At 41.6% G+C, this 124,278-nt stretch overlaps 1 protein-coding gene and 1 pseudogene across 2 annotated transcripts; both read right to left on the reverse strand.

Moving 5' to 3' along the window:
* Positions 1-20,552: 20,552 nt before the first annotated feature.
* Positions 20,553-97,053, reverse strand: papss2b (3'-phosphoadenosine 5'-phosphosulfate synthase 2b). Of its 2 annotated transcripts, XM_052027857.1 has the most exons (12): positions 96,892-97,052; positions 75,467-75,581; positions 67,363-67,598; positions 65,154-65,292; positions 61,901-62,019; positions 58,687-58,800; positions 56,191-56,302; positions 41,374-41,579; positions 39,615-39,750; positions 37,115-37,383; positions 29,276-29,505; positions 20,553-23,218 (listed from the first exon to the last, which is right to left on the reverse strand). In XM_052027857.1, exons 1-12 carry the CDS (start codon positions 96,916-96,918, stop codon positions 23,077-23,079), a joined length of 1,845 nt encoding a protein of 614 aa, XP_051883817.1. In that variant the 5' UTR covers positions 96,919-97,052; the 3' UTR covers positions 20,553-23,076. The 2 variants fall into 2 exon arrangements, with proteins under 2 accessions (XP_051883817.1, XP_051883818.1); XM_052027858.1 differs by lacking the exon at positions 67,363-67,598 and having other exon boundaries at positions 65,154-65,216; positions 96,892-97,053.
* On the reverse strand, positions 34,686-36,011 carry LOC127576628 (rab GDP dissociation inhibitor alpha-like; annotated as a pseudogene).
* Positions 97,054-124,278: the final 27,225 nt, after the last annotated feature.

Raw genomic sequence — 124,278 nt, forward strand, 5'->3', positions numbered from 1 at the left:
GCTGCCTCTGGTTTTGCAGAAGCTAGATACCGTTTCTGAGGCCAGTGTAGGTCAGAGTTGACACGTGGGGTGCTCACAACACATTGCGCGAGCAGTCAATGGTGTCTGTGGGGAATCCGTAACTCTACCAGTGTGGTTTATACTCTGCATGCTGGTCTCTGGCAAGAGAGAATTAAGTATGCTAAGGTCTCCTTGAATAGATTCTCAGTGACTTCCTTTACTTATCAGTAGACAGAGGTGTGAAGTGTCGCAAATATCTCCAGCACTATCCTGCATATCATGATATGTACAGTACCTGTGATGCTGCTGTAAGTTTTTCAGTGCACTTGTGCCTGCATGTAATTGAGCATGTGACAATAAACTCGACTTTGAAACTATGAAGCTTTGACTTTGATAGGCCCAGATGCATAAAGGTTCATAGAATTGTAGGGTCATAGATTTATACAGAACAGAAACAGGCCCTTTGTCCCATCAGCCGCTGTCTTAAGGAGTTTGTACGTGGTGTCTGCGTGGGTTTCCTCCAGGTTCAAACAAACCAAAGGGTGGCTGCTGGGCTACATGGACTACCCACAGATAACATAACTGATGGCTCCATTGTGTAATCTATACAAACATGGAGGGCATGCCTGCCGTGTGAGCCAGGCTGTCATAGGACAGACCATTGGTTTGCTGAAACAATGCCCTGTCAAGATGACGTCAATCTGCAAAAGGCAATCATGTCAGCTACATTCCAGAAAAATTCAGCCCTGGTGTCAGATCTGCATTGAACACTGATAGATGTCATGATCTGCTTGCTCTTCAGATGTCCTGTGTGTGTGCTGTCTATCTGCTTGGTAACGATCTCATTATTATGGCATTCACTGCAAATCACCCACCATGTGTGGACGGCTATGGACTCCTCTCAAGAACCCTTCCACTGCTCCTCCTCCTTCTTCTTCTTCCAGCATTTTGCCTTTTACTTTGTGCTCTTTGCTCATTTTCACAACCCTGCTGTATTCCAAAGGGTGTGTTGGTTAATGCACCTGTGTTTGCGAACAACTGGTCTGTGGAGAAGCTTTCAAGGTGCCAAAGTATCTTTCAGGACCTGTCCAACCAGTCCATGTAGTGTTTTACAACTTGAAACAACCCAAGAAAGCATCAATCAGTTGTAGAATCAGATAACAATCTGAAGAAATTAACCAAGACCTAGTCTATAAGTAAATGATGGTCCCTTTAAATATCGTGGGTGGAGGGCCCTTTCTGCTGCCGAATATCTGTTTATCTGCGTCAGATGAATGGAGGGTGTTAGCTGGAATGCTGAGCTCCAAAATGGTAATGCTGGCAGCAGAACACTGGTTGATATCATAAACTGCTTGTTCAATTCACTTCCAGAGAATGTTCCTTGTATATCACTGAGGCATCTCACCTGACAACAAGTGTGTGGACTCTCCGTAGATGCCATTTTGGAAGGTTTAGAAAACTTGCCACATCCAAAATAAGACTATTAATTTTGTGAATTAATTGGCCATTGTTTCATTATAATTGTCATGAGTGATAAGCTACTCATTAATCTAAAATAATTAAATCTTATTTAAATCAAAATCTCTCAGTTCTGCTCTGAAATGCCTCGTCTGTCATTTAAGTTCCTATGTATTTCCACTTGTGTTCTCAGCAGAGAAGTAGTAGCCATCACACTCCAGTGGCCACTCTGACGCCAGCAGAGCTTCTTGTCCCAATGCTGTGAAATCATGTCTCTTGTTAAGGCTTCCAACATATCATTAGTTATGATATTGAACAGGACATAGAAAATTACACCCTTGTTGTTCTGCTTTTCCTGGAGAGAGAGGTTCAATACATCTCTTTATAGACCCTGAAGTTGGGGGACCTGCCATGGTCACAAATTCCCAAAGCTTAGAATCATGGGATCATAGAATTTTGAGCCCAGAAGGCCATTTGGCCAGTCAAGTTTATGCTAGCTTTTTGAAAAAGCACTGATGTTTAGTCCCAACCCTCTCTAAATAAACCTCCACACACCTCAAAGCTCCAATACCAGTGCTCACTTTTTGTCCTTAACCCTGTAAATTTTCTTCTTTAAGGACTTTGTCCAGCTCCAATTTTAAATCATCTTCCAGCATTACTCAAACCTCAACATGCCCTGAGTAAAAAAAAGTGCCCATCTCTCCTTTTGTTGATAATTTTCTGTAACTTTTGGTTATTGACCCATTCATGAGAGGAAGTAGTTTTACTCTATTCTATCCTATCAAAATGTCTTGTCATCTTGAAAACTTCAGTTAGTTCACTTCTTCACCTTCTCTGCCCTGATTTCTCCAACCTAAAGTCTCTCATTCCTAGTATCATCCTCCCTTTCCTGGCATGTAGTCCCCAGAGTTGTCCACAATACTCCAACTAACAACTAACCAGGGATCCATGAAGTTACAGTATAAATCTCGTTGCTTTTATTTTCTATTCCTTTATATATAAACCCAAATAACCCAAGTGCATTTCTGTCCACCTTATGAACTTGCCTTGCCACCAAGCCTTGCCACCAATAAGGATTTGAGGATTTGGACACATTTGATCTTTCTGTTCATCCACATTCTGTAAATTTGTGCCCTGCCTACTGTATTGTAGTCCTTCCAAAGTGCCTTACTTCAAGCTTCTCCCCATTGAAATCCATCTGCCATGCTTTTATCCAGTTAAACACCCTGCCAATATCACCGTGAATTCTACAACTAACTTGATCACTACTTACAATGTCTTTTATTACCTGCAACTTTTTTTATGCTTGTTAGGTCATTTATAAAAACAGAAACAAGTGATTGATCTATCCCGATCCTTGGAAACATCACTGCAAATTATCTCCAGATCTGAAAACATTCATCTGTTTCCATTCTGTCACTAACTCAGTCCCATATCCACATTGTCACTTTTTCCTTTGTTCCCCTTCAAGTTACACACCATCATTGGTTGGAAATATATTACCATTCCTATATTGTTGTTCCTGCTAAATCCTGGAACTTCTACCCAAAAGCATCATGAGAATACCTTTACCGCAAGGACTGTGGTGGTTCAAAATGGTGGTTCCTGACCAGCTTCCCAAGGGTAATTAGAGATGGACAATAAATGCTGGCCTTGCCGATGACACCCAGGAAGGGAACAAAGGAAAACATGAATAAAAAAAAGGCCATTGCCTTCCTAATGTCCACAACTGCTGGACCAACCGGTCAATTCTCACTGTTAATTCTGTAAGGAATTCAGTCTTTAGTCAGACATGATTATCATTCCTGGGAGAGACTCAGTGGGCCAATCGGCTCCCTTCTGTGTTGCATTCTTCTCTGCCTCCAAGATTTGCCTTTAACAAATTCATGGAGGCTCTGCTAGATTAACACTTACCAAATGAAAATCTATTTTGTCCATAATAATTGTTTCTAATATTGTCCCTTTGTTCAATTTTAGATTAACTGAACTCTTCTCTGTCATAAAACGGATGACCACTTATTTTTAAGTTGGTTCTAGATTCTCCCACAAGAAGGAACATCGTCTCTACATTCACCTTTTCAAAAACCCCTCAGAATCTTATATGTTTCAATAAAGTCCACTCTCATCCTTCTGAACTCCAGCTAATACAAGTTAAACTTCATCATAAGACAACCACTCACTCCAGGTATCAAACCAGTAAATCCCTTCTGAACTGCATTACATAAGGAGACCAGTCTCACCAATACCCTACATAATTGAGCATGACCTGTTTACTTTTGTACTCAATTCCCCTTGCAATAAAGCAAACATACTTGCCTTTTGTGAAGCATACACAAGGACACCAAAATCCCTCTGCATGTCAGAGTCCTGCAATCTCTCACCATTTAGATAATATGCCTCTTTTTATATTTTCTGAATTCAGTCATTTCCATAGTTTCCAATATTATACCCCATTCGCCAAATGTTGGCCCAATCATTTATCCATTTGTGGCTTCCTTATATCCTCTCCACTATCCTGCCTCTCATTGTGTCATCAGTAAATTTAGCAACCATTCCATCAGTGCCTTCATCCAAGTCACTTACATAAAGTGTAAAAAGTTGGGACCCCGGCACCAATCTATATGGTACATTTGCCGCATCTTATCAACCAAAAAAGCATCCATCGCTCTCGCCAACCACCTCTTGCCCCTGCCTCTCCACTCCCCCTCTTCTCTTTATACTGGCTGCTTCCTCTCTCCACCTCAGTCCTGATGCTGGGTTTTGATCCAAAATGTTGGCAATTTCTCCCTGCCGCCCACAGAGACTGCTCTGAGTTCTTGAACAAAAAAAGGGAGAATTATTGGGAAGCAATTGTGGTTGCGGGCAGGGAGGACCTGGCAAACATTGTTCAGACAAATATGTTGATTTTTTTAAGTGGTTTTTGGAAGAAAGGAATAAAAGGAAGACACATTCTTAAACCTTACATGCTATGCACAATGGGACTCCATATCATTCATTGATCTTGGTTCAAAGTTATTCACAAATTTACTTTTTCAGAACTTCAAGGAATTCACCAAACAGTTTCCTTTTGAATCACTAGAAGAAACTTTACTTTCAAATGTCAAACATTAGGAATTCAAAACAATAATTTGCTTGATTCATAGAACAACAGAAAAAATGAACTATTTCCATTAGAACTTTGTCAATTAACCAAAGGCATTAATGGTTACAGTTTTAATTTGCAATTTGTTACATTTTCTAATCCTCCTGTGACCAAAACAGACAGTTCGTGCTTGGAGAATCACTAAAATATCTGATTCAGTAGAACTGGTTATAATCACACCTGGCTGATGATGCAATTCCACAGGTGAAATAGCAAGGTGAATTTTTGGCATTTGCTTCAGTGACTTAGCAACTTACACACACACCTTCAACTGAAAAATGTCACACCACACCAGTGTATGTTTCAGCAGCCAGCAGTTCATTGGCTGTTTTAATCTCATTTCAATCCAACAAATAAGGTTTTAAACTCACAACTCCACAGAACAAGCACAATGATAAATATAAATCATGTCTTCTTATCATTTGTTTACTATAATGCATTTCCTATACTATTTCTCCAGCACCCTTTTTAATAAGTAAACAGCTGCTTCATGTAAAAGGCATAAAACAGCTGACTAATTGTTGCCTTTTCACATAAGGAAGTGTAAAAACCCTATGCCAATGCACGAAATAAAATTTAATGTGGATTGCAAGGGGAATAGGCATTCTTTTATAGAAAACATCTGTAAGAGTGAAATTACACACAGAAGAGTTTCACAGTCATTCAAACAGCTGTTATCCAGTTCATCTTCTCAGCTGCTGAAACAAGTAGGACGTATTGTTCCCTGATTGCAGCCATAAAACATATTTATTACACTTGAATTACCAATTTATCCTGCTTAATTTAACAAGCACCACCAGGTACAGTTTCATTATGTGGTTCTGATGACAAATCAACATTAGTATTTTAAGGCTTTAAGCAAAAGAATTGTCTAACTTATTGTACCGTATTACTTACTTTTCACAGTGTACACCCTGCTCAACTTCACCATTTGCTGAAACAACTGAATAGGAATCACATTTTAGCCAGTTTGTCACTTACTACTAGGAGGAAGTGGGCAGAGAATAAGAGATGTGTTAAAAATTTATCTTCCGCTTGCAATGATGGCTTTACTAGTATTTACATATCTGGACTTCTCGTGAAACTGGCAAAAAGTTAAATAATTTCATAAAATGTTTTCAAAAATGTAAATTTGAATTTGATGTGCAAGTTCACGCCCCATCTCCCATGGGTCTACAACACAGCCACCCACCCTCAGTCCCTCACTTGTGTTTACAAGTGATGGTTGGCTCCAATTGTGTTTTATAAACCACACCGTATTTCTCCCACCTGTCCATTGTGCCAGAAAAGAATACTCCTGGCAAAGGTACAAAGCAGAAACCTGCTGATCTAACCTTGAAACATAAAATGCATTTAGAATTTAATGAATTTAGTTTAAGTGTTAGCTTTTGAGATGTTCTGATGCAACCAGCATATTCCTGCATCCAGCACATTCATTCCTTGTGGATGTCAGATGGCTGATACTATACCTGTTACTTCACTTCTGAAACTTGATCCCATGGAACTGAATATCGATAAAACTCGATAATCCGTTATCCAACTATTCAGAAGTTGTAATGGTTTGGCGCTTGGCTTGCCCACACCACCATTCCAACTCACTGGGGCTCTGGTTTCCATGTTCCCTTACAACTTAACACAGTCCCAGTTCTCATGCTCCTTTCCAATTCATCAGGGTCCCAGATCCTGTGCCCTCTTCTAACTTACTGGGGACCCAGTTCACATGCTCCCATTCAATGCACCAGGGCCCTGGTGCCCATGGTTCCATTCAACCCACTAGGGCCCTGCCTCCCATCCCATCTTTAATCCGACCATAGCCCCACGTTCGGTGCTATCTTTCAACTCACTGGATTACCTGGAAAATAATAGTGTAACATCTAAAAAAAAAATTGAATTAAAAGTGTTTTGGGTATTAATACAAATAACATCTGGAAAATCTGCCAACCTGGTACTGCCAAAGGCTTGGGTTTGCTGGATTATTGGTTCTGCAGTTGGAGTAATAGTTGTAACATGTGGCATTTCCCTGTGAAGGCCACCCTGCAGGGTCATACACTCTTCTTCAATTTGAGGTGCATGTCGGTTGAACCTGCTCCTGTAAAACCCTCAGTGAATGTAACCTCCTACTAAAGCCTTTCTTTCCCCTTCCTTCTCTTCCATTACCTCCACCCATTGCTCCCACCCCCTCCCCTTACCCAGCTGGCTGCCCTGCCACATTGCACCCTTACTCAGTAAAGTAGCCGTGTGTGGGATAGCTCGCTGCTGCAGAAATCTGGAAGTTAGCACAAACTCCTTGCACTCTTGGCACACCAGTCCAAGGAAACTTTACAAAAGTTAAAGAAGTCTGGAGGTTCCAAACACAACACAAAGCAACATTGTGCAGGAATCAATCTGCAATCAGCTTGCGAGAAATTGACAATCCCTTTTAAGTAGTAGTCCTCCTTGCTTCATCTGCCTTACATGTTCAACAGATGACATTAAGTGCATTGATGAGATCCAATTTAACAGCACTGCCCAACAGTTGAGGTCAGAATCTGTGTCCTCCCAATGGACATGAGTAGAGCTTGTGCTATTGCCTCATAAGATGGGAGTCAAGGGAAATATTATTTCAGATGTGCATGTGTACGCCGCTCAACAAACTGGATGCAAATCAGTGATCAGTGCAGCCAAACAAATGCTGCTCAACTGAATGGAGACACAAGAGACTGCAGATGCTGGAATCTGGAGCAACACACAGAATGCTGGAGAACCCAATCTGCACCCGTGGAGCACTCTTTATCAGGCCTTCCTGATGTGGGATAGAAGTGCAAAGGGGGGGGGGGGGGTTGGGTGACAACAGGGAAAATGAGGTGGTGGGGGCCAGGGATTGGAAGTTGTTGAAGTGGTGAAGAGTATGGGAGGTGTGATGGATGTAGGCGGGAAGGGACTGGACCAAGGGGGACAAGATGGAGTTGAGATACGAGGACATGATTTATTTTTTAAATGGAGACCCCTAAGGCTTTGCTGATGTAGGGTAGAAGTGTACAAAGACTGGATGTCCATTGTGAAAACAAGGAGGCAGGGGCCAGGGAATTGAAAGTTGTTACTTTTTTTAATGGAGAGCCCATCCAGATGAAAGGTCTCAACCCGAAATGTTGACGGCCCATTTTCCCCCATGACCTGCTAAGTTCCTCCGGTGTTCTGTGTGCTGCTTTGCTGGAGTTTGCCACCTCTATGTTTAAATGAACCATTGGGGAGTTGACGTGTGGAGTTCCTATTTTCAATCTGTCTCAATGCAACATCTGTGTAAATTAAGAAAAAGATGAAGAATAGTCTGATATGTCCTATATGCACTTGTAGTTTTCTGCATCCATACAGTGGCTGGAGGAGCAAGGTGGCTGCAAACACTTCCCCACCCCCTCCATCACTTCTTGCTTCCTGATGGTAAATACAAAAAGAAGAAACTGTTGCCTGGACCTGGATCTTCAGAGTATTATTCCACCAATGACTTCAATGTATAATTAGCTCCAGAGAACAAAAGAACAAACTAAGTAGGATACTGCATTTCAAATCAAAATCAATTTTTAAATCAACAAAGTCTAATTATTATCTTGAGTGTATAATTGCCATTAAAAGTACATTGACATCCTGATAAGCACAATTCAGGCTGTTTTTTTTTGCTCTCTGAATCCAGCTGCAATGGTACTGAATTTGTAGATGATGTTAGGATAATTGTTATCGAAACTTTTATTTTTTCAGTTCCCTCCTGTGCTTTCAGTAATCTTATTGTCATTAACAGAATCCGTCTCCTGATATTTGCCATAAGTCTTTTTCCACTTCAATTACCTTCACTGTAGCTTCCAGGGCTCAGTAAGTTCGATGCTCTTACTGTTTTTCCTTGAAGTGTTGATTTTGTGCTTGAACAATCTCTTCCCTGATGGCCCTGCATTGCCCCAATACCATGCTAGTTATCACCATAGGTTACTGAAATTGAACTCCTCCCCAGTTTTTACCTTTGAAGTTTTCTGGTAATTATATTCATCATTATCTGAATCAAGCCGGATCTGTATTCTTTGGAATTTAGAAAAATGATGGGTGATTTTATTGAAATATAACTAGCATAATAGGGTGGATATTAAGATCCTTCCACTAGTGGGAGAGCCTGAATGAGGACATGGAGTTGCAAATTAATGGGGTGGCCATTTATTGGTATTGGTTTACTATTATCACTTGTACCGAGGTACAGTGAAAAGCTTGTCTTACAAACCGATTGTACAGGTCAATTCATTACACAGTGCAGTTACATTGAGTTAGTACAGAGTGCATTGATGTAGTACAGGTAAAAACAATAACAGTACAGAGAAACTGCAGTGCAATAAGGTGCAAGGTCACAACAAGGTAGATCGTGAGGTCATAGTCCATCTCATTGTATAAGGGAACCGTTCAATAGTCTTATCACAGTGGGGTAGAAGCTGTCCTTAAGTCTGGTGGTACGTGCCCTCAGGCTCCTGTATCTTCTACCTGATGGAAGAGGAGAAAAGAGAGAATGTCCTGGGTGGGTGGGGTCTTTGATTATGCTGGCTGCTACACCAAGACAACGAGAGGTAAAGACAGAGTCCAAGGAGGGGAGGCTGGTGTCCATGATGCGCTGGGCTGTGTCCACAACTCTCTGCAGATTCTTGCGGTCTCGGGCAGAACAGTTGCCATACCAAACCATGATACATCCAGATAGGATGCTTTCTATGGTGCATTGGTAAAAGTTGGTGAGAGTCAAAGGGGACAAACCAAATAGAGGTGCTGGTGAGCTTTCTTGGCCGTGGCATCTACATGATTTGACCAGGACAGGCTGTTGGTGATGTTCACTCCCAGGAACTTGAAGCTCTCAACCCTCTTGACCTCAGCACCGTTAATGTAGACAGGTGCGTGTACACCGCCCCCTTTCCTGAAGTCAATGAGCAGCTCTTTAGTTTTGTTGACATTGAGGGAAAGGTTGTTGTCATGACACCATTCCACTAAGCTCTCTATCTCCTTCCTGTACTCTGACTCATCACTGTTTGAGATATGGCCTACAACGGTGGTATCATCTGCAAATTTGTAGATGGAGTTAGAGCAGAATCTGGCTGCACAGTCGTGAGTGTATAGGGAGTAGAGTAGAGGGCTGAGGACGCAGCCTTGTGGGGCACCAGTGTTGAGAATAATCGTGCCGGAGGTATTGCTGCCTATCCTCACTGATTGCAGTCTGTTTGTTAGAAAGTCAAGGATCCAGTTACAGAGGGGGGTGTTGAGTCCTAGGTCTCGGAGTTTGGTGACAAGCTTGCTTGGAATTATTGTATTGAAGGCAGAGCTGCAGTCAATAAACAATAGTCTCACGTATGTGTCTTTACTGTCCAGATGCTCCAGAGCTGAGTGTAGGGCCAGGGAGATGGCACCCACTGTAGACCTGTTTCGCTGATAGGCAAATTGCAATGGGTCCAGGTTGTCTGGCAGACAACTTATTAGTTAGAATTTAAAACTTAGGAACAACTTCTGTCACAGGCTGGTGAATCTCTGGAATTCGCTACTTCAGAGGGCTATGGAGATTGGGTCACTGGAGATATTTAAATCGGAGGTAGATAAATTTTTGAAAGATCAGGGTAGTGAAGGCTATGGGCAACTGGCACAGAAGAGTTGAGGCCTGAGGCAGGTCAACCATGATTATATCAAATGGCAGGGCAGGTTTGAGGGGCCTGGTGGCCTACTCCTTCTCCTATTTTCTTACGTTCTTCTGTCTTATATGGGCATCTGTGCAACACACTCCACTTGGCCAAGGACACTTCTAGAACTGAATCCTGACTTGCTAACCTGGAGACATATTAGGGCCAATATTGTGTCCTTCCAGTCCCCAGGCACTGCCATCCCTTAATTGCACCTCAGACTCCAATCTGTCTCTGAAGGAGCTGGAATGGCTGTCTTATGCAGACTGCAGCTTGTACTGTATGCAGGCAGTGGCTGCTGCCTTAGAAATTGTCCCAAGGTGGAAATCAAGTATGGGGAACAACTCAAAGTTTATGGGTCCAACACACACAGAATAGCTTTCGCTGCAGCCTATTGCATTAAACTGTAACCTTACAAACATAGCATCATCTCCATTCTTATTAAAATAAATTTAAATGCCCACTTCTCTTTGAATGGATAAATTAATTAGGAGAATTATCATTAAACTCTCTCTTCCCTGGCTGCCATTGTTCCATGACTGCTTTATCCCACACATGCCCTTTCTGCTCTTTCTGTGCTAGTGTCCTTCTTGAATCACTGAAATGAACTCCTCCACAGTTTAAGGAATTTTACTTCTGAGATTTTCTGTTACTTCAAGTCAAATTATGTTACGATTACTGTTAGCTGAACAATCACGGCAACACACTCCACTTGGCTAAGCTTTGGCCAGCAGGCTCTAGGCTACTTTCATTTGGTTTCAACTGGCACGGATTATAGATTTGAGGACCAGATCTCAATGCAACATGAGGTGACAAGGAATTAAAGAAATAGTTATGAAGTATCTTGCTCAATTTTCATGGCAAAATAATTCGCAATTGCGTTTTATTTTATAAGCTTGCTATTGCATTTATTCCGATCCTTAAGAAACCATAAATAAGGAAACAGAAAGTGCTGGGAACACACAGCAGCTCAGGCAGCATCGGTGAAAAGAAATGGAGTTAGCCTCCAGGCCAATGACCCCCCCTGTATACATGCTGGATGGCAGTGCTGTCATACTCTAATTCTGCACTGCAGCACGAGATGCAGAATAACAGCATGAAGGAGGTGGTAGTTCAGCAGGGAAGGGACCCAGACTTCTACTCACTGCTTCTTGGAGAGCCATGCATTTTGAGCACAGGAGATCTGCCACAGTGACCAAGAAATTTCTCCCTTCCATGAATCAAAAAAGTCCTCTCCATGCCCACCCCAGCCATTATGTTTTTTCCCCTCAGTCTGCCTTGTTAATTAAGTTTATTGATAATTATTTCTCTAGTTTTCGATACACAGCTTTGAAGCTTTGCTCATCTGTTCATTCTCACCATTTACAACTCAGTAAAAACATCCCTACGGTATAATTGTGGCATTAGTGTTCTCTACGGGTAATCTCTGAGGAAATCCATCTGCCTAATGTGCAGAGCAATACAGTAAAATAGCACTAATTCACTATCCAGCTATTTGGAAATACCAATGATTTAGCATTTGGCTTACCAGGTGATGTTTGTCATGCTCGCTGTCAGTTTATAGCCAGGCTTCCAGTTCCTGTGTTCCCTTTCCAGTCACCTGGTCCCCAGTCCCCACAATCCCTTTAAACTCACCTGGTTTGTCTGTCTGCATTCAGTGGAAATTTACCAGGCTCTGTTTCCAAGGCTCGCTTTCAACTTGTTTCCCACACTGCCTTTAAACTTACCAGGTTCACTGGAAAATTTATTACTGTACAGTTGAACATCTTAAAAAGTGAATCAAAAGTTTGTTGGAGCATAATACCCAAAAGTCTGGAAAGCTTGCTAGTCCAGCGTCACCAAAATCCCAACTGTCTTGGATTAATGGAGTTTTAGTGTACACATGGAACACCAGGAATTCAAGCAAGGCATACGCACGAACTCCTCATTTACTGCCTCTCTGGAATTTCCTATTGCATCCCAAGAGCAGTTAGTCACATGACACAATCTTTAAGGAAGTAACGGCCTTAAAGCAAAGATTATTGTTGGCAACCAATATTACATGCACCACAGTAATAGTTCCATGCCTGTTACTTAAGAACTTCTTAAGAGAACTGCATGAAGCATTAGACTGAAAGTCATGAGAAAATCAATGAACAGTGAAAATAGGTTTTCCTTTAATTCTATGATGACTTGCAATGTAAAATTGCTTTACAGTCTCTTCACCCTTTCACTGCAGAACTCACAGCATCCAACATGTGTGTCATGACAACCCAAAAAGCCATTTTATGGACCATTGATTTCTCAGGATGCTTTGGGTTCACTCAGTTATTTCTTTACAGATTAAAAGCTCATGATATTGGTTAATAGGCAGAAAGTAGGGATAAATGGCTCATTTCAGGTTGTCAAACTATAATCCGTGGGATCAATGCTGGGCCTTCAGCCACTTGCAATCTATATTAATGAAATGGATGATGGGACTTAACACATGGTAGACAATAGGCTAATGATGAAAAAAAAGGTGGGAAAATAAATTATAAGGATATAAGAAGTCGACAAAGGGATATGAATGAGCTACGTGAGTGGGCAAAAAGACAGCAGATGGAATATAATGTGGGGTGATGTGGGATTGTCCACTTGGTGGAAAGAATAGGAAAACAGTTTTATTTAAATGATATGAGGTTATTGAATATGAGATGAGAGAGATTTGTGTATCTTCATAGAAATAATTCAAAATATTTGTGTGCAGGACAGCAATCAGTTAAGAAGGTAAATGGAATGTTGCCCCTTTTTGCAAAGGGAATGGAATGTAATGTTAGGTAATCCTGGTCACACATACTGGGGTTTGGTGAGACTGCAACAGAAGGATGTCAAAGCAGTTTCGATCTTAGTTAGGAAAGGATATACTTTGAGAAGGTACAATGAAGGTGCACTGGGTTATTTATTGGGATGAGGACATTGTTTTACAAAGGAGCATTGAGCAAAATGGGACAGTATTCTCTGGAGTTTAAAAGAATGAACGATCTTATTGAAATGTATAAAATTCTGAGGGGGCTTGAAAGGGTAGATGCCTTAAGGATGTTTCCCCTCATGAGGCAATTTCAAATCAAGAAGCATAGTTTTAGGATAAGGGTCAGGCCACTTAGACTGAGATGAAGAAGAATTTCTTCTCTCAGAGCAATATGAATCTTTGGAGTTTTCCAACATTGAGAGCTATGGAAGCTAAGTCATTAATTATATTCAAAGCTGAGATACATAGATTTTTAGACAACTTAGACAAATAACGGTGATGAGGATCATATCGGAAAGTAGAGTTAGACCAAGATCAGATTGAATGGCGGAGGAGACTTGAAGGAAACCTCCTCCTGCTCCTAATATTTAAGGAGCAGAAATAGGTTTCCTCTTATTGTAAATAGAACACACCAGAGTGCAGGTAGATTTACTTTGATTTACCTGTCTCAGAGGTTGCAGCTTCAAAGTGGTTCAGTGACTCATTCCACTCTCCCCAGGCCCATTCCCATTCTGAGTCTTGCCTTAAGCAACAAACGACATTTTTTAATGTTGGGTCTAAGCTCTGACATTGCGTGTAACGTTGTGGTATCAGTGTCAACCAAGAAAAGGAACTAGGCAGTTCAGTGAAAGTAGTTCCTGCAACAAAGATGATGAGCAAAAAGAGAATTCTGAAACTGGTGGTAAATCAAATGTCAGCTGCTGGTTTTATGTCACCTACTATGCATTGCTTTTCTATTGTGACACAACCCTTCTCCATCCCTCATCCCTTTCCATTAATTTAAAATTGTTCTTACCTAATCTCCAACAAATGAAGCATATTCCATCCTCATGACTTTTCTTAAAAGGACATTTTAAACTTTGTACTAAATTATTTGTGTTTGCTACTTGTAAACTAGATTCTAAAGCAATACTTCAACCATCTGGTGCCTGGAGTGCAGTATCAACATGGTACACAGTGTAGCGGTTAGCGTAATGCTATTACAGTGCCAGCGACCCAGGTACAAGTGTGCTCTATATGCTCCATACGAAGAAGGTACACCAGTGCCTCTACTTTCTTAGAAGCTAAAGGAGATTTGATATGTCACCAAATACTCTTCCAAACTTCTACAGATGCGCTGTTGAAAGTATCCTGACTGGTTGCATCACAGCCTGATGTGGCAATTCCAATGCACAGGAATGAAAGAAGCTGCAGAGAGTAGTGGATACAATCTGGTACAACACCGGCATAGCCCTGCCCACCATTAACAGCATCTTAAGGAGGTGCTGCCTCAAGAAGGCAGCACCTATCATCAAGGATCCCTACCATCTGGTCATACACACTTCTCACTGCTACCGTCAAGGCAGGAAGTACAGAAGTCTGAAGTCCCACATCACCAGGTTCAGGAACAGCTACTTTCCTACAACCATTAAGTTCTTGAACTTACTTGCACAACTCTAATCCTACCTCAGCAATGGAAAATTACGGACCACCTCCACAGTACCACGGACATGTCTTTGATTGTGTCTTTGTATTTTTTTGCACTAAGGTCTTGCTTTTGCACAGTCTTTTTTTTTACTGTATGGTATAATTATATGTATAATTTATGTATAATTTATATTCTGTGTGTTCTCTGTACCTACGTGCCTGAGATGCTGTTATAAGCAAATTTTTCGTTGTACCTGTATCTTGCCGTACTGCGCACGTGACAATGGACTCGACTTGACTTGATTCAAGGTGGCCTTACAACTCTGGTATGTGTTCTGCTACCCTCTATCCCATTTCAAGATTCATTTTTCCATAATGGTTTGTGAAGAAAGGTTGAAGTAATGGGTGAGATTTGGTGAATAAAACAGCTTCCCCATTGAACAGAGCTCCATAACCTTGCTTGGTGCTCCCACCTTCAGCACCTCTATCACTTTGCCTACAACTAATCTTAATTCATCTTCATCCGCTTTAAGACCCAAGCATACAACATCAATTTGTATGTTTCCCCATAGCTCTCTTTCAAACTTGATTTATTACATTGCAAAGCATGATAGTCACATAATGGTAGAAAACTCTTTCAAATGTCAAGTGGTGAAAGGTTTTGTAACATACAAGGACAAAATTCCCTGAGACATCACAATTCTTGAAGTGACTGATAGGCTGTGGCTGGCTTATCTGAAAATCATGGGTATGCTATCTCCTTTAGCATTGGTTCAAAATGAAAGTCAAAGTCAAAATTGAGTTTATTGTCAAATGCACAGGTGCATGTATGCACAGGTGCAATGAAAAACTTACTTGCAGCAGCATCACAGGCACATAGCATCATATAAGCAGCATTCACAAGAAAAACATAAATTATACACAATTTTTACAAGAAAGAACACAATTAGAACAAAAAAAACAAAGTCCATTTCAGTGCAAAGTAAGCAAAATGGTCATAGTGTTGCTAAACAGTAGTGATTAGGGTTTTGCCGGTTGGTTCAAGAACAAATGGTTGAAGGGAAGTAGCTGTTCTTGAACCTGGTGATATGGGACTTCAGGCTTCTGTACCTCCTGCCCGACGGTAGCTGCGAGAAGATGGCAAGACCAACCAGCCCGCTGAAAAGAAGTCTGTATAATTAGTATTCACCCATTAAACAAAGACTGCCTCTAAATAATAGGGAAAGGAATATGCCCCACCATGGTGATACAGTGCTCGGTCACCAGATTTATGTAAGGGATTACTATTAATTGTTCACTGTTCATCTGTCTACATCAATGGTGCTGAGGTCAAGAGGGTTGAGAGCTTCAAGTTCCTAGGAGTGAACATCACCAATGGCCTGCCCTGGTCCAACCATATAGATACCACGGCCAAGAAAGATCACCAGCACCTCTACTTCCTCAGGATGCTAAAGAAATTTGGCATGTCCCTTTTGACACTCACCAACTTTTATCGATGCACCATAGAAAGCATCCTATCTGAATGCATTATGGCTTGGTATGGCAACTGCTCTGCCCAGGACCGCAAAAAACTGCAGAGAGTTGTGGACACAGCCCAGCACATCATGGAAACCAGCTTCCCCTCCATGGGCTCTGTCTATACTTCTCACTGCCTTGGTGAAGCTGCCAACATAATCAAAGACCCTACCCACCTGGGTCATTCTCTCTTCTCCCCTCTCCCATCAGGCAGAAGATACAGGAGCCTGAGGGCATATACCACCAGGCTCAAGGACAGCTACTATCCCACAGTGATAAGACTATTGAACGGTTCCCTTATACGATGAGATGGACTCTTGACCTCACAATTTACCTTGTTATGTCCACCTGCACTGCACTTCCTCTGTAGCTGTGACACTTTATTCTGTATTCTGTTATTGCTTTTACCCTGTACTACCTCAATGCACTGTGTAATGAATTGATCTGTATGAATGGTATGCAAGACAAATTTTTCACAGTACATCGGTACAAGTGACAATAATAAACCAATACCAATACCAATTCCTTCAGGCCCAATAGCTTTGAACTGAACTGGAACTCAGGAAGGGCTGTGGGCCATTTGACTCCTCGCCCCTTAGCTTAGGCTTAACCAGGGCTCTCTATATCTTACCTCTATCCATAATGCCCTTGCCCAACAAAAAAATCAATCCTAGTTTTGAAATCTTCGTTTGACCCGGTATAAATGACTTTTTGAGGCATGAATTCCATTTCCTTCACATGAAAAAAGTACTTCAGCTAAAACACTGTTATTAAACACCTTTTCAAATATTGCTCTAAAAATGTAGATTAATGTTTAGATTTTGAACGTGCTGTGTACTTTGATTCACAGTGCTCACAGGGGAGGGGAGGGTGTTGCATTGGTTGAGGGGAGGGGAGTAGTTGAGGGGAGGGTGTTGCATCGGTTGCTCAGTTGGATGCAGAAATGGAAGCACAATAGATCGAGGAGTCTGAGGCAATTTTCTTGCTCTTTGTTTTTAGGAAATAGTTAACCCTGACGAATAGCTGTCTCTGGGAATTAGCCTAGGGGATGACTATGGAGATGTTTCATTACAGCTAATAGCTAAAGGATTACTAATGATTGCTAGATTAATTACACACGGTGATTGAGTGCCTTAATTATGTTTATAACCTTCCTGTCCTTTCCTTGATACAGTGGGAGTAACACAGTGAAGCCTATTCCTCTTTTTTGTGTGTTGTTCACATGTGTATATCCCACAGAGATGGCCGGGTTGACTTCAGTAACAATGCCATTTTCTTCTCTTTAATCCAGAAGCATGAAGGCCAATTCACAGCACATCTAGTTCCAACAGAGATCAGATAATTCAGTCAAGGCCAGTGGTTGAACAAGGTCTGTACGTCTTATCTGTCTACTGGCTAGACTTATGATATAATTAGAGGGTCTTGATGACCGTTTCAACTGTGCTCTATTGCAAATCAGAAGAGCTGCTAATGCAAATCTGAAATAAAAGCAGAAAAGGAAACACACAGCAAGTATGGGAAGGGAAACAGAGTTAATGTTTCAGGTGTAAGAAGGTTTGCCAGCTCTGAAACTTTCTTTCTCCTTTTTTATAGAAGCTGCCTGATCTGCTGAGTGTTTTCATCATTTTCTGAATGTGTGACCAAATGCAAAGACATTCTTTGTGGTCTGGTGAATGAAATACATGCAAAGTGCCAGACTGAAGAGTTTTCTACTCTGATTCACTATTACATTTTTAGTTTAAAGAACAACTTCTCCTGCACCAGGGGGATTTCCAGTTCTTTAAATCAGTGCATTCTGGTTCCACACTTTACATCAGTGTGTTCTGGTTCTTGTCTCTTCTGCTTCCTTCTATCACATTGCCAAAATTCTTCAAGTTTGAAAATCTCCCCTTATTCCAGGGAGACTAATCCCAGGTTCTCTAGCCTATCCATTTAAATGAGATCCCGCCTTCCTGATAATGAGGGAGTGAATCTCCTGATGCAGGGTCTCGACCTGAAATATCGACCATCCCTTTGCCCCCACAAATGATGCCTGACCCACTGAGTTCCTTCAGCAGCTTGTTTTTTTACTCCAGATTTCCTGTACTCCCTTCCTAAAGTTTGATGAGCACAATACTAAGCTGAGCCCTAACCAATATTTTATAAAGATTTAATACCATTTGTACTCAACTAAAGCCAAGTATCTTGAACTTTTAACGGCCTTCTCCACTTATCCCACCAGATACATTGATTTCCGTGCATATATCTCTAGGTCTCTCTGTTCTCGCGCTATAATTTGTAACATTTAGCTCATATTACTCTCCTTATTCTTTCCCACAGAATTAATCATTTCATTATTTGCTGCATTAAATTTTATCTGTCATTTCAGTAGTCTGTCCATGTCCGAAGATCTAATGTAACCCATTCACTGTTAACTATCTTTCTGAATTTTGTAACACCAGCATACTTTTAATTATGTCTTGAATACCCAAATCTTGGTCATAGCATGCATCTATAAGGGTAGCGATCCCAATACCAAACCTTATAGGACACCACTATATGTTTTCCTCCCATCTGAAAAGAAAATAATCACCATTACACCTCCTTAGCCAAACATCATAGAAACTAAATAGTGCATATTAACCCTTTGGAGTACCTAATGCTTTTTGGAGTTTGCCCAGCTGTTAACTGTCAAAAAACACCCACTTTCATCTCAAGGAATTTAATTTTGCTAAACGTTAAATATCTACATACGTAGGCACAACATTCATATGCTAGACACCAGACCCTTGAAACAGGCACTCTGTTCCAAGCTACATCACAGCAGGAGTTCACTGGGCAGAGGGAGAAAAAGATTCAAGGATGTTCTCAATGTCTTCTGAGAAAAACCTCTCCACCAACCTTTGGGAATCCATGGTTCACGGCCACTGAAAATGGAGAAGCATTCAGGATGGAATTGGAAACCTTGGGTCCATTAATTGGGACCACACAGAAGCCCAAGGTAAGTGGCAGAAGGAGTGCACCATCTCCCAAGCTACCCACCTACTCACCCTATCAGAGCCCTCTTGCCCCACCTATGGCAGAGTTTGCAGGTTCCACATTGGCCTCACCAGGCACCTCAGAATCCACAGAAGTGGAATAAAAGCAAGTCGTCCTTGATCTGGGGGACTGCCTAAGAAGAAATATACGCAACAGACCAGCTCTCACCAGCATTTCCTTCCAAAATCTTGTCACTCATGGGATTACTGTGGATGATTGCATCAAACTCATGGCAGTTGCCAAAGCCTGGATTATAGGTGATGACCAACCCCTTAAATGAAGCCCCCCAACAACCCCCACCCCTTCCACCTGTCTATTCCTAGACCGTGATGATAGTAGTATGGTTCTTATCAGCTTGGTTTAACCTGTTCTTTCCCCTCCTTTGATCCTCTCACCTGGTTCCACTCCTCTCACTTTGTATTTGAAACCTTTGTCTATGCCCACCCAAGCATAATAAAAATTTCCTCATAACACCTTCACTGCTTTCCTCCCTCAACCTTTGGACTGAGTAGTGTCACATCCTTGATATTTCAACCTTCACCTCAATGCATCATAGCTCTATGTCCTCTGCCTTTGTTGCTGTCCTTAGAGAACCCCCTCATCTGTGTAAACTCCCACTGAATAATCACAGTCACCTTCTTAACCTTGTCATACCATGTCATTACAACCACAAACAGGGCGAGCTCTGATATCTCCTTTGTAACATCCCCTATCCCAATCCCCTTCCTCATACCATTTCCACTAGGAACAAGCTTTCTTTCTATCAATATAGTTGGATCTGGACTTTCAAAATCTCAGACTCCAAGCATTTTGCTTTCCATCCACCACCAATATGCCCTACCACACCCTTACCTCTATCTCAGTAAACCAGTTCTTCTTCTCATCTTCCCTGGTACCGCCTTATCCCTTAAGTCTGGCCCCATTCTGTGCTGTTATAGGTCTAAGGGAATGGCTACAAAGTAATATTCAGTAATAGCTCATTAATTGTGAGGAACTCTGGATACCTAGAGGAAGTGTTAAGTTGCTTTCCAAATGGAAGTATCTTTCCCCCTGAGTTACTATTTACATTTCAGATGCAGATGGAACTGCTGTGTATTTTCAGTTTTTATGTTAGATTTTCAGATGGTAGTTTCTGTCTTGTACAAATGAAGGTGAGATTACTTATTCTTTGGGGCAACAATGGGGTTATATTTAAATGAAAATGTAGAAATGAATAATTGTGTTGAATTATTTGTAACCAGTTCTGGGGAAGAGTGGCAGGCGGTACTTGCTTCAGTGTTCTTACATTGGGTCACTAAACAGATTTTGGGAGCAATGAGCAATGTGTACTAAGGAACAATGCAAGACACAGACAACATTGATTATTGAATATTTATTCATATGAACAGTACAAGATTATATTAATATGAAGCTTTAGCAATACAATATACAGGAATTGCATTAAAGGCATGTATTGGTTAAGGCACAGTGTGAAAGCCAACTCATTTCTGAAAATAAATATATTTCTGGTCATTTGCTAGAAAGTCACTAAGGAATACAGTTGATTAAAGCTTAAGCAGTATTCACTGGAAGTTAAGTATACCTTCTGCTGCATTCATCATTTTGTATTTTGCTGTAGCCACTATTCATATTAAATGTTACGACATTAAATTGAAAAGTCTATATGTTTAATGCTGACTTTTCTCTGGGTGAAGCTCTCAGTGCTGGAAGATGCATGTAATTAGGTTTATCCTTCCTTTTCATATATTTCCTTGATTTCTCATCCAGTTGCTTCGCCCCTCCCCCATTTTCATTTCATGCCCTCACTTGGTGAAAAAGGGTCATTATCATTGTGAACCTGCACAAATCCAATGTCTGAGTTGCCTGCAATCCGGCAACAAGAGGAGAATGTCAAAGGAGAATGATTTGCAACATCCAGTTTTCCTTTCCCAAAATGAGATGTTTCACTGTTGCCAGAGACTTGGTTGTCAAACAATAACTCTTGCACATCTGAGGAGAGTAGGCAGGAATGATGAGTGCCTTTAGAGGGACCTGAGCTGTGAACCTAGTGCGTCAGGGATTCGACTATGAGCTGGTCCTAATAAAAGACTTAAGTGCATGAGCTGTGATGTTCTGATGGGTGGAAGGTTTGATTTGGGTGTAGTCTGACACTATTCCTGAAGTGAATGCAAATGCAATGTTTTGACGTAAGCTGGAGGGCAAAAATAACATCCCTGCTTACCTCAGAATCACAAGACAGTGCCTGTGCTCAATGTGACGAGTTTTGTAGGACAGGAAACTTTACAGCTGTGAAGTAAATGCATTAGTCACTAGCGAACTAAAATTAGTATTCTCTGGGCCCATGTGCTGACTTTTTGCCAGCTGTTCTGCCTAAAACTGCTGGCATTCAGTTGTTCAAACTGAAGTCCCAGACTTGTGTGTAAGCGCTGTGAGATGTTGAAGTCTAGAACTTAATGAGGGATTTGGGATAATGGGAAAATTGCTTCTTGGCTTCTGCTCCAGCTTGGAGCTGACATAGGATTTGTCACTCTGCAGTAGGGCATAGATTGAGAAGGCCAAAGAAAAAATTACTTTGCACCATTCTAATATATTAAATTGTTTATAACTTCTTATACAATTTTAGATAATCATTTAACAAAAATTATAACTCTGATTTTTGCTATTAATGTAAATGTTAATAGTTTTTAAATGTGTCTGAATATCAAAGGACATTAAAAAACTATCAAGATCTATTAGAACTTTTACAGCTGTCATTGTCAGGTGCCAAAGGCTGTCAGGAGGGTCTTCAAATGTGGTCCAGGACCCTGCCCCTGCTCAGGCTGTGTGATTGGACCTGGTATGCAGAAGGGAAGAAAGACTGATCTTTTCCATCCAACCTAGTGAGTTGGCATGGGAGAGCAACACACTTTGGTTCTGGGTGAGGGGACGGGATCAGCCTGATTTGGCACCCTGCACTAATGGGAACAATTACTGTGGGAAGGCGTGTTCTCAATGATGTGAGAGAATTGACTATTTTGCTTTTGTCCCTGTCCTTTCATCATCCCAGTATGTTCCAAAGTCAATATTTAATGACAATGAGGTTGGGACTATTAGAAGACAGTTATTTACAATACAAGAGCACAACATGAACACTATTATAAAAAATGATGCCCAGAACAAATTTTCTTTTTCCATATCCAGAACTCTGATGTGTAATTTGCAGGCCTTTAAAACTTAACTGCAGGTAAAAACCATCCATTTAAAATTACTTTGAAACATCGTGGCATCTAACTCAGATGGCAAAGGTGAAATTGGTGGGGAATTCTGTAAGGGATGTCAAGTGGGGGTAAAATAACTTATAACTGCCATAGGTTTTACTATTCACAATTTATACAAAATTACAAAGGACCTGATGACATATTTGAATCTGTAAAACAAGATTGCACTGAACGTGTCCTGTCATGCAGTAGTTCACTAACATTTGAGGTAATTCATTTCATTGCAAACCACCAACAGGAAACACTTTAAAACAGAGTTGCCATCAGCACTTTGAGAAGAAACTCTGTATAATGTTAAAAAATCTGATACTGTTTACATTGACATTTGATATGTAAAATGAAGTAAATGGCTACAGCAAGAGACCAATTTTTTTAGATATTTAAACACAAGGAAAGAATAAATAAGCATTTTAAAAATCAGAATGAAAATAACCTATTTTTCCAGCTAGGTTTTCATTCAGACACTTGGAAACGAACTGTTAATACATGTAAATCAAATTGAATCAAGATTATAAAAACTGCATGAATTAAGAGCCTATAAAGAAGAATTACAGCAAGTAAGGAAACAGTTAGCTGCTGTTTGACATTCCATAAAATGCCTTTTGTGTTGTGAAGGATAAAACATTAATTGTTCTTTTCCAGAGAGGAGTAGTATTCTGTCAGCACCTTCCAAGCCTTAGGAGCCATGAAGCCATCAGGTGGATTTTTATTTTCACGGGCAAGCTGTCTCATATGGGTGCCTGAGATGAAATCAAAACTGTGTGATCTAAAATAAAGTGAAATAAAATTAAAAATAAATAAACTTGGCGTTTAAAATTTTCATCTATAAGTGAATAAACCAAGCAATTCATCTCAGGTGCTAGTGCACAGCTGGTGAATCTGCACCCTTTTTGTTTCTAACGTAGAAATGGGCTATCAATTTTCCATTACCAGCTTTGTTTTGTGCTACTGCACAAGATTAGTTCCACCTTAATAAATCAGAACTGAACTGTCAGCCAAGCATTAAATTAGCTATTTGATATTAAATATTCACAAAATTAAATGATCAAAATAAGAAGCATGGGAGTCCAATTCTACAAAAACACTTTTAGGATCAGTCCATTCAGGAAACAGTGAGACTAAGAGGTGAGATCCATAGGCATTAATTAAAATTAGCAGTTTAAGTAAGATACTACTATTGTAAAAGAGGGAACAGTACTGTGGATGGGCAGCTATCTCCTGTTGTTTGCCCCTGTGGGAACTTCAGTACACTTCATGTGTCCTGAGGGACCATGAGTGTCTCCAGCTGCTTGGGCTCAGAGCAACCTTCAGAGCAGCTGGAGTCACTGCAGAACCTCAGGGAAGCTGAGGGTCTCCTGGGTCATACGTTGTAGGAGGTGAGTGACTCACAGGCACAGATTGTTCAGCATAGCAGGTGGCTGGCCATCTGGAGGAGCAGGAAGAAGGTGGGAAGTGCAGGAACCTTCAGGGTGTGGGGATTACTGGGAGAGACAGCACTAAAGGGGGGCGGGGAATAACATTGGAGATGCTTAAAAAGGAGATAGTAAGAATTCAGAGTCAATATGTTCCTGTAAGGGTAAGAGGCCAAGATGGTAAGTTTAGGGAACCATGGTTAAGGAAGGATATTGAAAGGAAAGGAAAAAAAGCATAAGCCAGGTACAGGAAATTGTTATTGAACAAGTTACTTGAGGTTTAAAGGGGATACAGGGGAGAATTTAAGAAAGAAATTAGGAGGGTAAAAAGTGGTCATGAAATATCCTTGACAAGTAGAATTAAGGAGAATCCTAAAACCTTTTATAAGTACCTAAGAGGGTAACTAAGGAAGGAATAGGTGCCCTCAGGGACTACAGGGGTAATCTATACATGGAGCCAGGAGATATCAGTGAGTTCCTAAATGAATACTTCTCATTGATATTCACCAGGGAGAGAATGTGAAGGCTGGAGAGTTAAGGGGAGGGCGATAGGAGGCAGAGGGTAGTGGTTGATGTGTGTTTTCCTGACTCAAATTCTATAACAAGTGATATGGCGCAGGGATTGGTGCTGGGACCTTTGAGATTTGTGATATGTATAAATGACTTGGATGTGAATATAGGGGGTATGATTACTAAGTTTGCAGATAACAGAAAAATTGCTCGAGTAGTATATAGAGAAGAAGGTCGTCAAAAAATACAGCGGGACATAGATCAGCTGGAAAGTTGGGCAGAGCAGAGGTAAATGGAACTTAATCCAGAGATGGGTGAGGTAATGCACCATGGGAGGGCATATTCTGGTCGGATACATAAAGTAAATGGCAGGGACCTTAGGAGCACTGATGTGCAGAGACACCTGAGGATGCAAGCCCATAGCTCCCTGAAAGTGGCGACACATGTGGATAAGATAGTGATGTGGATAAAATAGTGAAGAAGGCTTTTGGTATGCTTCCTTCATAGGCCAAGGCATTGGGTACTAGAGTTGCAACATCATGTTGCAGTTGTACAAAACATTATTTAGACCGCACTCAAGAGTATTGTGTACAGTTCTGGTCACCACTCTACAGGTCAGATGAGTGTGCAGAAAAGGTTCACCAGGAGGTTGCCGGGAATGGGGGGCTGTAGTTATGTTATAAGGAGAGAATGGATAGGCTGGGTTTATCCTCACTGGAATGTGGGAGGGTGAGAGGTGACGTTATAGAGGTTTATAATATTATGAAGGGCATAGATAGTCATTGCCCCAATGCAGGAGCGTCTAGAACTAGAGAGCATAGATTTAGAGTAAGAGAGGAAAATTAAAGGAGATCTGAGGGGGTAAGTTTTTTTACACAGAGAGTGGTGAATATCTGGAATGAGCTGCCAGAGATGGTGGAGGCAGATACAATTACAATGTTTAAAAGGCATTTGGACAGGTAGTTGGACAGGAAAGAAGTAGAGGGTTGTGAGCCTAATGTGGGCAAATGGGATTAGTGAAGATAAGCATCACAGTCAGCATGGATAAGGTGGGCCCTTTTTTGTGCTGTATGCTTCTATGATTCTATGATTGTAATGTCCTGCAACCTCATGCCCTAAATGCTTGATGCAAACACTTCCTCAGGGAAGTGCAAAGAGGCTGAGTCCCCTGCTAGCCCATCACACATTCTTTGCTGCATCTCTAGTGGTATCCTGTTGTTTGTCACTCCCTGAGTTGCAGCATCTGCTACCAGCAGAGCAGAGAATGGAGAATCCTGCTGCCTTTGTCATGGACTTCATACTGCTGCCCCGTCTTCCACCCACTTGTTCTCTGTGAGGTAGCCTGTGAAAACCCAAATCTATCTTATTAGACCTAATGCCGAGGAGATGCAAGGCCTGAGTCCTGTGACTGAGCATCTTCACAATGAGGTTAAGGACATGAATTAGAGTAGTCAAAGCAAGATTTTTCAAAATTTGCATTATGCACATGGTCATTAGTCACTTGACCAAGTCACGAAGAGTGTTGCATGCAATGCAGCTGGAAGACGTTGATTTCCGTCACCAAGTAGCTGTGAGGTCCAATTCAGATATCCCAGTTATGTCCACTGTCTCCTCTGCAGATTTAGGAGTCATGAAGTCAGATGCATGGAAACAGCCTCTTTGGCCCACTCAGTCCACACTGGCCATCAAGCACTCATTAACACTAATCCAACACCAGTCTCATTTCTTCACATTCCCATCAACTAACACCTACTGACCAGCCCACATTCTACCACTCACCTACACATCAAGGGTGATTTACAGTGGCCAATTACCCTGCCAACTTGCACATGTTTAGGATGTGGAAGGGAACTGAAGCATCCAGAGGAAACCCTCTTGGTCACTGGGAGAACATGCAAACTCCTCATGGGCAGTACCAGAGGTTGGGATTGAATCCAGGTTGCTGAAACTGTTAGTTGCTCCACAGTGTCACCCCTTGAGTTGAGATATGGCTAACTCTCTCTTATGATCCAGGTTCTTCTACAAGGAGGGAAAGAAGGGGTTTTAGAGAGATGGTAAGGGTATGTGTGAAACAGATGGATGGAGAATATCTGATGATGGTGAGTAGGCGGTTGAAGCACCACTTTGTTTAAGTGGAAGGGCACATGTCAGGTGTGTCTGTGGATGTGACAAGATGCACAAAGAGAGGGGAATGGACATACCTGCAGAGTGGTGCGATGAATAATATGCTAGAGTAGAGGGGCAGTTATACACACCTGCATGGTGCTCACTTTCCTAACCTGATGAGGTCATTAAACAGCTTGCTCACTGAATATAGTAGAATGGAGCTTCTACTGCCCACTTCTGCAGCTAACTCTGGCCATGACTGTTTGGTTTCATTCCTCCTATCAGAAAGAAAAATAATAGCTCTGCTGTACATTACAGCTCCCCACACCTTAACAAAGGGAGGTATCAGTGAAACATGTGAACGTCTCAGTGTGTTCACTGTCCGTCTTATTCCCCATTCTTTGTGATGCTGCCAACAACACATTCCATCAGTGTACTGCTTCCAATATGCCTTTAAGTTGTGGAGCTGGAACTCAGTATGCACTTCATCACTGCACTTGCTTTCCCTTACTGTTCGCAAAGCCCAGAAATAGAACCTTAAAGTGATAGCTGTGGTAAAGTGACTCTTACAAACACACTGAGGAAAATTTGATTTTTACACCTACTGGCTGTTTCCCCTGCTCCCAGCTTGTTAAGAAATTGCAGAGTTGTGGACACAGCTCAGCACATCACAGAAACCAGCCTCCTCTCCATGGACTACACTTCTCACTGCCTCAGTAAAGCAGCGAACATAATCAAAGACCCCACCCTCCCTGGACATGCTCTCTTCTCCCCCCTCCCACTGGGCAGAAGGTACAAAAACCTAAAAGCATGTACCACCAGGCTGAAGGACAGTTTCTATCCTGCTGTTATAAAACTATTGTAGGAACCCGCAGTACGATAAGCTGGACTCTTGACCTCACAGTCTACCTCATTATGACCTTGCAACTTATTGTCTGCCTGCACTGCACTTTCTCTGTAACTGTAACACTATTCTGCATTCTGTTTGTTGCTTTTCCCTTGTACTACCTCAATGCACTGATGTGATGAAATGATCTGTATGGATGGCATGCAAAACAATGTTTTTCACTGTACCTCAGTACATGTGACAATAATAAACCAATTTACCAAATTTAACCCTCAATCTGGGTTGAAACTTGAAGGCTACACTCTGTGTCGATTTCAAGATTTTATCCCAGGCTTTTGCCAATTGAGTGAGATCTGCTCTGTGGAAGCTGATCTACCCAGACCCAACCAGCACTATACCTGGGGGGGGAAGACCTTTGACAGCCTTCTGCAGCAACTACACTTCACATATACTTCACTGGCTGAAAAATGCTTTAGGGTAACCTGAGTTCATGAAAGGGACTTTATAAATGCGTTCTTCCTTTCCTTTTAGGATCAGAAGTGATGCTGCTGCATTTTTGGTGCAGCAAGATTTTATAAGTGATTGAAAAAGATGTCTTTTTATAAATAAAATTACATGCTGTTATCAGCACCAGACAAGTGTTAACAGCATCCTCAATCATTACTGCAAAATGGGAAATAATGTCTAATCAGAAACTTGCAGTTCAGTACTGCCATAATATGTATTGGTCTGATATCTGTTATTTACATAATAAAGTGGAAATTCAGCATTAAATTATCTGCACTAGGTCATTTAACTGATAAGTGATGTTGTCTAGTTCCAGGAAAACTTCTACTGATTGACCTTGTGAGGAACGAGCCGACAGTCTATTGGGGCAAATGTTGCGTGTGGTTCTGGAAATGACATTACCATTTCACAGTTGCCTGTTCTATTTTACTTTGGCTGGAAAGGACACACCTTAGCAAAGCAAACCCATTAAATATATCTGACAGCATCTGTGGAGAGAGAAATAGAATTAACGATTCAGTTGAATAAAGCTAATCAGCCTGAAATGTTGATTGTTTCTTCCTCTGCAGATGCAGTCTGGCCCGCTTGTTCTCTACTTTGTTATATCTCAGTTAAGGCTCCTTTTTACTGTCAAGAGTTCAGGGGGAGAGCTGTTCACCATTCTAGTATAAATTGTTACTAGTTCATATCCTGCAACTGTGACACTTTGAGTTTGTTGTTCAAATGCATAAGATTTGTGAATTCCTCTTTCCCTGTCTCTGCTAATTTGGGTGACCCGAAGTTTGATACATCCAAAGACGTAAGCGGGTCTTCGCCAGCTGCATGGTTATCACTGTTTTGTTAACAGCTGCCAAATGATGTCTGACTTAGTTTGTGAATGCTGTCATCTGGGGCATCTGTACAGTAATATGGCTGAGGACCATATCACTATATGGATGCCCCAAAAAACTGTCCTCAAACAGGAACATGGGACTTGAGAAACCAGTTGGTCATGAGTGTGTGTTAGAAAGCCACACTGTCAGTTCTGCATGGTAATAAAGCAGAAGCACAGTGGCAAAGCTAGTAGAACTGTTGCCTCACAGCTCCATTCATCTGGGTTCAATTCTGACCTCTGGTGCTGTCTGTGTGGAGTTTCTATGTTCTCTCTGTGATTGCGTGGGTTTCCTCTTGGGATTCTGGTTTCCTCCCTCTTTCATGTGCGGGATAGCAGATTAATCGGCCATTGTAACTTGTCCCTCACGCGGTAGAATATTGGGGGAATTTATGGGAATGAGGGGAGAATCAAAATGAGATTGATGGAGGATTAGTAATAGAAATGTTCAGCACAGACACAGAGGACTGAATGGGTTGTTTCCATGCTCTATGACTCTAAAAAGCTGCCATGATTCCCTACTTTTGATTCACAAAGTAGATTTGAAAGTCTACTCTTGTAATTCCTCACCTTTCTGGGTCATAGAAGTCCATGCATTTCTTATCTTTATTGTATGCAGCAACTCTGAAGGGTATGATCTCCACAGAGGTTAGACCCGGTGCCATGCTCAGAACCTTCCCTCCATGGGTTGGTTCGTACAGATCCTTCTTGGTTATGGGATGAGGCATGCCAGCAGGATCACGGCCCACAATGTAGAAGTTGGCTCCAGCAATCATTCGGGACCTGCAGTGCCACTGAACCTGCAGGCAAACAGTGCTGTTACCACATGTATGAAGAACAAACTGGCAGAACACAGCAATTCTTAACACATCTCTGGAGCGATTGAGCAACCTAGCAAAAGACCAACATCAGTACCATGAATAGTTTCTGCTCAAAGCACAGACCAAAGGCCTAAATTTTTATGTGTTCTATGCTGATTCCACTAATCTGCTGTACTCTCCCCCAGGCGCACGTCTGGGGGAGAAGGCCAGCACTCCGCCATGTGATTTAGTTGCAACTTTCCCAATGGCAAATGGTCTACAAGGAAAGTGGGTCTTATTTCCAGCAGAAACTGTTCTGGGCAATGTTGCAGCCTGTAAAACTCAACACTGAATTCTCTAACTTTCAATAACTCATTCTTTCTTTCTGTTTGCCTGTTATCCTTTCTTTTCCATTTTTTTTGTATAGTCAGACTATACAACATTACATAGACTGTACCACATTATACACAAAGAGTTTAATTTATCTTAACTGCCACTTTATTTCACACTGTTAAGATAAATTCCCCTTTTTCCACCAAACACCCTCCCTCACCTTCTCTGCTACCTAGACTAACTTATTTCTCTCTTTCTTAGCTCTAGTGAAGGGTCCCGGTCCTGAAATATTAAATGCTTCTCTTTCCACAGATGCTGACTGACCTGCTGAGCTTATTTTCCAGTGTTTTCTGTTTTATTTCAGATTTTCAGCATCTGCAAGTTTTGTAATTTTCATTTACTGATGAAGAATTCTCCCATGTTATGGCTGCACTTCTCTAATGGACTCTGCACAACAAGGTTATTAACCAACCCTTTCTCATTGCATATCCAATTACAACATTTTATAGACATTTGGACAGGTACTTGGATAGGAAAGGCATAGAGGGATACGGGTCAAATGCAGGCAGATGGGATTAGTGGAGAAAGGCATCATAGCCAGAATGGACGAGGTGGGCCGATAGGTCCTGTTTCTATGCCGTTTGATTCTTTGAGTCTACGATTCTATGAACATTCAGTCTAGAATGACCAGTTTCCCAGTTGGGTGCTCAACATACTGGTCCAAAAAGCCATACTGTACACATTGCAGGAATTCTCTCTCCACAGTGTTTTTGTTGACTTGTTTTGTTCAGTCCATACATAAAGTCACCCATGATTGTCATATTACCCTTGCATTAATTTACATCATTAATTTCCCAAATGACCCTGTCCCCCATGTCACCACTATTGTTTGGAGACCTACAGACAAATCCCACCAATGTCTGCTTCCCCTTAAATAAATGCATGTAACAGCACCACCTCGCATATAAAAAAAATCCCAATGCTGTATGCCTTTTTAAATTATCTTGTTCTCACACCCAGGTCCAGACTGCTGAGGCTGGCCTCACATGAGAACTGGAAAGTGTCCTGTTTTGTCTGAGCTCCATCACATCATTGATGCAGCACATACAAGAAGCTGAAACAAAGCACCTGAGTTCCGAGCTGCAGATGCACTGCTCCTTAATGGCAGCAACAAAAGTCACACAATGAGCATTGCCTTCACTCCAACCACCACTTTCACACCAAATGTTAAAATTGTCCCCCAAAATTTAAAATTCCAATCTTTTCTTTGGATATTTCTCAGACTGTTCAATTTAAGTTGGGTAATTCCTCTCAATATTCAGTGACCTTCGGAACAATCGTTCAGAGCAGCGTTGCTTTCTGTCTTCTGAGAAGAGATGATTAATGCCACAAGTACTGTAAATACTTAGTTTGTTACTGCCTCTGTCTACCCATTTACTGTTTATTGATGATAACTGGTGGTTTATCATCAAAGGCATTATCCAACTGATTGTTTAATTTACAGCCTTCCATATTCAGAGAAGATCATCGGGCAGGCACGGTAGTGTAGCGGTTAGCGTAACGCTTTACAGTGCCAGCGACCCAGGTTCAATTCCGGCCACTGTTTGTAAGGAGTTTGTATGTTTTCCCCGTGTCTGCGTGGGTTTCCTCCGGTCCCCTCCCACATTCCAAAGACGTACTGGTTAGGAAGTTGTGGGCATGCTATGTTGGTGCCAGAAGTGTGGCAGCACTTGCAGGCTGACCCCAGAACAATCTATGCAAAAGATGCATTTCACTGTGTGTTTCGATGTACATGTGACTAATAAAGATATCTTATTTTATCTGACTGTAAAGAAAGAACTTGCATTTATATGTTGTCTTACATGACCTCAGGATATCCAGTGGTTATATCAATGTGCCATACAGTAGCAAGGGTCTATGGTTCAAACCATAGCTCTCTCCAGATAACCTAGATATTAGCACAGATTCTAGTTCTGAGACACTGATTCTCAGAAAAATATCTTGTATGAAGAGCCAAAACTTAACAGATATGTCAATTTAAAATCATTCCTATAAACATTCCATTAAGGCATGATTGCTTACAATTTGCACACTTAGAAATACTTCACAACTGCCTATCACAACAGGTTGCCATTTTGTTTGTTAAATTGAAATCCCAGGACACGATAACAGAATGCTGAATAATTTCTCCTTTTTCCAATTTTTACAGAAAACTTCTTATTCAATGTTTTTGGTTTCTGAATGGCTACAACACATGCTTCATACTTCTAAGTTTGCTGGTATTCTGGGCATGGAGGAGAATGTAAAAGTGCTTCAAGGGAATAGAGACAAGTTGAATGAATGCATGCCAGGTGGAATATTCTGAGGAAAAATGTGAGATTATCCACTTGACACATAGAACGAAGAAGCAGAGTATTTGTTAAATGGCGAGAGATTGGATAGTGTTGATGTTCAAGGGAACAAAGGTGAGCTTGTACATAAGTCACTGAAGGCCAACATGTAGATGCAGCAAGCAATTAAGAGGCCAAATGGTATATTAGGCTTAATTATGAGAGCATTTGATTACAGGAATAAGGAAGTCTTATTGCAATTGTATTGGGTCTTGGGGAGACTGCACCTGGAGTATAGTGTACCGTTTAGATCCTTTTAACTGAGAAAGAATGTACTTGCTACAGAAAAAGTGGAGCAAGGTTAAAGTAGATGGCTCTAGGGTTGGTGGGTTTTCGTGTGAGTACATTGGGATTGTATTCACACTCTGTTCTGCATTGTTATTGCTTTTCCCTTGTACTATTTCAATGTACTGATGTGATGAGATGATCTGTATGGATGGCATGCAAAACAAAGTACATGTGACAATAATAAACCAGTTTACCAAATTACCAATTTATTCTTTAGAGTTTATAAGGTTAAGAGGAGATATCATCGCAACTTATAAAATTCTTAAAGGGTTTGACAGGCGAGATGCAGGGATGATGGTTCCCCTGACTGGAAGTCCAGGACCAGGTGACACAGTTTGAGAATAAGGGGTAAGCTGTTTAGGACTGAGGACAAATTTCTTCTCTGAGAGGGTGGTGAACCTGCAGAATTCTCTACCCCAGACTCTGTGCAAGCTGAATTATATGTTCATTGAAAACAGAAATGGATTTCTGCATATTAAGGAAAGCAGGGGGTGGCACTGAGCTTCAAGACAAGCCAAGATCTTGATGAATGGTGAAGCACGTTCAAATGGATGGATGGCCCACTTCTGCTCCTGTTCTCATTTCTTATACTCTTTTGAACCAAATCCCACTTCCACCAGCTGGAATTGCTTGATGAATGCCAAAATGTTTCATAGTCACTGGAGCAATTAAAGTGAGATAAGACTTCATGAGTTTTAAGACATTCTTAGCATTGCAAGAGCTGATATTTGAAATGATGGAATGTGGGTGATTTAAATTAAAGGCTGTTTCCCAACTAGATTCTCCCAATCCCTTATCTTCTGTGCACTAAGATGGCTAGAGAAATAGGTAGTGAAAGCCTTTGAGTTCTTGACTAGTAGTCACTTCAAGTTACCTCCAGACTAATTTAAAACCATCCTAAACAGCATCATATTATGTTTGGATCACCTTCACAAATCTCTCTTCCAAAACTCTGTTGCCCGTATCCAAACCCCCCTCTCGTCCTGTTCACCCATCACTGGGTTTCCCCTGGATGCTCTGATTTCCACCCACATCCCAAAGACATGCAGTCATAGGTTAATTGGCCACTGTAAATTGTCTCTCGTGTGGAGATGTGTGGTAGAATCTGGGGGGGAGTTAAAGGGAATGTGGGGAGAACAAATTAGGATTAATGTAATTGGGTAATAGGTAGTTGGAACGGACTCAGTGGGCCTGAGGGCCTGTTTCCGTGTTATGTTACTCTGTCTCTGTAAACTCCCTGTCATAGAGTCATACAGAGATACAGCACAGAAACAGGCCCTTCAGCCCACAGACCTTGTGTCGAGCACAAACCACCCATTTACACAATCCATTAATCCCAATTTTTTTCCTGAAATTAGAGAGATCCTTTGAATATTGATGAATAACAGGATTCATCAATGGAGTTACTCATGCAGTTGTAGCATCAGAAAAAAGGATACTTGGTTTGTCAATTCATTTTAAGAAGATAAGATTCCTTTATTAGTCACACGTACATCGAAACACACAGTGAAATGTACCTTCTGCGTAGAATGTTCTGGGGGCAGCCTACAAGTGTCGCCACGCTTCCGGCGCCAACATAGCATGCCCACGACTTCCTAACCCGTACGTCCTTGGAATGTGGGAGGAAACCGGAGCACCCAGAGGAAAACCTACACAGGCATGGGGAGAACGTACAAACTCCTTACAGATAGCGGCTGGAATTGAACATGGATTGCTGGCGCTGTAATAGCGTTACGTTAACTGCTACACTAGGGAGGCTGTGCCAGAGAATTAAAAAGCTCACAGTGAGAGTTTTCAGCACTTACAGGAAGAGATGAATTTGACTTACATGCAAATACCAGGCATTTAGTCAATGAGAGACTTAACCTTCCTATAGCTGGGCCTTGAGACTGATTTCACTGTAATCACTAATGTACGACATGCACACATAATCTGAGCAGGATCCCACCGGCCAGACTAGACTTGGAATCATGTCTCATTTTTTCCCTTCACCCTCCTTCCCCAAACTGAAGAGAAGCATTAAGATTTGAAAATCTGATCAAGGATGCAGAGGTTTCTTTGGACAACTGCAGATATCTCTGTGAACAGAATCAAATCCACTAACAGATTTGTCAGTATTCTCATGTGGAAGTGCTGTTAAGAAGGAGATCACAGAATGGTGAAAATACACTACACATGCGCTCCAAACATGTCATTCTATTTGTGTTGCATGTTCACAAAGTCAAAATCAGTTCTCGTCACTTGTTTGCAGAATCTTCTTGTATCAAACTGGAGATAAAATTCTGATGTATTTCCATCATCTATTGGCTTGTACAAGTCAATGATTGAAACAAACAACTTGTCAGCAAGTTCCAAAACCTCTAATGCTGGCTGAATTGTTAGCACCACCATAGAGACCATTGATTCTCAGGATATGTGGTCTCTACAGTGGTCCAACAATGGCATTATACTTTCCTTCAGCTGCCATGTTGTGTCTATACGACATAACATAAATTATCAGACTCTCCTGTTGACCTGCATCTGTGGAACGATAATCTGACAGGAATTACAATCATTAAAGTTCTTGATTGGATGGCTGAGGGTGCAGATGACTCTGATGACCTCTAGGACCTTCCTTACTGGCTTGTGTTCAGAGCTGGGATCACAGAGCAGTTGCTTGTAACAAGCAATCTCATTTTCAGACATAACACCAACCATGCGTCCCTTTCTGAACACACTTCGATCCACTAATTTGTTGGGCATATAAGTGCCCCCATAAGTTGCACTCAGTCTAGCAATGCCTTAAGGCAGCTCTCCAGGTCCATAGAGTTGATTGAAGTAGGGTCTCTTGCTGTCCTTAGACAATGATTTACTGTACAATTTAATTCAATTGATAGCATGCAGGCATGGTTGGTCCAAATAATCATCTGTTCTGTAAAGAGCCAAAGTATGTGGTGTGAAATCAATCCCACCCCAGGTCAATCTGCTTGTAGACTTTTTGCATGGTGATCTTTTTGGGCTCAATGCCTCAGTCAGTTTTAGGGTCATTCTCATCAAGGACAAAAAAAAATTACAAAAATTTTCAGAAACAGTGTTCTTCAAATGTGCGCATAAGATCAGAAGCTAAAACTTTTGTCTCTGTAGAAGGTATTTGACCCATTTTGTAGATAAATCTTCTACCACCTGGAAGTCCAAATAATGGATTATCTCTGTATAAGTCAGCATCGTAATGAGCTGGCCATTTGCCATAAGGAATATGGGTATCAGATCTACATTCCAGTCCCTGCTTCATCCCACAGATTCTGGAGGACCATCAGTGGCTTTGAACCTTTGAAACACTTCCTCCAAAAGAGTTACTGAGGCAGTTTCCCCTCATTGAATTTCCACGTTCCACTTGAAATAGTAAAAATTTCAGTCTATATGCAGCACCTTCTTCCCATCCACTGACATGACTCCAGATAAGATACAATCCATTAGTCCAGTCTGCAGAACAATCCTATCATATTGTTCATCCATAGCAGCTGCTTTTCGTGCTACTACTGTTAAACCTCCTAGTGTCCCAGTGATCTGGTCCGAAAACCCTGGGGAACTCTCTATTAATCCACACACCTATTTGTACTTTCCCCATTCTCACTACCCACAATTCAGCTGGCTTTATCCTAAATCTCAGCAATTCCTTCCTAAACCTAAAATAGTCAACAGTTCGGGTTGAGATCCTCCACCTGGACCAGTCCAAGTGGAGGATCTCAACCCAAAATGTCGTCTGTCCATTTCCCTCCAATAGATGCTGCCTGACCCGTTGAGTTCCTCCAGCAGATTGCGTGTTGCTCTAGGTTCCAGCATCTGCAGTCCCTTGCGTCTCCATGTTCCAATTTTGCCTCTGTTGACTCAATGCCAATGTTTTGTCTGAGCCTACTCCTGTGGGGCACCTCAGGATGTTTTCATAAACAAAAGCTGGTATAAAAATTTGCTATGTTTACATGCTCTGTGGCATGTTGGGAGATCCAATCAACCGGTGCTGTATGGGTGTTGTTAAAGTGTATGCATTCCTCAGGTCAGCTGGTGAATAATTGGCCATGCAACAACTGGTGTCCTGTGGCTGGCTGATAGAAATCTGTAGTGGAGAATGTGGGGGAGGTGATCACCCTCAGCCACAGGCAGCTGCTATCATTGCAAGGCTTGAGGCAGGTAGTGGTAGTATGGCCCAGTTCCCCACTGGTGAAACAACATACAGTAAAACTCTGACTAAATTCAGAAAATCTGAAGCTTCGGCATTTGGCACACCAGGTAATGTTTGCTGCGCTCCCTTCCCACTTGCCATGGTCCTGGTCCCTACTACTCACTGGGGCCCTGGTTCCCGGGGCCCCGATTACCACACTCCCTTCTGATTCAATGGGGCCCTGGTTCCCACACTGTCTTTAAATTGCCTGTGATCCTGTTTCACACAGTCTGAATTCACTGATAATATGTAATATGCAAAAAATGTGATTTGAAATAAATGATTGGCTATTAATAATAATAACATATATAATCCAGAAAATCTGCTAATCCAGCACACCAAAGTCCTGTGCATGCCTGGTACCAACTTGCTTCCTCCCTTCCTTTAATACCTCACTAACCTCTGTTGGCCCGGCGTACATCATGGGCGATGGGAAGATGGCTACAATGGTTGACTGCGGGTCCAACACCCCCTCCTCCAGCACTGCTGCATGTTGCTTCATGCGCCAGTCCAGCGGGACATCGTCATCTTTGGTCCAGCCCCCGAGTGGGTGCAGGAGCAGAACGGGACGCTTGTAGCCTTGTTCCAGCAGTCGGCGTTTGGTGTCCTGCATCAGCAGAGCGTGCCCATTGTGAACGGGGTTGCGGAGCTGGAATGCAAAGACAGCATCTGCAGCAAGGACAAGAAAGGGTCAATTATTGCTTTGTGGAAGAAACCATTACCAGCTCTTTCAATTTTCTCATGACTAACTCAACACAGTCCATTTTATTCATGGCTCTCCAATTAAAATTCTTCTCATTCAAAGCACAGACACGACGACTTGCATTTTCATAGTGCCCTTAGATACCCCCCAAAGCACTTCATAGAACAGGGCTCACACCAAACTTGACAGAGCCGCAACAAGTAGATATTGGGGAAAATCTTATGGTGAGATTCACGTCCGACCTGCTGGTGGATGGACCCATGACTGGACAGTTCTAGGTGCAGAGGCAGTGCCGCAGCCTTCCACTGAGTGAAGTACTAGTCATGGGACTTCTACACAGCTCGGCTGAACTTCACCACAGATTTCCGATCTCCAGTGCTGGTAATCTCATGCCTGGTTAAAGAATAGTGACCGGGAACACTTGTGAATGTCAAAGACAATGTTGGTTTAAGCATCAGCTGTGAAGGGGGGTGTGGGTGGGGAGGAGCAGCAGGGCCACACTGCTATCAACTGCAGCTAGCCACTTGTTTTAGTAGATGCCCTGTGCTGCTTTGCACCTTGTCTATATTCCCAGAAGAAGACACACCCTGGACCAACCACACTGCAAAGAACAGCAAAGCCCAGGACATCGACAAAGAACAGCAAAGTCCCACGCTGACAATCAGCAGACTTGAGGTAGGTTAAAAGCTGCCCCAACACAACAGGTGACCAAAAGATCTTCAAAGAGATAGAAGAGCCAATCTACTTGTAATGTTGGCTGCAAAGTTACGTCAGGAGATTTTCTATATTATAGACCCTTTATATCCCCTATCACCATATTTCCTTATGTCCAATTACACCTCTTCACAATAAGTTGTTGTTGAAAGCTCTGGCACTCAACTCTCACATAGGTAAGCTCAAGACTTGGGGTAGGTTTGAATCTTGCAGGGCTGCTTTGGTAACAGAAGGTCAACAACTGACACTGTAAGGTGCAATTTTACCGATAGTCTGACAGCAACTTCTGTTCTATGTTAATTCTGAGCAAAGGACATTTATAACAAAGCATTATTGTGAAAACAACAGAAGAGAATCTATACGTATTCTTTAGGTATACAGGGAAAACAAATAAATACTTGAGAACAGTCTACCATTTGGTTACCCTAAGCACAATAAGGTACTTCCTCAAAGTCACACCTTAAGCATCCCAACAAAACAGTTAGGTTATACTGTAGGCAGATGCAGAGAATCTAAATGGAGGAGTGAGGAGTCAGGTGAGTGGAGTGGAGTGGAGTGAGGAGCGAGCACTCAATGGATAGGTTGAGTGAGTTAGGGCTTTTCTCTTTGGAGAGAAGGAGGATGAGAGGTGACTTGATAGACGTGTACAAGATGATAACAGGCATAGATCGAGTGGACAGTCAGAGACTTTTTCCCGGGGTGATAATGGCTAACACGAGGGGACATAATTTTAAGGTGATTGTAGGAAGGTATAGGGGGGATGTCAGGGGTAAGTTTTTTTTACACAGAGAGTGGTGGGTGCGTGGAACGATCTGCCGGCAGAGGTTGTGGGGGCAGATACATTAGGGATACTTAAGAGACTCTTAGATAGCCACATGAATGATAGAAAAATGGAGGGCTATGTGGGAGGGAAGGGTTCGATAGATATTAGAGCAGAATAAAATGTCGGCACAACATCGTGGGCCGAAGGGTCTGTACTGTGCTGTAATGTTCTATGTTCTATGAAGCCAGTCAGCCCATTGAACTGTACTGGGTCTATGACAGAAAAATCCAAAAGGGATCCTTTGTTCTGTTCGTACCCCACAAAATTCAAATGTGCCTCTGTTTTGAATACTTATAACTTTTCTCTAAAAAGGTACAATTATCCATACTGTCAAAGCATTCATTATGTGCTTCAACAATCACATGCATAAAAATATTAACCTTCTCACTCTATTCATTTAAATTGGTCATTTCTTATCATTGACTATCAAAACACTTCATTATTTTAAAAACCTCTTGCCCCAATCTACACAAATAGTTTTAAATAAGGTTTCACTGAAATCTATAAGGAATCACAACTTGAATTTCTTTCATAACTAGAGAAATAAAGAATATTTAGTAAGAGCATGACATAGACAGTAAACAGACAGACAACTGCAATGGTTTGAAAACTTTGAAGAATGGGCAAATCTAAAAGAATCAGAAAAGGAGATTTTGGTACCAGTGTTCATATCCTTAAACTTCTGTTTGAGTTCCAGGGGAGTTAGGCGATAATGATCCAAGCCATCATTCCACCGAATCCTTTCCAGTACCTGAAGGTCTCCTCCAACAAGCCAATCTCCACTTTCCATCACCATCTGAAATAGTTATTTTGAAAGGAACATTTATGGACTCTGTTTTTCAATATCCCATTCCTAGGCAGGCATAGTAGTGTAGCGGTTAGCGTAACGCTATAACAGAGCCAGTAACCTGGGTTCAATTCCGGCCGCTGTCTGTAAGGAGTTTGTACGTTCTCCCCGTGTCTGCGTGGGTTTCCTCCGGGTGCTCCGGTTTCCTCCCACATTCCAAAGACATACGGGTTAGGAAGTTGTGGGCATGCTATGTTGGCACCGGAAGTGTGACGACACTTCCAGGCTTCCCCCCAGAACACTCTACACAAAAGGTGTACTTCACTGTTTTGAAGTACATGCGTCTAATAAAGATATCTTATTTTATCTCACCTGCAGAAACTTAAAATCTCAGCCCTTATGTGTAAGCCCACACTCTGGGTCTGGCCATGCCACTGGAATTTTATGCAGTTAATGTAATTGAGAACAACACTACCAGCAAAGGCTATTGAGTCCTCCATCTCAGGTGTGTCTCTGAGTGGAGGCTCAAGGAGAAAGACAGAACCTTTCCAAAAATAAAAGCCTGTAGCTATCCTGTCTGCTGCTTCAGAGTGATGTAGGAGGAATAGGGTTACCAACCCTGGTTGGATACATTCCTTGGAGGTTTCATAGTATGACTTCTCAATGTGAACCAACCCCTCTACTCCACACACTTCCCCCCCAATGACTCCCAAAGTCATTCGCCCTTTTCCACATCTCCAAAAAATATAAAAATAATTCTAAGAAATGAGAATCACACAATTTCTTTCAAGCCCTTATTATTTTTCTTTTTTTCACTTATAACAATGTCCATAGACTGACCTTTAGTCCTTGGACTTCCCTGTAGGGTAGGAATTCCTGAGATGAAATTCAACTATTTAGAGGAGGTCATATCCAGAAAATTACTTAAGGATCATTTAATGTTAAAAACCATCATTTATAAAGCATCATGTAAATGAGTGAGCCTGAACAAGAACGTTAACACTTAGAGCATTCCAATCAATTCCTGGAATGTCTCTGTATTTAAGGTTGTTAAACTTTCTTAATTCACACACCTCTATAGTCTTTATTTAGTGGCTCTGGATTTAATTTCATCTCAGGCATTTTAACTAAGCAGACCTAATTATTGGTCCTTTACAAGCAGGAGAAGGAAGAGGTGTATCAAACTGAAAGCAACATTCCCACACCTCAGGAATCAAAGTTCCAAGTGAAGCTCCTGGCTCAATGTGATTAGCTGTAGGAAACTAAAGGTCAGTGTAATGTTTGGGTTAGTGTAAATTGAAAGGTCAGCTTAGTTAGAGTTTAGTGTGATTGTTATGAAGATGAGGTCAATGCAAACCTAGGGGTCATTGTGAATATGAAATTAAGGATGAATATACAGATTCAGAGAGGGTACATCATTTCAGTGCGAACCTAGAGATCAGTGTGAATTTGAGGCAATGTGGAATTAAGGGTCAATGAGAATCTAGAGGTGAGTGTGAATCCAGGAATCAGTGTGAAGTTTTGGATCACTGGCTTGCTACCCTACCAAATTAATCAGGCAGAGACTGAGTAATTCAGAGACTGGGTGAGAGCATTTGTTCAGTGAAGCAGACAGCTACCCGTGTTACATACTTTAATGTAAGGATGCTTCTCGCAGGTCGTTCCCCACTGCCGTGCACAACGCTCCTCTTTCCTATGCTGATAAAATTCTGGGTTTTGAAGTATGGCCACTCTGCGGCCTGAGTATACAAGGGCAAAGGCGGAACTGCAAGCCAGACGATCCTTGTCTTCCGTGCTAACGGGCAGGACAATTGGAATGGTCAGGTTGATGATTCCACCTGTGGACAACAAACCCTGTTACCCCACAGGATAAAAATCGTTTGCTACAATCCACATTTCTAAACAGCAGTCATTGATAGAATACATTATTCAAACAGAAACATTCGGAATAGGGTTAGGAAATTCAGTTCCTCAGGTTTGTCCAACCATTTTATTAGATCATGGCTGATCAATACCACACTCACCTTTGCTTCTTATCCCCAAGGGAAGTCTATTAACTCAATCCTAAAAGCTGAACTAATTCTGTATTATTAATATGTCTTTGAAGACTCTGACAAACTTCAGAGCCAGAGTCTTCAGTGAAAGCATTCTGACTGGTTGCATCGCAATCTGGTATAGGAAATCCAGTGCACAGGAACGCAAGAGGCTACAGAGAGTGGCGGACTCAGCCAGTTCCATCATGCTATAGTTCTCCCCACCATCGAGGACATCTACAAGGGGCAATGTCTCAGGAAGGCAACATCCATCATCAAGGACCCCCACCATCTGGGCCATGCCCTCTTCTCATTGCTGCCATCAGGCAGGACATACAGGAGCCTGAAGACCCACACCTCAAGCTTCAACAACAGCTTCTTCCCCACTGCCATCAGGTTCTTGAACCGACCTAAAAAACCCTAATTTACCTCCGACTATATTTCCCTCAACTTGCAATAATGTTGTTATGTTATTTTTTCTTGTCAAGTTCTGTATAATTCATGTTAACTTAAGTTTACGCAGTTTATGCTTCTCATGTCTGTAATGCACCGTGCTGTGGCTGCAAAAAGCTAATTTTCATGGCATTTACACCCTGGGAATTTATGCCCATGACAATAAACTTGAATTTGCTGTACTTGAACTTGATGTTTCTTTGAAAAATTAATTTTACATACAGTGTGAAGAAGCAACTTTAACACCTGTCCAACATGGGTTAATTTGGAGACAGCCCACCCCCCCACAGGAAATAATTTGTCTGGATTCACTCTATCAAGATCCCTTTAACATGTCTCTAAACAGATCTATGGAGTTAAACCCAATGGAGCAGCTACCTCATCAATCACTCTTCACTCACTGAGAAAGTTACATATCTGCTTTCTTTCACAGTCATTTTGTTGTAAGGTTACAGTTCACTGTCAGTTGTTGTATCTCACATTTTAACACTGATGTGGGCCACGTGGGTAATAAATCATTAAGTCTTCACAGTTTGGGGCCCAAGGGTCTCCTGCTCAAAATTGTCAGGAAGAACCACCTGACAAAATACATCACGTTACCTCAATTTTAACGCAGGCAAGCAAGATACTCATTAAGAGGCAGTGGGGTCCTTATCTAAATAATAAATCTAGCTCTGATTATATCCATAACGTGTTTCTTGATTTTAAAATTTTGTTATTCCAATTCCCACTTATAGGTTAATTTTACTGTGAGTTTGTTTCCACATATCTTTGGATAATGCATTCCAGATGGAAACAGTTCATTCAACTTGCACAAGAGGCACATTAAAAGTTCACTTGCACGTGCACAATTGTATGCAATTTAAATCATTTTTTTCCTTGCCTTGGTTCTTCTTCACCACCCAATCTTCTATTTTGACATAGGATATCTTTATAGCAGTGAAAGAGTACAGTGCTGGCCCAGATTTTACTGTTACTGGTGCAGGAATGGGAGTTGCTATTCACTTTATTGACATCTGCTCACAGAATTTCATGGCCTTCTCAATGTAGAATTTCTCTCTTCTGCCCTCCAATCTGGTGCAGTGACCTCTGCAAGGGTTTGTATGAGCAACAGGAGGCTTTTAAACTAATCATGATGATGAATCCTTTCTGCTACATGAAGAATCTTTGTTTTAAATCATGTATGGAAAATGACATCATCACAAGATCACAAGATCACAAGACAAGGGAGCAGAAGCAGGCCATTTGGCCCATCGAGTCTGCTCCAAGGAAAGGGAAATAGAAATGAGAAATGGGGAATGGGGGAAGAAGAAGAAGAAAAAAAAACTGTTCTAATCCCAATTACCAGCCTTATCCCCATATCCCTTGATATCCTGACTATTTAGATATCTATCTATCTCCTCCTTGAATGCCCCCACTGATCTGGCTTCCACTGCTGTACGTGGCAAGGAATTCCACAAATTCACCACCCTCTGGCTAAAGAAATTTTTCCTCATCTCTGTTTTGAAACTGTACCCTCTAATTCTAAGATTGTGCCCTCTGGTCCTGGACTCACCCACCAAGGGAAACAGCCTAGCCACATCTACTCTGTCCTTTCCTATCAATATTTTAAATGTCGCTGTGAGGTCCCCTCTCATTCTTCTGTACTCCAGCGAGTACAGTCCAAGAGCCGACAAACGCTCCTCATACTTAAGCCCTTTCATTCCTGGAATCATCCTCGTAAATCTCCTCTGAACCCTCTCCAACGTCAACACATCCCTCCTAAGATGTGGGGCCCAAAACGGCGCACAATATTCCAAATGAGGCCTCACTAGTGCCCCGTAGAGCCTCATTAACACTTCCTTACTTTTATACACTATACCTCTCGAAATGAATGCCAACATAGCATTCGCTTTCTTTACCACCGATCCGACCTGGTGGTTAACCTTTAAGGTATCCTGCACGAGTACCCCCAAGTCCGTGCTTTGGATTTTCTCTCCTCCTAGATAATAATCTGCCCACTTATTTCTGCTTCCAAAGTGTACAACTGCACATTTCCCTACATTGAATCTCATCTGCCATTTCCTTGCCCATTCTCCTAAACTGTCTAGGTCCCTCTGCAACCTTCCTATCTCTTCAATACTTCCTACTCCTCCCCCTATCTTGGTGTCATCCGCAAACTTAGCCACAAAACCATTTATTCCATCATCCAAATCGTTAATGTACAAGGTAAAAAGGAGCGGTCCCAAAACCGACCCCTGAGGCACACCACTAGTAACCGGTAACCAGCCAGAACGAGATCCTTTTATTTCCACTCTTTGCTTCCTGTCAACCAGCCAATGCTCCACCCATTCTGTTATCCTACCCGTAATTCCATGACCTCTCATCTTATTAATCAGTCTCTTGTGAGGCACCTTATCAAAGGCCTTTTGAAAGTCTAAATACACAACATCTACTGCCTCTCCCTTATCCACCTTGCCTGTGATTTCTTCAAAAAACTCCAATAGGTTGATCAGGCAGGATCTTCCCTTCACAAAACCATGTCGGCTAGGACCTATCCTGCCCTGCGCCTCTAGGTATTCCGTAACCCTGTCTTTGAGGATAGACTCCAATAACTTTCCCACCACTGACGTCAGACTAATAGGTCTGTAATTTCCTTTATGCTGCCTCCCTCCTTTCTTATACAACGGAACTATATTTGCGACCCTCCAGTCCTCCAGAACCACGCCTGAATCTATCGATTTCTGGAAAATAATCGCCAATGCCTCCGCTATCTCTAAAGCCACCTCCTTCAGAACCCGGGCATGCACCTCATCCGGTCCGGGAGACTTATCAGTCTTTAGTCCATTTAGTTTTCCTAGCACCTTCTCCCTAGTAATCTTAACTGAACTCAATTCCATTTCATGAGACTCCTGACTAACCGGCACATTGCTGATGTCCTCCACGGTGAAGACCGATGCAAAATATTCATTCAATTCCTCTGCCATCTCTCTATCGTCCATTATAATAGCTCCTGCACCGTTATCAATTGGTCCTATATCAACCCGTGTCTCTCTTTTACACCTTATGTATTTAAAAAAAACTCTTAGTATCCTTTCGAATGTTATCCGCCAGCTTCCTTTCATAATTCCTCTTTTCTTTCCTGATGACCTCCTTAGTTTCTCTCTGCAGGTTTTTAAAAGCTTCCCAGTCCTCTGTTTTGCCACTAATTTTTGCTTCTTTGTACGCCGCCCCTTTTGCTTTTATTTTAGCCTTCACCTCTCTCGTTATCCACATTTGTGCCTTTTTTCCATTAAAAACCTTCTTTTTTCTTGGAATATATCTATCCTGCAATTTCCTTATTTCCTGTAGAAATTCCTTCCATTTCTCCTCTGCCGTCCCTCCAGCCAGCTTACTCTTCCAGTCAATTAGGGCCAACTCCTCTCTCATACCATTGTAATTTCCTTTGTTCCACTGAAATATCGATACACCAGTTACCAATTTCTCCTTCTCAAACTAGAAACTGAACTCAATCATATTGTGATCACTGGTTCCCAGTGGTTCCTTTACCTTTAGTTCCCTAATCACCTCTGGTTCATTACACAGCACCCAATCCAAAACAGCCGATCCCCTGGTGGGCTCTTCAACAAGTTGCTCTAGAAAAACGTCCCTTAGACATTCCACAAACTCCCTCTCCTGAGTACTACCGCCATTCTGGATTTCCCAGTCCACCTTCATGTTAAAATCCCCCATAATTATCTTCACATTGTCACTCTGGCATGCTTTTTCTATCTCAAACTGCAAGTTATCGTCCACTTGCTGACTGCTATTAGGGGGCCTATATATGACTGCTACCATTGTCCTTTTACCCTTGCTATTCCTTAGCTCCACCCACAAGGATTCCACCTCCTCTGACCCAATATCCTTCCTTTCTATCAATTTTATATCACTACTAACCATCATGGCCACACCTCCCCCTCCGCCTACCCGCCTATCCTTCCTATACACTGTGTACCCCTGGACATTCAGTTCCCAATCACATCCGTCATAAAGCCATGACTCAGTGATTGCCACAATGTCGTATTTATTAACCTGTAGTTGTGCCACTAGGTCATCTACCTTATTCCTAATGCTACGTGCATTTAAATACAGTACGTTTAGTCCGGTATCTGCTATTAATTTTGTTGTACTTCTATTGTTCAGCAGATTATCCTGGCTTTCCACCTGTCTATCCTTCTTACCATCTTCACTACATACTACTTTAGACATGTTCCTACATACCTCATCCCCTATCCTAACATTCTGTATCCTAACATCCTGACTTCTTGTACTTCTATTATTCAGCAAATTATCCTGACTTCTCACTTGCCTGTCCTTCTTGCCATCCTCATTGGACTTGTTTCTATAAACTCCCTCCTTTACCTTAGCATCTTGTAACCTAACATCCTGGTTTCCATCCCCCTGCCAGATCAGTTTAAACCCTTCCCTACAACTAAATCAAACATTCCTGCCAAGATATTGGAACCTCTGGAGTTTAGGTGCAACCCATCCTTAGCGAATAGGTCATGCCTCCCCCAAAAAAGGTCCCAATTATCCAAAAATCTGAAGCCCTGCCCCCTGCACCAGTCACTCAGCCACGCATTCATCTGCCAGAGCTTTCTATTCTTCCTATCATTGACACGTGGCACAGGTAGTAATCCTGAGATTACTACCCTTGAGGTCCTACTTCTCAACCTTCTCCCCATTCCTTCAGGACCTCTTCTCTTTTTCTACCTATGTCATTGGTACCTACATGTACCAAGACTTCTGGCTGCTCACCCTCTCCCCTCAGAATATTCTGGACCCGGTCCGTGATATCCCGTACCCTGGCACCAGGGAGGCAACACACCATCCGAGACTCATTGTCGGTATCGCAGAATCTGCTATCCGTACCCCTTACTATAGAATCCCCAATAACCACTGCATTTCGCTTCCTCCGCTGGACCACAGTACCAGGCACGGTGCCAAGGTCCCGCTTGCTGAGGTCTTCCTCTATCAGGTCATCCTCTCCAACCGAATCTAAAATGAGATATCGGTTTTTGAGGGGGACTGCCACAGAGGTGCTGTCTACAAACTCTTTATAACTCCTATCTACTTCCTGCTCGCTCTCCCTAACCAACCGAAGGTCATCGAGCTGCAGCTCCAGACTCTCAATCCGTTCCTTGAGGAGCCGCATCTCGGTGCACTTTGCGCAGATCATGGGCATATCAGTGAGACTGCTGATCAATACATCACAGGCATATCCCCCTCAACATTGGAAGTATCTACATGAGGCACTGCCTCAAGAAGGCAACATCTATCATCAAAGATTCCTACCATCGGGCCATGCCATCTTCTCGCAGCTACCATCAGGCAGGAGGTACAGAAGCCTGAAGTCCCACATCACCAGATTCAAGAACAGCTACTTCCCTTCAACTATTTGGTTCTTGAACCAATCGGCACAACTCTAATCACTACAGTTTAGCAACACCATGACCACTTTGAGCACTTTGCACTAAAATGGACTTTTTTTGTTCTAATTGTGTTCTTTCTTGTAAAAATTGTGTATAATTTATGTTTAATTTATGTTTTTCTTTTGAATGCTGTTTATATATGTGCCTGCCATGATGCTGCAAGTAAGTTTTTCATTACATCTGTGCACACACATACTTGTGAACATGTCAATAAACTTGACTTTGAAATAAATTTTAGGAAAAAAATGGAATTGAGAGTTAATTTTGTCTTGAGTCTCCAACACTCCTTTACTTCAGAAAGCATGAGACTCCAAATTTGTAATGTTTTATTTTCAGGGAAAGTTTTATTTTCAGCTGTGATTATCATTTATCATGTTAATAATTAACTTTCTCCTGAATGTACTTTTTTTTCTTTCTCTGATGTCCTTTGTGAGAAAAAAATGGATTGATACCCTAGGTCCACACCATCACAGGAATTTGGTGCTGTCTATCAGTAAAGACCAGAATACTGCACTCTGGAGGAACATTGCATCTCTAACATCAGCTTCTGGATTTCCCCATTTAAGTGCACCAGTGGATATGAGAGATGTTGTCAAATTGTCTCATTTGTGTCAATAAACACTGCTGACTTCACTATAATAATTGAACATCACAAAATTTGGATCATTTACTTAAGTTAGGTCATAGGTGTTAGTGGTACAGATTAATTTTTATACTATGTTCGAAATACAACATTTGCTGCATCTCTGGAATTTTCTAAAAAGTGTTTAATTGGATTTCAATTTCATAAGATCTTTTAAGAGTGCATTCTTGATATATTACTGGAATAAATCTGTCACATTGCACATTGACTGAGACTAAAATCACATATGAAGCATTCTTCCTTTCAGGCTTCTTAAAGATCAGAGTTTCCCCGACACAACTTCACCCAATTCCACATGGAATCAATGTCTGACATCACATCTAAAAGGATAATTTACTTTTTTTTCCAGAGTGCATAAAAATCTAAACTTTCATTCTCTGGTTACCAGCATTCTGTAGTTTTCTTGAAATCTTCAGGGCCTGAGGAATACATTTCATGAACACTGCTAATGATGAAATGCTGTGTTTTCTTTATACTCATTTTATTGACTTTTCAATGGCAATATGTCCAAACAGAGCTGGAAACCTTACTTTCTTTCCAGGAGTCATCAAACCTGTTGCTGTGGCTTTGACCTTCTGTGTACTTTCCATATGCCTTTACCACACAGCCATTGGCAGAGTGTGCAATGTACAACTCTGTGGAATTCCTCCAAATCCTTTCCCATCTCCATATATAAAAAACTCAGCATTCATCTTTTCAACCAAGCTTTGGGTCACTTCCTCCAACTTCTCCCTCCTGGCCTGGTGTTTGAATTAGTTACTTGCCTCTGTTTGTAAATTGCTTTGCTTGCAATGTTAAGTAATGCAGGCGGTCCCTGTGTTAGTTAAGGGTTCCATTCCTGAGATCTGTCCATGAACTGATTTTTCAGTAAGTCAGAAACAATTTCAATGAGATTCAATTAACGTAGAACATTACAGCACAGTACAGGCCCTTCGGCCCATGATGTTGTGCTGACCTTTAAACCTACTCTATGATCAATCTAACCATTCCCTCCCACATACCCGTCTATTTTTCTATCATCCATGTGCCTATCTAACACATGAACATTCATTTATTGTTTACCCCTGTGTAGTTACAACGGTATAGAATCAGAATGTCCCACATCCAATGGCTAGTTTTGATGGCCTTAAAGTTTTAATGGGTGTTTCATTGCTTGATAAAGTATTTTACAAGTCCCAATAGAAGAGATTGCCATGTCAGTTTCCAAAGCAAATGTCTTAAGTGGCCTCCTGCTGCACACTGGCAGCCTGCGTTCTTAGACAATGGTGTGTGTTTGATTACTGTGGGGAGGTACTGTAAACAGTTTTGTTTTGAAGACTGGATGTCTTTTGAATTAACTAGCTGCTATACCTGTTCCATAACTCCTGAATATATTTACATTTCTGTAAATAACTTTCCTATCTTGAAAAAATTCTTATGGGAGTATTTGCATAAAGTCGGATTTCTGTGAGTCAGGTCTTCCATAATCTGGGGAGATCCTGTAGTTGCAAGACAGAGATCTCATGTTATGAGTCTAAACGTGCAAATAAAAAAGAACTGAGTTCAAATTCCACAAAGGCAGAGTTCAATAAATCTTGCAATATGTGGAATGTCACTGGGAAAGTTATTAGCTTATCACTGAAAGCACAATTAGGTTCACTTTTGTCCTTCAAGGAAGGGCACCATGTCTCCCTAAAGTGGCTTACTTATGATGCCAATCCAGTACTACGTGGCCAACCTCCTTTGCCCTCTGGTGCTTGGCAAGTACTCAACTGCAAATGAACACTAAAGACCTCTCACAACCTTTCCAAACCTGTCACTGCTAGCCATATTCCAAACAAACAAATCAAAAAAATATGAATACAGTTTCTTGCTTTTATTTTTGGAAAAGAAAATAAACATTTTTCTTCTTAAATAAAGAATTTATAATGGTGCTTTCACTGTTCCTTGAAAAGAAAAAGAAACCAAAGTCTGATCCTGGTCTAACAGCTGGCACCAACTAAGCTGCCCTCATAAAAAACCAGTTCAAGGAAGAAAGATGTTGAAATTACAAAACATCTTTCATAGAACATCCCTAAGTGCTTCACAAGCAATGTACTACTTTTGAAGTGCAACCGAACTAGGCAGCCAAATTAGCACATTGCAAAAATCCTTTAAGCAGCAGAAAGACAGTTCATCCATTATGGTCAGTTTGGTTATGAGCTGACTGTTGGTCATGATACTAAGTCAGCTATTGACTCTTATTTTGAAAAGCAACTTAAGGTCTCTAACACCACCAGAAAAGTCTCCTCCAATAACTGGCACCTACTAACTGGAGTTCTAAGGTCAAGAGATCTACACTTACAGTCTGGATCTCTTTCAATGGGGTGATGGCTATCATATGGCTCCCTGGAACAGTAAGGGACTGCTGGACTCTCAGGCAATCAACAGATGAAACTACCTTTTCCAATGGTCCTAATTTGTGAGCACAATAGTCACCCATCAGAACCCACCTCTGCAGCACACTCCAGCAGATTTTGAAATCCTGTGCAGGATCCATCTGGTGAGATGTGTTTTTTTTTACAGAAACATAAAGATTCCAGAAACAGAAAGCTGGTTTTATTTCTTTTGAGCATCATCCTACTAAAATATAATTGCCCAGAATTTGCAATAAGTGGTGAACTGCTCAAACTTTCTTCTGGCCATTGCACAAATAGAAATTAACCTCATCTGGTTCTCCCACCTGGAACTTGCAACTTAAAGCCAGTTTGGTTCCTGCTCAGTGAGGCCCACGTGTAAATAAAGCTTTCCGCACCATAACCAATCACTGTGGGGTGATGTAGAAAGAGCCCCATCCTCAAAGCATGAAAACGACTGACGGCTGGCTAAGCTGCACCCCTTGGTTTGAATGTTCAAAACATTCAAAACCATTTGAAGACTATTAAAGTCATTAATATTTTTTCTTAAAAAATATAAAACACTCTAAAACATTTAAAGCATTTAAGGACATTCAAACTAATTAAAAAACATATAAATTATCCACAATTTACTCTAGTCCCAAGGAATTGTGGCTATCGAGAATAATTCTCTACACCAGGTGCAACCCAGGCACAAGATGATCATGTGGATTCCCCACCAGTTTTGTGTGGGACATTTGCTTTTGTTTGGAAATCCTGAAGATGCTTACAGTTACAGAGTGAAATGTCAGCAGTCATACAGGCAGATGCCATTACTTCCCTGCAAAGTTCCGTTGCATTCTATCCGACAGCAACAATTGCATCAATTCCTCTCTTTAAGAATCCAGGTGGACCATCTGCCATTAGAGCTCTCAGTTTATGGATGTTCCTGATCTTCCCATGTCTCTTCACAAAATGATAACCAGCCAAACTATCCAAAGCACTATTTTCCCCAATTACATTTATTATATTTTTAATCATTTGCTTTTTTTCCCCCCCTCAATCCATAAGCTGCCTCTTCCCTGCTCCAGTCCAAAAATTCCTTCCATACACACTGTTTGTATTGCTGCTGGAAATGTGTGCCGATGTTTCATATTTGCACAAAGTTTAATTTGACTAACTGCGCTATTTGTTGCAATTATGGGAATGCCAATGTAAGTTCTCTACTCAGAGAGTGTGAAGTTTGATTCCATGAGCAGTAGCTAGGGTTAAATAGCTTTGGGGAATTTATAGGGAAGATAGATTAACACATAGGGTGAGAAAGGAATAAATGGTTTCACTGTTAAGGTTAGATGAGTTAGAGTGGGTTTGTGTGAAGTATAAATATCAGCAGGGACTTACTGGGCACAATAGATTGTCATTTCTACTGGTTTCATTGAAATAAAGACTAGGTGAGTTCTATGACGGGAGGTGATCTGCTCTTATCATTTATGACCCACACAGTGAAGATGAGAACAACCTTCCATGGGTATGATACCAGACCTCCAGTTTTCTCAGACTGTATTAGTATTTATCTATAGGCTTCCCTGTGTTTTCTGTTAAAAGTCAGATGGAGTCTTGAAATCAATGGAGTGGTTGTGCAGATGTAACTCACACTGAAATATGCATTTAAACAAGCCTTAGTTTCCAAAGCCCAACCACCCACATGAAACCATTGTGGTTAGCATAGATGAGGCAAGAAAATTGAAGGCAGTGATTAAAATAATCCTAAAATTTGATTTGAAAAGCTCAAGTTTGAAGGGAAGGCTGAAAGAGGAGCAGGCCTTCGGGATTTATAGACAAGGAAATGGCACAATGGCGCATCTAGTATAAATGCTGCCTCACAGCTCCAGCGACCTGGGTTCAATAATCTTCACTTCAGTGCTCACTGTACGGAGTTTGCAAGTCTCCATTTGACTATGTGGGTTCCCCGTGTGCTCCAGTTTTTTTCCCACATCCCAAAGAGATGCGAATTGATAGGTTAAATGGCCACCTTAAATTGCCCCTGGTATATAGGTGAATGGTAGAATCTGGGGAGAGCTGACAAGAACTTGGTCAGGTGTTAGATCTCTCAGTGGGAGAGCATTTTGGAGATAGTGATCATAATTCTATCTCCTTTACGATAGCATTGGAGTGAGACAGGAACAGACAAGTTAGAAAAGCATTTAACTGAAGTAAGGGGAATTATGAGGCTCTCAGGCAGGAAATTGGAAGCTTAAATTGGGAACAGATGTTCTCAGGTAAAAGTACGGAAGAAATGTGGCAGATGTTCAGGGGATATTTGTGTGGAGTTCTGTGTAGGTACATTCCAATGAGGCAGGGAAGTTATGGTAGGGTACAGGAAACGTGTGTACAAAGGCTGTAATAAATCTATTCAAGAAGAAAAGAAAAGCTTACAAAAGGTTCAGTGAGCTAGGTAATGTTAGAGATCTGGAAGATTATTAGGCTAACAGGAAGGAGCTTAAGAAGGAAATTAGGAGAGCCAGGAGGGACCATGAGAAGGCCTTGGCGGGCAGGATTAAGGAAAACCCCAAGGCATTCGACAGGTATGTGAAGAGCAAAAGGATGAGACGTGAAAAAATAAGACCCATCAAGTGTAACAGTGGGAAGGTGTGTGTGGATCTGGAGGAAATGGCAGAGGTACTTAATGAATATTTTACTTCAGTATTCACAATGGAAAAGGATCTTGGTGATTGTAGTGATGACTTGCAGCAGACTGAAAAGCGTGATCATATAGATATTAAGAAAGAGGATGTGCTGGAGCTTTTGGAAAGCTTCAAGTTGGAAAAGTTGCCAGGACCGGATGAGATGTATCCCAGGCTACTGTGGGAAGTGAGGGAGGAGATTGCTGAGCCTCTGCTGATGATCTTTGCATCATCAATGGGGACAGGAGAGACTCCAGAGGATTGGAGGGTTGCAGATGTTGTTCCTTTATTCAAGAAAGGGCGCAGAGATAGCCCTGGAAATTATAGACCAGTGAGTCTTACTTCAGTGGTTGGTAAGTTGATGGAGAAGATCCTGACAGGCAGGACTTATGAACATTTGGAGAGGTGTAATATGATTAGAAATAGTCAGCATGGCTTTGTCAAGGGCAGGTCCTGCCTTACGAGCCTGATTGAATTTTTTGAGGATGTGACTAAACACATTGATGAAGGAAGAGCAGTAGATGTAGTGTATATGGATTTCAGCAAGGCATTTGATATGGTACCCCCTGCAAGGCTTATTGAGAAAGTAAAGAGGCATGGGATCCAACGGGACATTGTGGAGGGCTGTCAGAGGTTACAGCAGGACATAGGTAGGATGCAAAACTGGGCTGAGAGGTGGCAGATGTAGTTCAACCCAGATAAGTATGAAGTAGTTCATTTTGGAAGGTCAAATATGAAGGCAGAATATAGTACTAATGGTAAGACTCTTAGCAGTGTGGAAGATCAGAGAGATCTTGGGGTCCGAGTCCATAGGACGCTCAAAGCAGCTGCACAGGTTGACTCTGTGGTGAAGAAGGCATACGATGTATCGTCCTTCATCAATCATGGAATTGAATTTAGGAGCCGAGAGGTAATGCTGCAGCTCTATAGGACCCTGGTCAGACCCCACTTAGAGTACTGTGCTCAATTCTGGTCACCTCACTAAAGGAAGGATGTGGAAGCCATAGAAAGGGTGCAGAAGAGATTTACAAGGATGTTGCCTGGATTGGGGAGCATGCCTTATGAAAACAGGTTGAGTGAACTTGGCCTATTCTCCTTGGAGCGACGGAGGACGAGAGGTGACCTGATAGATGTGTATAAGATGACAGGAGGCATTGATTGTGTGGATAGTCAGAGGCTTTTTCCCAGGGCTGAAATGGTTGCCACAAGAGGACATAGGCTTAAGGTGCTGGGGAGTAGGTACAGAGGAGATGTCAGGGGTAAGTTTTTTACTCAGAGAGTGGTGAGTGCGTGGGATGCGCTGCCAGCAACGGTGGTGGAGGTGGAAACAATAGGGTCGTTTAAGAGACTTTTGGATAGGTACATGGATCTGAGAAAAATAGAGGGCTATGGGTAAGCCTAGTAATTTCTAAGGTAGGGACATGTTCGGCACAACTTTGTGGGCCGAACGGCCTATATTATGCTGTAGGTTTTCTATGTTTCTAAGAATGTGGGGAGAATAAAATGGGACTAATGTAGGGTTAGTGTAAATGTGATGGTCTGCACAGACTCAATGGGCTGAAGGGCCTGTTTCTGTGCTGTATCACTCTATAATACACAGTATAAAGGGAGCCCATTCAGATGCTAGTGCCCATGACTGTACCAGCTCTTCAGTTTAAAGGATGTAATCTAATGCTATTTCTTTTGCTTTCTTTGTTTCCTTTCACAATCTCATTTTTCAAATACTTATTCATCTTTGTTTTAAATAATGTTGCAGATTCTCACATTTGCATAGAATTATCTGTGTGAAAACAGTCTTTTCAACATCCTGCTTCAGTGTTTCAGTTGTAATTGAGTTTGCTCAGCTTTAGTTTTGATTTGTCCTGGCAAAGCCTTTTGGTATGTTATTAACCACTGTGGTTTCCTCTCATTGGTTTTCACAGTTTTTCTTGACACAGGTGTGTCCAAATATAGAGACAATGGATCTGTGCCCTAACCATAACTTGCATGATGCCAAGATTACTGACTTGCTATTATATTTCTATATTCTACAGTTCCTTTTGGCTTTTATTTTATACTTCTGTCTTACCTTGACTTTTACAAATCTATTTTTCTGCTCTCTTTTATCTATTTCTTCACTCTAGTTTGGCATCAGCCATGGCTGTGAGTGGCACTCGTGCAGGAAGGTTGTGGATCAAGGCACTTTTGAGAAGCAGAGGAGACGATTGGGCTTACACTACAACAGAGTACTCAGGGAGGCTGGGCTGTTATAGATTCTGTTTATTGTTAACCAAGGTTGTGTCTTCCTCTTGAATGGTGTTATTTTGAAGATGAGTAAGGATGTTTTAGTGCCAGTACTTACTCTTCAACAAATATCTCTGCATCAAATTAATGGTCATCATCTCATTGCTATTTATGGGATCTTGCTATGTGCAAATTGCTTGCTGCATTTACTGGATCATGGTGCTAACTACACTTCAAAAGTACATCAATAGCGGTAACAATGTTGGGATAACAGTGTCCTAGTTACAGAATCTAAAAAAGTGACCACTTATTGATGTCTCATCTTATTTCATTTTTGATAATTTTCCAGATCAGTAATTAAAATGGAGAAAGCAGACAGGGCAACCTTCTTATAGCATGGAGTGTAAGAGTGACACACTTGAACTTGGCAACAGAATTGCAGTGAATTTGTCCAGGACGCTGCCTGGTACCTAGTGGCATGAGAGTAGCCACAAGTGGTGACACCATTATAAAGAGTGGATATATTTTACACAAGGTAAATAATTGTAATGTTAAGGACTACCACAGTTACTGATAATGTTTGAAGAATTTGCAGTCAGTGCTTCTTACCATCCAAGAGCATCCCAAAGTGCAGAACTTGCAGGAATTCCTTTTCCCTCATGAAGCCTGAGAGTGGAGTTGCCCAGCCTTCAGATAAAACCTGCACCCACTGCAGATCCAGCTAGAAGAGAACAAATCCTTAGGTAAATCCAATGCACTTTCTCCTTGCTGAATAAAAATACAATTATTAATGTGATCATTGTTTCAGCAGACAGAACTCTATCGATGAAACACATTGCCAAGTCTATTCAACGATTGCAAAATCATGAATTTGAGTGTGAAATAATTCTCTTCACGAGCCCGGAAGAGTGCAACTCAAACAACACTTAAGAACTTCAATATTATCCAGGACAAAGAAGTTGACTTAATCGGCACTCCTAATCCTAGCATATGCTCACTCCCTCCATAACCCACACACCATGGCTTCAATGTGTACTATTTACAAAATGCACCAAAGTTACTCACCTAGACTTCTTCAACATCATCTATTAAATCTGCTATCTCTGTTAGTAATTTATTCATCTATTACATTGAAGCAATAGTCTACTGGATAAAGGGAATTTTCTCTATTTGGGTGGATAAACAATTGCTGTCGATTACCTAAGAGCAACGCTCACAAAATTTGATTCAAGTTATTAAAGAGGCGCATGAATGTGCAGAGAATGGAGGGATAAGGATCACGTGCAGGCAGAAAGGATTGTGTATTTAGGCATCATTAGTTTAATTAGTTTGGCAAAACATCGTGGGCCGAAGGGTCTGTTTCTGTTCTATGTTCCATGTTCAATCACAGCTGCAGTCTCTCTGCTTCTAATTTTGCACAATCAAAGACTTCAAAGACAACTTTCAAGTGTTTCGCCCTTAGCAGGACAAGACTGTAGCACGATACTCTGCCCAAAACCAGAGTGAATGTTTCCCTTCTATGTATCATCTCCTCTAAACTTACCAGGCTGCAAATTATAATGCACAAGAAAGCTTCTATACTATTGTGGAGAGTTGAGGGCACAAAGTAAGTCTTTAGGGTGACACAGGAAAGAATGGGAAGTCATGATGGGGTTGGTGGGGGAGGGCAAGGAAGCAAAGAATCTCGGAGCTGGGGTGAGGATTACAAGTAGTAAGGAGAAATTTTGGGGGTAGCAAACCAGGGGTGATGGGAGTAGATCCTGGAGTATTGGGGGTGACAATCATGATGGCTCTTAGGTAGGGAGATGATTGGGGGCAGTTGGCAGTTAGTTGACTAACAGATGGGGGTTAGTCAGTCAGGGAGATGACTGACTCAGGGGACATGCTAGGGGTATTAAGAGAATGGGTGGTTGAGCATTTTGGAAGGTGACCCATGGTGGGGTTGGATTGGAGAGGAGGTAAAAGGGTCAGATAGATGATCAGGGGCAGGTCTGGGAGGTAACATGATTGGAGAGGAGGTTAAGGACATGATCAACAGGAAAGGGGGAATGAAAGACAATGAAGAATCTGCCCAGAAGTAGATGGATGTCTCCGACTCCCTTTAACTAACACTGAGGCAGGCCTCAACCTTTCTGTTAAGATCTGCTCCAGTGTTTGAACCTGGCATATGTGCGATTAAACTTAACGTAAGTGATGCCAAACTAGTGTACCCTGAGATTTTAGTGTATATGTGGTGTATATGTGTGTTATCCTCAGGACCTGGATGGAAAATCTGGAAGTGTGGTCATGGTATACAAAGTACCTGACTGTATTCACAAATGGAATTTTTAAAAATGTTATCACACACCAAGGAAACCTTGTAGACCCATTACTACTGACCATGTGACATCAACCACCAACACTAGTAAGATTAAGATTTCAAGCCTCAAAATGCTTCAATCCAGCACACTGCCATATGTTTAAAGAAAACCACTTCTGAGGGGAAACAACTGGCTGAGGGGAATCTGGCTTCATCACCCTTCCACGCCTAGGCTCAAATAGTTGCTCAATTATGTGTAATTGCGGCAAATGTCGGCAATCTGTTTGCACTTAGTCAAAGATGAATGTTGAGTTTATTGTCATATGCACAAGTACATGTATGCACAGGTGCAATGAAAAACTTACTTGCAGCAGCATCACAGGCACATGGTGCCAGATACACAAGACTGACAAGAAAAAGCATAAATTAAGCATAAATTATACAAGAAAGAACACAATTAGAACAAAAATAACAAAGTCTATTGTCGTGCAAAGTGGTCAAACTGTTGCTAAACTGAGAGGGCGATTAGGTTTGTGCAGGTTGGTTCAAGAACGGAATGGTTGAAGGGAAGTAGCTGTTCCTGAACCTGGTGGTGTGGGACTTCAGGCTTCTGTACCTCCTGCTTGATGGTAGCTATTAGAAGATGGCATGGCCCAGACGTTGGGGATCTTTGATAATAGATGTTGCCTTCTTGAGGCAGTGCCTCCTGTAGATACTTCCGATGGTGGGGAGGGATGTGCCCGTGATGTATTGATCAGCAGTCTCACTGATGTAAAACATTTTAGAAGCGGAATGACAAGCATTACCTGTGTTATCTGCAGTGTGGGCAGAACCTGGGCTGCTTCATGTGCCAAGTCCAGCTTGTTTTCCAGGACGAACAGTTCCTTCACTTCTTCATTCGCGGCAGGAGGAACAATGCCCTTAGAGAAACAATAAACACATCTGTCACACAGCCTGCTGGCCCATCTCCCAGAAAGTCAGAATGCCTCTCACTAACGTGCCTTTCAAGGTGGGTCTTGTACATGTGCCAGTCGGAGAGTTAGTCCATTTAACGATTGTAATTAAGGTGCTCACAGTTTTATAATAAAACACCATCTCATGGGCCACAACTAACGTTACTGGTGTGATATCTACTGCTCCAGGATTTTCTTAAAGGGAATGCTCATTAAGAGAAAGCTGCAAATCCCACATCAGAGCTATAGAACAAGCAGCAAGCCCTTCACAATCCCAGCTCCCTTACCGAGTATCTGTTTAGCTTATGTGACTCTGCTATTGCGAACTTACTCTCCAAAGCAATCCCAACCTTAAATGGTAAAGCCCTAGGTGGCGGCAGGGCTTTGCACGATGTAAAGCCGTCATATGTGGGCCCAGGAGAAGTCTGACAAAATACGTGACACCCAGATATACTATGTGTCAAGTTTAGTTCGCTGCCCAACCTGCCAAAGTGTGGCTGGTTCTGAACGTACCTGCACATTCAGAATCTATCAAAAATCAATGAAACAATCAAAATTAAAAATAATTAGAACAATTGAAAATAATAAAAAAAAACATTTATCCAAACTCAATCATTCAAAAGATTGTAAATTAATGATTATGTTTTCTTCTCCCTTGAAATGGATGGAGTTGCTCTTCCTATCTCATGTCTAACCTGTCACCATTTCAGTCAGCAAAGTTCCCCGGAACATTGTTGGATAATTGCAACAAGTTTCTGTTCTGCTGCTGGACTTCATGTTCCCATGGGAATCCTGAACTTGATGGTACTTAGGCAGGAAAATGACAGCAGATTGGCTACTAACTATTCATCTTTTCCTGCAAGTTCTGGTCTGATACCTCAGATAAGATAAGACATCTTTATTAGTCACATGTACATCGAAACACATGAGATGTATCTTTTGCGTAGAGTGTTCTGGGGACAACCTGCAAGTGTCACCAATCTTTTGGCGCTAGCATGACCTTTAACAGCAGCTGGATGTACTCCATAGCTGCCTTGAAAGACCTGAATTCACTATGGATTCTTGTGTTTTGTCTTCTCATGTGGATACAGTAAGTCATCGCATTCCCTTCATGCTTGTTATAAGGTACATTTGAACAAATGTGATGATGGGCTTCTAAGCTTTCCCCTCCCCCTTTCCCCAGAATTATGAGTGGGTGGCTTTGCTTCATGAACAAGAACTTAAGTGGCAACCTTTGACTATTCGTAGGTAAGAGCATTCAGCAGATTTGTGCATTGTACCATTTCATAGTGGCCCAGGACACAATGATTCAGGTACACAAGCTCTGAATGGATGAGTGGATGACCAGAGATGTGGAAAGAAAGAGCACTTGTTGAAGAATTGCTCCTGGCAGCTTCTGACAAAGCAAAACCTGGGCTGAGTCCACAGAGACGTATATGAGCACACACATGTATGTGGATATCAGTGCTCATAAACATGGGTACACACAGCCAGCGTGTGAATGCTTGCACAATTGCAAACACTGATGGAAGGGGCCAGCTAAGAGTTAGGAGGGGTAGATTGTAAATTCTTGTTCCTGGGCGTATAGTTCCAGCCATCCAGAGTAAACTCAGGAATTCAGATGCTTGTCCTACAACCTTCTAATTGATAGTATAATGAGGCCAAGAAATTCTCAAAGCCCAGTCATACTTGACCTCTGCAGTCATTTCCAGCCATCCTGTCCCATTCACATTCTCCAAGTCCCATATTTCGTCATTTTGTATATCCCCTCTCCCTTCCCTCTTGTTATATTGGAAGGGATTTAGAAATATTGGACCAGGTATATTCCCTTTAATGCTCTCTTGCTCAATATATTTGTAAAATATCACTTCCAAGCTTCCTTTCATATACTGCTTTTGAATCTCTTATTATTTTCTTGTATCCCTTTGACTCTTTTTAAACTTCTCCCAGTTCCCATGTATGCCACATATTTTACATTATTCTAAAGCTTTTCTTTCAGCTTAATACTGTGAAATACATCATTTATACACCACAGGGAACTTGGTGGGTATTGGTTTTGCACTGTATCAGAATCATCTTTGAACAGTTTCCATTCTTTATAGGTGTTCCCATGAATGGTTCAGCCCAGTTTACTTCTCATTCTTTAAAGTTTGCCTTACTTAAATTTAAAACTTTGGTTGCATTTCTCTCATCTGCCTCTGATAACTGATAATCAAACTCAATGCAAGACAGAATTGCAAGATCTTCTGCTACCATTACTGGTAACTCTTCAGCCATATTAGTCCTACTCCTTGAAACTTTCTTCTCTCTATCTTCCTTCTTGTTTTTAAAACTCTTGCTGCCTTTCAGGAAATATTTGTTCACATCTCCTGAATCTCAAAATGGCATGGTATCTAATCCTTCATTTCTTGTTGAAAGGTGTAAAGAAAATGAAAGGTATTTTTGATTTTAATGGTGGTGTATGGATGGAATTTTTGGAAGTAGCTATTTAGAAAATAATCCACATTCTGTGCTAACAGTAACACCCATCAGGAAATAAGCTGGAAGAAATTTTGAATTTCTACGTAATGCAAGATTGACTAAATCCTCAAATATCCATAATCCATTCACAAAGGAAGTAAACAAAACAAAACAGATTTTTCCATCATGATTTTCTTTACATTCTGATCTAAGCAAAATGAGGAAATATCAGGAATTTTCTTTGCTCGGTACCGAGGAAACAATATCTGACTTGTGAAGTGCAGTTTTATGTATGTAGGCCAGAATGATCTCCCGATCTAATTTTGACTGGAGAAGAGGGTCAGATAGGATTCTCGTGGATATCACCTTCTCAAGTGAGCTTGGATTTTTAAATACGTTTTCACCTTTCCCATGTGATCAGATGGGCTTCAATAGGATGGGGAATGCCACAGCTTTGTGGGATAGCCAGGAAACTTTGGAGGCCTGGAGGCTCTTCCTGTCTCCAATTGTTGGCATGGCTGTAGAACTATTAAGAGCAATGCAAATTGCCGCTTTCTTCGCAGGAACCCAGTTATAACGTCCGACTACATGAGGTCTTTTGGCTTACCCTCTCTTCTAAGAGCTCCACCAACTGTTGGATGCATTCATTCACAGATGTGAGGTTTGTTTTCAGCACCAACTCAGAACTTTCAGGCTTCTCATACTCTGAATCAATTCCAGTAAACCCTGTGCAAAGAGACAACATGAACTGAATAAAACTGTGGAGCTAGTTCCAGGACACAAAAAGTCGTGTGTATCAATGCTTCAGGTTTTTACATGCCTTTTACTGAATTAAATAAAATCAGCTTTCAAAGCTTTCATTAAAGACAGCCTGTCAACTCCTCCAACAGCCTGGTACCATAACAATCAGAACAATTGATGGATCTCTTCTATCTCAGACAGGGCAGTAGGAGCAGCATTACTGTTGATGGGCATGCAACAGGGTAATAAGACAGGGGGAATGGGACTGATGGGATAGCTCTGCTGGGAGCTGGCATAGACTCAAAGGACTGCTTAGCCTCCTTCTGTACCATAATATATTCAAAAGTATCTTTATTTTAGTTGACCTCAGGATCACTGGGCTCAGGATAGGAAAGTGCCTGGGATTCTGTTCCTATTTGACACCCTTTATTTCTTTGCCAAAGGAGGTTTATTTAGTGATTACAGCATCACATCATTACAATACTACAGTATTTCACGATTCACACCATTTACAGTCAATAGTTTCAAATTATAACACAGTCGTCTTTATCCAGAAAGCAATCGAGCTTCTGTGGCACCCACCAGTCCTGAAAGATGCCAATGCACCCACAGACACCTTGGGCTCCCTCTCCAGGGACACCTAGGGACACCTAGGCACGGACGTAACCTTGGAAGAGGGTCAGGCAGTCGGCTTGGGACCTGTTTGACACCTGTGGGTGGGTGTTGATGATGAACATCATCAGGTTTGGTTGCAAACCTCCCAGAAGTCCAGCAGTCCACAGGTTCACATAGATGACACCCCCCATGACCCCAGCAGAGAAAACTGCATGATGCACGTGATTGAGTTAAGAAGGCAGGAAAATATGACGCTTGGACTTCATTTCTGGTCCAATAATTTTATGGAGGAGGTTGTGCAACCTCATTGTTGTGCCTTGAGTGTTTCTATCCGAGTTACATCAATAATCCTGGAAATAAGAGACTGCAGAGAACAGAGAACTTTGAGAATATGAAACGGTTTTGCACAGCAGATGTGGAGAACATGCCTCCAAGTGGGGAATGAAAAACATGGGTTCATAAATCTTCCAATGAAATGTCACTAATTTGATGTGTTATCTCTCTTTTTCTTTCTCCACAGATGCTGTCTGACCTGCTCAGTATTTTCAGAATTCTCTGATTTTATTTCAGCATTTATAGCATCTGCAGTTTTCTTTTTGCTTTAGAACCAAGAACCATAGAACCATACAGCACAAAACAGGCCCTTCGGCCCACTATGTTGTGCCGTCCATCAAACCACCCTCACACTACCTAACCCTTTCCTCCCGCATATCCTTCTATCTCACATTCCTCCATATGTCTATCCAACAAGCTCTTGAACCTGTCCAATGTATCTGCCTCCACCACCACCCCAGGCAGTGCATTCCATGCACCAACCACTCTCTGGGTGAAAAATCTCCCCTGACATCTCCCCTGAACCTCCCACCCATAACCTTAAAGCCATGCCCTCTCGTCTTGAGCATTGGTGCCCTGGGAAGGAGGTGCTGACTGTCTACTCTATCTATTCCTCTCAATATTTTATATACCTCTATCATGTCTCCTCTCATCCTCCTCCTTTCCAGTGAATAAAGCCCTAGCACCTTAAGCCTCTCCTCATATTCAATACGCTCTAATCCAGGCAGCATCCTGGTAAATCTCCTCTGCACCCTCTCCAACGCCTCCACATCCTTCCTACAATGAGGCGACCAGAACTGAACACAGTACTCCAAGTGTGGCCTAACTAGAGTTTTGTAAAGCTGCATCATCACTTTGCGGCTCTTAAACTCAATCCCGCGACTTATGAAAGCCAATGTCCCATTGGCCTTCTTAACTGCTCTTTCCACCTGTGAGGCAAATTTCAATGAACTATGAATATGAACCCCCAGATCCCTCTGCTCCTCCACACTGCCAAGTACCTTGCCGTTTACCCTGTACTCTGCCCTGGAGTTTGTCCTTCCAAAGTGTATCACCTCACACTTCTCCAGATTGAACTCCATCTGCCACTTGTCAGCCCAGCTCTGCATCCTATCAATATCCCTCTGTAAGCTCCGACAGCCCTCCACACTATACACAACACCGCCGATCTTAGTGTTGTCCGCAAACTTACTAACCCAGCCTTCCACCCCCTCATCTAAGTCATCTATATATATCACAAAAAGTAGAGGTCCCAGAACCGATCCCTGAGGGACACCACTAGTCACTGCCTTCCAATCCGAGGGCACTCCTTCATAAATGGTAGTTCGTCACAAATAAATTTTTCAGGGAATTCAGGAGAAACCTTTTTGTGCACAGAGTGGTTAGAAAATGGACACTCTGTTACGTTAGGTGGCACAGTGGCACATCTGGTAGAGCTGCTACCTCACAGCTCCAGAGACCAAGGTTCAGCCCATTCTCCCGTGATGATGTGGGTTTTCTCCCACATCGCAAAAATGTGTGGATTGGTCGGTTAATTGGCCACTGTAAATTATCTCTGATGTGGGTGGATGGTAAAATTTGGGGAAGGGCTGGATAGGAATATGGGGACAATAATTAGGGCGGGCAGAATGGAATTGTTCCATAAACTGGTTTAAACTTGATCAGCCAAAACAGAAAAAATATGTATATTTAGGCATTAATGACTACTATTATACAGCAATGGTGAAAAACAGTAATGTGTGCCCCTGGGATATTAAAACATCAATGAAATGTGGGGGAAGGCATTTCATCCTAAAAATTCCTCAATATTTCCCATTTCCTTGCAGCTGTAAACCCAAAATTAATGCAGCTGCAGTTGTCTGCTGTTCCTACATCTTCTCTGCATAGATACAGCAAGGTCATTCTGTAGATTAGGAGTGATATATCAATGCCACCTCTGAGTCTCGGTTTTTGTTTCCACACTTTTGACTGATAGCTCCATGCAAGATGAAGACCGTCTCACTGCAGAAAATTAAGCTGCAAGTTTACTCAGCGAACAAGCACACACACTGATAGCCATCAACGATTCTGAAAGTAGCAGTTAGCTGTGCCATAGATCTCATGTTATCAGGGAAAATTTATCTGGTGGTATTAGCACAAAAACATTTCCTGTTAGAGTGAAATATTTATACCTTTTATCTCTCCAGCTCTAGCCTTCTTGTAAAGACCTTTCACATCACGACTTTCACAGATATCTAAAGGAGCATCAACAAAGATTTCAAAAAACGGAAGGTTGGAGCTCTCATGGATCTTTCTTGCCTTTTCTCGATCCTGAAACATACAAAATTAATACTATTGGTCTGTGATCCATCTTTCAGAGGCTACTGATGCATTAGTTCCTTGCTATATATTTCTGCAGGCTATCATATGATTCTGTAAGCAAAGAACTATTGTGTTATAGTCAGCACAGTGCCATTTATTCAGCTGATTAATAAATCAAGTTGTATTAATCATGTTCTGATGTTCACAATCATATCAATCAATGAATAGAACATGGAACAGTACAGTACAGTACGGGCCCTTCAGCCCACGATGTTGTGCCAACCTATATAAACCTACTCCACAATCAATCTAACCCTTCCCTCCTACACAGCCCATAACCCTCTACTTTTCTTATATTTATGTGCCTATCTAAGGGTCTTTTAAATGTCCCTATTGTATCAGCCTCACCACCACCCCCGGCAGTGCATTCCAGACACCTACCACTCTCTGTGTAAAAGACCTACCTCTGACATCTCCACTAAACTTTCCTCCCCTCACCTTAAATGGATGTCCTCTGGTATTGACCAATGCCGCCCTGGGAAAAAGGTGCCAGCTGTCCACTCTAACTATGCCTCTCATAATCTTATACACCTCCATCAAGTCACCTCTCATCCTCCGTCGCTCCAAAGGGAAAAGCCCTAACTTGCTCAACCTTTCCTCATAAGACATGTTCTCTAATCCATGCAGCATCCTGGTAAATCTCCTCTGCACCCTCTCTAAAGCTTCCACATCCTTCCTATAATGAACTGACCAAAACAGGATAGTCTAACCAGAGTTTAAGTAGTCTAAAAGATCCAAATGATCTTTTGATAAAATATGCTACAGTTAACAAATACAACCATAAACCAAATATTTTCTATAATGGTCAGTGTGTACTTTTGACATCTCCTCTGCTTTTCAACATAACATTAATGTGACATTTTGTAAGGGTTTTAATAATGAAGTCATACATTTGTGCTGTAATTAAAATAATCAAATAAACTATCTGAACTGACCATAAGTAACTGGAAACCTATTAACTATCAGATTGTTTCTTCCTGCTCTCTAACTCCCCACTGAAGGGAACCCATAATCCCCCATGATATAGAAGGAAGCCATTTGGCCCTTCAAGTTTATGCTGACTCTCAGTGCATCCCCATTAATCTCATTCCCTCCACTTATTTTCCCTTTCTTACCTCAATTCTTCCCTGACACTCCTGCCACCCATCTACACTAGGGACAATTTACAGTAGTTAATTAACTTTCAAACAAGAACATCTTTGGGATGTGGGAGGAAACCAGAGGGTCAGGGGGGAAACCCACTCAGTCACGGGGAGAACCTGCAAACTCCGCACAGATAGAACCAGAGGTCAGGATCAAACCCAGGTCCCTTGACTTTTTCACTGATCCAGTTATGAAGAACTAAGGGTATTTATTTAATTACATCAAATCTTTTTCACCATCAGTTATTAAATATGGGACTCAAAGTGTAAACTTAATTAAAATGATGATCTTGGCATTATTGATATATTTTTAAGATGGTTTGATCTTTTGTAATATTGAAATGATTGGAACTTGCTTCTACAAAGAACTAATTGTGAAATATGCTGTAAAATGTTACAGCTGTATGACATGAAAAAAACAGAATCTTTCTTCTTCAGTTCACAATATACAATAGCCACATCCAAATCAATCACTTAAAACTGTGGATTCGAGTACCATTGTGCCTCTTTTAAAAAGATGTCTTGTTCTATTTTTTGCTCTACAATGAAGCTATCTTCTGTGATCAGGATATTGGGATACCCAGCTCTGTAGGCAACAGTATCAATACCTTACTTTTCATTGATTCCCCAAAGACTTCTTTATTGGGATATCCATTCCCTCCCGAGAACTTGCCCTACAATTACAATGACCCTAAAACCCCTGAGACTGAGTTTCATTTCATTCACAGGTTAATGCTTTTGTGTTGAATTGTTACGCTGTTTTAAGATAACAGCCAGCAGCCTTGCTTTAATAACCTTCTGTCCAGTTATCTACAGAATGAAGATTGAAATTAATTTACATAATGGAGCATCTCAGTGACAAGCAACTTATGATTACCTTAGTAAATGGAGAGATGAAACTAGTGATACAGACAAGACCAGCATCTGCAAACAGTTTGGCCACCTCAGCGATACGCCGGATATTCTCCTCACGGTCCTCAGAGGTAAAACCCAGGTTTTTGTTTAGTCCTTGCCTAATGTTATCTCCATCCAGGGAGTAACAAGGAATACCATGGGTTACCAAGTACTCTTCCAGTGCAAACCCAATGGTGGTCTTTCCAGCACCTGACAGACCTGAATAGAAAATACTGACATTGATTCAGTTGGAACGGGCTTCTTAAAATTCCCAGGCCTTTCAAGAGATGTTAGCAATCAGTAATCTCACATAATACATTTGAGTTCCAAGGTCTCCTATTGAACTGCCTCAGTTTATTAATTGTTCTGCAGGATAACATTACTGGGAGGAAGAGAGAGATAGAAACAGAGGGAGAAAAAGGAAAACAAAAAGAAAGATCAGCAAAGGTGCAAATTTGGGGAGAGGAATATTTGTTGTTGAAAGTGGGCATGATGAAGAATGTAATTCTACATATAATCGACTTGAATGGGAGATTACGGAATACGTTGTTTTTCCATCTCCTACAACACTTCCCTATTGCTTCACAAGGCAGCCATATAAAAAAGGTATCAGCATCATTGTTATATATCTGTCAGTTTTAACCTACCTCTTATTATGATTCCCACTGCTACTCTAACCTAAGGTTATCTGTCTCCTGTCCAATACCCTGCTGTGGTCAAGCTCTATTGCAAAACAACAGCAGACGAGGTGGGAGAGGAGAAATGGGTAGTATATCTGGAATTCTTTGCCCTGAAGGTCATAGAGTCATACAGTTACGGACACAGGCCCTTCAGCCCAAATCATCTATGCTGACCAAGATCTCTATCTGAGCTAGTCCCATTTGCCTGCATTTGGACCATGTCCCTCTAAACCTTTTCCATTCATAGAAAATGAATATTTCTGTCCAGTTGTCTTTTAAACATTGTAATTGCACCCACCTCTACAGCTTCCTCTTGCAGCTCATTCCATATACCCACCACCCTGTGTGAAAAAGTTGCCCCTCAGGTCCCTTTCAAATCTTTTCCCTCTCACAAATCTATGTCCTCTTTAGAGGATTTAGACTCCTCTATCCTGGGACAAAGACTGTTGCCATCCACCTTATCTACACTACATGATTTTATATACCCCTATAAGGTCACCCCTCAGCCTCCTATGCTTCAGGGAAAAATGCCCCAGCCTATCCAGCCTCTCCTTATAACTCAATCCCTCCAGTCCCAGTAACATCCTTGTGAATCTTTGCTGCCCCCTTTCTAGCTTAATGACTTCCTTCCTATAGCTGGGTGGCCAGAACTGCACACAATACTCCAAGTGTGGTTTCATCATCAACTTGTACAGTGCAACATGACCTCCCAACTCCTGTACTCAATGCCCTAACCGATAATGGCAAGCATACCAAATGCCTTCTTCACCACCCTGCCTACCTGTGTTGCCACTTTCAGGGAACTATGTACCTGTACCTAAGGTCTCTTTGTTCTAAACACTCTCCAGGGCCCCATTATTTACTGTGTATGTCCTGCCTAGGTTTAACTTACCAAAATGCAACACCTCGCATTTGTCCATCTGTCATTCCTTGGTCCACTTCCCCAATTCATCTAGATCCTGTTCTAATCTTAGATAAATTTCTTTACTGTCAACTACACTACCAATTTTCATGTCGTCACGAACTTACTAACATTGTCATCAAAATCACTAACGTAGAACTACAAATGACAGTGGACCCAGCACCGATCCCTGTGGCACACCACTTGTCACAGGTCTCTAATCGAAATAAAAACTGTCCACTACCTCCTTGAACCAAGCCAATTTTGTATCCAATTGACTAGCTCACCCTGGATACCATCTATCCTTCCAGACTAGCCAACCATGCGGGACATTGTCAAAGGCCTTGCTAAAGTCCATGTAAACAATGTCTATTGCCCTGCCCTTGTCAATATTCTTCGTCACCTTTTCAGATAACTCAATCAAATTTGTGAGACACTACTTCCCAAGCACAAAGCCATGCTGACTATCCTTCATTGGTCCTTGCCTTTTAAAAGGCTGGTAGGTCCTGTCTCTCAGAATCCCCTCCAGTAACTTTCCCACAACTGATGTCAGGCTCCCTGGCCTGTAGTTCCCTGGCTTGTCCTTGCAGCCCTTTTTAAATAAAGGCACAACATTAGCCACCATCCAATCTCCCAGTACCTCACCCAAGGCCAAAAATGGTGCTCTGCCAAGACCCCAGCAATTTCTTCCCTAACTTCCCACTATTTTCTGGGGTTTATCCACCTTAATATGCCTTAAGACCTCCAGCACCTCCTTTACTGTAATGTGGATATGTTCTAATACATCACTATTCATTTCCCTTAATTCCTTAGTTTCCATGACCTTCTCTATGACAAATACAGATGAGAAATATTCATTTACCACCTCGCCCATCTCCTGTGGCTCCACACATAGATAACGACATTGATCCTCAAGGGGACCTATTCTTTTTCTAGTGGTGGAGGCCAAATCATTAGATATATTTAAGGTGGAGATTGAAAGATCAAGAAATTGGGGGCTATGGGGAAGAGGAGGTGAGGTCAGCAAAGATCAGCCATGATCATATTGAATGGCGGGGCAGGCGCAAGGGGCCAGGTAACCTACTCCTGCTCCTATTTTCTTTCGTGCTTATGTTCTTGTGGGTAGACCAAAAGCAATATCTCCTTCAGGGTGAGAACACATGGGTTAATGTGGTGGTTAGAAGAACAGTTTGCTTTTTTGTCTCTCTTATGTGTTTCTGACTGCAGGGCTGTGGGATGTACCCAGCAAACCAGCCTATGCCAATGGAGAGAGTTCAACTGGGCCTAAATCACAGAAGGATGACCTGGCAGTAATGGTCAGTTCTGACACAGGCAGAAGGAAAGAGTGAGTTACCCAAAGCTGGAAAATTTGACATTGAGTATGGAAGGCTGCAACATGGCTAGACTGAAGATGAGCTGTTATTCCTTAAGCTTGGGTCTTATTGTAACAGTGCAGAGAGCCACAGACTGAGAGGTAGTATAAGAGCAGCATTTGCTTCTCTGCTTTTAACGCATTTGGTCTCATCCTAACAGAGATATCCCCTTCATTCCCCCCTCCCCCCTCCAACTTTCTATGCTGTTGAAAACTAGCTGCTTTCTCTCTTTCCCACTTTTGACTAAGGGCCTCAGACCTAAACCGTTAACTCTGCTTCTCTTTCCACAGATGCTGCCTAATTTGCTGAGTGATTCCTGCATTTTCTGTTTTTATTTCAGATTTCCAGCATCTGCAGTTTACTTTTTGATTCGCAGAAACAGTACAGTTCTTCCAGACACAACCCTGAAGAAAGAGGCCTGCATCTATTTTCTTATGTTCTTGTGTGGTATGGTGTTGATCATGGTACTGATTGTCTGAGCAATGAGATTAGTGGAAGGTTCTTGAATGGATGTGTAGATGCAAGATGTACACATATGAATCTTGAGTATGTATGCAGTATGGTTAAAGACTGAATAACTTAGATGCACATGTCCTAGCTGGTCTCTGTGTTTCTTAATATCATCTGCAATGCTTGGGCTCGAAGTGGCAAACTGGCAACAAGGGTAGAAGATCAATTAAACAACAAAGCAAAAGGAGATCATTGCGAAAAATGAAGTGTTTGAGTATGTCAACAAGTCTGTGTGAATGGTTTGTGGGGTGCCTCTGGAAGCTTGCAACAACTTCCTTAAATTTAGACCTTGGGCAAGGATTAGCTTCAGTTCAAAGCAAGCATGGTGTTGACAGCAGTAAGGGTAATCAGACAAAAGGCTCGAAAGAAATTGTGACACATTTGATAATAGCCCTTGAGCGGAATCCGCATAACTGTAAGAGAAGGAACAATATAATGGCTGCCAGACTCAAATTGGTTACATTGGAAACCTTGTTGCAAAGCACTAGGTGTGTGACCCTTGCAGTTCCTACATAAATGCATGCATGCTTTTTCTGGAAGTAACATTGTAGAAATTGACGCTGATGATCAGAATGTGCTAGGTCAGAACATGGGTTCTGAAATGTACACTTAAATAGCAAATCTTTTAACTGCATGGAAAGCAAAAGATGTTTTGTGTGGAGAAGTAGTACAAAAGTTACAGGATCATTTCAATCCTAAACCATCAGAAATTGTGGAGAGCCACAGATCTGACCATCAGTGAGCTGAAGAATGTCTTGGCATTGAGACTTTGGCACCTTAGACCATGTACTGTGGGATTTTTTTCTGGTTTATTCAATGAATGAATGCAATCAATGTGAATTTCCTATCTATTACAAGGTACAAGGTATTTCCTATCTATTATGGATATGACTACAGCCTAAATTCACTCTGATAGCAAGAACTAGAGTTCTAATGCAGAATCCTAACCTTGTGTTAGGAATGGTGTGAATTGCTGTTATAAATGTAACAGATGCTATTTGCCACAGGTATGTCAATTAAGACAGCAAAGTGTTTAACTTACCTCAGCAGGCAAATCTACAGCCAAGGTAATGTTTTCTAGTAGTGTGATTTCTTCACAGAGGGGAAGTTTTGACAATATAACAGACAGCAAGTCTACAGAGTATTGAAGCCAGGATGAACAATGAGAATTCAGCTTAACCAATTGCAATGGTAGAAAGCAAAATCAGCTCAAAGTAAATTTATGGTTAAATGGTCAATACATCCACGGGGACATTGACACAGCAGCAGATTACTCAATTGTGGGCAAGGCTATAATTCTTGGTATGGCTAGCTCAAAAAGGTACGGTGAGCTTGAAAACATATTCATGTGGTATTCGTTGACTTTAGGCTAGATACGATGCTTAGTGCATCACAATGGACACCAATTAGAACCACTGATGCTGGTTTATAGTAATCAATCAGCAATGACTGGCAAAGATTAGCTCAGAAAATTTAAGCTATACTGGAAAGAAGTGTTCAGCATAGATGATTCAAGCTCACTGTTAGCTACACTGTCGGGAATGTATGCCTAAGAATAATTATGTGGCAATTACAATTTAAAATGTCCCTAGTAAGCCAGATACAAAACCTATCTACTGTAAGCCTCACTTTGTCCTGTGTGCTTTGAAGAACAAATTGGAGAAAAAAGTTAGATTAATTAGAAGAAAAGAGTTTGAGTGAAGTAAAGGGAGAATGTCTGGGCAATGCCATCTATAGAAGTGCAGACAAGACTCTGTGGTGATTACAAAGTGATACTTTATCTAGCAGTTGATGATAAGCAATATCCATTGTTTACTTCACAGGATTTAGTCGCAGAGTTGTCAGGAACCAAACCTTTTACCAAACTAAATCTATCAAATATAAATGCATAGATGAACCTGGATTAAAATGGCATCAATATTTGTTGGTCAGTGCAAGGTCTTTACTCATACACACTACATAATCATGTGAAATTGTCACCAAAGGTCTTTCATGCTACAAATGAAAAGCTATTACAAAGTACTCGTCATTGTCCATGCATTGAAGATGATGCAACAATAGCCACAAGTACCAAAACACAAAATCTTCAAATGTTAGAAGTGCTCTGGTGGCCACACAAACACAAAGTAAATCTCCAAAGAAACAAATGTGCTTTCACACAAAAAGCCAAAGTTTAACTTCAACAAAAGGTAGAAGCAAATGGATTGTAACCAGTGAAAGAAAAACTGCAAGAAATTGTGAAGCCAAGATAACACAGAAACATTGCAGAACGAAAGCCATTCTTAGGCGTGGAGGCACAAGAGACTGCAGATGCTGGATTCAAGGGCAAAAAACAAACTGCTGGAGGAACTCAGCAGGTCAGGCAGCATCTGTGGAGGGAAAAAAAGAATGGTCAATGTTTCAGGTCGAAACCCTGCATTGGGCCTGAGAGCGTAGAGGAAGAATACACAGTATAAAGGAGAGAGGGCGGCTTCTCCAACCTTGTCTACTGCATTCGGTGCTCTCGATGTGGCCTCTTCTACATTGGTGAGGCTAAGCATTGGCGAGGCAACCAGTTTGCTGAGCATCTGCGCTCTGTCTGCAATGGCCGTCCTGAGTTCCCAGTTGCAGACCATTTCACTTCCCCAACCCATTCCCACACTGACCTGTCCATCTTTGGCCTTCTCCACTGCCAGGGTGATGCCAAGAACACCATCTCATTATCAGCCTAAGCAATCTACAACTGAATGGTATGAAGACTGAATTTTCCAAATTCAGACAATCCTTGTGTTCCCCCTCCCCCTCTTTCCAATCTGATTAGGTCCTCCCAACCTCTTTTTTTCCATACATCCCTCTAGTCCATCACCCAATTTTGTTTCCCACCCAATCCACCTCAACCTGGTTCCATCCTCCTATCCTCCTAGTAGGCACACACTTTTCCCACAGGGTCTCCTATCCTCTCCCACTTCTGGTGCCAGATGCCCATCAGCCCTCTCTTACCTGATTCCACTTATCAACTTCCTTATCAGAATCCAGCACTTGCACCTCTTGTGTCTCCACTTCTCACCCCCAACCTCTGTCTCCCAATTCCACCACTCCCCCTCCCTCACCTTGCTCTATCTGCCCATCATTGCTCACTCCACCTAGGTCCACCTATCACCTACCAGCCCCTGCTTTGCCCCTCCCTCTCTCCCTCTCCCCTTTATACTGGCTATCTCCCTGGCTATCTCAGTCCTAATGCAGGGTCTTGACCCGAAACGTCAGTCATTCCTTACCCTCCACAAATGCTGCCTGACCCACTGAGTTCCTCCAGCAATTTTTTTTTCCATTCTTAGGCAAAGTTCAGTATCATGCCAGACTTTTGCCAGATTTTACAGCAGTACTGATGCCATGACACCAGTTACTGAAGAAAAATGAAAACTGAAATTAGGGGAAAGACAGCAAATGGCACATAAATTATAGAAGAACAGCTTGGGTAGTATATGATACAACATATACATTGAAACTTGCACTCGATACCACAGATTAGGGATTGAAAGCTGTAATCACTCAGACAATGGATGATGGTTAAGAAAAATTAATCACCTTTCCATCATCTACACTGACAAAGAGTAGGAATAAATATCCTCAGAATGAGGAAGAAACATTAGGTATTATCTTTGGAGTGAAAAAGTTTCATCAGTTCCTATAGAGCAGACTTTTTACCTTGGTCACATACCGTTCTTAGCAATTATGGTCTTAAATTGGAATGTCATTGAGAATGCAAAAGTGGATCACTCCCTTATCTCAGTATGATTTCACATGGGATATCAAAGGTTAAAGCAAATGCTAATATAGGTGTGTTGTGAGAATTCAGATACAGGGTGTGAAAGGATGAATATATAGACGTTTTTCCAATCACAGCAATGGAGCTTGGCAAGAAGACACAAGATGATATTGTTTACAATGGTCATACAAAATAAGTTTAAAAGGATGATTGAATCAGAGAGATGTTTGGATACATGAGACTGTAGTATACAGAATAAATGAGACTGCATGATAATTATGATGGACTTGTTAACAGTCTTCGGTTGTTAATTGGGGACAATTTTTATATCAAATGTAATGAAAATACAATGCTCAAAAGAGCTTTGCATGAAACATTCTAGTATTGTGAGTGTGAATATCATAGGGGTATATGTGATTATGAATCTATTCCAAAAGTTGATCAGTGGAGATTGTAGAAGCATCAACACAAGATTCTATGGAATTCAGTCCAGAAGGACACCTTCCTCAAGACTAGAAGTAGATACAATAGCAATGACACAAGTTCTTTTGAACAGATCAAAGTGACTCAAGAAACCTATGAGTAGGTAAAATCTGTAAATAATGTGTACCTACACATCATTATTTTTTCAAAAGGACTGAAGCAGTGTAGTTTGCATGACATATGTAAATTAAGAAACATGTGTGCGAGCAGTGTTATTAGTGGAACAAATCAGTTGCATGTGTTTTCACAACTCCTTATGTCTCTTTATGTGTCTTTGTATACTCTGCATTCCTTAGATTCAAAGTAAGGAATTTATACACAAACACATACACTGCAACCATGATAATGTTAATGGATTTGCATGGGATGCTAAATAGTTTGAAATAACATCTTACCTGTCAGCCAGACGGTGCAACCACGGAATCCTCTCCGAGTGCCAACGATTTGGCCTCTCTTGCTTCGACTAACGTGATGGGACTGATATACTACGTTGGTGGACTTCTGAATTTCCTGTGAAAACAGCAAGCATTATTTGTCAGCCACTTTCTAACAGGGTAACACTCTAGAACAATATGTACTGGGCCTAATTTCCCAGTTTTACTGGACGAAAGGGGGATCTCAAGAAAAATTACAGAAAAGAATGGAGACTCAAGCAACTGCAAAAGCTGGATTAAAAATCAAACTGCCATAATGAAGGGTCTCAACTCAAAATGTTGACCATCCCTTTGCTGAGTTCCTCTAGCAGTTTGTTTTATGTTACAGAAAATAACATTTGTCAGATGTGAATGCAGGAGGAGGAGGAATTGACTAGCTAGCTCCTTAAGCCTGCCCCATCATTCAATCTGATCATGGCTGATGTTCCCCAGCCTTCAACTCCTCTTCGGTGCCAGTCCCCCATAACCCTGAATTCAGTCAAAAAAATTACTTATATTTCCTTTAAATACTCCCGGTGATCCAGCCTCCACAACCATATGGAATAGAGAGTTCCAGAGATTCACCACCCTCTATGAGTTGAAATTCCTGTGCACCTCAGTTTTAAATGGCTGCCCCCTCTATCTTGTAACTATGTCCCCTCGTTCGAGACTCCTCCAGTAATGATAGCACCAATCCCATCATGCCCATTTGGGATCTTAGCTGTTCCAATAAAATCACCCCGTATTCTTCTAAACCCCAAAGAATTGAGATCCAACATGTTGCTACGTGTGGTGACTGAGGAATACGTCACCTGACATCTCTGCTTCGCAATTTGTTCTATTTGCCTCAAGCTTCCTGTTGCTCAATGCTCCATTTCTGAACAGGAAAAGGGATTAGGTAATTGCCTGGCACCTGCTTGTGGAATCATTGATGTGGCATAAGCAGGAATAGAGGAGCAGCAGGCCTAACTCAGCCAAATATATTTTATCCTTCCCTGTGACATGAAGTTGATCTTTGGCTTGCAGCCAAAGTGTGTGTTGTCAATGGTGATTTGAAGTCCTCCATATGTTATCGACGGGAGCCCATATTAACATTATGAGGGGCGTTTACTCAAAATGGTTTGTGATAGACCAAATTTGAGACCATCATTTGATGAGATTTAGAAACATATACATATTTTTGTTGAAAATAATACATGAAATCCACAAAATATTGCCCACTGTGTTACATGATTCACTATAAACAAAACAAATGGACAATTAATGAAACCTTCTTTGTAATGGATATGCCGGGAAATTAATGATTTAGGGTTTTTGCTTGTGTAAACTCACATACTACCAAACTAACAAGAACTGAATGCAGTTCATTAAAAGCCCTTCACTTTTATTAAACTTTTGCCTTTGCTTTTGCACAAAAAGATTGGATTATTGCCAAACAATTGATAAGAGTTCAAGCCATATATGAAAAGACCTCCAACTGGTCTTTTTTTTTCTTATTTAGCTTCATTTGTTGAGTGATTATAGAATGGAAAGCAATTGATGTGCATTGTGGACTAGCTTTCTATCATGCCTCACTATGAGCTAGGAGACAACTACCAGTACACTTTCCTAATCAAAACAAAACAGATGATTAACATTGGGCAAGCATCACAGCTCTTCATTTATCAGTCTAATAAACATGTCAAATATTGTCATCTCTTTAATTGGAAACAAAAGCTCTAGCCAAATGTAAAACTTTTCCACTTGAACAAAGGACCCCTGCAGGTGAACCTATACTAAGGCACCATTATGTCAAGAATACATTGGCTATATTTTGTTATTCACTAATTTCATTCAAAATAATAAGATTTCTAGTTAATTATGTGATTTGTATACAAAGCAACAGTCCTTCAACATCACCAACATGGACTTACATTGTGTTTTCTACACTGATTCTTAGGTTGTTACAATGGTGGTTTTACACAGTACAACAATTTTCAGGCTTCTGCCTTCCAAAATCAAGCTACAATATACAATTGCTGCAGAGCAGTATAACTTCTTCCAAGGCCAAGAATACTTTACTGCCTCTCTCCTCCTTATGGCAATCCCCCTGTGAAATTCCCAACTTACACTGTGGCAGATGTAGGGAGATCAAACACTGGATTCATATCCTGTGTGGGAGATATGCTTTAAAATTCAACAAATTGATAATGGAAAGGGGTCTATCTATCCTCATGCCTTTCCCACTTTCACTATGATTTCTGGGAATTTTTTATATGGGATCTCACTATGCAGACATGTTGGTTAAAGATGAGTGATTATGCATCAAATGTAATACTCTGCTGCAAACTGGAGTGTTCTGAGACTGGAAAGGTGCTTTGACAATGAGCACCATTTCTGCCTCCATAGCTTTCCTCAGTGCTCTCTCTTTCTCATATTTCCTGATTAGGTTGGAAGAGCCCAATCAGTCCTTCAAATCTATGCCAGCCCCAGAGCAATCATCCCATTTCCCCAGTTATTTCGCTGTAGCCTATCCTCTCTCATATGGCCATCAACTACCCCCTGCAATCCCCTACACCGATTCTCCTCACCCAACTACACTTAGGGGTAACTTACAGCAGGCAATTAACCTCCCAAACAGCTTATCTCCGGGATGTGGGAGGGAACTGGAGCTCCCAGAGGAAACTAATGCAGTCACAAGGGGAATGTGCAAATTCCACACAGATAGCAGCCAATGGACTCCAGAAGATAGCCCACTGGTAACATTAAATGGAACTTCATGGGGGAACAGAAGACCCTTAGGGAATAGTGAATGATACATATCCTTTGTTTGAATATATTCTTATCAACAAAATACATGAGATAGACTTTAATCCTTGGAACTCACTGATATTGTTTATCTACGTCAAATAAATCTAGTACCTGTTCAGTTAAATAAGTTGTAAAATAAATCTAGTACCTGCTCTAAGTACCTACTCATTTGAAACTATGTACTTCTAGGCATCTGGTCTGCACATTACAACTGTATAAGCTAAGACCATAGATCTGAAGAAACCAAATGAATAACATGGGATCCAAAGCCAGTGGCAGCATCATATCCACATTTGCCCTTGGAAGTATTCATTCTTGGTGAAGAATGTGAAAATACCCAAGCAAAAAATAAGCTGCTGGAAGAACTCTGCGGGTTGAGCAGCATTTGTGGAGACAAAGGGATGATCAACGCTCCAGGTCGAGACTCTGCATCAGGACTGAGAGTGTAGAGGGAAGATAGCCAGTATATAGAAGCAAGAGGAAGGGTGAGAGAAAGGCTGGTAGGTGATAGGTGGAACAAGATAAGGGAGAGATGATGGGCAGATGGAACTAGGTGGGGGAGGTGAACCAAGGGAGAAGAAACCCAGGAAGATAGGATGGTGGTAGAGGTTAACGCTAAAATAAAAGCAAAAGGGAGGGCATACAAGGAAGCAAAAATTAGTGGGAAAACAGAAGACTGGGAAACTTCTAAAAACTTACAGAAAGAGACTAAAAAGGTCATTAGGAATGAAAAGATGAATTATGAAAGGAAGTTGGCAGATAATATACAAAAGGATACTAAGAGTTTTTTAAAATATATGAAGAGTAAAAGAGAAACACGGGTAGATATAGGACCAATTGAAAATAGTGCGGGAGAGATTATAATGGATAACAAAAAGATGGCAGAGGAACTAAATGAGTATTTTGCATCAGTCTTTACTGTGGAAGACATCAGCAATATACCTGATAGACATGGGTCTCAGGGGATAGAACTGAGTTCAGTCAAAATTAATAGATAGAAGGTGCTCGGGAAGCTAAATGGACTAAGGACAGATAAGTCTCCCGGACCAGATGAAGTGCACACTTGGGGTCTGAAGGAGGTGGCTTTAGAGATTGTGGAGGCATTGGTGATAATTTTCCAGGCATCAATAGACTCTGGCATGGTTCTGGAGGAATGGAAGGTCGCAAATGTAGTTCCACTGTATAAGAAAAGTGGGAGGCAGCATAAGGGAAATTACAGACCTATTAGTCTGATATCGGTGGTCAGAAAGTTATTGGAGTCGATCCTCAAGGACGAGGTTATGGAATACCCAGAGGTGCATGACAAGATAGGTCCAAGCCAGCATGGTTTCGTGAAGGGAAGATCCTGCCTGACCAACCTATTGGAGTATTTTTAAGGATATCTCAAGTAGGATTGACAAGGGAGAGGCTGTGGATGTTGTGTATTTGGATTTTCAAAAGACCTTCGACAAGGTGCTGCACAAGAGGCTGCTTAATAACATGAGAGCTCATGGAATTACAGGAAGGATATTAGAATGGGTGAAGCATTGGCTGATAGGCAGAAAGCAAAGGGTAGGAATAAAAGGATCCTGTTCTGGTTGGCTGCCGGTTATCGGTGGTGTTCAGCAAGGGTCGGTGTTGGGGCCGCTTCTTTTTACACTGTATATCGATGACTTAGATTATGGAGTAAATGGTTTTGTGGCTCAGTTTGCAGATGACACCAAGATAGGTGGAGGAGTAGGGAGTATTGAAGAAACAGGAAGGTTGCAGAGAGACAGACAGTTTAGGAGCATGGGCAAAGAAACGGCAGATGAGATTCAATGTTGACAAATGTGTGGTTGTACACTATGGAAGAAGGAATAAATGGGCAGATTATTATCTAGATGGGGAGAAAATTCAAAGTACAGAAGTGCAAAGGGACTTGGGGGTCCTCGTGCAGGATACCCTAAAGGTTAACCACCAGGTTGGATCCGCGATAAGTAAAGCGAATGCTATGTTGGCATTCATTTTGAGAGGTATAACATATAAAAGTAAGGAAGTGTTGGTGAGGCTCTATGGGGCACTGGTGAGACCTCATTTAGAATACTGTGTGCAGTTTTGGGCCCCTTATCTTAGGAAGGATGTACTGATGTTGGAGAGGGTTCAGAGAAAATTTACGAGGATGATTCCCGGAATGAAAGGGCTTACATACGATGAGCGATTGTCGACTCTTGGACTGTACTCATTGGAGTACAGAAGAATGAGAGGGGACCTCATAGAAACATTCCGAGTGTTGAAAGGACTGGACAGAGGAGATGTGGCTAAGTTGTATCCCTTGGTGGGTGAGTCCAGGACTAGAGGGCACAGTCTTAGAATTAGAGGGTACCCATTTAAAACAGAAATGAGAAGAAATTTCTTTAGCCAGAGGGTCGTGGATTTATGGAATTCTTTGCCACATAAAGCTGTGGAGGCCCAATCATTGGGGATGGTTAAGGAGGAGATTGATAGGTATCTAATTAGTCAAGGTATCAAGGGATATGGGGGAAAGGCCAGGAATTAGGGCTATATGGGAATAGTTTAGCTCATGGTGAGGTAGCGGACCAGACTCGATGGGCCGTATGGCCTACTTCTGCTCCTTTGTCTTGTGTGATCTTGTGATTGTGGGTGATGGGCAGATAGAACCAGGTGAGAGAGGATGATGAGTCTCAGTAGCAGTGAGGGGAGGATGGGAGAGAGACCCTGGGTGGACTGGTGAGAGTGGGAAAGAAACACGGGGAATTCTTTACCTGAAATACCTTAAAAATAAACACAGGGTGAGTGGGTAACCAGAAATACCTTGCACCTTAACGTTTTCAGGTAATACATAAATGTATTCAGTCAGGATCTCTGTCCCCCTCCAATTCTGGCCTTTTATGTAGCCCTAGTTTCCATTGTTTCATCACCATGGCCATAGATTTAGCTGCCTACACTACACTCCATCTCCAAGGCTCAACTCCTTTCCAATTCTCTCGAAAAACCTACCTCTTTGATCAAGGTTTTGACCACCTATGCTAATACCTCTTTATGCTTCTGGACAATGCTCCAGTTGAGAGGAGTGCAAGCTACATGCAAAAAGACTTCCAAGAGGTCTTTATTTCTTAATGCTCCTGTGCAGCCCTTTGGGATGGTGACAGAGAGAAGGGAGGTGAAGAGAGAGGGAGAACAGGGTGCATATGGTGGTTGGAGAGTGGGATTGGGTGAAGGGGAGAGGAGAAGTGGGGAAGAGACAGTGGGGTATGGAGAGAGAGAGTGGGATGAATGAGAAGGAAGAGGAGGGATGGGGCTATAAAGGAAGTGGGTGAAGGAGCAGAGAGGAGTGAGGGAGGGTGGAAGAGGGGAGGAAAAGAGGAAGGGTGAAGAGGGAGGGGGATCTGAGGGAACGAGATCTGTGGAAGAGAATGTGGAAAGAACATGCATTTTTGTCTGTAGGGATATGTGCATCAGCGGGGCTAGAGTATGAATAGGCATCTGAGTAGATGCCCATGAATACGTGTGTATTAAATCCATGTGGCGGAGCCAAATCTCCAATTGTCTGCCCTCCTTGCCATTGTGCCAAGGTCTCATTGGGTCAGGACCATCTGGTAGCTGGCAAGCAACAGCACCAGCGTCCCCCCAACCCCCAAGTTAAAATAATTCACACACAACCATCTTCCACTCTGAACCACGCTGAAGAACTGCCTAAGAAGGATTATGTGAAAAATGTTAAATAAATGCAGCTTATTGTTGAAGCAGAGTGGTGGTAGCTACTGCCATGTTATTTGGTCTCTCACTTGCAGATGACTATTTTGCTTGTTGCTTACTTTCTCAGAAATCAGTCAGCCAGTGGTCCACATACAAAATAACTGAATGAATGCTTTGCTACAACAGTCCACAGCTGTGAACAGCATGCTGCTGGGAAACAGCGCCAAGCAAGGATGAAACAGCAGAAAATAGAGGTGAGTGAGAGTATTCAAAGTCTGAATAAGCAATAGGGACTTGGTGTCCTTATCATTTCTTCAGAAATTCAAGAAGGCACAGCAGCATGATAATACATCGCTCAACAAGCAACCTTTTAAAACTAGGAACAAAATGATTGTGTTCATTCAAGAGTCCCAAGCAACTTATAAAGGCATTAACAACAAAATTCTATGAATGGAGGTGGTTATTACCATAATTAAAGAAGTTTAATCTTACACTGTGCCAATGTCTTTTCAAACTTGAAATTAATTTCTAACTTGAAACATATCTTGTTAATTTGACCATTGTAGGATTTAGGTCAAACCCAAATGCTGTAAATTGAGCCTTATTCATGACAAGAAGTTGTAGTGAGTAATAATTGAAACTAGGTTTTTGCTCAAGTTTAAAATAAATAAATTTGTATCTGTCATTGAAGCAATAGTTTTTAGATCAGGCTACAGTATTATTTCTGAGGAACTTAGTTCAGTAGGTACTACATAGCATAATGAATCACATTACTAGACAACGTTCTGGTAAATATATTTTGTCATTGCATATTTTAATGGAAGGCCAACTTTTGAGTTGAGTTTTATACTTAGCTCAGATTCAGATAAGATAAAATAAAATGGAGGCTTAAATAAATTTTATAACAGCAAATGTCTCAGCATAAACCAGATAAAATCTGCTGTATCTTTTCTACATGTCAATGATAATCCCAGGTATTACAAAAACACATAATCAAGGTTAATTGATGGATTGCACAGAATTCAGCACCAAACCTCAGTGGTGACAGAGCTAAGCCGGGTGACTTCAGTTGTTTTATTGTTGAGCTCAGGAAATTTTGGAGCTAACAGCTAACAGGAAGTCGAAGAACAACCCTAGATTCATTGCAGGGTCGGCTGGATCTGGCCAGTTTTTGTTTTCCCTGTGCTTGCAGATGAACTCACCAGGCAGTAAACAAGTCGATCAGAGTGGAATAAATTGAGCACATATCATTTGTGAACAGAGGTCACCATATGGACATGAGATAGGAAGCAATCATTCTGTTGGGACAGGGAGAAATGGAATAACAAGAATTTGATACTATGGAGGGGACTGGTGCACAAAGTTGGTGAATTGGAACAAAAGGTTTTAAAAGTGATAAAGAAAATATTGTCTGTGGGCTGTTACAGTGAAGTAAAAAATGATTTTGGCAGAAGCATACCTAACGCTGTCGTGTAAAGAGAAACTCGTTTGAATGGATTGAATCAGGGAGTGGTAGGGTTGGTGAACACACAGTTGATTGTTAAGAAAACAGGTTTGATGAGATTGACTGAGGAGGCGGTAATGGAACTAAATTGCAGTGAAGGTTGGAAAGAGGATGGGGATAGTTTGGGAGGACAATTAGGGGAATGAACACCATTGCCCACAGCTCTGCCTTCAATACTATAATTCCAAGCAAATTCATCACCAGACTCCGAGACCTGGGACTCAACACCTCCCTCTGTAACTGGATCCTTGACTTCCTGACCAATAGACCGCAATCAGTGAGGATAGGCAGCAACACCTCCGGCACGATTATTCTCAACACTGGTGCCCCACAAGGCTGCGTCCTCAGCCCCCTACTCTAATCCCTATACACTCACGACTGTGTGGCCAGATTCTGTTCTAACTGCATCTACAAGTTTGCAGACGATACCACCAGAATGGGCCATATCTCAAATAATGATGAGTCGGAGTACAGGAAAGGAATAGAGAGCTTAGTGACATGGTGTCATGACAACAACCTTTCCCTCAATGTCAGCAAAACAACAGAGCTGGTCATTGACTTCAGGAAAGGGGGGTGGTGCACATGCTCCTGTCTACATCAACGGTGCTGAGATCAAGAGGGTTGAGAGCTTCAAGTTCCTAGGAGTGAACTCACCAATAGCCTGTCCTGGTCCAACCATTTTGGCACCACGGCCAAGAAAGCTCACCAGCACCTCTAATTCCTCAGGAGGCTAAAGAAGTTTGACATGTCCCCTTTAACACTCACCAATTGTTATTGATGCACCATAGAAAGCATCCTATCTGGATGCATCACAGCTTGGTATGGCAACTGCTCTGCAGAGAGAAACTGCAGAGGGTTGTGGAGGCAGCTCAGCACATCATGGAAACCAGCCTCCCCTCTATGGACTCTGTCTACACTTCTTGCAGCCTCGGTAAAGCAGCCAGCATAATCAAAGACCCCACCCACTCCAGACATTCTCCCTTCTCCCCTCTCCCAACGGGCAGAAGATACACAAGCCTGAAAGCATGTACCACCATGCTTAAGGACAGCTTCTATCCTGCTGTTATAAGACTATTGAACAGTTACCTAGTATGATAAAATAGACTTTTGAACTCACAATCTACCTCGTTATGTCCTTGCACTATGGAAGACATCAGCAATATACCTGATAGTCAGGGGTCTCAGGGGATAGAACTGAGTTCAGTCAAGGTTACTAGATGCTCGGGAAGCTAAAAGGACTAAGGACAGATAAGTCTCCTGGACCGGATGAAATGCACCCTCAGGTTCTGAAGGAGGTGGCTTTAGAGATTGTGGAGGCATTGGAGATAATTTTCCAGGCATCAATAGACTCTGACATAGTTCTGGAGGAATGGAAGGTCGCAAATGTAGTTCCGCTGTATAAAAAAGGTGGGAGGCAGCATAACAGAAATTACAGACCTATTAGTCTGACATCGGTGGTCGGAAAGTTATTGGAGTCGATTCTCAAGGACAAGGTTATGGAATGCCCAGAGGTGTCTGACAAGACAGGTCTAAGCCAGCATGGTTTCGTGAAGGGAAGATCCTGCCTGACCAACCTATTGGAATTTTTTGAGGAAATCTCAAGTAGGATGGATAAGGGAGAGGCTGTGGATGTTGTGTATTTAGATTTTTTTGTACTTGCCTTCAACAAGGTGCCGCACAAGAGGCTGATTAATAAGATGAGAGGTCATGGAATTACAGGTAGGATAGCAGAATGGGCGGGGCATTGGCTGGTAGGCAAAAAGCAAAAGGGTGGGAATAAAAGGATCCTGTTCTGGCTGGCTGCCGGTTACCAGTGATGTTCAGCAAGGGTTGATGTTGGGGCCGCTTCTTTTTACACTGTATATCGATGATTTGGATTATGGAGTAAACGGTTTTGCGGCTAAGTTTGCAGATGACACCAAGATAGGTGGAGGAGTAGGGAGTATTGAAGAAACAGGAAGGTTGCAGAGAGACTTAGACAGTTTAGGAGCATGGGCAAAGAAACGGCAGATGAGATTCAATGTTGACAAATGTGTGGTTGTACACTATGGAAGAAGGAATAAATGGGCAGATTATTATCTAGATGGGGAGAAAATTCAAAGTACAGAAGTGCAAAGGGACTTGGGGGTCCTCGTGCAGGATACCCTAAAGGTTAACCACCAGGTTGGATCCGCGATAAGTAAAGCGAATGCTATGTTGGCATTCATTTAGAGGGGTATAACATATAAAAGTAAGGAAGTGTTGATGAGGCTCTATGAGGCACTGGTGAGACCTCATTTGGCACACTGTGTGCAGTTTAGGGCCCCTTATCTTAGGAAGGATGTACTGATGTTGGAGAGGGTTCAGAGAAGATTTACGAGGATGATTCCCAGAATGAAAGGGCTTACATATGATGAGCGATTGTCGGCTCTTGGACTGTACTCATTGGAGTACAGAAGAATGAGAGGGGACCTCATAGAAACATTCCGAGTGTTGAAAGGACTGGACAGAGGAGATGTGACTAAGTTGTTTCCCTTGGTGGATGAGTCTAGGACTAGAGGGCACAGTCTTAGAATTAGAGGGTACCCATTTAAAACAGAAATGAGAAGAAATTTCTTTAGCCAGAGGGTTGTGGATTTATGGAATTCTTTGCCACATACAGCTGTGGAGGCCCAATCATTGGGGGTGTTTAAGGAAGAGATTGATAGGTATCTAATTAGTCAAGGTATCGAGGGATATGGGGAAAAGGCCGGAAATTGGGGCTAGATGGGAATTGCTTAGCTCATGGTGAGGAAGTGGAGCAGACTCGATGGGCCGAATGGCCTGTTTCTGCTCCTTTGTCTTGTGATCTTATTGTCTACCTGCACTGCACTTTCTCTGTAGCTGTGACACTTTACTCTGCATTCTGTATTGGTTTACCTTCAACTACCTCAAAACACTGTGTAATGAATTGATCTGTATGAACGGTATGCAAGACAAGTTTTTCACTGTACCTCAGTACAAGTGACAATAATAAACCAATTCCAATTCCAATTCCATTAGAAGCTGGATGGATTAAAGCAGTGTAGAGTGATGTGCACAGCGGGAAGCAGAAATGAAGCAGATGATTGATAACCAAGGATGGTTATCAATCATCATGGCCTCAGAAGTACTTGGTTTATCACGCTGAACAACTTCACAAATCACTGGATGGTTTTGGATGGGATTGGCAGAATTTATGTAAAGGGTAAAATTAATAGGAGAACGGAGGAAATGAAAGATGGTCAGGCACAAAAGGCAGGAGTGATTCAGTAACAAAACAAGTGATGATTCAATGTGAAAAGATGTGACGATAGGATTAATGCTCATTTAAACATCCTGACAAAGACCAGATAAAAGGTCTCAACCTGAAACATGAACTGTCCATTTCCTTCCACAGATGCTGCCTGATCCACTGAGTTCCTCCAGCAGCTCGTTTCTTGCTCCAGGTTCCAGCATCTGCAGTCTCTTGTGTCTCTATCAAAGACCTCTTTTGTTCTCTATTCCCCTTCTCTCCTTTCTTCACTCCTTAAGCGGGCTTCATCGTTTCTAAGTTTTGACTTGAAATGTTAACTTTATTTCTCCCTCCACAGAGGTTCCTGTTCTTCTGACTATTTCAAACATTTTCTGTTTATTATTTTATATGAAATAAAAGACTGTTGGTTACACTTCCACATTCCTTTCCTAACGCGTTGCGACCACAGCTACAGGACTGACTTTCACTCAAAAGCACACTGCTACAGAGGCTGGTAATTAATTGACCATCAATCATTATTTTTAGGAAATAAAAAAAATTATTGAGAAAGGAGCAGGGAAGAGAGAAATCTTAGAGAAATTTAAGATTTTGTAGAAATTATTGAGACACTTCAGAAAAAATTCGAGGAAAAACATGAACTTCCCCACTGATAAAAGAAAATACTGTACAGTCATAGAGCTTATTTCATTGCTTAAGAACTTTACAGCCAGTAGACATACATATAAAGGTATCCAGGACAATGGATCAATGTTTTCAGGTTGTGATGAGGAAAAATTTCTTCACGTAGTGGATATTCTTTGGAATTCTCTATCTCAGAGCGCTGCAGATGCTCATTCAGTAAGCATTGGGATTGATGTGACCTTTGGAGACTAAGAGAATCAAGGGCTGTAACAGGAAAATTGAGCTGATGTTAAATTTTGTCTGTGATCTTATTGAAAAGCATAACAGCCTTAAGTGGTTGTGGCATGCTGCTGCTTCTATTATGATTTTAAGTAATCTTTTTTGATGTTGCTTAAGGAAAAGTTTCACCCAGAACTCCATACAGAACTCTCCTACTCTTCAAAATAGAAAAATCAGCATTTTTTTATAAGCGTGCAGAAGGGATCACTTGGTTTCACATCTCACCCCACAGAAACAAGTATAACAATGCAGCATTCCATCAGTATTGCAATGGAATGCCAGTTCTGGTCGTGAACCTTTGACTCACAAGTAAGGTCGCTAAGAGTGCTATGTTTTTTTTATTCTTTGCCTTCTTGAATTGCTGCAGTCCTTCTCCTGACAGAACCTGTTCCATCCCTAAATATCCTTGTGCTTCATAAGCTCGTTTTACAGGAAAGCATCATAGTCTCTTCTTTTCAAAGGTCATGAAGACTCAATAATTTCTACTGCAAGTTGATTATTAACAAGTTGATGTTTATTTCTTTTTAGTTAGAATTAAGAATAGCATGGAATGTATGAACTTCACTGTTGTTTATAATTGGTTATCATTACATTGACAATTCCTCTCTGATATAATTGAATCATCAGGCATGCAGCTAAAGGATCTGTTGCAAAAAAGATTGCTGGTCTTATCATCTGTTAACAGGAGGTTTTTCAGCCTAACGATCAGGATAACTTTGACAATCTGGCCCCTTTATATTTGGAAACCCTAGTCGAGTTAGAGACAGCTTCCTTTGTGGTCAAAATTACAAACAGCGGAAAGAAAATGCCAATAAAAAACTGAATAATTAACTTCCTTTTGCGCAGAAAAATCAAAGTGTGGAGGTGTTCTCCTTTTCCCAGCATCAGTGAAAGCAGAAGAAATTGCTTCGTTAACAGTGCTTGTTGGCAGAGCTAGCTGCCATAACTTTTGACACAGTGACGTGTCAAGTAAGTGAAACAGTAAGGCAGTGTTTGAAAGGCTTCTTTCTAACTGCTCACGGCAGACACTCTCAGGCTTCACTGTAAACCAATACTAAGCAGCGCTGAATACATTCACTGTTCACAACGTATGTTCAGCAGATTATGCAATCTCACTTTACTCAAACACTGTTAGGTGTTGTGTAAATCGACTGCCACAGAGGTACAAAAGAGAGTCTGTATTCATAGTCTGGGGGCACTTGCTTCCTACCTACTCATCTCCCCCACCCTCTAAATTCAGACATGCCTGAAATCATTTCACCCCTCCCAGATATGACTCCCATTTGCCCCGGTCTTTTTGAATTCTTCTTCTCTCTTCTGCACTCTTTGGCCACAGGCTCTCATTTTCCCCTGACCCTTCTAATCAATTCCAGCCCCCAACTCACCCTTAGAGCACCTATCCTACCAGCAGCTTCTTCCAGCAGCCCCCACCACCCCGATCACTTTTCCAATCTTCCCATCCATCCACTCCATTCCCCGGCTACAGCTGGGTGCCAAATGTTTATCCACCCCACAATCAACTGGGTCCTGATGTTAAATACGACAGGGAAACCCCTTCTTCTGATTTTCCCAATCCCATATCAGCTTTCACCTGCACCTGTCCTACTTCATACTCCCTGAAATCCTCCACACCTTCTTCCTCACTACCTTCAAGCCAATATCAGAGCCCTATGTATTAATAAATCAGAAATGTTAATAAATCAGAAACCTTTTTTGGAAAGTGGGGAATTAAGGTAGTTCTCCAAGGACTGAGGGCTCCAGTTTGAAAATGTTTGTGCACATAATATTTTGTAGATTATATGTGGTTTCCATTTGATTGTGTTTCAATCCTTGGTTCGATTTTCTGGAGTTTTGTGTTCTTAACACATGATCTTACTAGATCAGATGGTCTTACTTTGTTTTCAGTTTATTGACAGCTGTTTTTTAATCATTCAGAAACTTTGCTTTCACGTGTATTTTTGGCTTTGCTGGCCTCTTCTCAGTGTCAATGATTGATTTGTTATTTTGGAAAATAGAAACACCTAGTAGTTTGTAATTTGACCACTAAAAGGTCATTGTCAGCTGTAATACAGTTGTCTGCAAAACCCGTTAACTGTGTTTATGCATACAACAGAACAATATATACTTTCCTTCCTCCCTTTGCTTAAAGACTCACCTGAAAGATGACACTTTCAACAGTGCAGCACTCACTCAGTAGAGCCCTGTAGAGTTAATAATGGTTAATTTTAGTTATTTGCTAACTGTCCAAAGTTAGCAAATAACTAAAGTTAAATCTAAGTTTAGTTTGCACATATTAATGCAGAGCACTGTACTCAGAAAGTCATGTTAATTTAGAAAGAAATTTATGATGAGCCCAGAGAAGAGCTTACAGCTTGGCTATATCAATAAGTGAAATGTATTGTGTTGAAACAGGCCATTTGTCCCATCCACTCTCTGTTGGTGATCTAATAATACTTGCCATATGACTTCCTCTTCAGCACTATTTATTTATTTTTGTAACTTATGGTCATTTTTATGTCTTGCACTATACTGCTCCCGCAAAACAAGAAATTTCACAATATATGTTAGTGATAATAAACCTGATTCTGATGCGAGGGTCACTGGGGCATCCAGATGACATTCACACAACACATTAAAAATAGTTTCTGCCTCAGAAGTGATTGCAATAGGGAAGGAGAAAAGAAACCATCTCAAAGCACTGGGAAGTCCTGACCCATCCAATGAATCATGTGTGTTCAAATATATATGGCATTAATAAATGTGGCTTCAGGTTATTTGCAATACATTCAGGGAGTCTCATAATTGTTGAACCTTTACTAAATTGCAACTTCATCAAGGTGCAGTGTAACTAGCTTTCTTTGATACAATACCATGTGCATATCCAGCCTTCAGTAAACAATAAAAATATTTTGGCAGCAGAGAGATCAGAAGTATAATGACCCAAGTGACATATTTATCATCCTCCAAAAGTATAAATCTAATATTTCCTAATAATATTAACAATCCATTCAATAAGGAGCTTTACTTAAACTTGTCTGTTGTTCCCTTAGCTCAAATTTATTAATGTAACTTTACATAAAAAAATCAGAAACCGTGGCAATAAAGTTCCTCAGACGCTGATCCAGGAAATTAAACTCTATTGAATAGTTCGGTTCAGAACTTAGACAGTGAATCCCAGGACATATCTTATCTGGCACATGTCTGTTCAGGGTGGTGTGCGACAATTAAAAGAAAGTTAGCTGTGCCAAGAATCTAAGCTTTTTCTTAATCATGGCCCTGTGACACTGGCAAGTTGAGTAAGATCGGGAAAGGTGTATTGTCCTGCATACTGAAACTGCTGTAAAAGCATTGATGATGACATCAATAAATTAAATATTTAATTGGAACAGTACCAATTAATTATTATACTTGAACCAGTCTGAGAACTCATACATTGAACTAAATGCAATATATGAATAAACATGGTGTAGATATCCTTTGAATGAAAATTCTCATTCCATGTTCAACTGAAAATAAATTTATAACCTTCATGAATGTTTCCTGTTGATTAATAATGAATGTTGAGAGTTCTTTTTATACAGTAATTTTTTTGAAGCATATTGGAAGAGTTTAGTTAAAACCTTGAAACATAAATTAGGAAAGGAAATATAATCCTTTTGCACCAAAGTCAAATATTTCTTGGATTTCCATAAATGATCTATCATTTAACCAAAACATTTGAACAGGTTAAAAACTATTAATACAGAGATATACCTATGGCGTTGTCCCTCAGTCCTCTCTGAGTTTTTATTGTTCATCACTAAGTAAATATTGATTAAAAAAATAGTTAAAGAAATTTCTTCATGACCCCCTTTGAGCATTGAGAAAGACATCTAACTGTAAGAAGTTATAAAAGACTGAGTTTGGTTCATTGGTAGCATACTCAGTTCTGAATGATAGTTCTAAACTCACATCTGCCATGTGAACAGCACATCAAAGGTTGATATTTCAGTATTGCTTTAAGAATGTAATGCATTGCCTAATTAATTTGATGCCTTCCTTTGCATTATGTTTGCTTTTCTGATATTCCCGATCAAGTTGATGTAAAAGATCCCACAGCACTGTTCAAAGTGCAGAGGATTTCTCATCAATCTTCCTCTCTTGGTTAACACCAGCAGAAACAGATAGTAATTTATCCTTCACCTTATTGCTCTTTGCGGCAAGACTCAAAACATAGTTTCCTGCATTTGTGAACCATTGTATGGCTGTCTTCTGAGTTATGCAATATAGCAGGAATCTAACTGCTGTACTTTTAGAAAGGACAATATTTAAAGTTCTTGATGCTCTTATATTACATTGCTAAGTTTTCATTCAACTCAACTTCCTTACATGTACTTTTCTAGTTTTCTAAATATCAATTATTATTATAAGATAAGATCTTTATTAGTCACATGTACATTGAAACACACAGTGAAATACATCTTTTGCGTAGTGATTTTGGGGGGCAGCCCACAAGTGTCTCCACTCTTCTGGCGCCAACATAGCATGCCCATAACTTCCTATCCTGTATGCCTTTGGAATGTGGGAGGAAACCGGAGCACCCGGAGGAAACCCACACAGACATGGGGAGAACGTACAAACTCCTTACAGACAGTGGCCAGATTTGTCACTGGCGCTGTAAAGCATTATGCTAACCACTATGCTACTGTGCCTGCCAGTAACATTATCCCAGTAACATTTTCTGAAAGTAAATGTTCGTGATTGTTTAGTCCTTGTTCTAGACAAACTCAGCCTGTCTACTTCACCTTGAATAAAGATATCAGAAAAGCTAATTTGTCAGAAGATGTGTGTGTAACTAAATTCCAACATTTTAATTTTACAGAGACTAACCTAAAATTGAGATATATACATGAGATTGAAATAGAAGATGAACTATCAGAAATATTTTAAAATAAAGAATTTTAATGATTTAACCAAACGTGGAACTTTGAAATATTCTGAAGGAACTAGGCGCCACAATCATTTCTCAGAGCCAGGGAAGAATATTATTACTTGTTCTATGAAGTAATGATGGATCATTACATATTAAAAGCAAAGTTATACCACATTCAACAAGGCTTATCATTTTAATATCTTTTGTATGATCTGTCAATACATTAACTTCAAAAAGACTTCTAGCTGCAGTGATTTCAGCGGCGCATGTTGCAGTGCAGGATATCACTGATAACAACATCGAGATTTCCATACAAGACAAGGGCAGACTCCTGAAGCTGCTATCGGTTTGACAGTGAATGCTACTCCCTGATTTCACTCTTCAAAGGCCTTGCTTTAATTTCAAGATCGTCTCCTCTAATTTTGGAGTACTCCACAAGAGAAGATAGTTTTGTCTTCTTTAAATCTTTTACTTCTTGTGATCTCCAAGTGCCTGCTTCCCTTGTCTTTGCAGAAGATATAGTTTCCTTGGGTTGCCTGGCACTGTTGAAGAAATATTGCATTGTTGTTGTAGCACATCTTATAGATGGGACACACTGCAGCCCTATTGCTCCTTGGAGAGTTTGCTTAAACTGGTGGATGGGGTGACAATTAAATGGCTACTTACTCCTGGATGATGTCTAGCTTCTTGTATTGTTAGAGCTGCACAAATGGAGAGTGTTTCATCGTACTCCTGACCAGTGCCTCGTCAGTGGTGGAAAGGCCTTGGTGTATAAGGATGTGTGTCACATGACTCACTGGCAAATGAAATCAAACTTGGTATAATCACTAGCAAATATCCTCCTTAAAGATGGAGGGAAGGTCAATGATGAAGCAGCCGAACATGGTTGGACCTAGGACAATGTCCTGAGCAACCCCTGCTGTGATTTAATTGACTTAAGCTGATTGGCTTCCAACAACCTCAATATCTTCATTTGTGCTAAGAATGAATCCAGCCAGTGAAAAGTTTACCACCTGATTCCGATAGACTTCAGTTTTACTAGAGCTTCATAATGCCACACTTGATCGAATTCTGCCTCAACTTCAAAAGCAGTCACTCTCACCTCAGCTCTAAGTCAGCTCTTTTGTCCACGTTTGGACAAGACTAATGAAATCTGGAGTGAAGTCGTCCGGGTGAAACACTTACTGAGGATTTGTAAGCAAGCATAAACATAGAACAGTACGGCACAGGAACAGGCCTTTCGACCCACAATATTGTACTGAACTAATTAATAAGCAAGGTACTTGTTCAGCATTTAATTAATGACTGAAAGTATTCAGAGGGGAAGGTATTCTGAGGGGGACACAAGAGACTGCAGATGCTGGAATCCGAAGCAACAAACAATCTGCTGGAAGAACTCAGCAGGTCGAGCAACATCTGTTGGGGGAAATTAATTGTCAACGTTTTGAGTCGAAATTCTGCATCTGAGGAGTGCAGGCAAGGATTCTAACTGGCTGGATTGGGTTTGTCATATTTCTCTATACTGAACATACCTGGACAATTTTTCATTTTGTTGGAATGATGCTGGTGTTGTACTGAAACAGTGTGATGAGTCATGCAACTAGTTCTGAGAGTTGGTTTGCAGCACCACACCTCTCAGGTGGTCCTGGTGAGGGGTCTCAGCCCAAAACATCGACTCTTATTTCCCTCCACAGATGCTGCCTGACCTGCTGAGTTCCTCCAGCACTTATTGTGTATACCTCTCAGGTTCCATAGGTTGTCTGTATTCAGTGTATGCACTCATGTTTTAATGTAAATTGAATTGCCTCTCAATTGGCTTCTGGTGATTGTGGCAACCTCAGGAGGAGACTAAGATAAATCAACCACTCAGCATTTCAGGCTGAGGATGACTGTGAATACTACACCTTATTTCTCTATACACATGCCTTGCCCTGTCATCATCGCGGCAGGTATAAAGAGCCCCTTCCTCTTGATAGGTACTTAACTATTTATCACCATGTTTGACTGGATGTGACAGGATTGCAGGTCCTTTATCTGATTGGTTGCTTCTGGTAGCTCAAATTACTTTCCCTCCTGCTTCTAAACTCCTCCCCAAACTAGAGCTGGTCTCTAAGGTTTCCTTAATATGAGAATAAAGGGTATGCCACACCATGAGTCTATAGATTGAGTACAATTCTGCCACTGTTGATGGCCCATGGTGACTCATAAATGCCTAGTTGTAATCTTTTTTACCTCAGTATCATCTTCATAATTGTGTTCTGTAAGCCTTCTGGGATCTTTGTGGGGTGCACAGCTCAGCATTGACTGTCCCAATGGGCTCTGCCAAAAGTTGGAAAGAACCAAAGTGTTTCGACATTTCAATTCTCTTGAGGTAAAGAGCAACAATCATTAACCTGATTGGTTAACTGTTTTTCTGAGAGGAGTGAGATGAACAGGTTTTTTCAGCTACTTAGTTTGGAAACCTTTAAGCAAGGTTATGACAGGCTAATCTTTATCCCACTAACACACTGACCAAAAGTTCACTAACCCCTGGCATAAACCTTATCCAGTTCAAGTTCATTTCACCCTGGATTGGGCATGTAAAAGAGGTTAGGTTACAGGGAAGTAAGAGGAAGATGTGATTGAGGGGGTTGCTCTGACAGCCAGCATTGATCCAATGTCCTCCTTCTATGACAACATGAAATCTAAAGAAGGGAATACTTATTTAGGCTTAAAAGGATGAACTAGTTATATCACAGAGTTATAGTCAAAATGTCGAACAGACAGAAACAGGCCCTTCAGCCCACCACATCCATGCTGACCTGTTTGCCCATCTACACAAATCCCATTTGCCTGCATTAGGACCGTATCCTTCTATGCCTTGCCCAGTTAAGCATCTGTCTAAATGTCTCTTAAATGTAGATATTGTATTTGATTCTACCACCTCCTCTGGCAGCTCATTCCAGATATCAACCACTCTCTGTGTAAAAAAACTTACCCCTCACATCTCCTTTAAAAATCCTTCCTCCCACCTTATATTTATGCCCTTTGTTTTTGATACCCTTCTGTAATTCAGCATTATGATTGATCGAGAAACTAAAAAATTCACATTAAAATGAAAAAAAAGTCTGCCTGATGCACAAGTACTTCCTCAGGGCATGGAAATTTCCTTCAGAAATGTCAAAGTTCCTCTGTGGCTGTATTAACACATATTTTCATCACTCTAACCAAGATAAGTTGGAAAGTAGACACTAAAGGCAAACATTGACCATGAAAAGCACCAGAGAAACTAACTAGAGCATGTTAGGATCCAAGATCTGAATGGAGCACTGTAAATAGGAAAACTTTCAATGAAAGTTTTTCACCAGACAGGAGACTTGTCTGCTTCCTCACACTGACCACATTCACCTAACTGTAGAGACCATCTGAGCCTCCCTCTAAAAACAATAGGTTTTAGTGTGGTTCTTCTTAAAAAGTATGTCTTTCCCCATCTGTCAGGAGGCAGCAGGCATCATCCAATCTGTATTAGGTATTCATGGAAGGAAATACCAAAAAAAACAGCATCACTAGGGAATAGGTCTGATTTCATACTGAACTGTGAAAGGTTTGCTTTCATGAATGAGCCACTGTTCATAATGTACAATCAATGTTTGTTGCTCTCAGCACAGGCATACAAGTGACACCCTACATCGCTCAGACAAGAACATACTGTACTTAGAACCTATTGAAAAGTACAGCTTTGTATCACTTATGCCAGCCCAAGGTAATGAACACCTACATAATCTATGTACCACATCCCTCTATTCGTACATTGGGCTGTAGTAAAAACTACAACGTGCTTTTAAAAGTGTTTGCAAAGAGAATTAATACCCCGTGTTGTGTGTTTATGCACTTTAACACTACTGGGCTCTTAAATATATATTTACGTTAGCGTTATTCAATTGCAGAGATATTCGTAAATCTATTCAAACTAATGCAATCCATTTGTGCATCTTCAGAATAATATTATTCTCCGACCGTATATTTTACACGTTACATACAGAATTCACAGTGTGGTCACACATTAACATTTCTGCTGTGCTTGGAACATATCCTTTCAAAGTTGCTCTTCTTTTCTTTACTCTCGGTGCAAACAACCAGAACCAGACTTCTGCTGCCTGGTGAATGGGCTGCCACTATCCCCGACACGCCTGGTGTTCAGCCCACAATGGTGCAGGACGAAAGGAGCTCACTCACATCATCTTTAACCGGGTTAGTTCCCCCACAGCTGAAGTTAAAGTGTTACCTGAACTCTTCGCCCAGGTCTCTGGATGCGAGCGGGACTCTGATCTGTAACCGCTGGGCTACAACTTGCACCTCCGCCCCCCCCCCCCGTACACCCTGTGCCTTACCGTGTTCAGCTTCTTGTCCCCTGACATGTTGAGACGTGGCCGCGGGATCAGAAGTGCTTTAAACAGGATCGGTCTTCCCCTGGCTGTCCTGATGGAATTGGCTGGGCAGGGAGGGAAGCTACGATGGTTTTTTAATTCACCCAGACACGTAGCATTCCCCCCTCCCCAGCCCCAGAGCACCGATCTGCATATTAATACCCAGCCACGTCATTGGCGGCCGCTGGAAGCACAGGAAACCAGTGTACTGATCTCCTCGAAAAAGTGAAGAAAGGCGTTTGCTTGGCGAAGGCATAACCACAGCGAAGATCCAGAAAGTTAAGCACGTACAGAAGGCGTCTGCTGGGGTCGAAATAAAGCAGGGCTCTTGGAGCAACAGTGCAGACTTCCAGGGAGATCTCTTCCCCTTTTGTCCCGACTTGCATCTCAGTTTCAAGTTCGCCGAGAGACTGTGGCAGTTGCATCGAGGTGATGTGTTTGTCAGCGTTGTGGAAGATTTGCCCCAATTCCCCCTCTCCTGCCGATTTAAATGGAAGGGCCCTGCAGATTTTCGCCTAGGTCTTGGACGTTAATCTCCTCTCTCTCTCTCTCTCTCTGCTAAATTGAATGTTTGGAAGTTGAAAGTTTTGCGGAAATCACCGCTTCTTTGAGGCTGCCCCCATCTCCCTCCCTGTAGGACAGCTTTTCCAGGCTGTGCATGTTTTGTCCCACTCAGCGATGAGTTGCAGACCGATAGCTCGTGAACTACCAATGGTCCCATCCATTTTGCTTGAACAGCCTTCACTTCCTCCTCAGTCTTAACACCTATGGAACCTAAACATGGCGTCATCTCTGGACCCATCTTTCTAAAGCCCTCATGCCAGCTTCGTGCCCTCACCTTTCACAAAAGCCAACTCATTCAAGACATTGTCGTCTAAGCAGCTAAGACCTACTCACTCTCAACTTGCATTCTTGAACATAGAACACAGAACAGTACAACTCAGGAACAGGCCATTCAGCCCACGATGTTGTGCTGAACTAATTAAACTAGTAATTAAGTGCCTAACTAAACTAATCCCTTCTGCCTACACAATGTCCATTTCCCTCCATTCTCTGCACATTCATGTACCTATCTAAGAGTGTTTTAAATGCCCCTATTGTATTTGCCTTCACTACCACCCCTGGCAGCGCATTCCAGGCACCCACCACTCTGTGTAAAAAACTTGCCCCACACATCTCCTTTGAACTTACCCCCTCTCACCTTAACTACATGCCCTCTAGTATTAGACATTTTTACCCTGGGCTAAAGATACCTGCTGTCTGCTCTGTCAATGCCTCTCATAATCTTATAAACGTCTGTTAGGTCTCCCCTCAGCCTCCGCCACTCCAGAGGAAACAGCCCAAGTTTGTCTAACCTTTCCTTATAGCATATGCCCTCTAATTCAGGCAGCATCCTGGTAAACCTCTTCTGCACCCTCTCCAAAGCCTCCACATCTTTCTTATAACAAGGCAACCAGAATTGAATGAAATACTCCAGATGCAGCCTAACCAGAGTTTTATAAAGCTGCAACATAACTTCCTGACTCTTGAACTTGATGCTTTGACTATTAAAGGCAAGCATGCCATACGCCTTCTTTACCACCCTATCAACCTGTGCAGCCACTTTCAGGGACCTATGGATTTGGACCTCGAGATCCCTCTTTACATCAACACAGTGAAGGGTCCTGTCATGAACTGTGTACTGTCCCTTTACATTTGATCTCCCAAAGTGCAACGCCTCACAATTGGCCAGATTAAGCTCCATCTGCCATTTCACCGCCGACATCTGCAACTGATCTATATTCTGCAGTATCCTTTGGCAATCCTCCACACTACCTACAACACCATCAATCTTTGTATCGTCTGTGAACTTACTAAACCATCCATCCACATTTTCATTGATGTCATTTATATATATCACAAACAGCAGAGGTCCCAGTATGAGTCCCTGTGGAACACCACTAGTCACAGACCTCCAGCCAGAATAAGTCCCACCAACCACTACCCTCTGTCTTCTATGGGTAAGCCAATTCTGAATCCAAACGGCCAAGTCACCGAGGATCTCATGCATCTCAGTCTTCTGGATAAGCCTACCATGGGGGACCTTATCTTGGTCCTTATCCTCCTAATTTTAAATTATCTTTACTATGTTTCATGGACTGTCTCTTATGTTCAGCTTTAGATTTTCTTTACTTTTATATCTGTCACTCCCATCCTCCACTCACCCTCCATTATTGTACCATTGAATCTTCAGCCATTTCTACCCCGCTGTCTGGAGCTCAGACTCAAACTTTCTCTTACTTTGTATGCCTTGAGGCCTCTGTTCCAGTTTAAGTTCATAAATAAAGACATGTTGCTGAATATATCCAAGTGCAAACCAGTTCTGGAGGCTGCAGATGCTGGAATCTGGAGTGGGACCAAGTGTAGACTAGCTGACGGTTCTGTGGAGCACCTGGGCTCTGTCTGCAATGGCCATCCTGACCTTCTGGTTGTGTACCATTACAACTCCCCCTCCTGTTCCCACACCAACTGTTGGCCCTCAGCCTTCTCCACTGCCAGAGTGAGGCCAATTGCAAACTAGAAGGACAGCACCTCATATTCCACCTGGGCAGTCAACAACCCAATGGTATGAACATTGAATTTTACAACTTCAGGTAACCCACAGTCCCTGTGCTCCCTTCTCTCTCCTTCTGGTTTCCTCTCTCCCACCATCCAGTTTCATTCCCCTCACCCACCCCCCCCCCCCCTCCGGTTCCATCTACATATCACCCATGCACTACACCTTCTGGTTCTCCTGTCCCCTCTCCCTACTGGTTCATTAGCTCCTCATCAGCCCCTCATCCTCCTTTATCTGGTTTCATTTCTCACCTTCCTTGGTCCCCAGATTCCAGCATCTGCAGCCTCTTGTTTCCACGTATCACTTTCCAGCCTTTGTCACTACCTCCCCCCTCCTCTCCCCGTACCTGGCTCCATCTGTCCATCATCTCCCTCCTTACCTGGTTTCACCTATCACCTATCTTCCCTCTACACCCTCAGTCCTGATAAGATAAGATAAGATAAGGTAAGATTCCTTTATTAGTCACATGTACATTGAAACACACAGTGAAATGCATCTTTTGCGTAGAGTGTTCTGGGGGCAGCCCGCAAGTGTCGCCACGCTTCTGGCGCCAACATAGCATGCCCACAACTTCCTAACCCACACATCTTTGGAACGTGGGAGGAAACCGGAGCACCCAGAGGAAACCCACGCAGACACAGGGAGAACGTACAAACTCCTTACCGACAGTGGCTGGATTTGAACCCGGGTTGCTTGCGCTGTAAAGCATTACGCTAACCGCTACAGGTCTTCGCCCGAAACGTCAACTATCATTTTGCCTCCACAGATGCAGTTTGAGCTGTTGAGTTCCTTCAGCAGTTTGTCTTTTGCAAACCAGTTTTGTTGGGAGGATGGAAGAGAGAAGGCTCATTAAAAATAGTTTTCCTCTCTCTTCCTTAAATTAGATTGTATCAATTGTTCTTTTGGTTTTGCCATTCATTGTATTTCATGCAATGAAAAGATTTTGAGAGGGTGAAAATAGTTACAGGATGTGTAGAAGAAGATAGCTGGGTGGCTTTGATCTCTTAAATGCAAATTTTTATTACTTGTCAAAATGAAGCAATATTTAATATTCTATCCAAATGAGAATGGTATTGCCCTTGGGTGTAATGCAAGGAGATGCTACGAAAGGAATATTAACTGAATAAGATTGGTTTTAATGCTGAGCTGCAAGAGCGGATTGAGAAAGAGGAATGTATTGTCTTTCAAAATGTTCAGAGCTGCTGTTGGGCTCAATATCATTTGGTGAAAGGTTATGCAAGATTTAGAACTGGAAGTATTTCAGTTAAATGGTGACAAAATTGGTACGTGAAGCAGTGAGATTGTACTTAATGAACAACTGAAAGTTAGATTAAGGTCAGGATAACTCTTTTTAAATGAAAACAAATAGAATCTATTGTATCATGAATACTGTAGGATTAATTATCCATCTAAGCTTTACTCTTAAAACCCTTAAGGTTCTTGGAATGAAATCAGATAGGACAAAACTTAAACTGAACTTTATTCCAAATTAAATTAATATTCCTAGGGCAGCAAACACAATAGGCACTTTATGCTGAAAATAGGTATGTGTTAAGAATATAGGAACAAAAGAAATATGAGCAAGAGTAGGTCATTTGACCCTGCAAGCCTGCTCAACTATTCAGTAAGATCAATGCTGACCTTCTACCTCACTGCCACCTTCCAGCACCATCCCCTTATCCCTCGATTCTCTTAATATTTACCTTTATCAATGAACACAATGACTGACTGATGTCACCCAGGGGAGAGAATTCCAAATCAGCCTGTAACTGAAGAGATACCCTGTATCTCAGCCCCAAATGACCTACCATTTATTCTCAAATGGTTCCTCCGGTCCTAGATTCCTTGGCCAGGGGAATCATCGTCCCCGCATCTATCCCGGTTATGTCATTGGATGCCTACCTCCTGACTGGAAACAGACATTCTGTTCCAAACTAGTGATTGCAAGGTAGATAGAGCAAAATATTCATGGATGTTCTCAAAACCTCAAAAACATTTACCATTCCCAATTCATGAGAATCCCTGCTCCATGACCATTCAAAGTGGAGAAGCAGCATCTCGGATGATCCTGAGGATCTCAGATCCATTCATTAGGAGCACAGAGAAGCCCAGTGTAAATGGCAGAGGGAACACACTACCTCCCAAATGACCCATCCATTCATTCCATCAAGCACCTCCTGCCCCACTTGTGGCAGAGCCTGTGAGCCCCACATTGGCTCATGAACCACCACAGAACCCACAGACTGGAATGGAAGCAAGTTATCCTCCATCCCAAGAGATTGTCTTGTGGGTGGGGGAAGAGACAAAGTATACAGTTACTGGGATAAATAATAAGGACTCACTGAAGAGCTTAAAGTTACCCTTTGTAATTGTATAAAAGTACAAATTATGTTCGATAGAATGGGAAATTCAATATTTTTACAAGTTTAAAAAATTGACAGCTACTGGAAAGTGGTGCAAAGCTAAAAGATCACCCACCAATATATTGAATGGGGAGCTGTGGTGAGGGGACTGGTTCACCATTCAGTAAGACCATGGTTGATCTTTTACCCTCAGCACTACTTTCCTGCTCCAAGCCCATATTTATTATGTTCATATTAAAATAATTTAAAACATTACTTACTTTCCCTGTTGCCTCCTAATCCAAAGCTCTCAGAGCAAGACTGGGTCTCACTATTGGATTCCACAGGGATCAGAGTGTGGAATCACTGCTCACAACGCCAGAGGCCTGGGTTTAATCCTGACTTTGGGTGGCTCTCTGTGTGGAGATGTACTTTCTCCCTGTCACTGTGTGGGTTTCCTCTGGGTGCTCCGTTTTCCTCCCACATTCCAAAGATGTACAGTTGGTAGGTTAATTGGCCACTGTAAATTGCCCCAAGTGTGTGATGAGTGGTAGAGTCTGGGGGGAGATGATGAGGACGTGGGGAGAATCAATATGGGATTAATGTAGGGTTAGATTAATGGATGGTTGATGGTCAACACGTACCCAGTGGGCCAAAGGGCCTGTTTCCCTGTCGTATCTCTGTATGACTATGAGTTTAACAGAGCCATGAGCATGCTAGCATTGGTGCATATTTCTTAAATGTACTGCCTAATACCCTTTCTACGGCATGTTGCACTGATGAATTTAATTCAACAAAGCAACTTTTTCACGACCTCTGAGATCATAAGAGGGGGCTCAAAGGGGATTTAATTAGAAAGTAATTGCCAAACATAGAAAAAATAACCACTTAATAATGCAGCATTACTGAAACTATACTTCACTGCAACATCACGATTGCTTTAAGACTGATAATCTGCCTAATAAAGAGCTTTTCTAAATCCAACTACTTTAAAACTCAGGTGTACATTATAGATTATTAGTGAGATTTTACTGAAAATTTGATATTTTTCCTTTTTTGCAGACATCTGACTTGGTCATTCACCTTTGTAAATGGCCATGAGTGTTGAACTTATGTAAACAAAACAGAAGTTCAGTGTCAAGAACTCCTGGAACTAGCTACTGCTATATTTTGTACAAAGTCCAATGCTAGTTTTCATTGCACTTGAACCTAGTTATAGTTTCACAATTCCATCATTTCTTATTATATATTTGTACTCATTTTGAGTTAAAATATGTTTTCAGAGAGAATTGTTTTCCATTTCTTGAGCAGTGTTTCATGTAGATATGCTGGCTTCTCTGCTGTTACTGTCAAATTAAACTCTTCTTTCGTCTTGTTAAGTAAGTATTGATGAAAATGTCAATAGGTCATGTTAAGGCAGTAGATTGGCTCATTCACATAAGTTTGACATATATTTAAGGGAATAGCATTGACACAGTGCAGTGACTTATAAGACACCATCAAATATATATAGCTGGAGGCAGAATTACTTATTAGCTAATTGGGACACTAAACTAAATTGCACAGTTAAAATTAAATTTTAAATTGGTTTATTATTGTTACAGTGAAATACTTTGTTCTGCATGCCATCCATACAGTTCATTTCATCACATCAGTACATCTAGGTAGTACAAGGGAATAGCAATAACAGAATGCAGAATAAAACACTATGATGCTGGAGGAACTCAGCAGGCCAGACAGCATCCGTGGAGAAAAGCAGGCAGTCGACGTTTCAGGTCAGGACCCTTCTTCAGGACTGAAGATAGGAAAAGGGGAAGCCCAATATATAGAAAGGGAAAGCAGAGCAGTGATAGATGGACAAAAGAGGGGAGGCGGGTTGGGAACAAGGTGGCGATAGGTAGATGCAGGTAAGAGGTAGTGATAGGCGGGTGTGGGGGAGGTGGGGAGAGCAGATCCACCAGGGGATGGGTCAAAGGTAAGGATGCAAAAAGGGGGGCAGAAAAAAGACAGATAGGCTAGGAAAGGGAAGAAAAGAGGCATGGATGGGGAGGGGATTCTGTGGGGAAGGGGTGGGGGGGTTGAAGTGGGAGAATTCAATGTTTATGCTGATAGGCTGTAAGGTTCGAAGACAGAAAATGAGGTGCTGTTCCTCCAGTTTGTGCTTGGAATTCTCCTGGCAGTGGAGGAGGCCGAGGACTGACATATCTGTGATGGAGTGGGAGGGGGAGTTGAAGTGACTGGCAACGGGGAGATGCAGATCACAGTTATGGACAGAGTGCAGGTGTTCTGCGAAATGGTCACCGAGTCTGTGTTTGGTCTTAGCAACGTAGAGGTGGCCACACTTGATGGAATGAATGGATGGGTCGTTTGGGAGGTAGTGTGCTCCGTCTGCCATTTACACTGGGCTTCTCTGTGCTCCTAATGAATGGATCTGAGGTCCTCAGTTTCATCCGAGATGCAGCTTCTCCACTTTGAATTATCATGGAGCAGGGATTCCCATGAATTGGGGATAGTTACAGTTTTTGAGGAGGTTTTGAGGAAGTCCATGAATGTTTTGCTCTGTCTACCTTGTAGTCACCAGCTTGGAACAGAATGATTGCTTCCAGAGTCAGGAGTTAGGCATCCGCATGATATAGCCTGTCTAACGGAGCTGACTGAGTGTAATTAGGCCCTCAATACTGAGCTCGGTATTGATTTACTTATAATATCAGTGTATGTGGAGGATTTCATGGGGATAGCTTTGGTATCTCCCTAGTACTTTGAGGAGCCTGTTGTAGGCAGTCTATGTCTCAGCTCTATACATAGGAGTCAACGCTTTCAAGGGAAATGATGAATGGAGAAAGCTGGTCAGATAAAGCATATTAGAACATAGAACATAGAACAATTACGGCACAATTCAGGCCCTTCGGCCCAAAAAGCTGTGCCGAACATGTCCCTACCCTAGAAATTACTAGACTTACCCATAGCCCTTATAATATTATTATAAAAGTATTTAGTTTAAGTAACCAATGCCAACAGGAGTGTTGCAGAATCAATTGAAAAATATTTGCTTCAAATCTTCTTAATGTTGTGCAAATATCATTAGCATATTATTTTAAATATGCTTATATATATATCTAGATGAAAAGTAATGACTCGATCAGATTGCCTTCTACCTTAAGAGGATATTTTAAACCAGGGATATAGAAGTCTTGGCCCACGTCCCAAATTTGGCCCGTGGCAAATCTTCTCCTGGTCCAGTGAAGGACCTCTTAGTTCCTACTGCACATGAGTGTCACCGTGCAAACACAATATAACTCTCCCTTCTTCAGTTAGCTCCCACCATTTCCACCTTGGAAGAAGTGAATTGGATAAAGCACTTCACAGAGGAAGACTCACTATGAGGATATTGCAGGACAGCTTTGGAGAGAGGATCATGTGGAGATGGGTTGGAGAGAGGATCACTTGGCAGCAGGTGGGGTGGTTAGAGAAAGGATCATGTGGTGAGAGGGAAGGGGTTGGAGAGAGTGATCATTTGGTAAGATGGTCAGAGCAATGGTAGATGAAATTTAATGCTGATAAGTGTGAGGTGATATCCTTTGTGAGGACTACCCTAAGGGTAGGACATGGATAATGAATGGTAAGGCCTGAAGGAGTACTGAGGAGCAGGTGGACCTTGGCCACATCCACAGATCTCTGAGGGTGGCAGCATAGGTAGATAAAATGCTGCAAAAGGCATATGGGCTTAGAGTGCAAGAGCAGGGGAGTTGTGCTACAGCTTTGTAAAACATTGCTTGGGCCACAGCTGGAGTACCTTGTGCAGTTGTGGTCACCACATGAAAGAATGGATGTGATCACATTGGAGTTGGTGGGGAGGAGATTCACCGGGATCTGCTCTCCCCTCCTTCCCCGCACCTGCCTATCACTATCTCTTACCTGCATCTACCTATCACCACCTTGTGCCCACCCCACCTCCCTTCTTTTATCCACCTATCACTGCTCTGCTTTTCCCTCCTATATATTGGGCTTCCCCTTTTCCTATCTTCAGTCCTGAAGAAGGGTCCTGACCCGAAACGTTGACCGCCTGCTTTTCTCCACGGATGCTGTTTGGCCTGCTGAGTTCCTCCAGCATCATCGTGCTTTTCATCTCGATTCCAGCATTTGCAGTCCTTTGTTTCTCTCTCTTCACTGGGATGTTGTCTGGGATGGACTTTCAGTTATGAGGGGAGACTAGATAGGCTGTGTTTGTTTTCCTTGAAGAGGAGGAGGCTGAAGGGGGGAATCCTGAGAGAGGTAGACAAAATTATGAGGAGCATAGATGGGGAAAATAGTTGGAAACCTTTCCCCATAGGGAAAACTGTTTCCATTGCTGGAAAGTCTGAAATCTAGAGAACAAAAATTTGAAGTGGTTGGCACTTTATTTCTGCAACAAAATGCTGAACCATAATGAAACTGGAAAGCCCCTGTCATTGAGAAGACAGGACTATAGATTCATCCACAGTCATACCTTTTAAAGAAAAGTCTAAAGGTAAATAGGATTTCTGCATTTAATTTTTGAAATTTGTAACTCTTCAGGAACAATGGTGGATGAAAAAGACCTTCAAAGCTGACTAATAAATCTGGAAATTCATCACTGTATGCTAGATCATTGTCATAGGATTAAATAAGTTACTGGTTTCTGATTCACCATTCCTACATCCATACCCTGTAAGTAATCAGGTAAACCCATTGACCAACAGAATGTATCACATAAATAATTTGACGTACTTTGTAAGATTTGGTATGAACTCTATACATAAAGGTTAATTCAGAACTAAATAGAACTGAGAACATGAATAACTGGTGGCAATCTTTAGGTAGGTGAACAGACAAGTTTATCTATCTATCATACACAAAGGATCTTCTTATCACCTCTCCTGAAGCAATTTCTTCTTCTTCATCCTCTCTTCTTCTGCTTCTTGTTAGGCAATCTCTCAGGATCAAAGGAGACACAAGAGACTGCAGATGCCAAAATCTGGAGCAACAAACAATCTGACGCAGGAACTCAGCGGGTCAAGCAGCATTTTCGGGAGAACTGATGCAGGTTTTTGACCCGAAACATCGACAATTCCTTTCCTCCCACAGATGCTGCTCGACCCACTGAGTTCTTCCAGCAGATTGTTTGTTGTTCCTTCAGGATCAAGGATGACTTGCTTCCACCCCAGTTTTGTGGGTTCAGAAGTGGCTAATGAGGCCAGTGCGGGAACTGCAGACTCTTCTACAGGTCGGGCAGGAGGTAGCTGATAGGGTGAATGTGTGGTTAATTCAGGAGGTGGTTCACTCCTTCCATCAGTTATATAGGGCGGTTGTGTGTTCCCAGTGCATGCTCTCAAGGTTCTCAGTACCATCCTGAATGCGCCTTCTCTATTCTGAGCTGTCATGTGCCAGGGATCTCCAGGAGTCAGAGGAATACTGAGCACATCCTTGAATCTTTTGCAACAAACACAAATTGCTGGAGGAACTCAGCAGGCCAGGCAGCATCTATGGAGGAAAATGAACAGTCGATGTTTCGGGCTGAGACCCTTCATCAGGATTGGAAAGGAAGAGGGCAGAAGCCAGAATAAAAGGGTAGGGGGAGGGGGAGGAGCACGAGCTGGCAGGTGATAGTTGAGTCCAGGTGGGAAAGGCCACAGTTACTGCCTGATCCGCTGAGTTCATCCAGCATCTGGTGTTTGTTGCTCCAGATTTCCAGCATCTGACAGTCTTTTTCATTGTCCACATGGTAATATCCTCCCACAACAGAGCTTGCGATGGAGTGTCTGATTCAGGAGTCTGGCATGTGAACAATGGGCCAGCTCAATGTAGCCGACTGAGAATAACTCGGGCCTCAGTGCTGGGAATATTGGTCTGGGAGAGGAAACATCTAAAAAAGGAGACAGACATAAGAGACTGAATCCACTTAACACCTCAGTAACATACACAATGGCCAGGGATAGTAGTAACTGAAATTTCTTACTAAATCAATCAATATTACTTGCATTTTACACAGTTAATGGCAGGACTTGACAGTATTGCTGTGCAGAGGGATCTTGAGGTCCAACTCCATAGCTCCCTGAAAGTAGCCACGCAAATTGACAGGGTGGTAAAGAAGGTGTATGACATTTTTGCCTTTATTAGTTGTGGCATTATGTTCAAGAGTCAAGTGTTACGTACCAGCAACAAAAGAAACACCCCGAGTCATGTATAAGTGTTAGAAACTATTTTATTAATAACTACTTATGATAATAAGAAAAAATAAAAGTAAAAATGTTAGAATGTTAGAAGTAAAAATGTTAGATATTAAACATTAACCCCAAAACTAAACTCGAAGTGCGTGTGTGGCAAATTCCCAAACTCCAAGTCCAGGAATAGTTCTCAAAGTTCAGTTCAGCAAGCCATAAGGTGAAACGTGAGCAAAGGCTTTTGCAAAACCACTGCTGACTGAAGAGAAAATGTAGTGTGAAAGAAATTACGAAATCCAAATGTTCCACAATGGAACCCATACAACACCTCAGTCACTGATGATCTCCACTGCTTTGTTTCGAAGTATCTGCCACCCCGAAAGGCATTCGAGATGTGGCTGTCCACACAAACACCTGTTTCCCACTACAGGTTAATGACAAAGTGGACTCCACTGGATTATTCCAAAAATCCAGACGTGGATTGTAGTGACAGACACAGTTACTGTTTTTCGTCCATCGATACAGAGACCAGCAGGCAGTGTCTCTCTTTCTCCTCTCTCTCCTTCTGACCGAACCAAAACATCAGCATGTCATTATCTCCTGTTGTTGTTGTAATAACGCCACACACACACACACACACACACACACACACACACACACACACACACACACACACACACACACACACACACACACACACACACACACACAACTGTACTATGTCTAAAAGGGACATTCACCAAATAGCAACCTAATCCATAACACAAAAAGTTATGTTGCAGCTTTATAAAACTCTGGTTAGGCCATATCCGTGGAATTGCAATCAGTTCTGGTCACCCCATTATAGGAAGGATGTGGAGAAGGTGCAGAAGAGGTCTACCAGGATGCTGCCTGGATTAGAGGGCAGGTGCTGTAAGGAGAGGCTGAACAAACTAGGGTTGTTTTCTATGGAGCGGTGGAGGCTGATGGGAGACCTGATAGGATTTTATAAAATTATGACAGGCATAGATAGAGTAGATAGACAGTATCTTTTTCCCAGGGTCAAAATGTCTATTACTAGAGGGCATGAATTTAAGGTGAGAGGGGGAAAGTTCAAAGAGATGTGGGAGTAAGTTTTTTACACAGTGGGTACCTGGAATGCGCTGCCGGGGTGGTGATGGAGGCAGATATGATAGAGGCATTTAAGAGGCTCTTAGATAGGCAAATGAATATGCAGAGAATGGAGGGATATGGATCATGTGCAGGCAGGGATTAGGTGTCATTAGTTTAATTAGTTTGGCACAGCATTGTGGGCTGAAGGGCTTTTTCCTGTGCTGCACTATGTTCTATTTTCTGATTTAATCCATTTGTGCTGATTGCATTGGTCACTTCCTTAGCAGTACACTTCTGACAACAGCCTAGTTACTTTGAGTCCATGTACTCCTTTCATTCTCTCCCTTTGTCAGAACTTTTGAATGAAGACTGGTTCTTCTAGAGAGTTCACTAACTTAAGTCACTATCATTCTCAATGTTTCAGTGTAACACCTTCCTTCACAGCCCCAATAAACTAATGGTGTGCAGTACTCCGGGTGCGGTCTCACCAGAGCCCTGTAATGTTGCATCAACAAACTGCAAAGGATTGAGTACTGAGTCTTGTGGAATACCTCTGGCAACAGCCTTCCTGTCTCAAAGGCTCATCTCATCATTATCCTCTCCGTATTTCCGGCTGCCAAGTGAATTTCAGGTACAATTTGCCAATTTCCCTTGGATCAGATAGGCCTTTACTTTTTTGACCAGCCTGCCATTTGGGATCTTTTCAAGTCTTCCTAAAATACATATAGACTACATTAAAAGCATGGCTCATTGACCTACCTTGCTACCTCCCAAATAATATAATCAAGTTAATCAGACATGATTAATAAATCCCTTAACAAATCCACGCTGACTATTCTTGATTAATTTGTGTCTTTCTAAACGAAAGTTTATACTGTTCCTCAGAATTGATTCCAATATATTGTTCACCACTGAAATTAAACTGACTGACCTGTAATTATTCAGTTTATCTCTTCTCCCATACTTAAATAACGGTACAACGTTAGTAGTCCCCTAATCCTGTGGCACCACTCTGACAGCCAGGGATGATAGAAATATGATGATCAGAGCCTTTGCAACTTCCTTCCTTGCAATATTTAACAACTGGGATATATTTCATCTGAACACGTGATTTTTCCGCTTTCAAAGTTGCTAAATTTCCAATACTTTCTCTTTTACTATGTTTGTCCCATCCAATATTTTGCACTTTCTTCTTAGCTACTAGGTAACAACTTAATCACCCCCTGTGAGGTAGCTGCAAAGTAGTCATTAAGAATCCTACCCATGACTCTTTTCTCCACAAATGGGCTACTTTGATCTTCCCTACAAATATTTTTTTTTCTATTTTAATCTCCCTTTTTGATAATCTTCTGGGCTTTCTTCAATACTAAGTTCTTAGCTTTATAAGCTTTATCCTGCTCTCCTTGGATATTGTCACTGAAGGAACTCTAGATTTGGCAGTCCCATTCCTTTTCTTTATGAAAACATCTTTAACCTCTTGAACCTCCTTGAATACCTCCCTTTGCTCTGACACTCTAGTTGCCAGCATTTGGAGATTACTACTTTCAAGGACCTGCTTCTTAACTCTTCCCTAACTCCTTAAAATCTGCCTGCAGGACATCATCCCATTTCTTACCTACATTATTGGTACCAAAATGGACAAAGACTCATGTTATTTATGCTCTACCTCCAGAATTTTCTGCAACGTTCAGTCATATCTTTGAGCCTGCCACCAAGAGGACTATAGATTATTATGGAATCGTATCTGTGAATACAGATTCGCCTGTTTGATCTATTGCCTATAGAATCTTCTATAACCATTGCTCTCCTGACCTTGCTCCTCCTTCCCTGTACAGCAGAGCTATGATTTTGGTTTTGGCTGCAATCCCCAGAGACATCTTTGTCCTCATCAATATTCAGAAAATAATATAGATTAGAGAGCAAGATCCACTCAGGGACGTCCTGAACTACTGGCCTGCTGTTTTCTGTTTGTCTAGTTGTCACCCAGTTACTTTTTGCCTGCATTCTTTTGAAATGTGCTATCCATAAAACACTCAGCCTCATAAATGAAGTGTAGCAACATCAACTATTGCTCAAACTCCAAAACTCCACAGTTCGAACTCCTCTAGCTGATGACACTTCCTGCATCTATTGTTCTGCAGGGCATTGGAAGCATCCTGGAGTTCTCATAAGGTAGAGGAAGTGCAATCCAAGGCTCTGAGGTGCCTCCATTTATTAGATTCACTCACTTAACAGATAAACAAAAGATTTAAGATACTCTTATTATTAGTGTACTTACTGCCTTTCTTGACTCGATTTGTCGGCTCTCTATAGCTAATGCTTGTTTAGTCTAACTGAGCATCAGTCTCCCGTGCTTCTTTTAAATTCACTGAGCTTCTGTCTCCTGTGTTCCTTTTAAACTATGGGGCCTCTGTCTCCCTCATTCCCTTTAGACTCACAGTGACCCTGTCTCCCACGTTTCTTTTCTCACCCAGTCTCTGTTTCCCACCCTGTTTTTAAACACACTTGTATCCTGGCAAAAGTGCCTGTGAAGCAACATCTGGCGGTCAATGGAAACCCGAAACTCAGCTCCCTTTGTCTGGCAACTTCCCTTTTGCAACACTGGATGCAAGATTAGAAAATGTTGCAATATCTCCAGATCCAGTCTGGCTGGTCTCCAATGGATAAATGTTTATGGTTACATTGATCATTATAGCTGCTGGCAATGCAGTCCCATTTGCTTTTCCCCACTGAAGTTCAGGTAGAATAGCTCCCTGAACAGCCTGGACAGAGAGGACCTTTTATTCAGAGTCTTTCTCCCTCTCTTTCTTTCTCTTCTAGCAGCTTGCCATTCTCCATGTTTCCACTGTTCATTCTCAGTCATTCTGTACACCAAAGGAAATATCCACCATTGCACCCATGACTAGAAGCGACCAGTTTGTGGAGAACCTTTCAAAACATAAGTTGATCTTTAGCAGCTCCCACATCACTTATTGTGGACATTAAACGCACCAAGGATTTGTAGAGTTACAGCAGAAGTCAGAGGAAATCCCTCAGTAACTAATGTGAGTGGTTGTTGAGTACTTGAAATGTATCAGGTAAGGGTTTCTTTCTTGATATTGAAGATGCTTTCAGCTGTGGGAGGTTAGAGTGCTGAGCTCTAGTTTGACAGAATGGCAGCACAGTGATGTCATGACGGCATACTCTGGATACTTGCAGCAGATCTTAGATCCTAATAAAAAAGCAGCTAAGTCATAGATGTACATGGACACATTATACATCTGATTGGAATTGGTTTGACACCAGTAGTAGCCAAATAACCAATGCTGTGCAGTTGAATTTTGTAGCCTATGGAAGTCCCTTGTTCAGTTATGTAGAGTTTATATTAAGGGAAGTATTAACTAAATTAATATTTATCAGCAGACTGCATATATTTCTCTGAAACCATTTGATATTAGAGTAAAAAAATCACATTTTCACTGTATCACAAGAATTAAACATTTCTCTTTATCAGCCATAGATCACTCTGTAGTTAAGAGAACAGTTATTTGCTAACATTCCTCCTGGGGGCTGCAGGGAGCTATATGTCAATGTCGAATTTATTGTCATATGCACAAGTACATGTATGCACAGGTGCAATGAAAAACTTACTTGTAGCAGCATCATAGGTGCATGGCATTAGAGACACAACATTCACAAGAAAAACATCAAGTAAACATAAATTATGCAAAATTATACAAGAAAGAACAAAATTAGAACAAAAAAAGCGAAGTTCGTTGTAATGCAAAGTGGTCACAGTGGTCATAGTGTTGCTATACTGAGGTAATGATTACGGTTGTGCAGGTTGGTTCAAGAACCAAAAGATTGAAGGGCAGTAGCTGGTGGTGGGAGACTTCAGGCTTCTGAACCTCCTGCCTGATAGTAGCTGTGAGAAGATGGCATGACCTGGATGGTGGGGATCTTTGATGATAGATGTTGCCTTCTTGAGGCAGCGCCTCCTGTAGATACTACGGATGGTGGGGAGGGATGTGCCCGTGATGTATTGGGCTGTAGTATCTTACATTCCTGTGCATTCGAATTGCCGTACCAGACCATGATGCAACCAGTCAGGATACTTTCAACAGTACATCTGTGGAAGTTTGTTAGAGTGTTCGGTGATATGCCAAATCTCCTTAACCTTCTAAGAAAGTAAAGATGCTGGTGTACCTTCCTTATGATTGTAGATAAACTATGCTTGGGTAAATGCATTACTTTTTCATTTATCATGGCAGCTGCCTGGGAGTCCTGTGTGAACCTCTAGAAAGATTAACCTGTGGTTGCACATCAGCAGCACAATGAAGATTTTAAATTTTACAGTTAATAAACACACCTGGGTGATCTGGGGATGATTTAGTTGCCACATTGTGCAATGACCTTCACCCACCCACACCGTGGGAAGTCGTACAGTACCACTGAACCAAACCCCGGCTCATTCTGATTATCCTGGTGCCACTCATTCTTCTGATGAAAGATACATTCCCTTTTCCTTTCCCAGATGTTGGCCAGTTCCATTAAATCCAGCATCCAGATCCTCCCCAAGTTACGAACTCCTGACTTATGGACAGCCCGTACATATGAATGAGCGTTTGGGAGATCAGCGGGATGGATTTGCCGATTACTGTGGGGCTGCAGGCATCTTCTGCCATGAGGGAACTCAGTTCGTGACTCTAGTGCAAGTTTGGGATAACAGTACACATTCTATCTTCATGAATGAGACAAACTAGCCCTTTATTCTATTCAGAGCACAGACATTACAGAGTATGGATAGTAGTTTTCCTGTAACAACAATATCGTTGCATCTTTCAGAGAAATCTGAATGGTTGAGTTATACACCCTGGTTTAATTACATGTTACCTTGGTTGGCCTATGTTTTTATTTAACTATATTGCTGGGTGACCACACTTCTGATTTCCGAACTGATCGGGTTATGAACAGTCCTCAGGATTGGAATTCAGTCGTAACTTGGGGAGGCCTGTATTCAGTTTTAATCTTAGATTTCCAGAATTTCTTTCTCTTCTGAGCCTTTTATACTTGGGTTATGTGACTTTGAGTGGCTACGCACTGTATTGGGGGTGGATGGTGGGGGTTATTGACTGACACGTGTGGAAATTAAGACAGCCCCGGATCACCCAGGCGTGCTCATCAACTGCAAGATCTTCACTGTGCAGCTGATGTGTAACTGCAGGACAATCTTTCTTAGGTACACACAAGATTTCCCATTATTCTAAATGGTGCCATTTACTGGGAAAATAACCCATTCAGCTCATAACTCTAAATTATATAAGCTGGAACTAGTGCTTTTCTTGGATTACCTTTTACAACCTAAAATGAAAACAGTGTAACCACGGAAGCAGTCAATCAGTTGTGCACCACCTCAGTAGTTAAGTAACAATGAGGAGATGCAGCCAGGTTCATTCCATTATACGTTTGAGAAGTTTTTGCAACTCAGCTGAGCAGAAGGTCACATCATAATGGTCCTAAACATACCAAAGTCTTATTTGGCAGAGAACTGTAAGATGATGAGGAAAATTTCAAAGTAGATTTAGTAGAGGACCACAGCTGTGAGTTTTCAGAAAAGTCTCTCATTGCATTCTGCATGACTTTGCTGGATGTGGACCAGAACATTACAGAGCTCCGACTAATAGCTTGGGACGGCGCCAGGTTGCAGGCCTGTTGGGATGGTCCCCCACAATCTTTGATATACATGAATTTCATTACAGCTGTCTCCTGTCAAGAGTGCAATTGTGACACTGAAATCCAGGTACCTCCCTATCCGTATGGTCCTACTGGCCCTACTAACAGGTGGATCTTTGCACTACAGTGGACTTTGTTTTGTTCTAATTGTGTTCTTTCTTTTATAATTTTTGTATAATTTATGTATAATTTATATTTTCCTTGTGAATGTTGTGTATATGATTCTGTGTGCCTGTGATGCTGCTGCAAGTAAGCTTTTCATTGCACTTGTGCATACATGTACTCGTGCGCATGACAATAAACTCAACTTTGACTTTGACTTTGGATTGTAATTCTCTAATTTATTACTTGGCTTAAGAGCAAGTCAATTTTTTTACAATTCCAATTAGAAACTGATATGAAAAGGTTGATATTGGTTACATTTTCAAGGAATTAACTGCAGGTAGTTTCAGAAGTGAGAGAGGCAAAATTGGATATGGAAGGTAGGGGTTTGGTTAATGAATCTGGAAAGGAGAGGAAGGAATTTGGATGGCAGAGAAAATACAGGCTAGACAAGCAGAAGCTAGACAAGACAAAGGCAAGCTTTCGACCTATGAAGAAAGAATATACTCTGTATATTCTTTCTTCATAGGAGTGATATATTAGAAAGACCAACAAATTAGACCATGTAGATTGAACTGAGACACCAAAAAGGAGCAATGCTGGGCATGTTCTGCAGATCCCCCCAAGGGGTGAAGGTCAAAACCTCAGACCTAGCACAAAGCTCATGGTCTACCGAGCGGCAGTGATCCCTGCCCACCCATACGTTTCTGAGATTTGGATTCCTGTTCTAGGTATCTCAAGGAACTGGAAGTATACCTTAGAAAAACCTCCAAAGGGTCAGAATGGGGACAAAAGAGCAAACATGTAGACTAAAATAACAATGCCGTAAAAACATGGATTTCAACTATTCTAACGTTAACAGTGACAAAGTCTCCTCCTCTTGGGATTCAGGATGATTTACTTTAGCTTCTGTTTTGTGGGTTCTGAGGTGGCTGATAGGCCAATGTGGGCACCACAGGCTCTTCCACAGATGGGGCAGGAAGTGACCAATGGGGTGGGTGGCTGAGTAGTTTGTGATGTGGTCCCGCTGTATGCACAGGGCTCCTCTCTACTCCCAAGGCATGGCCGCGAGGTTCTCAATCCAGTCCCGAATGCTCTTCCTCCTTTACAAGCAATCATAAGGCAGAGATTCCCAATCAGTGGGAATGTTGCATTTCTTCAAGGACGCTTTGAGCACATCCATGAACCTTACTGTCTGTCCACCTGGCAATTCCTTCTCATGATACAGTGTGGAATAGAGTGTCTGTTTCAAAAGTCTGGTGTTGGGCATGTAAACCCCATGGCCTTCCCAATGCAGCTGAATGAGTGTAATTAGGGCCTCAATATATGGGATGTTGGCCTAGGAGAGGATACTGATGTTGGTTTGCTTGTCCTTCCAATGAAATTAGAGGATTTTGTGGAGATTGCATTGGTTGTATTTTTCCTGTACCTTGAGATGGCTGGAGAAGGCAATCCAAGTCTCAGAAGTGTATAGGAGGGCACTACTGCTTGGTAGACCATGATTCTTCTGCAAAGTCTGAGGTTTTGATCTTCAGGTACTTTTTTCCATGCTTGACCAATGCTGGCATATTGAAAGTGATGGTGAATTTCATCATCAATGTCTACCTTCACTAAGAGGTGGCTCCCGAGATATAGGAAGCAGTCCAACTGGAATCTTGAGATTCCAGATTGGAGATTGTTGTTTTCTAGAACCTTGCTGTGAACCTACATTGTTGGAGGGCAGTGTGGTGCCAGGTTAGTGAACCTTTGTCTTGTGGATTTTGACTGTGAAAGCTTCATTGAAAACATTGATTAGGCTTGGAATTTAGCCTCTGAGCATTAGCAAATGCAAACATCATCTGCATTCTGCAACTCAGATATAGTGGTTCTGCTATAACACGTTTCCATAATGTGAATTAGTTATAATGTGATTAATAGATGCGGGAAGACTTTTTGCATTATGCAGGCTGCATTGATTATAGTGTGATCGTGATCAGGAAAAACCTGTTTAAATCTGTGCTTTGAAGGCAACTGTACCCTGTTCTGCAATAACGTGACTTTCTATAATGCAGGGTTTCAGAACTACCTGTACTGAGATTTGACCAACCTTGGTCCTGGAGTGGAATTACCACAGCTTGAACAGCTTCTCATTAGTTCTGAAGATTAGCTCCAAACCTGCTAGAAGTTTGTTGGAGATGAGATCAAATATTGCGCCAAGACAGATTTAGGAACATGTTTGTCATTGAGATGGCCTTATTTGACACCAATCCTCACTCAGATTTGTTCTGTTGTGGACGCATTGGTTATTACAACCTGCATGCGGTTATGAAGAAACCAAAAAGTGGAGAAGAATTTCTGTGGACAGCTGAATTTGAGGAGTGTGTTCCACATTCCCTTCCTTTTGATGAGTCAAAGGCTTTGGTGAAGTTGAAAAAGACCATGTACAGTTGTTGGTGGTGCTCCCTGCATTTTTCTTATAGTTAACACCTGGTAAGGACCATGGGCAGCAAATCATTGGCCGATGGCAGGAGATGGTTGAGGAGGACCCTGGCGCTGACCTTCCCAGTGGCAGACAGCAGGGAGACCCCTCAGTTACCGCAGTCAGATTTGGTCCCCATGATTACAGCATCTCCATGGTCCCCTGGAATATCCCTTTCTTCTCGGGTATGGGCGATGAGGCTGTGGATTTATGACCGAACCTTTTCGCCAATGATTTTTAGGATGTCACCATGGATATCAACTGCTATTTTTGAGTTAGGACACTCCTTCTCAACTTCTTGTCTGTCAAGAATGGCAGATCGGACAGGCTGCTTTGAAATGGAGTCTTGTGCAGGCATGTCAACAAGAGAATCATGACTGAGTAGGTCTTGAGGTGATCTTACCAGCAGGTGCTGACTACCTCTCTGTCCCTGATGAGTTAACCCAATTTTCCTGGCTCTCAGTGGGGTGGGGTCTTCTACAGCACTGTGGATCCTTCTACACCACTGAAGAAGCCACGCACGTCATGGAGGTTGGCGAATTGCTGAGTCTCTTGCACACTCCCATCCTCCACCTGTTTTTTTAGGTCATGAGTTTTCTGCTGGACCTCTGCCATCACATGCCTGTGAAGCTGTTTCTTTTCTCTTCAGAACAGGGCAGACCTTCCAATCCAGGAACGCCTTACATCTCTGGTTAATTAGCTCATTGATCTCCAGGTCATTCTCATCAAACCAGAATCAGAATCAAATTTATTATCATTGATTTATATTTTGTGAAATTTGTTGTTCTGCACAGCAGCACAGTGCAAAGATATATAATTACTATAAATTACAATAAATAGTTGCAAAGAAAAGGAATAACGAGGTAGTGTTCCTGGGTTTCATGGACCATTCAGAAATCTGATGGCGGAGGGGAAGAAGCCGTTCCTGAATCGTTGAATGTGGGTCTTCAGGCTCCTGTCTCTGATTCTTCTTGTTGGTGAAGCCAAGATCCTCCTAAAGGGTGCCAATTAAGGTGGTGTTCTGGACAGCCCTTAGTCTGTGGATACTTTGTGGTTTCTGTAGTCTGGGAGTTGGTAGGTTGCTGGTGAGGTGCTGTCTGACAGGAACCAGCTCTGCAGGAGTCTTGAGAGCTTTGACATTGATCTTTTTTGCAGCACCAGCTCTGTTGATGCTGTTGTTTTGGGCTTAGGTTGGTGGAGCAAAATGAGCAGATTAGGCAGTATTCAGTCCAGCAGTCATCAGTACCTGAGGTGGTATGGGTGATGCAGATATTTTTGTGGTCCTCCACTCGGAATCCAGCAGATGCCAGTGCTTGGACCAGGGGTGTTGCCATTGGCATCATGTGGTTGTACCTCTGATGAAACAGGCCATGCTCCAAACATTGTGATAGGGGAAGGGTCCTGTTGGAGTTGGTCTTCCCTATTCCTTCCTTGCTGATAATGCCTCAAAGGGACTGGAGTGGTTACTGGATGCACACCTAACCACACCAGGTTTTGACCCCCGGCTCTAGCCATACACCTACCCACCCACTCCAGTTCTTGATCCTGGCTCCGGCCACACAACTACCCACTCCAGTCCTTGATCCTGGTTCTGGCCACATACCTAACCATTCCAGTCCTTGATCCTGGTTCCGGCCATGCACACACCTACTCCAGTTCTTGATCCTGGTTCCGGCCACACACACACCCACTCCAGTCCCTGATCCCGGTTCTGGCCACACACCTACCCACTCCAGTCCTTGATCCTGGTTCCAGCCACACACCTAACCACTCCAGTCCCTGATCCTGGTTCCGGCCACACACCTAACCACTCCAGTCCCTGATCCTGGTTCCGGCCACACACCTACCCACTACAGTCCCTGACCCCCAGTTCTGACTGTACCTCTAACTATACTGTTTCCTAATTCTGCCAGCACATGTGACAAAGTAATATGTGTAGTAGGAGCAGAATTCTTGAAAAGCACTGAAGGGGATATTTTTAATTAGTGAGTAACAAACCGAACAGGAGAAGTGGTTACAGTGAACTTAGTTTTAGGAAACTAACATGAGCGAGTGGAATGGGTGAGAGCAGGAGAGCATTTTGGGAGCATCAGTAAGAATTTGGTTATATTTAGTTGTAGTTATGGTAAAGGACAAAGAAAGATATGGAATAAAATTTCTAAAATGTGGTGAGGCCAATCTTACTAGGCAGAGACATGATTTGGTTAAAGTGGAGTGGAAACAGCCCAGTATAGATAAATAGTGTCTGAGCAGTGGGAGGTAATCAAGGAGAGATCATCAAGATTTTGAACAAATATCTTCTCATTAACAGAAATGTGGAAGTTCCCAATTCCAGACCCCCATGCAAGTCAAGAAACAGATAGGATAAAAGAAAGTAAGTGAAGCCTAAGACAGACACCCAGCGCTCAACACTGCCAATAGCCTGGAGGATTATAGAAGTACCAGGGGTGAGATCAAAAAAGAAACTAGGAAGGCAAAGAAGATGCCCAAGAATATTGGCATGCATAAGCAAGGAGGGTCTTAAGATGTTCTATAAATACATCAAGGAAAAGAAGACAACAAAGGAAAGAGTAGGTCCAAAAATCAAAACAGTGGCCTGCTTGGGGAGGTGGAAGACATGTAAAATTCAGAATGAATATTTTGCATCTAAGATCACGTAAGAGGGAGATGATGTAGGCATCTAGAGTAAGGAGAAAGAATGCAAAGAGCTGGAATGATAAATAGAGAGAGAGAGAGAGAGAGAGAGAGAACATGATTAAGAAAATAAGATGTATAAAAATAAATTATAAAATAAAATTCAATATGAGTTTTAATTCTTCAGTTTCATCTCTACTTCCCCATGGAGAATAAAATGACTGTGCTTTAGATCTCTGCATAACAGCAGAAAGCCTTTATCCAATCAACTCTATAAGGAGAACCATCAGCAAATTGCTCCCCAGTTTGCAATTTACTGAAGAAGAGTGTATTATTTGGCTGAATAAAGAGGATCAATTTATGCAATGTCAAGGTCGCAAGTGAATTGCTTTCTTGATAAATCATTATGACCAATATAGAGGTAATCTTGGTTTGGAATAGCCTTCCAGTATTCTATGTAAGTTGCTTCTTTCTTCCTCAGACATGACTAATTCTCATTTAGGTGCTGCTCTTAATGGATTGGATCATATGTCAGTTTAAATCTGATATACTGGTTGCAATCACTGATTTGCATAAATGTAGAGCTCAATAAATAGAACATAGAACAGTACAGCACAGCACAGGAACAGGCCCTTCAGCCCATGACGTCTGCACCAAACACAATGTTAAATTAAACTATATGTCTTCTGCTTGCACATGATCCATATCCCTCCATTTCCTACATATTCATGCATCTATCTAAAAGCCTCTTAAACACCACTATTGTATCTGCTTCCACCACTACCCCTGACAGCCTGTTCTTGGCACCTACTACTTTGTGTAAAAAACTTGTCCTGCACATCTCCTTTAAACCTTCCCCCTCTCACCTTAAACACATGTCCTCTACTATTTCACATTTCTTTTACCCTGGGAAAAAGATTCTGACTACTTACCTTATCTATGCCTCTCATAATTTTATAAACTTCAAACAGGTCTCCCTTCAGCCTCCAATGCTCCAGAGAAAACAACCCAAATTTGTTCAACCTCTCTTTCTAGCTCAGACTCTCTAATCCAGGCAGTATCCTGGTAAACCTCTTCTGTGCCCTTTCTAAAGCCTTCACATCCTTCTTATAATGGGCCAACCAATGAAGACAAGCATGCCATATGCCTTCTTTACCACTCTATCTACTTGCATGGTGACTTTCAGTGAGCTATGGACTTAGACCCCAAGATCTCTCTGTACATCAATGCTGTTAAGAATCCTGCCATTAATTGTATACTTTCCCCTTACATTTGACTTCCTAAAGAGCAACACCTCACACCTGCTTGGATTAAACTCCATCTGCCATTTCTCTGCCTAAATCAAGAAGGAAATGCAAAGTGAAGAACGGTTACCAATAGCTATAACAGATGACTAAGATCCACAGTAGCTCAGCACCACTTAGCTTTCACTACTAATCTTCACAGTGTAAAAACTTAAAGTATGTCAATGTTGTCTTTTATAAAATATATACATGCCAACCTACTAATCTTAGGTAAGTAAATGACAGCTTCATATAGCTAATAAGGCAAAAAAGCAAAAAAGTCTAACTGAGGAAAAAACACCCTGAATAATGTCCAAAGGTTTTGTTTCAACATGATTAAATAATTCACAATAAATGTTCTTACAATAAATCTCAGAACTTTTATCAATGTTTTCAGATTCTGTATTCTGCAATTTATTTTTCTGTGATTTCTGACGTTCATGTTATCTAACCTATAAAAGTAATTAATTACAATGGGATTCCAGTGGAATATGAACTTGCCACGACATCTATTGCAAGTATTCCCAATTGCATTAGTTGTATTGTAGGAGAAAGGGTCCTTTTATGGCATCATCCATACTGAGCTAGGGCTATTAAGAGTTTAAACATTGTTTGACAAGTTTTGAAATATATTCATGAGTTTCCATACATCTTTGCTTCTCTTTCTAAAATAATTGCTTAATGAAACTAAAATCACAGAGATTTTTAAAATACTTGGTGGCCTCAGTGTGAATAGAATTCAAAATAATTACATGGAGAAAAATTCAATACAAAGACTTGCCGATCCAAAACTCTCTGAAGTGGAAGATAAAGTTATTCAGCATCTAAAGCTAACTCCTCGGTCAATAAAAGGAAACAATTTCAAGAGATATTCATAGTTAACTGGTGCAGAAAATCCTCCTAAATACTTTCATTATTTTTAATCTTCTTAGACAAAGTAATATCCTGTGTTTGGCAACAATATCTTCTGAGAGCAAAGTTGCTTGAATGCAATGATCTGCAAATCATAAAATCTTATCACTTAAAAGGGCCTTAAATTAAAACTATGTTTTCAACTTATTTAAGTAGCCTGCATATTGCAATGCACATCTTGATTTTTTTTGCACATATGGATAATTTGATACTCCATGCCTAACCCATTAGACTTAATTAAAAATCAGTACATGATACATGCCCATGACAACAAAAGGAAACAAAATTAAATATGCTCACCACAAGGCTCTGTGAAAAATCTTTCTGAAAAAATAAATATGTAGAGGGCCCTAAGGCAGTTCTTTTGTTTTGGCTTAAGACCTCGTATTTAATATACCAGTTCATACATGGATGGTGCAGACAGAAGATCAAACTCACAAAATGATGAGGGACATTCTTCACACATCATAATCCCATCTAAGTGTCCCTGAATGAGTTTATAGGTAAAGTTCTTGTAGGTAATGAACTGGAATATTGTGCAGATCCTAATATGTTATGAGCTTCGGAGCAGTGAGTTTCTTGTGGAAAAATCCCAATGCATAAGAATTAGAAGCATATGAATTCCTTGCAGCCAAATCAGTTTGGGCAGGTTGCTACAGTGAGAAGGACAATATTGTTTAGTGAATTATGAAGACCCTGCAAGGTTTACAATCTTACTTTTTGGATTTACAATGTCGTAGCTTTATACTATCATTAACCACTGTCACCTTATTCTCATTAATCAAACTTTTGCTTCCTGATAAAGGTGTAATGAAATTTGCAGCTCTGAATCCACTCTACTTTGGAACGAATGGAGTGAAATTTAACTCTGGGACTGGAGTGTGTGAATCCTTAACACATTGGTATAAAACGCTTCAGTTGTGATGGGAAAAGAGGCATGAAGTCATTGACTAATCAGTTAAGATAATTGACAAAAAAAAGCATGTTAAAGAACTTTATTAAAAACAAGAACTCACATTTTAGGTAGTGCTTTTTATAACCTCCAGAGACATCAAAGTATGTTACAGCCAATGAAATCCTTTCTAAGTTATAATCATTGTTGCAGAATGGGGAACACTGCAAACAATTTGCACAGCGCAAGATCCCACCATTAGTTTAAAAAAAAAAACGAAAGGTTTTCAGCTCAGGAGATCGGGCAGCAATTGTTGTCCTTTAGTGGCTGGTGATCTTTTGGCCACTGAATCAGAGCTAAAGAGTTTTACAAATTCCTTGCTCAGTGGGAAAGTACAGTGGGCAATAGATCCATCCTGTGAATTTGTATTACAGCGAAGCCTTCTCCCATAGTCTTCAAAGACAGTATCTCCCACTTGGACCTCTCCAATTAACACTGTATTTGCAGGGTCAAATTTCTCAACATTGTCATCACTGAGATTTGGGACATTCTGCAGGAAGACCTTCAGCCTTACTCCTGAGCCTGGATTGCTCTCTCTATGGAAATCAAGATGTGGTCAACTCTTAACTTCTTTGCTGCAAGATCTTTGACAATTGGCTGCAGATCTCCGCTGTGTGTTCCAATTTGTTGCTCAGTGGGATCATCCAAGCACTGCATTCGTGAAGAACCTTGTTTTGACTTTGACAGCAGAGAGGAACAGATAGCATTTTGAACACTGGGAGCCGCTGATAGTACGAGTAAAGTACTCCACTTAATAACACAACCCTTTTTATGAACAGGAAAAGTTTCCACTTCCTGACTGTGTAGGTGGCTGTGGATCATGGGAAAAACTTTCTGATGGTCAGTGCTATGTTTCTGGCAAGCACACGATTCCTTCATCCTGAGGGAGCAAGCATTTCCAGATATCTACAGCAGCTGGCACTGTTTGAAGGCTTGAATCCAGGGAAACAAGGGCCACCCTCTAGCTTCCTGGCTCCCTGCACCTGTACATTCACCAAGGAGTAGCTGATCACAGACAAATATCTGCGACCAGTGCAGGCAACCAGTCCCACCGTGAAATTAGTTATCTAAGCAAAGGTTTATGACTTG

This window comes from Pristis pectinata, chromosome 12 (assembly GCF_009764475.1).
Source record: "Pristis pectinata isolate sPriPec2 chromosome 12, sPriPec2.1.pri, whole genome shotgun sequence".
Classification (NCBI taxonomy): Eukaryota; Metazoa; Chordata; class Chondrichthyes; order Rhinopristiformes; family Pristidae; genus Pristis; species Pristis pectinata.

Coding starts and splice junctions, on each gene's coding strand:
- papss2b (XM_052027857.1), bottom strand. CDS start 96,918: ATGTCAGGGGACAAGAAGCTGAACACG. Junction 67,599..75,466: donor TTGCACCGTCTGGCTGACAG/GTAAGATGTTAT, acceptor TTTTCTATTCAG/GTCTGTCAGGTGCTGGAAAG. Junction 56,303..58,686: donor CCACACTGCAGATAACACAG/GTAATGCTTGTC, acceptor GTTCTCTTCTAG/CTGGATCTGCAGTGGGTGCA.